Genomic DNA, 142,034 nt, shown 5'->3' with positions numbered 1-142,034 from the left:
TTGTGATGTTATTTGATGGGAGCAATGACATTGAAACAAAGGCAATTTGTTTCAGTGAGACTAACACTCAGTTTACACTTAAGTATAATTGTCTATGCCTGATATAATGCATGTCCTCTGAAGTTGTGAAGACCAGCTAAAATGTCCTTAGTAAAAGTACTTTTTCTTGTCTTCACAGTGTAGCAGGTAGAAAGAAATACACACACACACACACACACACACACACACACTCTTTCTCTCTCATACAAACAGGAGAGCAATACTTTTATTTACACTGATGTTACCACTAACCTGATCATTTAACTCCCCTTGATTCTTTCTGCATTAACAACTGATCTGGACACAGCAGCGTCTGTCACATCTTGTTTGTCATATGGTAGAATGTTTTTCTTCCCAATTGACTATATTTTTGTTACACCACGGTGTTGTTAACTTAATTGCATTGCATATTTTTTTTAGCAGCAACTTTCAAAGTTATTTTACTAAATCATGCGTATTAACAGCAGCTCCTTGCCAGTTCCAAATAAGAATAAGAATACAGCTACAATAACCCTACTATGACTTATCATTTCCCTTTGTGCATGGGTTTTACTTTAGGAAGGTAACACCATGCAGTGTTACCAAGCTCTCATCAGCTGCTCTGGTGCACCACACTGTGCATGTGAGGTGTTTAAGGACAGTACAAAGTGTCGGTTAAAGGGAGTGAGAGAGTGAATATGCATTCTAAATATTATTATTTATTGAAATGTTTATGTTTATTATGTTTTAATATATCAAAATGGTGACGTGACTATGGATGACTGCAAACATTAAGGCTTTGCACAAGGCCACTGTGATTTCACCCAGTTAATTTATGTTTTAGCACCACCTGAAGGTTAGAAGCTAAAATGCCAGACATTTTATACCGGATGTGGACACGTCAGACTAAAAGAGGATTAGTTTAATAAAGTTCGTGTTAAAGGGGAATAATGGCCCATACACTTCATTCTATAGTTATGGAGACATGTCAGCCTCGTGTTGGAGGTTGGAGGTCTAACAGAACTGACAAGTAATCATTTCAGTTTCTGTTTGTAGTAGAGATGGCCATAAATACATTCTCTCACAACGACTCACCGCCGGTAGTCTATTACCCAAAATAAATCTATCTACTATGTATTTTAACTGAAATAATTACATTACCACCAGGTTGTTTTTTTTATTTCTTCTACTGTCTTGATGCCACCTACAAACAACTTAGTGGACTTTCATTATTTGCAACATTTTCAAGTCCATCACTAGTTGGTATAGAGAGATTGTGATTGTGTCCTTTGAAAATTGCTTTGTGATGAAGGTTTTATTCAATACATACAGGGTTTACACAAGTTTTCAGTGAGATCCTTTTCAAACTTGGGGTAGTCGTTTCCCAGCAGCTTCATACTGCTGCACTAACCACCGTGTGTGATGCTACAGTACCTCTGTGTGTCAGGTGTGGCAGTGGATCCGGCATCGGGCTAAGCTGGAAGACGACGGTAGGGTGGTGAGCAAGCGGCTGGTGACTGACCTCACCAAGGAGGTCACCATGGAGCTCGGCACTCTCTGTCGCTCCGTTCGGTAAGCAGAGGTTCCTTCAGGCGACTTATTGGGACAAATATATTGAAAAAATCAGGACATGACAAAAACTTTGATTACCATTTTGTTCTCGCATGTATTTTGGACATTGATGAAGCTGCAAACGCATCATGTACCTTACACCTGTACAGTGTAATACAGTAAAATAGTGGGCTTGTGTGGTCCAGGTGCTCAGGTGTTGTCTCTCTCTCTGTGGGTCTTCAGGGCTGGACAGAACTTACACACAGCAGCAGACATGTTCCTGGAGTTGGTCCTAAAGAGAGATTTCCCAGAGTTTATCACCACTTACTTGAACCTAGATCACACCTTTCTCAGCTCCCAGAATACTGGACAAGTGGAGCCTGCGGACAAAGACATGCACCAGTCCAAACTGTGATGGTGCCGCGGGAGACAGGTTCATTTCCCTGCTCATCACTTTGTGCAGATGACCCACAGAAAACTTCACTGACTGAAAAGCAGAGACGGAACATGTATTTCTATGGCAAGCTGCTTTATAATTTAATAGGTCTGATTTGAAAATTGAGAATTACTTTTTAAATAAATAAACCTGCATTTGAATTTACAACAATTAGAAGTCAAAATCATGTTAAGTGGTATCTAGAACTTGACTTAACATAAATGCGTTTAAAATAACTATTTACATTTTCACTTGTCCTCAGGTGTCTTTTTAGCCTTTACTTGACTAACTACAGCTATTCTAAATTTAGGACAAGTAAAGAAGTGTTCTTTGATTATAATCTTAATTTTGGCTAGTCAGAATGTAATTGTAGATATCTGTAATTCACACTTCAGATAAGCTGCAGATATCCTAAATGTAAAAAGATTAAACAGCTTGCCATAGTAGCACTGCTCTATTTGATCAATAGTTTCTTGTACAGTCAGCACCATTACAATAAATCGAGCCTCAGAAAAGCCGTTTTATTCAGAACTCTGTGATAGTTGCTAAATGGTCTGCTGAGTTTGGTCAGACTTTAAAAACAAGTGGCTTTCAAAGGATGGGATTCCCACTAGCATCCAACTGAGGAGGAGCAGGCCATTGAAGGGATCAGGATGCAGTATTGGATCATCCTTGAGCACTTGCGCGTCCTGTCCTGCATTTCCCCTCATCTTCCTCATCCATCTGGGAACGGTCCGCACAATCATAACTACAGGAAGTGGAACTGAACAACTCCCAACATCATCGCCACCATCACAACGGTACATCTGGTTTTGCAAACATTGTTTTATTAATCCATTTGTCAGTTTGTAATATATAAATTACTTTTAAAAACGTGAGAAGCAGATGCACCTACAAGGAGGACATGGCATGGAAACACAGGAGTTAGAGAAAACCTAAACTGTGTTTAGAGAAGCCATCTTAGCAAGCCAAAGTCCACTTTCCCCAGATTCGCCAGCGTCAGACACCTGATACAGTATTTATCTGAATTTTCCGTTACAGAACAACTGCTGACAGGGCCTTTTTGGATTGTTTAAAAAAGTCAAACAGGCATCATCTTCCTCCACGTCCTAGCTCTCTTTGCTGTCTCTCTTGTGGCGCTCAGTCCATCAAGATCAGTGCAATGTGGGGGCGACACACAGCAGCCATAGCCCAGGGACTGGAAGGGAGGGGTGGGCCAGGTATGGGGAAATGGATGTGTTGACGGACTAAGGCATCTGGCGGTGTGTTCGCACCTCCTCCTCTTCCTCCTCTCTTTTCCTCCAAACTCACATTTCGTTTGCCATGTCATCGTGCTCTCCTGCTGACAGGTCCCCATTGGCACTGATTGTGGTGCTGTTGTCTTGGTAACCTGGGGGCATGAAGGCCAAGCTGTAGGGATAGATCTTATTGCAGGCGGCTCTGTAGGCCTCAGCAGCTTTCTGTTGACCTTCGCCCAGTTGCCCATCACGCAAAGCCTCCAACACATCAGTACACACCTGCAGCACACAAACACTCAGTTCCTTATCAGAGTTCCCATGTGTCAGAGCTCTATTCAAACACATTTCATCACAATATAAACACAGTGACAAATAACATTGCATATAAATACAGCAAATTGTTTTTCATTTCCAACAAGATTTCTGACAGTGTTGATGCTTTAGAATGAAGACTCTGGTGACAATTGGAAATACCCAAGCCATCAATTGTCTTATTTTTTAAAATATTTTAAAATAAAGTCCAAAATTGTAAAAAAATATATATTTTATGTGATTCTATTAATATACATTTGTTTGCTCAGTAATGCATGACTCATTAATGCATTTAAAAAGGTCAACGACTTCTGGCTTGTCTCTTCCGGGGTCACCACAGAGGTTTTTACACCAGACGCCCTTCCAGCCACAACCCTCCCATTTATCCAGGCTTGGGACCGGCACCAAGGTGGCCCATGGTGGCTGGGCAGGGCCACACCTGGTGAGGTGGGATTCAAACCCGGGGCCTTCTGCATCCCAACCCACTAACCCTAGCTCCCTAGAGAGACTCATTAATGCACTACTACTACTACTACTACTACTACTACTCTCCTTTCGATTAATGCACTAATGTCACAAAATATTTCTAGTTCAACTAGTGGCTCTGCTCTTTATTTACTGTTGCTCTGATGAATCTTCATTTCTGTGTTCTAGCGATGTAGCTTTTTATAGACATTCTGCACGTTGCTAAACTCAACAGTGGACGATGAGTCCTGCCAAAGAGGAGAGGAACCATGTGGACTTGTTATCGGTACATGGTTCAAAAGTCAGCATGTGTGATTGACTGGGATGTCCATTAAAGCAAACATCATTGGTCACTTGCTGCAAAGGCTTGATTAATCCTGAATAGGATCTACAGGTTTTAGAGTAACACATGCTGTCATCCAGAAGCCCGCACATGTTGTTTTGTTTGAAGAGTCTTACTCTGAGTCTTATTTTAAAAATCACATTCTGCAGGGATTACAGCAGCAAGGCTTAGTAGTAAAAGAGTCGTGGTGGTTTGCCTGTAGTTCAGATCTGTCACCCGTTGAAAACATTAGCTGCATTTTGAGGCAATGAATGTATAATAAATAAGACACACAAATAAATGCCATCAATAATATAAGACATAGAATATAGAATTAATGCTTTAAAACTACAGCGGATTTGTTAATATAATCTAATTTAAATAAGACCAGTGTTAGGCTCAGTGAAGCTAAACACCACCAAGAGAGCCAGATTAAGCACAACATGCTTCAACGTCTGCTATTGTAACTGTTGGTAAATCATCACCAACCTGGATACTTCTTCCAGTCAGTGACTCATCCAGGGCTGTAGCAATCTCACACGCCATCTTATCAGAGGAAGTCTCCAGATAGACCATCATCTTAGCAGCTGGGGATGGAAGAGAGATATTTCTTACAAGCTGCCTCAGAACACCACCAGTGTCTTCCCCAGAAAATATTTCAGGGACGGTGGCAAGAGGATAATAGCAGTTATGCACACGTATACAAAACAAATATTTAATAAATTGGGTATTTATTTCTCATGCAGCACCTTTGGTTGGTAAATTTCATGTCAGGGTTAAACAAAACAAAGTGATATTAATAAGATGCATTTATTGGATGTAAATAATTTCTCCTGTATGTCTCACTGGGGGCCTCAATTAAAGCCCTTTGGGATGTTCCTCTTCTAACAGGCTGTTTATGCTGATGACATATATGATAGAATATTCCTGCCAATCCTGACAATGTTTAACGGCGCTACTTTCACGAATATTTCTTTTGTTTGAAAAAATTATTTCTAATAAAAAATAAGTTTAACATTTTATTTAAAACTTTGTTTTAAGTTTAAGGGGCCAACTAATTGGAACTTACCATCCGATCAATATAATTTATTTTCTCTTACGCGTGGACTTAGTTTAACAGCACAAAATCATAATGTCGGATCTAATGTCACTGCCCTGCTTTGTAAACCTTACACTTAATTTGTGTTCATAGCAAGTCCTTCCTGCAGGGTTGTGTGGAAGTGTGAGCATGTTTGTATGTGTTTCAAAATGTAACCACTGTGTAACGATCAGAAAAGACAGATTTCTCAGATTTACATACTGTATTTTTTCCTCACTAACACTGCTCCCTCTCTTCTTTAACCAACTATGTCACACTACCGCTCCTCTCGCTCTCACCGAAGCCGATGAGAAGGGGGATAAAAATGGTGTGTTTAAGGACAGCAACAGACAAATAATGCAGCCTTTAGTAAGTCAACAACATTTTAGTCTTGGCAATGGCTGGTTTTCCTTATGAAAATAAAAAAGGCAGTGGAGTGGATGTAGGACAGGCAGTGAAATTTGGGAACAACATTAAAAAGAATGGCTCTGGGATCCCTTCATACCTACCAATAACATAACGTAACATCAGTAGACATAAAAATATTTTTTAAATTTACATTTAGTCATTTAGCAGACACTTTTATCCAAAGCAACTTACAAGTGAGGTACAAGGCAGCAAAAATGTAAGTCAAGGAGAAAACATCAAAGCAAAGTCCTATCAGAAAACTGTTCACAGTTCACGAGATGCAAGTGCGAGAAAGACGAGAAAGAATTTTATTTTTTTTAAAAAAAGAGATTTAAGTGCATAGGAAGATGCGGAAGAGTTCTGTTTACAGCAGTTTTTGCCTGTCGTGTAGGCATGGGGGGCCACCATGGTTGTACCAATGTAGGGGAGAGACTGTATACCTCTTTCAGCAAGCCCCTTGTGCAAACCTGACGGCAATTATACCGACTTTTGTCTGAACGAGTCTTCAAGTCACTTTACCATGGGGCAATAAAACAGCACAGGTCTGCACCAACGGTAATGTTACTGCACCAGCACAAATGTAAATACAATGCATGTATTAATGCTATTTTTTAAGCTGAGTGCATGCATGTTTCATTTAGGGGCACGTGTGTGTGTGTGTGTGTGTGTGTGTGTGTGTGTGTGTGTGTGTGTGTGTGTGTGTGTGTGTGTGTGTGTGTGTACCAGCCAGCCGGTGTGGGATGGAGTTGGAGTGTTGACTCAGGTAGTTCTTGTTGAAGCTTTGAGGGTTGCTTTCTCCAAAGAGCCTGGAGATCTCCTGCTTCAACACAGTCTTCACCACTTCTGCCAAGTCTGCACTCTCACTCACTGCACCCACAATGAAGGAAATAAGGGTGGATGTGTTGAAAGCAACTCAAGACTTATTAGTAAATCAAAGTTACTGGTGGTTTCAGTCTAAATAAAAACAATATTTCTACTTCAAGACAACATATAGACCTGCTCATCACACCCTCCATTAATATGTCTATGAAACATTGTCTCAGTGTGGGTTTTACTCACCTTTTTTGAAGAAGCGCATCAGACACTGGTGCAGCCATGGGTTGGAAGGCTCTATGACTACAGCCCTCTTTATGGACTGCAGCATCAACAGGTACTTCTCTGGAGGAATAACGACAAATAAATGTGACAGTTAAGAAAAAAAAAAGACTGGAATGTCTTGCATACTGACTGTGGAATTTATGTGTGACTGTATCCATCTGACCTTTCCTGTAGTAGATCTCAAAGGCCAGGAGGTGTGTTTCAATCTTGTTGCGCACCAGGTTCTTTAGAGGGATCAAGAACTTCACTGCCTCCTCCAGCGGATTTTCTGGCTGGTAAAATAAGTTTATCATGTTACATTATTAGTCTGAAATAAATTGATTCATGTGACTCCCAACTAGACCTGTGCCATATGGCACTGCCATATTGTATATTGAACAACAAAATTGTGAGGTTAAGTGCATGCACCAGAAAAACAAAGCACAAACTCCACTGTGTCAGGCTTGGATAAAGTTGGGAGGGAAAATGCATCCATGTTTTAATCCACACACACCTCAGGGTCCTAAATAAGACAACACTAAATCTTTCTTTAAATCCTATTTCTTAATGTTTGATACAAGGAACATTTTTTATAACCCATCGTTTGTGGCGGTGTGTTATTCTTCTGGACATAGCAGAAGATGGATACACTGTGGTCATAAAAGAACATGGTCATGGTCGGTAGGCTGTGACATTTAAACAACATTCAATAGGTACCTAGAACACTGCCACAGATTGGATATTTTCTCTTTTTCAGACCGTTCTCCGTAAACATTAAAGATGGTTGTACATAAAAATCCCAGTAGATCAAACAGGTTCTGAAATACTCAACAACCATGTCACATTCAAAGTCGGCTAAATTACCTTTCTTCCCCTGTCTAAAACTCTGTTTGAACTTGAGCAGATAGTGTTGACCGTGTCTACATGCATTGAGTTGGTGCATGCATATTAAAAAGGTGTCCTTTTTATGGCAACACAGTAATATCATGCATTAGCAGCTAGTTTTGTGTATAAAGGAAGGTGGTTTAGCTTAAGGCTCATGAATTTGTGAGTGGTCTATGTGGGAGCACCGGAGGGCACGGTGTTAATCTGTGATGACGAGCGTGATTCCTGGGGGTAATTCTGAGAAGCTTCAAAATTACATGTCCTGACCATTTGCTTTCAAATTCAGAAGTGGTAGATGTTGAGCTCACCTTGGCCAGTTTTTCTGGTATTAGCTCCTCTTTTGGTCCTCCTATCTCTTCATCGTCATCCTCTTTCTTCTTCTTCTGGTTTTTGAGCTGCTTCTCCTTCTCAGCGTTCTTCTTCTCCTCTTCTAGCTGTGCCTTCTTCTGGGCTCTTCGCTGTTTGTTGCGCAGCTTCTTAAGCTCCTTGTCGGTCAAGTTTTCTACAGAAAGCAAAATAGGAAATTATATTTTTTCTTCTTGTATAGCCTACTAACTCTGTTTCTACCAAACAAAGCACAAGAAATCAAATGCAAACTACCACACACACACATCCACCCACACCCACACAGCCTGACCGGTGTCTGCCTGGCTTTCTTTGTTGTCGTCAGTCAGAGGCTTATCATGCAGGGCAAGGTAGATCTGGATGGCGGTTCGAGCAGCTTTGTAGTAGAATGGATGCTGCCTCAGGACGTCCTCCAGCTTCAGAAGGTCCACATAGGAACGCAACGTCATCTTCCTCATACAGTAGGTGTGGAAGTCGAACTGATCATCTGTGATCTCCACAAAATGCTGAAGGAAATGAAGGAGGAAAGACAGTTTAGAAAGATTTTGAATATAAAATATACAAGAGTAAAACTGTATATAGGAAAATTACATTTAATAGATTAACAGTGGTGGAGGACCCCTGAAGGATTAAGCCAAAAGTTACTGATCTTTGACATTTAAACAGATAAATTGTCTAAACTTACTTAAAGATCTGTTTTATATCAAAAAGATTAAGTTCTTAATTTTGAAAGTGAAAAGAAGGCCACAGTGTTGCCACTTTCATAGTCTGCAGTGTAGCCTCTGCACTGATACAACACAGGACCAAAAATCAACTTTGGTCCTACAAGTTTGCACTTAAACCAAACCTATGTGTGTATCCTGGAGGTGTGACTGTGTCTCAAAAACAATAGTCATTACTCACAAAAGTAAATAAAATATTAACTGTCCCAAGAAAGAAACCTGCCTGTTAGCTTGCAGAGCAGAATTAATTACTGGGTCATAATTCAAAGTGACTATTTTAGTATGTGATGCAATACCTTGGTATTGGTAGAAATCGATCTTAGCACGTTTCAAAAGGTACATGAGAAATAAAGGAGATCTCTTTTTATCATTCATCTTCAAGTTGAAAAATTAAAATATGATTTATAAAATATAAGCGATACTTTTGATCCTGGAGAATAGTATGTCAGATCTCTTGTATGGATGATTTGGGGCGACTTTGGCGCAGGAAGGTAGAGTGGGCGTCCACCAATCTCGCAGTTGTTGGTTCAATCCCCGGCTCCTCCAGTCACATGTCAAAGGTTCCTTGAGCAAGACACTGTATCCCAACCCCAATTCTGGTGGTGATGTGAAAACTTACCCTCTCGATCTCATGGCATTTTTTTAGGGCCTCTCCAAACTTATTCAAAGCCTTGTAGGCCAAGGCACATTCCGTCTGGAACCACATGCACTGCATCTCATTCAGGTTCTCAACTGCAGACGTCCCCTCCTAAAACCACAAATACACACAAACACTTCCATTATCATGTTAATGCAGCCAAAGAAAAACGGCGTGGTCAGTTGTTGTTTCAAAAAGTAAGTAGAACACACGTAACATTACTCATGATCAACTGCCAGCAGTTGGGTGAGATTAGAGTGTATTATTCTAATATCAACTAATGTAACCGGTAGCCTGCAGTGGAGATGAGGAGCAGCTACAGACAACTAGTCAGCAACTAGTCTCATTCCTCACAGATATTTTTGATTTTTTCTTTCAAACTTGTAGTTTTTTTTTTTTTTTTTAGATGAGACAGACACTGATTCCTGTGACATCAGCTGAAAGCCAGAATACTGGCAGAGAGATTATTCTTATTCACAGTGTCCAAAATGTACTTATTTCAATTCCAATTATTTTTTAATGATTCAGTTACATCAGCTAAAAGCCAATGCCTCATGACGCACTCCCCAGAATTTAAAGGATGCTTTCATTGATATTGAGCTTGCTTCTTTTGGTTCTAATTTGGGTAGTAAATGTAAATGACTTCTCTTTAAATTCCCTATATTAGAATAGTTCTCTCCTTCTAGCTAAAAAAAAAAAAGAAAAAAAAAACTGCTTCAGATGACAGCACTTGAAAGGAACCTGCAGTTCAGATTGGGTCATCTCGTTTCACACACTATGGAGTTTGTAATCACGGTCCACCTGCTTTTCCATAGCACCTTCAAATGATATTATCTGAATAATGATGAAAAACTCCTCTGGGTGAAGTCCTCCCGAGAAGTTTTAAAGAGAAATGAGTCAGAAGGAAGTTTTTATTTTAATTTTTTTGTTTTTTGAGCTTATCTCATATGTTCAGGGTTGCCATTAATTAAGATTTACAACCGAAAATAAAGCTACATAAAGCAAATTAAAAAGTGGCGTGAGCACAATCATCTGCAGCTTAACATCAGCAAAACAAAGGAACTGGGGGTGGACTTCAGAAAGTCTGGGACTCTTGTCAATCCTCTCTCTATATGGGGAGATGGGGTAGGATAATTGATGCTTAAGGAGATGGGTAAATTGTTCAGTAGTTGGTACTTGTTTATTGTCTTAGTTTGGTAAAAGTTTTTTCCTTTCTTTCCTATTTTTCACATGGAGAGCAGCTATAACAAGACGACACAATTTCCCTACTGGATCAATAAAGTTGTTTGAATCGTTGCAATGAAAATATTTTCAATATTCAAAGTGTAAGATGACTAAATCAGGACATCAGCCTGACATCTGCAGACTACTGTGAACTAAGCATTAGCTCCAAGCGAGAGCAGATTGAATAAAGTATAGTCCACACATCGTTCACTCCACTTCCACTGCTTCACATCTTATAGTCAGAGATATCATCTCTTCAGCAAGATTACTGTGTATAGTCTTATTTTTCTGTCACAAACACTGTTTCTAGTTTTGTCAAATACCCATCCAGTCACTACAGTCACGTAAACAGCAGTTGGCCCATAGAGACTGCAATTATTGTACCTCAAGGTTATTCATAGAATCATCTATGTTCCTTTTTAAAGTAAAACAGTATGTTACCATTTACAAATATTACAGTTATACTTCCCATAAAGTCTGACTCACTGAACAGCTCTGACAGCAGTTGACAGATATCCACTTCTAAAAAGCATTTAGTTAGAAAAGTGAGCCTCACTCTAATCAGTGTGTTTCAACAATTTCAGCTTAATTAATACGTTTTGCAATTTCTTACTTATTGTAATTTAATCATGGGCACGGAGAAAAAAAGAAAGAAATTAACAAAGAATCTGTGGTTCTGGTTGTTTTGTCACCTACCTTAAAGATGAGTTAGTAGACACAGTCGGTGACTAACAAGAACGTGATATTACTCTAGACTGATGAACAATCTCAGAGCAGCTTGGGCACAAACACCATTTTTAACTACTGAACTGATACTTTCATGTGCAGTGGCACTGCACTAAAACTACTCATCTGTTTGATGCACCAATACTAAATTTAACAACAGAAACCTCAAACACACTCTTTGCAAACACCATCAGTCTCTTACCCGTGTGAACTTGGAGCACATCTCCTCTGCTTCTTTAATGAGGCCAGCCTTCAGCATGTACTTGGCACACTTGGAGTTAATGAAGCGGTCGGCCGTATCCAGGGCCTGAGCCTCGTCCATCCAGCGAGCTGCTTCCTTTATGTTGCCTGCATGCTGCACAGCCAAGGAAGCAGATTAGGGGCTGGAGAACTGGTCGACACGAACACAAACAGCAAGCGTATGTGTGCAGAGTTGGTACTAAACCTTGTAGATCTTAGCCTTGATGAGGAAGAGTTCGATGAGTGTGGGTGTGCTGTCAATGGCTGTGTTGATATACTCCAGGGCGACGCTGGTCTGGCCTATGAAGTCAAAGTGCTGTGCCAGAAAATACTGGACCCACAGCAGGGTGGTGGGGGGCTCTTCCTTCCCATCATCTGTACACATGGTTTACATAAGTCACACAGTGTGTGGATTTTTAGGTGAGCTATACAAACATCTGATGTTATATGTGATTTAGTTGATTTGAAGTCACAAATAAAACCAACAATTAAGGAAAAGAATTCATATCAAAACCAGGCAACACTCACCATTTTCACTAAACATTCGACAGCTTTTCAAACAGGTTTCATACCCAACTACTAATTCTTCAATGATTGTAACCTGCATGAGGAGAAAACAAGTTTAACAGTTGCTTTACTTTGGACCAGGAGTGAGAAATATTCCAGTGTGGAAGAAAATATCGAACCTTTTCTTTGTCTGTGTAGAGGGATTTGAGGGTCGTGAAGACGGGTGGGCAGCCTTTACTGAAGTTCATCCTCAGGTAGCTGTCCAAACATTCAAGAAACTTCTCCCCTGGCCAGTACAACACACAGTACGGGTACAGTCATGTGAGATTTGTACGGCAACACAGCACATGATCAGTAATATGTGAAATATATGAACTTAAATCACCCAATGTACCACTTGAGAACAATCTGTTGTTGGCTGGTTTTTGCCTGAGGGCAAATATGTGCCGAGCTGAGCTTCTGAGCCCTACTCTGTCAGTCTGACACTAACACAGTGGCATTTACAAGTGTTCACACCCCTAAAATGCATTCTTTGGGTTGCAGATTTTATTTGATAAACGTATCGTTTGTCCCGGTCATCTATGCCCAGTAACCATAACAACAACTTGGAAATATGTTATAAAAAGATAAGTACAATTAAAAAATATATTTAAAAATTATTCTGTACTTTAGAGAAGCCCCCTTGGCAGAAGTTACAGCTCTGAAGTTTCTCAAATCTAAATTTAAACTGTTTATTTTATTCTTCCTGACAGATCCTCTCAGATCATATAGCAAGTTTCTGAACTGTCATCATCTCTCCACAGATGATTTGGTTAGAAGACTCAAGGACAGTCAGACTTGTCATAAAAATACTCCAGTGTTGCCTTGGCTGTTTACTGCAGGCAATTGTTGAATGTAATGAAAGGTAAAGCATTATCCCAGTGTCAAGCACTCTGGAGCAGTTTTACGTGAAGAACTTCTCTGTATTTGGCTGCATTGATTCTTGTCTCAACTTAGACCAGTCTCACCGTCCCTGCTGTTGTTGCGATGCACTTGACCCAAATTCCAAAACAAAGGCTAAGATTAGCCCTGTAATTATGAAATGTCAGTTTTGATTTTAAATACATTTACTACTCCTAAAGACACATTTTGGATTACTGAGTGTGGACACAATGGCAACTTTATCGATTAAAATTGAATCTACAACAGCAAAATCTGCAAAAACTGAAGAGGTATGTAGCAGAAAAAGTCCACTTGCTCTCAGAGCATTCAGATGCAGGCCATTTATCAGCTGATGGAGTTTTCTGCTCAAAGAGTAAGCACTATCATTTTCCAGAGTCCTTAGCTTACCATACAGAGCATTTGTCTGCCATCTGACTGTACGATGGTACTAAATGACGTACTGTGTTTACCTGTGAGGAAATTAAGAGGCAGCCTCCGGGGAACGAGGCCTTTAGGAAACTTCACCCAGGATTCCTCAAAAATCTTTAGATGCTCCTCTGCAGTGCCTGAAATACCAAACACATGCAAACAGTGTAAAGGACCCATGCTTTAAATTTTGTCATGTCTGCAGTCTGGGGGGTCCGGAGAGCCTCTACAGATACAGGCTTTCTACATATTTATGAAAGGTCTTAAGATCCATTAAGACCACATTGAATGCAATTTAATATCCAATTTATATAGACCTGAAGAAAACAGAATGTGACAAAAAGAAGGCAGCTAGCTCAAAGTTAGATATGCTGCCATTGAATACAGGAGAAGCTATGACAAGATGGTTTAGCATTTTGCTTGTCACATAGGTGATGTTGATATACATCACTAAAGACTCTGACTCATGTACATACATTTATATTTGTGTCTATTAGTAACAATAGAGTTGGGCGACTGTGGTGCAGGAAGGAAGATGGGTCTTCCACCAATCCCGCAGTTGTTGGTTTCACTGGGTCGTAACATGTCGAGGTGAACCCCATGTTACTGCTACTGTTCAAAATGTTGTTGCTGTTAGTTTAATGTCACTGAATGTTAACATTTGTAATCTGATTTAAGGAAATGTAATGACCAGCAGAAAGCTGGACTGGTAGAGGCAATGAATTAAAAAAGTATCCGCCCATCTGTGGATAAGGTGTAATAAAGTTGTGTAAAAACAAAAGAATTTCCCCAGCAAACAGGAAGCACAAACAACTGACAAAAAGCTAAAGTGGTGCTGACCTGGCTTTAGGGCCTTTTCCAGGCCCTTGTAGTAGGCCCAGTTTTCTGGGTTCCTCTGCTGGAGTCTCCTGTAGACCTCTGAAGCCTCCTCGGGTCTCTCTAGCTTCAGGAGCAACTCTCCTAAACACACACACACACACACACACACACACACACACACGTTAGTACCAGAGGACATTTTCACACACAGGATCTCTGCCTAAAATAATTTAATATACAGTGTTGCTGTTTGAATAAAGCATTAGCCCACCTCTCGTCTCCTCAACAGCCAGTTTGTCACAGATCTGTTTTTCATAGTTGTTGAGGTGATCGAGGGCCTCCTTATATAGCCCGGCCTCCCTCAGAACCTGATTCTGATATAGCAGCAGTTCACTGTATTCATAGTCAGCCTTGTCAGGAGACGTCTGGATAAACACACAAACAACAGAGTAACGTATAATTAAGAAAAAAGTGTAAAAAGATGGAGCATACGGAAAATGAGCTGAATGAATGTGAAATTCTGTTACACTTGCTAATAATCAAAGCCAGTGTTAAAGCTTTCACACAGATTTTCGCACTGCATGGGAAAATGCAGCCCTTCTTTCTCATGTATTCGATTGTGGTATTGCATGTATACTGCAGGGACTGGCCCCACAGGAGCCTGACTCAAGTTTACACAACACCACAGTAGCAAAAGTTGGTTCTGCTTCACATTTAGTAGCAGCGTAACATGACATCATCCAACAAGACACTACACTGACTTATGATATACATGCAACTACATGTGGCTGTTCTATAAAGTAGACACTGTATTACAGCTGTGCACCTGGAGATCAACTCTTATGCACCATCCTCGCACCAAATGTGGAATCTTACCACATGCCTCTTTAAATATTTGTATGCTTACAACATAATTAACCTAGATGATGTAGGAAAAAGAACTTTGACCTCAACCATTGAACTCAGAATACCCACCCAATAGTGCTGAACAATACACAAGTTCATCTGGTAAACCTGTTAGAATTTGACATCTCCGCACAGCATGCTGGGTACAGCTCACTAGCTAGCCAGTTAACAGCTGGGAAAAGCTCTGTCATTACAGTTAAGAACAGATAACGATATTGAAGTGAGCTCAATGGAGCTCAATGTGTGAGCTCAATCGGCATTGTGGGATTTTCATAGGCCATGGACCACTTTTCTTCCATTGATTGTTTTTTTTCTGTTTTTGTCTGCAGTTTTAGCCTACCTGTTGTGTTTTGCGGAATTCCTCCACAATCTTGGCAGCCATCTCAAAGTCCTCTAACAGGTGATAGGCCACAGCATATCCAATCCATGAGGCCCGCTGGGCAGGACGCAGCTGCAGTAGCTGGTACCGTGTTTCCTAGAGAGAGACAACCAGCAGTCCATCAGCAATGCGCGCCTTTCCTCTCGCCATCTTTGCTGTCTACACTCCTTCCCTTTCATCCATTCTAATGCTGTCTCCAAAATACACATCTCATCTGTCTCTCTCTAATCTCACCCTGTATCCTTCCAGGTCTCTCATCTGGATCTGCAGCAGGGATAGGTCTCGCAGGATCTGCAGGTTGTCCTTGTCCCACTTTAGAGCGTTGCGGTAACATTTAATGGCCTCATCGTACTTTTTGTCAGATCGCTGCAGTAGACCATACACATGCCAGCCTGACAGGTTGTGTTAAGGAAGAAAGTCAACACACAAAAGCATATACAAATGCCTACACATGTAATAAGAAATTAGTTATGGTTCACCAAACGCAACCACGCAGAATTCAAGTTAACATTACTGTGTAACTTGTGATGTGTCAGACAACCATGGGACCATGGAAGCACTGAGGGAGTGGAGAAAGGATACAGACGTGGCTCCTGAGGTCATTACGTAGGCCTCGTCTCACTAGCTCGTAAGCTTCCTCCTTCTTGCCCAGACAGTTGAGAGTCAAACCCTTCATGGCCAGCGTCTCTGGAGCAGAGAGCAGGGATCGGAAATGTAAAAAAAAGAAAGAAAAAAAGTTAAGAATTACATTAACTGTGTTTAAAACCCACTTTATGCATTTTAACTGATGGGGTGACTTGCAGAACACCGAGGTTGCATTGGAACTCCTGGATTCTTCACGTAGCTCTAACAATTCCCATTGTCCACACATTACTATGCTGTGAAAATTAAGAAACCCATGCACAGGCATTGTTCTGTGCAGAAATGCCCTCTAACAAGCCCTGCAAATATAGATTCTCTTTTCAGAAGTATTGGAACAACGAGGCTAATTTAATGTTTTTGCCTCCAGTTTTCTGATGATTCTTCGATTGTCCTTGAACAACTTTTACAGACATACAGATAAATGTATACTGTGTGAATGTGGCAAATTATGTGTGTTGTTAATAAAGTGTAGAAAATATTAATGGAGTAGCTTTACATTTTGCTGATGATTAAGCACCGATCGATGCCATTTCTGTTTAAAACAGGCAATCACACCCTCAGACAAACAACATATGCGCTAACGTTTTTCACTGGGTCATAATTTATTTCACAAAAATAAATAAAATCATTCAATAAATAATAATTATAATAATAATAGTTATAAGAACAAGAAGAATAAAAATACTAAGTACCCCCTTACTGCTCACATAGGATTTAGAAGGGGAAGTTGCAGCCAGGTGCTGCTGATCATCAGCACTTGATCAATTGATCATCAACAGGTCTGCAGACGTCTATAAAAGCAAAAGCTTTAGCAGTTTGCTGGGCTGAAGCATTCAGATGTGTGTTAGCACAATTCAAGAGGGAAAAGACATAATCAATGGTCTTAGAGAAGCAATAGTTGTTGCACATCATTGTAGAAGGAGTTAGAAAATAATCCTTAGACAATTTAGTGTTGAACATTCTACAGTGAGAAAGGTTATTCACATTCAGGACAGCTGCCAGTATTAGCACGAGTGGACAGTCCTGCACATTCACCCCAATGTCAGACTGTGCAATGCTCAGAGAAATACACAAAAAAAACAAGGCGCTAGGTCTAGTTCTAATTGTACTGTCATGGACTTTAACATGCTCAGTGAGGCCTGTTGGCTCTGACAGCACAATTAGAACAGGTCTAAACAGGTACAGTTTGTTTGGAAGAGTTGCCAGGAGAAAGCCTCCTCTGCCTCAAATGAACAAGAAAGCATGAGTGAGGTTCAAAAAACTGAATCTGAACAGACCACAAGCCTTGTGGACAAATGAGACCAAGTGGACTTGTTTGGCTTTGATGCCCAGCCCCATGTTTGGCAAAAACAAAATAGCATTTCAGCAGAAGCCCCTCATGTCCAGTGGTGGAGGGGTGATGATTTGGGCTTGCTTTGTGGCCACAGCAATGGGGCCTTGCAGCCTTGCAACCAGAGTATTCTAGAGGCAAATGTGAGGCCAAGCTTGGTCGAAATTGGGTCAAGCAACAGGTAATGATCCTAAGCACAGCTGTAAATCTATGAATAACTATTCATACGCAGGCACTACCCGCAGGTATTTCTGCAACTTTTGGTCCATCTAGTAAGGGACTGTCTGCTATTTATTGACAAGCCTGACTGATAAAACCCCCAACATTTATTTTCTTGTTAATTGGCCTGCTCAAATGTAAACCATCAGACTCTCTTACCCAAACACTGTTTTAGTGTAATAAAAGCCTTTCCCTTGATACTTTTTCCTTTACAAGAACCATAATAAAAGAAGAAATAACCATCAACTATTGTTGGCATATCTGTGTTGTTCAGGGATCATCCACATTTATGTAGTTTATTGTAAATCATTGCCCTTATTGCTCTTTTGAAGGAAACTTGAAAAATTAACAAAGTAGTGGAGACCAAAATATTATAGCCATATGTAGCAGGTGAACATCTGACTCCAAAACTATGGGCATAACTTGGTGCTGTAGCAGCCCCCGATCTTCTAGGTATTACTTTTGTAATATTATTTCTGTACATTGGGTTGTGTGGTACTTGGCCAGGGCTGTGTTCATGTTCTGGTTGAGTGGGGCTACAGCCCTCAGTCAAACTGCTGTTTTGTGTTTAATTACGTGGCCTGCTGGTTAGAAACACCTGCTTGAGAAGAGAAAGTCAACAACCCATACTGGCAAAACCGCATCCAGTTGCGTTCACCAGATACAATTATACAGGTTTATCCTCCCTCATCAGTTCCCTTAATCCCAGCTGCTCTTTGGAGCTGCTCACGGAACACGCAGCTCAGACTGTGCTTATACTGGGCAGCTTCCAGGTTTGAATCTGACCAGGGCGTTTCTGCTAAAGGAAGGTAATATCTTCCTTCAATTCATGAAGGTTAAAATATAGTAACAATTACTAATGGACAAGGTGACCAGCACCGCAAGCTTTCAGCATGTGTCAACATCCACACAGACCAAGATAGTAAGATATCTAAATCTTAATCAGAAATATTATGTTGAGCTTCACAGTTCATTCTCTGACCTTGATTGTGTAAAGTAAAGATTAAATTAATGTAAAATCTCTTCTGATATTATGATTTCTTGGTATTTTCGCTCTTCTGTGAAAAAAATATATATGTTGAAATTGTGTGACTTAAAGCGCAGACACTGTCGGGCCTAATATAAAAATATCAAGCTAATTTTGTTCACATTGATCCCATCTCCAGTTATTATCCTCCAGTAGAAAACTTATGTCAAATAACCATCCACTTTTTATAATCTGATAAAGGTAAGCATCATACAGGCCACCAACACTCTGGTAAAGAGGGTTTGGTTTCCCGTGTTACTCTGCACACTACATAAGAAGCAACATGCCAGCACAGTCAAATAGAGTGTAGCTATTTTTCCAAGTGAGGACTGTGATGACCAGCACTTGTGAAGCAAGTCAGCATTACAATTAATCTCAAGCGTGTTAAAATTGACAGAAAATTGCTCCTTTGTGGACCCCCTGCAGACTAAGACATGTGGGAACATTACAGTTGACATAAAAGATGCAAGGACAGTTTAAATGAAATACCACGGGGCATCAGAGCATCAAGATCTCCCATCAGCAAACTAAAGGAGACTAGTCCAAAGCACAAAACCAACACTTAAGTATGTAAAAACCACTGCCAGGCACTTTTAGCTGCATGCCTAGGTGTAGCTAAAAGTATGCTAATTAAATAAAACCTTAAACATTTGCTAAGGCTAAATGCTAAACCAATCTGTAGATTAAAAAACTGTTGATTCTCTAAACACAAATACAGCTGAGACAGTTCATTTTAAAACTTATGGCATATAGAAAATCAAGTATACTGTACTATTGAACAGGGAAGTAATGTGCCTTACAACATGCATAAAGTTTGACGCGGGTAAACAAATCCAGTAACTTTTCTCTTACCTCCATGTTCGGCAAACTTTGGGTTGCCCAGGATCTGTTTGCAGAACTTCAACCCATTTCTGTACTGCTTGTGCTCGTAACATCTCTGCCACAAAAGAAAGAGCAGATTTTAGCATCAGAAATCTGAGGCCCAACAGCTGCAGTTCTTTGCTGCCCTAATCATGTGCAAGTCGGGCCAACTTCATACTGAAACTGCGGAATTTAACAGGAGTGACCCGCAGAAATAAGTGTCTTCCTGCTTCCAGCAAGCACAGCTTCACACAGACCAAATACTACCTCCCTGACAGTGCAGACAGCAGGAGCACTTAGAGAACTGAAGCAACCAGCACTTAACAGGACCGTCCAACGTTAGATGATAGAGAGCTGTTGGTGAGACATAATCAGACAAGGGGCCAGATGGCAAATAACCCCCAACTCCCTGCCACCGACAACATCACTGTCAACTCCCACTATAATTTGCACTGACAGAAGCACAGGCCTCCTGATGCCAGTAATGCATTTTTACTATCACAAATTATAGTGTGATGCTTTACGCAGCTGGTAACTTGAATAGCTCAATTATTTGGGGAAAAAAAAAAAAAGTTTTCGGCGCCTTTTTAAATCACCCGAAATCAAACGGGGCTGCTAACTTTTCTGACCACGTTAAGTAAGAAACAAAATCACAGGACTGCCGTTAAGTAACGGCTGAATTTGCAAATGAGGAAATTTAATTAGGTTGGACTGGACGCGGGGGAGCGCGCTACATGCACACACATTTAAATAGATGGAAGCATAAATGCACGCAATTTTCGGCAGGCATGAAACTCCGGGTCTGCTGTGCTGAGCTCAATTACTCGCACGTATTGTCAACTATTTCGGGAGACCACGTCGAACTGCAGCCACTATTAGCTAGAAAGCTCACGCAACTGCCCGCATAACTTTTGTGCGGCTGTCATGTGTCAAGCAGCATTGTCATTGATGTACTTTGGATGTGTTGCAAGGCCAGAGTACAGCCAACTTTAGACACCACATAAACGGTTGTTGGCCAACTGTTTTAATATTAGAATTGTTAACGTTACAGTTACTCGTTAATAACCGAGCCATAACGATTACAGTGCGCACTGAATCGTTTGGTTAACATTAAGTTAATTCGCTAGCAACTCCCTAGCTACCAGTTCAGACTGCTAGAACTGACGGCTAACTATTTGGCAAACTAGCATTAGCTAGCAAAAACCGTTCCTCTCCAAGCATTTCGCCTACCAATATTCTCTTGAAGAGAGCATTCTCCTTCGGCGGTAGAGTGATTGTGGGCATTGTGTAGACTTCCTATGCCTCTGTCGGTTTACACATGAATAATATCCTCCTGGACTTCGAGATCCTGGCTTGGTTCAGTCTCTTCAAGCTTGTATCTCTCACGTGTTGAAGCCGAGGCCCCCTTCCGAGCAAAATGGCCGAAGTGCTTCTCCTCCGGGTCAGACTGCTCTGAGTCTGCGTGTCAAACGCTGGCCAGCCGATGTGTCAGTGACCAAATGCTGTGTTGTCAGGGACGACTTGTTACCGTGTTTAATTATGTGATACATCGAATAAAAACATAAAATATCAAAACATTTCGTATGTTAACACACAGACAGCAATTGTGCCCCAATGTACACTTGTTTTGTCCTCGAACGTCACTCACCAAATTCCATTGAAATTTTCACACATCTAAAACGTGCTTCTCGACGCTTTATCACAAGTGGTTGGAATATAATAGTTTAAACAACAAATTTCTAATAGCTTGTTATTGCTGGTGTGCACCGAACAGTACTTTTATCGACAGTATAGCATGTTTTTACAGAATTACTTGAATTCATAGTACTATCCAAAGTGAACTTGGAGTAAAATGTCAGTGCCGTCCAGACAACAGTTGCTCGCGTGGCTTATTTTTTTCAAATATCAGATATTTTATGTGTCTAATATGAGCCAAATTAAAAGGTTTATCATTATTATATTTAGGAATTAAAATGTCCTTAACACATGTCCACAATACATGTTCGCTAATAAGTTACGCATAAAAAAGATTCTTTTTCTAATGACACTTGGTGTATTATAAGCTACCATTTACTGAAACCATTGACTCATAATTTGGTTTACAAAATATTTTTCCAGTTTTATGATGCTAAACTTGTTTACTAAGCATGTAAATCTAAAAATCCAGATACTTAAAATAGTTTTAATTAAAATAACATTAACAAAAATAAATCGATTAATCGAAGATCATCTACTTTTACCTGCCAGGTAAAATAATCAACCGCGGTGCACACATAATTCCCACACTATATCACATTTGGTTTTATATTTATATATATATATATATGTATATATTGTGCTAACTACACTGAGCAAATGAAAGAACTAGTCAAAGTACTGATGGGAAGAAACTCGGACAGTGATACAGTAGCATTATCCAAACGGCGGGAGGAGGGAAGCAACACGCCTCAGCTGCCTCTTGTCTGCCAAAATCCAAGAGCACGAAGAAGAAGCACTGCAACTCTGTCGAAGGAAAGTGTTAGCTTAGCTAAAAATGATTTTCAACCGGTTAATATCTCCAGCTGTGTTCGTCAGCAAAGGTAAGATAACTATATAATGAAAATAAATTCATGGTTTTGATTATATGAAGGGCGTGTATTTACTTGTTGTTTACTACGCGAATGCCGTGTTTGTTTTAACGTCTGACCTTTGCATAAGATTATTCCAGCACTGCTGTCACACATGCCTTTTCCCTAAAGCTGTCAATTTGTTTGTTCGTGTTACTTGACTTAGTATCGAGGATTTATTGAGGATATGAATTAAACAATATAATAATGGATTGGGTTATATAGTTATTAATTGTATTTTATTTTTACCTATTCATAATACCCATTTTCTGTGTATGGATTGCGCTTTTGCTTTTTCAGTTGGATATAGGTCTGTGTTCACAAGCTCCAAGCCTGATCTTGCCAACCCCAACTGGCTACGAGTGGGCATCGCCTTTGGAACGTCTGCTTTCCTTTGGGGCCTGGTAAATGGCCACACTATTTACCATTCATAAATCACTATGAATGCATATGTGAAACCGGTCACTTATTCTGTAGGTTTTTTTAGTCGTACACTCTTTCCCACACTATTCCATTTGAAAACGTGTTGTGGTGTAGGTCAGTATAAAGAAAGTTATTATGTAACCGACTGGTGCATTGAATTTGATGATTTGTGGAATTGTTCTCATCCGTTTGCAGCTCTTCAGGCAGAACAGTGCTGATGTGCATGAGTACAAAGTGAGGAATGGCCTGGAATAGCTCTCCACACTGGTAAGTGGCTGTTCATTTAAATGATACTTATATACTCACATCAGCCACAACATTAATACTGGTGGTCTTCATAGTGTCATGGAAGACAAGGATCAAAAGTAAAAGTACGCCATTAAGAAAAAACATTGGATTTTAAACAATGGAAGTTATGGAAAAAAATGTACATTAATTAATTAATAAATAACAAGGGTCAAATGTCACTGTTGGTAAAGGTGTAGCTGATTTTTCTGATGCCTAAATTGCTCTATTTTATTACTATTATTCTGTCACCCAGTCTGAAAATAAAGGATGTAAATGGATGAGCAAATAAAACAATTACATTTTTGCTTCTTCTGTGCAGGAGGTCCACAGGTTCTGTCTATAGGATGTGCCGGTTTCTCCATTTCTTTATGTTGTCGCTGTTTCTAATTCCTCATTCTGCAGTCTGTGTAAAATAAATATATATGATGTCAAATAGATGTGTTATGACTATTTTCCTTTACACTTTCCTTCATAAATCTCTTGCGTACATACTGTATGTTTTCTGTTCCTGTATTAAAACTATTACATTTAATGGCTTTTGAAATATTACATTATAATTACCTTTATGTCCATTTTCATACCGAAAATAATAGAACACAAGTCCCTATGTGTTATCTCTGACCACATGTCCAGTAAATGTGGTGAGGAAGGTGTCATTGCTTGGGGAAGGTAAATAATGCCACAGAAGTTGAGACGGAAAGAGATAATTTTAGCATATAATTGTTTATTGCAAAATTGGATTGAACATGTCTAAAACCATTTATACTTACGTACCCATGGGTATAAGGGGGATTTCTTTTCCAAGTACAATAAATAATACAATACAATAAATAATACAATTACTAAAAACGTTTACTTACCAATTTTAAACACCTGTGGGAAAACAAGTGTGTTTTGTGTAATAGAGAGTGACAAATGGTAGCTATAATTGAAAGTGCTTTGAAGAATACCTTTACATTTACATTTAGTCAGTGAGGTACAAGGCAGCAAAAATCTAAGTCAAGGAGAAAACATCAAAGCAAAGTCGTATCAGACTTTTTTTTCACAGTTCATGAGATGCAAGTGTGAGAAGGAGCAGAAAGGGGTTTTTTTTATTATTATTTTTTTAAGAGATTTAAGTGCATAGGAAGATGCGGAAGAGTTCTGTTTTCAGCAACCTCTACATGCTAATTTGAAAAAAGTTCATGTTTGCCACCTAAGGAGCCTATTTGAAATTGTAAAATTAAAATAAAGTTGTACCTTTGCAAATTTTTTTATTAAAAGGATGACTTCAGAAATTTTCAACTTGCTTTCTGTGGCTTTAGTGTATGGTGTAAATGTACATTAATGTTTTTAAACTTCTGTCTGACGTTCATATATTACAATATGTCTCTGCTTCTAGCTGAAAAACCCTTGTTGTTAGCAGCTGACCTTATGCGGCGTTGTCTTCATAGTTTTATGCAGTTAAAGTTACAGTGTGCATCATTATTTTCAATTTTTTTAATAGAAATAAGTGGAAGCTTATATAATTTATAGTATGTATGTACATATAGAAATATAGTGTTGGATGCCTACGACACATATTTAAAATAATAATATACTTGTCCCTTTTAGTAAATTGAGTTATGCTATGAACATATTTTTTAGTAGGAGGTAGTAATTGCACGGAGACACATGCAAACATGTGAATATGGCCAGTACTGGCACTGTTTTCCTGCCCTGACATCTATGAAGGAGTTTCCGTTGCTCTGTGGCATCAGTCACCCCTCATACAGCGGCACAGAGCAGCACAACATACACGATATTGCTCAACAGGGGGCGGGGCTGTCGCGCGCCTCCTCGCACATTTGCCTGATCAGCCAGTCATCCAGCGTTTGCTGAAGCTGCAGCATTCCGGCAGAGTCCTCGGACAGCAGAGATGTTTGCCTGTAGAGCGGCCTGGCAGAGGTGCGGGCCTTTGGCACGGAGAGCAGCCTGCAGGTTGCCCCGAGATGGTGAGTTACATCAGCCAATTGAACACATGACAGATCGACGTTTACTCAGTTTTCCATGACAATTTTAAGTGGAGCGTGACGCCCTCTCATCGCAATCTGTCGGCTCGTGAAGAGAACACTGTGTCCTCAGGTGCATTTTTCTGCGGGGCAGTGGCAGCGTGTTACCTAAAGGTCAAGTAGGATTTGTTTGCTTGTGTGTTGCAGGCTGGTCCCTGCTGTCCGGGATGTTGGAGCGTCCATTTAAATTTGTCCTCTAACTGAAACGGGTACTTTGAACTCTTGTTCAAGCGTTTCAACACGTGTCCTTCCCCCAGCATTAGGCCGATTGACTGACAGCTCGATCGAATCTATAACCCTCTGTTTAGAGTTTGTTTTCTCCCTAACAAAACACCAGTGAGACTGTTGACATAGACACTACTGAAGGTGACACGCGATTTCCGCCGGATGACGTCACGGTCACTTAAAACCCCGGTTGGCTAAAACGTGAAGGTATGACGTTTGAATGTGACCTCTACTGTGGGCAGTGTTGGAAACATGGTTGCCGCTGTAAGTCACGTGGTGTTTGTGCGTGCAGAGGCTGCGGCCACACTAACTTTCAGCGTGCGCCACGAGCTTTCCTCCTCTTGTCTGCAAACCTGGACGTTGCGTAACCATAAAGGATGAATCAAAATATTGGACCGTGCCAGCACGTGGAAAGTCATATTGTTCTGTTTTATCATGATTCAGGGTTGTGCTACTGTGGCTTGTGTGTATTTTGATTTCATATAAAGCATTTGTTTTAAGGTTCTGTTGTCTGCATTTTCTTCCAGTTGTCTCTTTGCTGTTTTCCACAGGGAAATGTATTCGATGCCATTGCATGGCTACTATATACATATGACATTAATGCAGAATAATAAAGTGATTTCTGCTCTGGAACTACATACATTTTAATGGTCTTTCCTCAAGTTATTCACCTGAACGTGCAGCACAACGGTTAAACATTCCTGCAGTATACATGCTTGAAAAACTATCTAGCGTAACAGTCAAAACCCCACTGTGCTCTTAGTTTCTAGGCAGGGTTGAGCCGGTAAATCACCTTGCAGTTGTCAAACCAGTATTGACAGGCATATTTTTGGCGCACTCTCAATGTATAGTTAAATCCAATCAGAGTAGGAGGCATCGTGAGCCGGCAGAGCGCCTGAGGGTGCTTTCTTACCAATCGCCTTTTGCACTGAAAGCGCTGAAGCTTAGGACCTTTGAAAAACATGGGGACACCTGGAGGAAACACAGCATAAATGCAAATCATTTGTCCCCTCAAGTCATCTCTAATCATCACTCAGAGTCATAATCTGTCCTCTGGTCTTTATGTAATGCTTCAAAAGTCAAAGTGAGAACACATTTGTAGGTTCTGTCAAGGGAAATCTTGTAGGACTCTTAACAATAATCCGTGATAGGATTGAGAAGGACCTAACGTGTAACCTTTCACCTTTTCCAGTTGTGCAGCGACGGTCGATGTCCTCAATTCCTGGTGGTTCTGGGGAGAACATAGTCTATGCCGTGTTATGTGGTGGAGCCTTTGTTGGTGCAATAACATTTGTAAGTTGTCGCACCAGTTCATCTCAGCTTCCCCACATTTGATTCTACACCAAAAAATCTCAAGAAAGGAAATGAAACTGCAAAATCTTTCCTTTTCAGACATGACAGGTGAACAGAAATATCTCATTCAGACCTTTTTTTTATTTCTCTCTCTCTGCAGGCATACAACACCGTGTCCTCAGACAGCATCAGGTACTCTGATCGCATTGCACAAATGAATGCCAGACCCAAGAAAGAGTGGGTACCTAAACCATGGCCACCTAAGAGTAAGTTTTCCTGACGTGGCACTTTATCTTAAGATTAGTGTTGATTAAAGAGCATAAAACATAAAGGCACAAACTAAATAATTGTTTAATAATGTTCTCAGTTGTTCTTGTCATACACATGTGACCAAGGCTTGGTTCTCACAACCAGGGGCTTTGTTGGCCCCAAATAAACTGTAAAAGTTCCTTCATGACTTTGAAAAAACTAGTATTCCATTAAAAGAAATCTTTGTTCAAGGTCCATTTGTTAGCTTGAACAACGCTGTGCTCACTTGTCATAGAAGCTTAAATTAGAAACCAGATCCTTGATAACTGACCACTAACTGGACCTTAAGTTAAGCTTTTTTATGCTGGAAGAGGGGAGTCATACTACTAATTAATATTTAACTTGTGATAACTTTCACATCACTGATGTCAAAATGGCAGAGAAACCCTCAGGATCAGAGCCGGGCAGTGGAGCAATTTTGGTGTAGCAGCAACAGTTGGTATTTAAACTTAAGCGTTGATGGTGTGATGGACATGATGCACAGGATTTGTAGTTTTATATATTTACCTGGGCTGAATTTAAATTGGCGCCCGTGCTCCCCAGCGGTGTTTGTTTCTAAAGCTACTTATTTTAAAACTGTAATTGCATTAATTTTCCTACCTTTTTACACCCTAAATGTTAACTGTTAATAAGTCTTTAAAGGCGGAAAGATTAATTTAGCAGTTTGAAGAAACAAACCCATAGTCTCGTCCATACTACACAACACTTATTTGATTGCTGTTTATTATGTATATACTGAATTGACTGAAACACATTCTATACTTTTGACTGATGTGGATATTTCTGGTTGCTTGCAGGCAAGGATGATGAAGATGGTAAGTGATGACATCCGTTTCATTTCATTTATTGATTTCCACTGCCTGAGAACTCTGCTCACTGAAATGTACAAGCCTTGATTATAATGATTTCATCTCACTGTTCTGATTATTAACGTATGTCTCAACAAAACTCATGATCACAAAGTAATCACTTTTTTTATTTTTTTATCACTCATTCTTCCAAGATTTGACAGCCAACAGTGGGAAGGAAATGTATATTGTCCATCAAAGCAAAAGAGGGCAAACTAAACTTGCAAGGGAGTGTAAATGTCAGGTCTAAACACCCAGCATATTAACCTGGCGTGATCAGAAACCTTTGTATGAATGCTTGGTCAGTGCTTAGAGTGACCAACTGACCAAACACAGCGTTTGTAGAGTTTATAAAAGTAAAAAAAATATGGTATTAGGAACATGTAGAATGTAAAACATTCTGTTCAATGAGCTTGGTTATACTTTGCCAATACAATTTCAACAACTCGGTCTCTAAATGTGACCTCAGTCTCTCTCTTATTTTACCCTACTGGCCAAAACCCTTCAGTCCTTCTTTCCCTCCTGTTCACTCTTCATTTTATTCATCATTCTTCTTATAAGGAGATGTTGACTAGTTCAAAGAAAAGCTAAGTAATGCATTTGTTTTCAAGTCTTCAAAGGACTCATCTGCTGACTCTGTCATAACTGCTTAAAATGAGCTTCCTCTCCATTAACATCCAAAACATATTGCAGCAGCTCTATATCCATTTTTCACTAACAAGCATAACTTCTGTGGTTTCATTCAGATTCACAGCAACATGATTGTGTAAATTTGTGTAAACTTGAATTCCTTCTTCCTTTCTCTAACTCTGTGCCTTTACTCTTTTCAGTGTAATGATAAAGCTAAGGTCCTCTGTGGCCGCATGGATATTGGTCCTAGAACTGAACCCTTTGGATGTGAACAGGAAAAGCGAATCCCTTTCCCCTCCTTTCCTCTTCTCTACTGCAAAATGAGTCCACTGCTCTGCCTTAAAGCTGTGGATAGCACTGTGAAGACCACTTATCCTGTGCACCCTTTCTTCTTTGTCTTGATTTGTGCTGCTGAATTTGAATTTGTCTCGATAAGCTTGAACCTAAACTCATTTTGACAAAGCTTACTTTTTGTCATGATTGATATATTTGCTTTTATTTATTTACTTTTATTTTTTTGGCAAGGACTTTTGTGAGTGATAGTGCTCCATTATTATAATGGTTTTGCAAGCTGATGTAGCCAGGTTCACATTTATCACTATGATGAATGTGTTTCTGGTGGTTGCTGAGATTTATCTGCTGTATATGAAGTGTTAAGAGGCCACTTCAAAAATAAATCATCTTTAGGGACAGTTTCAATATTAACTTTTGACATCAGTAGATTTTTGTGTGAATATTTCATAGCATAGCACTAACATTTACTTTCACATTCAAAAGTTTACATCGTCTTAGTTTGAGCAACAAACAAACAATTATTTTCTCATCGACATTTTCTTTTTTTTTAATTACAAATGTTTCATTATATTAGAAAGTACATTTATTTTAAGTAGTTTATAAAGGGGCTCCAAATTTGTTTTATTTTTTAAATACCATCTTTTGAGTTAATAAAAATGACCAAGGAATTAATAAGTTATAGTAAAATAAAGAAAATTAAATTGACACAAGTTTGCTAAATACATTTTGCTAAATGAACTTTAATTTCTGATGACAAAACGTTGTACATTAGTTTTACTAATTTCTGCTTTTTCACAAGTGGATGCAAGTGTGTGTGTGTGTGTTCATTTTATTGGACCTGTGGATATAAAGAGAGCTTTCAGCCAATTAATTATAAAATACCGATGTCCTAACGTCGAGGCTTTTGTCACTCACAATGGTTTTGTCCCAAACACCAGTCAGACTGTATGTTTGTAAAGGTTAAATCTAGGACAAATCAAGGAAGGATCTCTGGTAAACATTAAATACGCACCACCTACCTCACTGTCGGACTCACTTTCACAGTTCCAGATAACTCGTAGCTTGTTATTTGGATGGTAAGAACCAAGATTCAACCCCCCCACCCCCACCCCAACCCCTACCCTGCATCCTAAAGCTACAGTGTGTAACTTTTTGAATCAAGCTGTGTGAAAATCTATGGCGTCTCAGCAGGCACTCGTCTTTTTTTTTGGTTGTTTTTACTTTTTCAAAGCTGCTAGCCACTCTGGCCGCAATTTTAAGATACTTTACAACTGCATAGAGTTTATTGCAAAAATCCCTGATATGCCTGGAAAAACTCCCACACAGCCACTGTCAGGGCAGGATTGGTCGTGTCCGGTGGTCCAAAAATGATCCACTCCAGAGATTGCAGAGAACACTGAACATTTATTGGGTTGAACCTTCCACAGTTGAGCGGATAACGAAGTAATTTCACAGAAAACATTTCTCAAAATAATTCCACAAAACAGTGTAAGAAACTGTACCTACACACTAAATTACCATTACTACTTTGTTGCTCTCCACTGCCACCATGTAGTTCACGTCCATCTGTTATCTCCAATAGCTGTAAACAACTAGGCAACTAGTTGGGTAAAAAAACCTTAAATGCAAAAACTTCAAAGGTAGTTATATGATGTCATTGATGACATTAATGGTACACTTATACATATGCTTCTTAATCTACCCAACCCCCCCAAGACACAACAACCACAGAAAAACTCAAGGAACAAACGCAGAAACCCCCTGTTGGTTCACATGTACACGGGCCCTAATTGTTCTCTAATATCTAATACTAAATAAGTAATTGTTTTATAATCTTAGGAACAATTAATAAATGACTTATAAACAAACAACAAAAAACAAAACTTCTAAACATCACAACCAATCTCTTATGGTCTTCTCTCTTCTTTCTTGGTGTCAGAGGTTACCAGCACTTAACACACAGTAGAGCTAAGTCTTTACCACTGTCTCATTTTGATTCTTGTGGAAGACAGACCTTGGTTATAGGTCTGTGATACTCTGTCTTCGTCTTGATACAAACCTAATGGACTAGACCATGTTCATCTTTTATCGTGTGGATAAGTCTTCCCTTCACCCATGAGTTTCGGGGTGCTGTCTCATCAACAATCAACACAATGTCCCCAGGAAAAAAATTTCAGTTTGCTTGTGTCCATTTTGTCTGCCTTTGGAGCTCAGGCAGATATTCCTTAGTCCAACTGGAGGCATAGATGGTTGGGTTTTTAAGAGAAGGAGGGGATTTGGTGTCAATTGGGTCATTGGAAGGTGTAGTTATTGACTGTTTATGATGGCTTTTACTTAACAGAGTAATGTCTGCTGACCCTCTTCATCCAAACGTTTATCTTTCACTGTAGCACTGAGTATTTTCCTAATGGAACGAATCAAACCCTCCTATACCCCTCTAGAGTGAGAGCCAGATGGAGGATAAAACATCCACTTGATGCCATGCTGGTCTAGCGTGTTTTCTATTTTGGAAATGTTCCATTCTTCTAGTGACTTTTTGAGCTCTCGCTCATCGGCAACAAAGTTTGTTCCATTGTAGCAGCTGAGCTGTGCCTACCACCTACAGGGAGAATTATCTCTTTAATCACTGAATAAAGTTTATGTATGTGGCTGCTCCATTTCACTGGTTCTCCCTTTAGCAGAGCAGAGGTTTTCTCGTGAAAATTGTTCCGCTGCTAGGGATGAATTATTTCTGCCTCTGCTTCCTTCAAGTCATCCACAGCTCTTGCAGGTGCTCTGGATCCTTTGGCCATTTCTCAACGAATTGGGTGAAGAAGTCAGGTCCAAATATCCAGTCTGTCTCACAGAAAGGTGTTCATGTTCTGACCCCTTGATGCACAGTCTGCAGGGTTAAGCTGAGAATGTACGTAGTACCACTGTGAGACTGATGGCGTCTGCTGAATCGCTGACACCCTATTACAAATGTGCAAAACCTTGATGTCTCATTGCTAATGTATTTTAGCACTGCTGTACTATCAGTCCAATATATGGAGTCCTCTGGTGGTAGTTCCAACTCTTTCCCTAGCATTCTGTCCACACGTACTGCCAAGGCACGACTGTTTAGCATTTCTATGTCCATGTCTCAATCACACACACTCACAACGATGGGGGAGCTGCTGTGCAGCCGGCCAACACCAGGACACTTCGATATGGGACCAGAGGAGCCGTGGATCGCACCAAGTGCGGGATTGGTGGACAACTGCTCTACCTTCCTTTGCCACAGTTGCCCACATACCGTAGTGTTTGTTTACCATTCTATCAAATTGGGACACTCTATCCATTAGGAGAAGATCTGCCTTGGACATCTCTTGCTCTTACTTTTCACCACTCTCATGAAAGCCATATTTGAACTGCTGCCTCCACAGGTCCTCCAGCTCGGCAACAGGTATACGATTTGACGCAACCTGTGTTACTCCATCTTTCATTCTCTTGCTACCACCTTCTTTCAGTGGTTCATTGATTATCCATCCCAGCATAATCTTTACTGCATAAGGCCCATGGTTGATGCTAGGGATGACCACCTCCTAGTCCCATTACCTTTCCAACATTAGTTCCAATTTAAAGTCCTATTTCTGCCCCGATGAAAGGTATTTTTTACTCCTTTTTAAGATGTGGCCACTTATCTACATCTTCTTGTGGGATTTTGTCTTTACTCACTGGAATACCTCACTGAGTAAACTTATTCGGCTCTATGAAAATATTTGTTTTGAAGTGGCTAATTTCCATCTCTGTTACTATGTTACTAGTAATGACCTTGTTTTCCCCCATAGTTGTAAGGAGAAGGTTAACCTGTTGCCCCCGTAGATTCAGCTCATCGAGATGTTAACTGTGCAAAACGTGGCTGAACTGCCACCTGCCCTCCCTGGCTTGATACGTGAAGGACACTTTTGTGTTCTTTAGGCTTGTCCCTTTATGTCCCCATATTCTCTGAAGAGCCTATAGTCCAGATAATATTCACTAAAGTTGGGAATATTTTGGGGAGGTAGAGTATTGGTAACGGCAGTAACAGTACGTTATCCCTTGCACTTGTTCTCTGTATCTGACTTGATTTGAAATTGTTCCTGCTGCTCTTTTAGTCTCCCATCACCACAGAGCCTCTATATTTCTGCAAGAACTCAAGATGAGCATTAGTAACAGTAAGAGCAGCATTCACTTCCAATTGTTCCTTTTTCTGTCTTGCTCTTAAGGAACAAGAACTTAAGCTCTTACTTTTGCCTTAATGCCTCAGCTTTGGCTAATAAAGCTGTCTTTTTTTTTTTTTTAGTTCAACCTCAAGGCAAACTTTTGAAGCTGAGGATGCTACACAGTGCACAGAACTTGTTGTGGATTTCCTGGATCTCCTAGAGGACACCACAGTCAGGATTTATATCCTCACTTGCCTTATTTGCTTCCTCTATATGCTGATGTGCCTCTTCAATCCCAACGAATGACATGCTGATTATTACTCATTTCCTCTTCTGATTTAAACTTGTGAATTACTTTTTTAACTGAGACATTTATATCACAAAGCTCACCAGACATGCTGTAGTGTTCCTGAACGCACCTCAACTGCAAGATAGGTTGTTCCTTTAATATAAATCCCAGAGAGGAAATGTTCACTCCAACTACGATTCTGAGTTTAAGGAAAAATTCAGTCAGCGTTGTTGGTCACTAGCGCAGAAGGTCAAAGCAACAGGCTCCACGATGAACCAGTGAGCAAAAACTATGTGCAGGTAGTGCTCATTGGAGTTGGGGTGTTACAGTGCAATTATTTTAGATGGCTTTTAAGACTACAATTTTAAAAATCTGTATACATGTGTAGAGCGAAAGTGGCTAGTGGGAGTGACTTAGTTAGCCCTCCTTGCTGAAATCAATCCACATTTGGCAGGTTTGTGGGTGTTAATGCTGCCAGTGCTGTTTAATGACTGTCAAAGGAGACTTTAACAGCATGTCTCCACATTAAGATGAGTTATGGAGCAAATCTCCACTAAAAACATAATCAAAGTTATGTTCTGTAGCTTTACGATGCACTCCTCTCATTCCTTCCCCTCCCCTACCGTCCTTCTGCCGGTCTTTTTAGATTGCATGGAACTTGTTTAGTAAATGTGCTTTATTTATTTATTATTTTATTTTTTATTTTATCCCCGACTTATTCACTAAGGCAGTAAAGTTTGGAGTTGCATGTCTTGAAGTAGTATTTCTCAGTTCCTCCAAGATTTTGCTGACGGTTTTCAGCATAAAATGGCTGACTTTGCAACAGCTTTTCCTAAATAATTGTGTCATATTCTGCATTTGTAAATGGCGAGGTCATGCAGAATCCTGGAGATTTGTTAAATGAATTGTTGTGATTGTAACATGACAAATTCCTGGAGGAACTGACTTCTGGACCAGCCTGCAGAGCTGGCAACAAAATGTAGCTATGTTTCCATCCAGCTGTCTCCCAGGTGTTCAGTTTGACATAAACGGGAGTCTGATTTTCTGAGTAAAGTGTGAAATCCATGTTCAGTAAAGTAGCCTGATGCTAAGGTAATGATCGCTGAAATCTTATGTACATTTTACGTAGTGAATTAGTTTGCATAAAAAAAATTATCAAAGGAAAAATACAATTTAGCGTGACAAAATGTTCTTACATACACTTTGTATGGAAACAAAGCTACAATGCTTCTCTTAATATTTATCAAGATGTCTCACTCTTATAAAGCTATGTTTTGTTTCATTGATTGAATGTCTGTTAAAATGCTAATCGTTGGCTACACTGAAATACTGTTTAGATTTTTCTAACACACCCCTCTTTTTGGTTCTTTTGTTCCAGGTGAAGAGCAAGCAGAGGTGGCAGCTAAGGAGGCCAGTGGAGAGTTTGAGGTTGAAGAAGGAGCAGCCTCTGCTGACAGCGAGGCAGCGACTGTAGTGGAGACCGTCGCTGAAGTAGTTGCAGAAGCTGCTGAGGTCACTGCTGAATCAGCAGAGAGCATTGCTGAGGCTGCACAGGAGGTAGAGATGGTTGCAGAAGAAGTGGCTCTAGTGGCTGAAGCTGTTGAGGAGACCATCCAACTTGCTGCTGAACCTGTTGCTGATGAGGAGCCTGAAAGCCATGGTATGCCTTCCTCATCCGAGGAGGAGGCAGCTGCCTCTGAGGCATGAGGTTGCTCACATTCACTGCAGGGAATCACACACTACCAAACACATACAGTAATTGATTATCTCTGAGCCTCTTTACTGAAGATCTCTTGACAACAGGTGTTTTCCTCCCACAACACTGGGAACTGTAAAACTTTAACTTCCAGTCACTGTCTTTAGAACCACTAAAGGGTTAGCTCCTTCTCCTCAGGTTCCTGGGTTGACTTCATATTGAACATTCCCTTTTGTCTTCCAAAAGATGTGTATATTTTCTCATATTTATCGGAGTGGGTATTAAGAGCAGCACTGTGGGCGAGTCTTTCTTCAGCAAAGGATAACTTGAGATTTTTCTTATGTGCAGTGCAGGTCGCTTTGTGAGGTCTATATTTATTCCTATTACGTGGCCTAGAAATGCTAAAATCCATCAAAACGGTCCTCTCAGCAGTCCCACCACAGTAAGACATTAGTGGCAGTGAGCTTTTTAAGCAATGCTCATTTACAGTTATGGCTAAAATAAATGTAATCACTGTTAACAAAAGCATGATCATGCCTTTAAAAATGTGCCCACTCCCCTGTGAGATTACCGCAAGCTTTAAATGACATTAAATCGACCACATACCTAAATAGGAAGCAGGAACACCCCTCAAATGTGACATTGTTTGTTTTGGTTAGTCCGTAATGGCATTTTATGAAATCTGACAACATTGCATTTCTTTGATATGAAACTCTGTAATATTGTACTGTTTTGTCAGGGTCCCTAGAACAGCTGGACGCATGTTTGTTCTTAAACTGTCATACACTTGCGCAATTCCTATAGCGAAATGAGAGGGCTCTGAGTCTGTAATAACTTTTTAACTGCTACAGTGTGTTCTTTTCCTTAGGTGTAATGCAAAACAACAAAACTCCTCAGGTTGCCAAATGATTCAATCCATATGTGATAACATTTTTATTTTGCTAATAACTGGATAATGAGCACTGTGAACAGCTACTGATAATTCACTGAGCCATACAATAAAGCTATTTATGAAATATGAAAGGTTTACTGACGTCTTTAATTTGTCACTTAGAGTTTTTACTGTAATTTATATTTGAGCTTTCAAGTAAGGACTTTCTTTCCTTTACATACTGTTTTACTTTTTCACTTTCTATTAACAAATTATTTGCTTTACCATCATACCTTATGTTTAAGTTCCTATAGTGAAAACCAATGAGCCAAACTGAACTTTACCCCCTGGGGTCAGGTTCTGCTCATGTTTCAGCTGCTTTTTTTCACCAGAGGGGTGTCACAGACACCCAGCAAGTTGGCTAGGTGCCTGTAGGGCTGCCACTTATGGGTGGGAACATACTGTATGTATGTATGCTGGGTGTAAACGTAAAAATTACTTAATAGCTGTGCTGTTGTGTAATAAATCTTTTCTCTAAATAAAACTTCATTATGACAATGCTATTCTTTTGGTGGAATCAAACGCTTATTTGCCAGAAAGCCGTTATAAGTTGTCTTTACTAGCCACTATAAGTTGTGTCAACTAAATATGTGAAAAATATAACTTGGGCATTAGTGATGTTTGGATGGCTGGATTTTGTGTTGCAGTGCTGCTGGCAGCTGCCTCTACACTAGAGGTACAGAAGATTACTGAAGTGTTGCTACCTGCTGTTGATGTCAAAGAGGTTGCACCCACAGAAGAGTCCACAGAACCATCAGATTCAAAACCAACTTATGAAAGCGTTCCAGTTGAGGAGGCTTCTAAGGCAGCAGCTTTTGTACCAGCAGAACCTGCAGCAAAAGAAGAGTCTACTAAAGAGGCTTTAGCACCAACAGAGGATAACACTGCACAAGAAGCTCTTGTGGACGATACACCAGCAGAAGAGGATCTTCTCCCAGTGAAGGCCGCACCAGCAGAAGATTCCTCTCTTCCAGCGGAGGCCCCTGCACCAGCAGAAGATGCCCCTCTTCCAGTGGAGGCCCCTGTACTAGCAGAAGATGCCCCTCTTCCAGTGGAGGTCCCTGCACCAACAGAGGAGGCCCCTGCACCCGCAGAAGAGGCCCCTCTTCCAGAAGAGGCCGATGCTCCTCTGCCCGCGGAGGCCCCTGTGCCAGCAGAAGAGGCCCCTGCACCAGCAGAAGATGCCCCTCTTCCAGCGGAGGCCCCTGCACCAGCAGAAGAGGCCCCTCTTCCAGTGGAGACCCCTGCTCCAGCAGAAGAGGCCCCTCTTCCAGCGGAGGCCCCTGCACCAGCAGAAAAGGCCCCTGCGCCAGCAGAAGAGGCCCCTCTTCCAGCGGAGGCCCCTGCGCCAGCAGAAGAGGCCCCTGCGCCAGCAGAAGAGGCCCCTCTTCCAGCGGAGACCCCTGCACTAGGAGAAGACGCCCCTGCACCAGCAGAAGAGGCCATTGCGCCTCTGCCAGCAGACGTTGTGCTGGTTGTAAATGCTTCTGCACATGTAGTAGAGGGAACCCTAGCATCAGTAGAGGCTGCACCAGAGGAACCAGTGCCCATAGAACCTGAAGCTGCCACCACCACAGCTTTGAAAGTAGTTGCTGCAGCAGCCCCTGCTGTAGAAATAGCCAATCAAGAAGAACTTCAGGCCCCTATGGAGACACTGGCAGAAGATTCCAAAAGAGAGTACATTGTTGTTGTTCTGGAAGGAACCCCTAAAGAACAGAAGAGGCCCAAGGTGCTGGGAGTGGGGCCCATAACTGGTAGAATCATCCCAGCTCCAGAGGAAGAGGATCCTCCAGTGTCTGAGGTACCAGATATGTATGAAATTGATTACTTGGATTGATTTGAATTTGTGTGCAGGCATTGATTAGTGCACCATTTGTGATAAGATTCAATCACATTTCTTTACCTTACTTTCAGAATGATTGAGTATAAAAAGATATGTAACTGCTGTCCTCTGGGTAAAAAACAAACAACAAAAACCTCTAATGTGGATTTCTAAACTTTCCTACTCAGGGTAGGCAACGTCTTCTTAGGATGCAAATGCAGTAGTTCTAACAAAGGTACTGAGACTTTGATTGGTTCTACATAGGTAAAGTAGTCTGTAGACGGTGCACTTGTGATTAAAAACAATACTACTACTCTGGTTTGCATTTTTACATGCTGTGTCCTTGAGAGATGTAGAAAACAAAATTTTATGTGTTCAAAGAGACATGCAACATGCAGGACAGTTGACTTATGTGTTTCTATCTTCTATCACAGTAAACGGCTCCTAAATGATGAGATTCTGACCAGCAGAAGATGAGGATGTGCCTTCATCCTACACTCTCCCTTCCCCCCTTTACCCAGAAAACTAGTCCCATATCTATTGTAGCTTTAAATGCCTAATATACTGTGTTTAGATCAATACTAACCACATAGAAATGTAATGCCAATGTATTAGCAGTGGTCCATTTGGCCTGTGAATGAGACACGCCACACTCACAAGTCTTGGAACTACAGTTCTCAATGAACCCAGTCAGGAGTTCAACAGATTTCTGCTTTACCGTTTAGCTGCCTCAATACTAATTCTCATAACTTCTGCTAATTGCAGTCTGTTTACAACTATAGACAAAGCTGAGCCATTCGGTTTTTCTTAATATTGAAGTTTACGACCTCAAAAATCACTCCAGGACCCCCTGATACTGTGTCCTGCTAACCTGCTCACTGCCCTGTTACTTGTGAAGTGAATCCATTGTGTTATCTCTTCAAGTAAAGTATGCTTGGAGTTACCAGCATTCTTTACAGTACTTAACCTCAGGTCTTCCTTCTGCTGCTCTTGGTGTGAAGCTTTGTTGAGAAATACTTTGGCCACCCCAGCTAAAGAGCCTGTGTATTGGACCTACCTTCCTACCTCAGTTCTCCTCATGTTGTTACTCTTTAAAAATGACACTAGACCACTTTTTGATGCTATTAGTGTTAAGCTTCTGAGCAAACTCTACAATAAAGACATTATTTAATATTATAATTTGATCCCTAAATGACTGATTCTGTGAAACGGAAGGCAGACATTTGATGGTTTCTATTTTCCTTTTGTTCCTCTTGTTGTTCTTGTTTGTAGTGACATTGTAGAAGGTATTTGCCCTTCACTGTTACTGGAATACATCAGTTGCAAATCCGATATTGTGGGTGTGGCTAGACAAGGAAACAAACCTTAGCCTTGAGCCAGAGAGTAGCACATTTAGCTGTTTTTTTTAAATACACAATCTAATAAAGATACAGTGAATGTACAGTTTTAACAAAGCATTCGTACAGTTTGTTTAAACAAAAAAGTACATTTAGCTCTGTACCATACTTCAGTGAGATGTTGGCTTAGTGGATAAGCAGCATCACTCCTTGAGACTTCCTTGCTCTGTTCTAGCAGTAAAGACTGTGCGGATGTGTAATTTGAAGGCTTGCAGCAAGTTTTGAACAGTTATGTTACGATGTGATGATGTGCTGGTGCGACATGAATTATGTGTGTTTGCAGTTATGTACAAAGAAAGGTCTCAGGTGTGAAATGCATTTTCAGCTATTAATACTTTCTTTCTGCTTTTAGATTTTCTCACCTCTGCTATTGAATTCTGGCACTACAGCTTTGTATACAGTATTTCACACAGATCTAACATTACTAAAAGAAAAAAATGTGTTAGTAGGATATTTTAGTAATAACATTTATATTGTTACAGTCAGTGTGTCTTTAGTGCTCCAGGCAGGTTTCTGTATTAAGATGTGAGTAGATGCCTTTAATGTAGCAATAGATGGTACTGTTTGTCTTGTTTTGCAAAATAAAGAGGTTTAAAGATGTGATTGTGTTGAATTCTGTTTTTTTTTTTTTTTTTTAAATCCAGTTTTAAGAAACACTTTAATGGTGTTTCTGACACTGCTGTGGTAAAGTTACACAAAGATGTAAGAAATAAACCTTTATTTTACTTTTATACAAAATCCATTACATTGGTGTAGTGTCAAGATGGAAAGTTGCACAACTGTCTGAAACAATGAAGCTCTTTTCTGTGCAGGAAGTCACAGATACTTGCATCCTGTCAGGTCCAAACCATATTATATCTAACAAAAACATTATATCTTGTAATCTAACTGCATGTGGCACTGGCCATTTTTAAGAAATACTGTAGTCAAATCAGGATGCTTATGTATATAAATGAATGCATTTTTCTTACTGGTCTGTCCGATGTCTACAATATCAGGGCTGCACATCTGTGCAGCTGTTATGTTAAGAAAATGTTAATTTCTATGTCCCTTAATACTTATCAGCACCAATCAGCTCTAAGATCAGGTGAGGGTAAGTCATGTCATCCTGTCATTTCCTGAGGTTCTGCAGTCCTGGCTCCTAAACATCCAGGCATCACCGTGTGCCAAGGTTACTTTCACCTACCTACGTGTGACGTAAAAGCATGTTGTGTTTAAGTTCAAGACAGAAAACTAACAATCTACTGAATGGTGTTTGTGTATCAAGTCGGATTGATGCTACAGTGCCACATACAATCATATTAACTTTCTTGGTCAGCGTGGATATGTTCCATGCTCAGGGCTCAAAAATTCCAACGGACCCCTGGAACAGGGCCAAGGAAGTAATGGAAGGTATATATCAAAAATAATAACTAGAACCTGCCCTGTGAATGTTCTTTCCAAATAACAAAGTTTGATTTGATCCATATTTAGACTTACAGCACGTGTCTCTTGCAGGAATACCACCAGAGTTGTCCTGTGTGTCTGCAGGGAAATGAGGAAAGATGAGGGTCATGGTCCCTTAATGCACAGAGATAAAGTACATTGAATCACAGATGCCACTGGGTTTGTTTTCATTCGTTCATTTTACAGCCATACCTTTCTGCAAAAGCATCAGTACAAACAAACAAGTGCAAAGGAACTTTCTTTTGTCTGGATTTTTTTACACACACAGTGGCGTCCTTTCTGTTAAGTATCTGTCACTGGAAAGATGCTACTACAAATCTTTAAGGCTAAGGTTTTGTAAAGAAATTCAGAATGTGTGTATATACTGTCTTTTTCTAAAAAGCTGTATATGGTAACTGGTCTGAAGATTTCTAATTAAGTAAAATGGTAAAATGTGCAGTGGTTAGCGCTGCCACATCACAGCTAGAAAGCTAATCAGTACTGATATGTATATTTAACAATAATCACTTTCATTTTGTGATTTCTACACATAACAACAAACAGAATGAAAGTCACCTGCCCTAATTTTTGTTTCATTGGATGTGAATTATTGTTCTGTAAGTGACCACCTTGATAGCCCATGTAAAAATAGCCTCATATAGTGTCATTAAGATGAAGCATACATGAATCTCTGAATGACTACCAACTTCCCTATAGTCCAGATAACATGTCCTACTGTTTGTCCTTCTGACAGCGAGTGAAGACAGTGAAAATGACCATATAAATAGGGGTAATAAGGTCATTCAATTCTTGAATTTGTCTATACAAATGTAAAGTTTGGTTAGTTAAAATGCATTTAAAAAGACCTATGAGTGAATTATTTCTGCTTCATCGTGCAGGTTATACAACTTAGACTTTATTAGGGACTGTAGGGATTTTTGTTGTCCTTTAGGCTTATCCTGTGAGTTCAGGGTCTCCACAGCAGATGAATTTGTCCGAATGTTGATTTGGCCCAGTTTTTATGCCAGACTGAAACTGCATAGTCAAGACATATTAAGCCATTTCACACAACTTTAGTTCAAACTTTAGAATTTTTCACTTGCTTAAATTGACTGTGGCCTTCAAGTTTAAATCAGTAAGATTGAAACAAATTAACAAATTTATACATGATTGCCACTCTTTTCGTTATAAAAGCATCGTATGGAGCAGACCAGGACCCTGCAGATGCTGTCTGTGTTGGAAACTTGTGTCTTGGTCAGTATCAATGAGTATAGTTTAAGATATGTTTCTATCTGCAAAAAACCTCCAAACAGACAGAGACAGGCTCAAGACAAATGGTCATCTACTTGCAATGGCTGGGTGGAGACTGGTTAAAAAAAAAAAAACAACAAGCGTAGATGGAGGTTTGGGCAACAACAAGTATGTGTTAGGATCTGAAACTGTTGGCAAATTGTTGCTTTTTTTCATACAGTAGATTTATTAGGACTTCTAAACTGTTTTCTGTTGATGGTTCATGTCAGAGCTTGTTGTCAGTGCCTGAGTGAACACTGACACGTGTAATATGTGCAAACAACACATTTTCCATGACTGGAGTTGGTTGTTAGTCTCAATGAGTCTCTGCAGACCACTGGGTTCCTGTTCATCTTCATGATTAAGGTCCTTCTTGTCTGGTTAGTTTGACTGAATAGGCAACTCTAAGAGCAGCCTTCGCGGATCCAGAATTCTTAAATTTCCCAATTATTGAAGCCACTTTGCTGCTGAGGTCGTTCAAAGCTTTAGAAATGGTTTTGTCACATGTCTCACCACAGTGCTATTGTGGACATGTACAGAGACTTTAATATACTTTATTTATCAGGCAGTTGTGGTTCAGATGTTCTGGGTTGGTGGTTTGATGCTTGCTCCCCTGTAGCCACATGTCAAAGTGTTCTTGGACAAGACACCAATAATGTAGTAGCAACATCATCAATATGGAGCTGTCCAACAACAATTTCCCTTTGGGAACAATTAAAAGCATAAATCATTTCTTAGTTTTTATTATGACATGTAGTGTGAGTTATGAGAAGTTACATGAACCAATGTGAATGTGTACCTTAATTTTGCCACGTTGACTCAAGTCATGTTCTAGAGGAAAATGGAGTGAAGAAGGATCCAATAACTACATCAAAACTTTGTTTATTATTACATTAATTTGAATAATGGTGATCATTTATTTATCATTCTTTATTATTATTTATTTATTATTCGGCTACATTAATTTGAATAATGGTGATCATTTGTTTAATTAGTTAATATAGTTTTATCTTTATTTATTATATAAACTTTTAGTGTTAAGTTATAACAAAATATCTTCTTTTAGTTTTCACGAGGTTACGTTGGCGCTTGTTGTTGATAGGGGTGGCCCACGTGACGTCACGGCGGGCTGTGCTTTGCTAGATCGGCTGTGTCTAAGAGGCGGCGCGCCGGAAGGCTACAGTATAGCAGCAATCAAAACACAACTTCGGGGCCTGTGTGCGCTTTCTTTTGGTGTTCTTCAACACAGGAAGTGTCTAAGTGTTTGCAAAGTGATTTTTAAGGGACCCGGGACTTGCAAACTTCTGTTTATGCGAGCGAACTAAGCGTTTTGTCCTTGTCAACTTGGCTAACGTTAGCTAACAAACAGGCCCAGCTAGCGCGAGCCGTGGGGCTTTACTTTTCGCTAGCAAAAGCAAAACAAGGTAAGGAAAGCAAACTCGTTGCATTAATGTAGCAGCACGGTTCAAAAGACAGCAATTCCTCGTACATGTATCAGCATTTTCTCTCTTGGATAGTCGGTGGTAGTTTACTCTTTCAACAAATACGATGTACATATTCGCTGGCGCTCTGCTAAGTGTTTCGAGCTCCGTAAATACTCTTTAAGGGGAGGCTTTGCTCACGTTAACTTATTGGGTTGGAAAAGCTCTTTTATTATAAAGAAGAATGCAATGTTAATTTACACCCATGCTGTTGAACATCGCATTTACCTAAAGTTAATTGTGTGTGTAGTTAAGTTAAATAAGTATTGTCAACTAAGTAAATTAGCAGAAGCATTTGCTGCTAGCTAACTAAGCTAGTTAGCTGGAGAGTTTGGAGCTTCAGCTACAGAGTCAGTGGGCACAGACGTGACATCCCGCTGAAAGTAAACATTAGCCCTCTGTGCTGCGAATGGTCCGTGTCTGGCGTCCGCTCACACAACCCAGTGTCCACTGACTTGGACACCACCAGTATTTTAAGTCCTTCTTCCTGTTTTTAAGTTGGTCGTACTGGCATTTTGCCAAAAGAACGGTTTCCTTCGCCGCATCCCCTAAGCTTTATGTTTTCAGGGTAGTTGTCCTGTTTCTGCTGTAAGGCGAACTGTCAGAAAATCCCCCCAAATATCTGTGTCCTTTTCTTTTTTTTTTAGTCCAACACAGAATACAAAGGTCCTGAGCCGCTGCTCAACTTTACATGCATACTTTGAGCTTGCTGTATGTCATACTTTGTATTCCTTGGAATAACAGTATATGCTATAAACACTCATTGGGTATCACATGTAGATTATGAAACGGCAAATTATTTTTGGTGGTCTCATTGTCTGAGGTATTTGTGTGCCTTCCGTTGCAGCCTGAGGCTTTTATATAAATATGTTTCTTAATGTGAGCTGAGATACTTGGGAAAGGCCAACAAGAAAATTAAGACTAAAAAGCATCTCTTGAGCTGTATGTTTTCAGATTGTTTTAAGTTAACATAAGACTGAAGTTACATGAAGATTCCTTTCATTGGAGTGTGTTTTTTTCTCAGACTGAACACAACAACATAACCCCAGCTCCTGTACACATAGAAACACAAACCTGTATACCTAATATTACAAAAAGAAATGTGTCCTCCTTCAGCATTGGTATATTAGTGCTTGCTCCTGTATCTTGACCTCCTGTGCTCTCAATTTCTAGGAATGAGTGATGACCTCTGTGGTAGTGTCAGACAGTGGTGGGAACATAGTGGAGTATGTCACTGTGGTGGAGGAAACTCAGCAGGTAAGACTGTCTCTCTGTCCCTATAGCTGCCGTGGGCAAAGTCAGTAAAATGTTGTTGGGAAATGATTTGAAAGTTTGTCCAAACGGTTTTTAATAAAGTAATTCTTTGCGGGAAGCAAACTATAGTGGATTAAATTGTTTTTCTGTGACATACTTTTAGTTAAGTTGTTTATCGCATGCAAACACAGATTGTTTTATGACTGATCATTTCAGTGCATTTTAGATGTTTGAAGAGATTTGCATTATTATGCATGATTTCAGCGGAGCCTGGACAGTATGTCATGTAAATTTGATTAATTCAATGTTTTATTTTGGTGCAAATAAATGGCTATATCGAATTACATAAATTAGTGATTCCTCTGCTGCACCCAGTGGCTGCACCATTTGGCGTTAAGACAGCAGTGTCATCTGTCTCTGTTTCCTTGGTGACACCTGCATCTGTGTTGGCTTTGCTAGTCAACAAGCCAGAGTAATGGCTTCCGTAGCAGATAAAGGCAACAAAGTAATAGCAATGAAATCCCTTGAGATGAGACTTTTTTGTGAATTGGCACTATATAAATAAAGTTGAATTTAATTGAACGTTCCTCATGTTACTCTATGTTAGTAATATGGACAGAACATTATTAAACATTAAAATAGAGGTGGCCTAAGAGGCTAAACTGAGGATGGGGTCCACTCGCCCAGGCTGGGTGGTGAAGCCTGAAGGGGTGTTGTTTTACATTTATTTTATTATTAATTCACCTCTGTTAATTTAGTGATGTTCCGTGCTTGTAAGAAAGCTATCTTCTACATTTGTTTGGTCAGTGTGGGACAGTGTCTGAGCTGCAATGTTTAATGCAAAAGTTAATTATTTATTATCCTAAAAACTTCTTCTTATAATAGGCTTTTATGCAGTACTTTAGCTCTGTATAAAACAGTTTGTTTAATCTCCTCTATATTTAAGGCCCCCTGACCACTTGTTCAGATTATGTTGCTTGTGACAGGGCATTATGTGGCAAATGTTCAGAAATGGAATAGAAAGTAATGCAACGGGTGACAGGGGAGGAGGTAGAGTGGTCGTCCACAGTTGTTGGTTCGATCTCTGGCTTCTCCGGTCATATGTTGATGTGTCCTTGAGGAAGAAACTGACTCCAACTTAGTTGCTCCCAATGAGTGTTGGCCCCCAACACTCCCCCATCGATGTGTCTTTGTGATTGTGAGCGGAATGGGTGAATGGGAAGCAGTGAAAAGCACTTTGAGTACCAACATGTAGAAAATTGCTATAGAAGTGCAGAGCATTTACCATTTGCAAAGTGGGTGCTATAAGGAAATGCTGAAGGACCTAATGTTGTATTTGTGTGTAGGTTTCGCACAGGATTGATCCAATATTCTTACCTTTTGTGGTGTGATAGTTTTAGTTATAAAAGCTTTGTATTAACAACGAAATCATAAAAATCTTTCACTTTTTAAAAAAATATCTTTCTGGACCCTTCAGTGTGAGCAGCTTCCCACTGAGGAAGAGGAGGAGGAAGAGGTGGTCCAGCAAGAAGTCGAGGCAGTGATCATGGAAGGCGGTGAGGAGTTGGAGGAAGATGTGGCAGAGGAGGAGGGTGTGGTTCTGCAGGAGGAGGGCTGCCCAGCTGTAATCGTAGAGGAGGTCCCCAGTGCCCAGGTGGAAGAGTGCTACTCTGCCCAGGTGCTGGTCTATGACGACGAGACGTATTTAATGCAGGACGTGGCGGAGGAGCAGGAGGTGGTCACCGAAGTGGCTGAGAATGGTGAGAGCAATTTGTGGATGGATTTATGCTCAGTGCATCTTATGAAATGTAAACATTTTCCTATGCTTTAATGTCCATTGTACCTTACTTGTAAATTGCTTTGGATGAAAGTGTCTGCAATATGACTAAAAGTAAATGTGAATTTTGAGAATGTTTAGAAGGCCTCTCCTTAACATCTCCACATAAAGATAGGAGTGAAACAACAAGAAAGAATTCAAATACAGTTGCACTTGATAATCACACCGTGATTTGACATGAGCATGTGTGATGCATCAATATTATTGTTATTAATGTCAATATTATTATTGTGGTGGGATCATGAGAAGGTAAACTGATGCATCCAGAAAGTATCCCAGCGCTTAACTTTTTCTACATTGTTATGTTACAGCCTTATTCCACAAATGGATCAAATTCATTATTTTCTTCAAAATTCTACAAACACTAGGCCATAATTACAGTGTGAAAGAAGTTTGTTTGAAATCTTTGCAAATTTAATAAAACAAAAAAATACATTACATAAGTATTCATGGCGATCATCCTTGAGATGTTTCTACAACTTGATAGGAGTCCACCTGTGGGAAATTCAGTTGATTGGACATGATTTGGAAAAGCATGCACCTGTCTATACACCTGCATGTCAAAACACAAACCAAGCCATGAGACAGGATTGTATCAAGGCACAGATCTGGGGAAAGGTACAGAAAACTTTCTCTTGCATTGAAGATCCCAATGAGCACAGTGGCCTCCATCATCTGTAACTGGATAAGGTTTGGAAGCACCAGAACTCTTCCTAGAGCAGGCCGGCAAACTGAAGAGAGAAGGGCCTTAGTCAGGGAGGTGACGGAGAACCCGATGGTCACTCCGATACAGCTCCAGCATTTCTCTGTGGAGAAAAGAGAACCTTCCAGAAGAGCAACCATCTCTGCAGCACACCACCAATCAGGCCTTTATGGTAGATTGGCCACACGGAAACCACTCCTCAGTAAAAGACATGGCAGCCCACCTTAAGGGCTCTCAGACTATGAGAAACAACGATGGTTCACATTTCAACAGGACAATGACAATAAGCACACAGACAAGATAATAAAGGAGTGGCTATGGGACAACTTTGTGAATGTTCTTACGTGGCCCAGACTTGAACCCGATTGAGCATCTCTGGAGAGATCTGAAAATGGCTGTACACCAACCCGATGGAGCTTGAGAGGTACTGCAGAGAAGAATGAGAGAAACTGCCCACAAATAGCTGTGCCAAACTTGTAGCATCATACTCAAGAAGACTTGAGGCTGTAATTATTGCTAAAGGTGCTTCAACAGAGTATTAAGCAAAGGCGGTGAATACTTATGTACATTTTTCCCTTATTTCAATAAATTTGCAAAGAGTTAAAACAAACTACTTTCACGTTGTCATTATGGGGTATTTTTTTGTAGAATTCTAAGGAAAATCATGAATTGAATTCATTTAGAAATAAGGCTTTAACAGGCTTTAAGCAAAGGGAATGCTTTCTGGTTGCTCTGTATGTAGGCTTGATTTGAGACTTGACTAGAAATTAGCCCAGACTTAAAAACTGAAATAGTCAGCCTCATTTTTAGGTTTCTCTTTCTTTTTCTTTACGTTCGGGCAAATGGAACGAGGCATGCAATTACCCGATTGTGCAAGTGAAAAATAAATGTGACGGTCTGCAGTGCTTCCCCAACTAAGGTTGCAGATTTTATATTAGATGTTGATTAAATGTGTATCTGATGTTATTTTTTTCTGCTAATCATATTCTCTAGTTTTATGATGATCTGCGATCAGTATTTATACTTCAATATAACATTGTAGTATTTGTGATTTCTCAATCAACAAACAATACAGATAAAACATTGAATCCTTCTGTTATTGTTAGCTTTTAATAAAAAATATCACATCTGAAGACAAATTCACTAGTTATTTCAAAAGTCTAAAAAGCTTAAGGTCAAGCCCTGCGCAGAGGTGTTAGTTGAGATACAAATCTTGGCAATACACACTGATTTGCTGAGCAACACCTGCCAGCACCAACACAGCCATCACCCTTTCTCTCTTTCAAATTGGCAAAGAAAAGTGGAAAAACATTCAGCTTGCAGCTTGTAATTGACTTATTGACGTGATGTGATTGAACTTTTAATTTTTTCTAATCTAGGGATGTATTGGCTGCTACTGTTGTATAAAAGCACTAAACTGCCCTCTGCTGGCAGGAAATGTGTCTAGACCCAATTACAGGAAGCAGGAAGGGAGTACCAGACAAAGCTAAAACAAGGAAGTCAGCATTTCAAAATAGTTGAAGTTGCATTTCTGTGTGGCTGTGGATGTAGATGTTTCTCACTAGAATCGGGATTTTTGTTTTGATATTTAACGGCTCTCATTAATGAGCATATATTGGTTGCAAAGGTTTGGGTGCTGACTTTGAGTTTTTTCTGCTCCTGTTCTCAGTGGAGATGTCGGGTCACAACATGGTGTGTTTTGACAAAACATTTGAAGCAGCTGAAGCTCTTCTCCACATGGAATCTCCTGGAGGACTGCACAGTGACCGCAACACAGGTAAGCAAAGTGCCAGTGCGTCCTTGCCTATTGATTATAGGGACAGAGATGTCTAGGTCAATCTGATCATTACTGACTGGATCTTAGATGGTGGTTACACTATCTCCCAATGCATTATTTCGGCTGAAAGCTTTTATTATGGTTGTAATATGTTAAGAATACTAAGAGAGTAAGGACTGGATGGGTGCATAATATAGTGTAGTGTTTAATATGTTTAACAAAATGTAAAGATAGTTTAGTTTCAAATTTAAATATACACGTATAATTTGTGTGTATGTGTTGCTCTGAATTGGTGCTATATTAACACATTTTGATTGAATGGTGTGAATATTGTGTTTTGTTTGTCCCCAGCAGACGATGTGATGATGGAGACAGTGGTGGAGGTGTCTACAGAGTGTGGACCCATAGAGGAGGAGTCATTCCCTATCCCTCCTGATTGTGAGCCTGCTGTCAAGAAGAAGAGGGGAGGTCAGTAACACTACAACACTGATGCTATGGACTGCACTTAGAAACATGTTTATTAAACAAATTTATTAAAAAATTATTTTAAAATTGTGGTTTTAGACTTTTTGACACTGTGCTCCTGGGAATGTTTAAGGAATGGTTTTATACACTTTTCTTTTACATCTTTTTAAAATATTTGACTATGTTTTACAATTCTAAACATGTACAACTAATTCCTCTCCAAAAAAGAATTTAAATGCATTTGGACTATTAATCATGGTAAATCATGTGATGGTTCATAGGTATTTGCAACTTAATCATGCAAGTTCTATTCAGAATGTCCCCTCACATGTTAGTGTTACAGTGTTCCACTGTCTTCCTACCTACCTGAAGTGCTCAGCAAACCAAAAAAAAAAGGAAAATGCCCCCCCTCTGTCTTCCCACCAGTTAATGGATGGACAGAAGTTCCCTCTGCTAGTTAAATGTTGTGTATTTACTTGTAAAGGTGGTCACTCATTTAAGTCCAAGAGTCTCCAGTAAGTGTAACCAACCATGCTAGTCTGTCCTATGTGCTCTCTGCTCATCATGTATGTTGTATATTTTCAATATGACGATAGGACGGGTTGGCAATTCATAAAAGCCCACCGTTTCCCCACAAACAGTATGCTGGGGCAGGCTGCTTGAGTGTACTTGGCCACTTGTTGTTTTTAATCCTTACACGAGAACAACAACATCTGCGATCAGTTAACTAGAGAATTATTTCCCCCTGCTCTACTGCACCTGTAGATTACTTATATGCAGCTTAAAATGTCTAACAGCAGCTTGGATCTTTGGTAAGGACATATAAAACAAATTGTCCCGTGTTTGTGGTCAGCACGTTGGTGAGAAACTGGCTTCAACACAGCTCTGCTGCCTCTGTCAAAGATTGTCTATTTGTCTAACTGAAAATTAGAACATGTTTATATAAAAATTTTTTGGTAGCATCACCCCCAGTAACGTAACCAGATGCATTTCCATGGCAGTTAAATAGTAGGTGACATTAACAGACTTAAAATTATAGTTGATGTTTATACTATAGTCTCTCCTCTCTCTCCGTTATTATATGAGCATCATCCCAAATGCAAATATAAATAAATGTTCAGCACACATGATGAACAAGTACTACGCAAATAGTCCCCAGCTTGCGATTTCTAAACCGCAGCATTACTCACAGCAAGCTTGTTTTATTTTTTAAAGTTTACCCAAGGAATAAAGGCAGAGCTGTTATTTTATGTAGAGGATATTTCATTTAAGTCAGCTATTAAGTCTTTTGTTCTATGTACTCAGAAAATAATTAAATTCCACTCAGTTGAAAGTTTCTTATGGACACCTACAGTTAAAAGGAAGTCACTTTAAGCAGCAGTCATAATACTTGAATGTGATGTGAAAATTGTTGATTCAACTGCTGTATGATGAATGTGGAAGATGCTGCTGATTAACTGTTATACAAAGATGTGTTTCTTTACTTAGTATATAGCTTCACTGATGCAGAAACTCAACAGCTTCAAAGAGTATCAGTAATCAGCACATATGAAACAGGAAAAATTAATATTATATAAATCCTCACTTCATGGTAATTAGAGTGGATGGGTTTCAGCTATGTATATATGTAGGGAGCAAGTGATGGAAATAAAGTCTATAAATTATTACACATGCTCTCTCCTCATTCAATCCTAAAGGTCATTTATGTTTTATCTGCCTTTCTAAATAATAAATAACCTGTTACGGGGGTTTTTTATGTTGGGCACAGGTGGACGCAAGCCCAAGACACACCAGCCTGCTTCCAATGGTTCCTTTGACCTGGGGATCAAGAAGAGACCGAGGGAGGGCAAAGGTTTGTAGTCCACCCCCCTCCCCTCCTCTCTCTCACCCATTTTTTAAATGTCAACTCAATAATGTTTTGCTCTGTACTAGTAAAGAGAACTCAGTAGTTTTGAGACATCAAGCTGTTGTGTTGTGGGTCCTGTAGGCAACACTACCTATCTGTGGGAGTTCCTGCTAGAGCTGCTACAAGATAAGAACACCTGTCCCCGGTACATCAAGTGGATGCAGAGAGAGAAGGGCATTTTCAAACTGGTCGATTCCAAGGCAGTGTCCAAACTGTGGGGGAAACACAAGAACAAGCCTGACATGAACTACGAGACCATGGGCCGAGCCCTAAGGTCAGCTTCTCAGCTCCCCAAACACCTGACTATCCTGAACAAAGCCTGGCTACAAAATACACAATGTGTGTGTGTGTGTGTCTGTGTGTTTTGTAGGTATTACTACCAACGTGGAATCCTTGCGAAGGTGGAGGGTCAGCGTCTGGCCTACCAGTTCAAAGACATGCCCAAGAACATCCGGGTGATCGACGATGATGAGGGTGAGGAGATGGAGAACAGTGATGTGGTGTCAGGCCAGCATCCGGCTCACCAACAGGGCCCTGTGAGCCTGGGCACCAACTCCCCTGCTGCCACTCAGCCACAGCAGACTTACGTCACTGTTATCCCCAGCAATGCTGCAAACAGGTCTGAGACGTTTATTCTAATGTGCTTGTAATGTGGGACAACTTATTTGAGATTACAGACTGAGCTTACACATTTGTATATCTTCCCTGTGTTGTTCTTTCTTCTGCAGGCCCATTCGAGCCATGCCAGTGGTCATGACCAACTCACTAGGTCAGGTGACGTTAAACTCATCCCCCATCCTCACCACTACTACAGGAGTCCCAGTGACGGTAGCTAATGCCACTGCCAGCGCTCCCCCCAAACTTGTGATCCAGGCTCTGCCCACCATGCTGCCTGCTGGATCCAAAGGAGGAGAGAAGATCACCATCATCACCATCCCAGCCAACCAGCTGGCCACACTCATGCAGGCCAACACATTAGGACAGGTCACGCAGCTCTTCCAGGCCAAACCTGTGGCCACACAGCTAACGCAGGCCACCACTAAACCGGCAGCTTCCGCTGCTCCTACGGTCCAGCTAACAGCAGGGCGATCCACGCCGCAGCTCATCCTGGCCAAGCCGGCGGCAGTGGCCCAACCGCTGCCTCAGCTCTCTCTCCAGGTTAGCCAGCCTCACCCCGTCCCTCCCAAAACCCCCTCCCAAGCCCTGAAACCTTCCAGTCTGCCTGAAGAAGCGCAGTCAGAGGTAACAGCAGAGACTCTGCCCCCCTCCAGCTCGCCAGCAGCATCCGCCGAAACCCCATCATCCTGAAAGCTCTGCCCCGAGTGGAGGCCTCTAGGGGGATGGGGGGGTTCAGGAAGTGACTGTGGACACTGATGTGCAGGACACATCCTACACCTCCCTCACCCTCACAGCAGAGCCCTCTGATTGGCTCTCAGCTGTTTCTCCAGTCTCCAGACAGATTTTTGCTCTCACTGTGGAGCTGCTGAAGCCCCATAGAGGACTAAAGGGACTGTTGTACACGTACACAGATCCTGCAGAGCTCAGAAGACTTGAGCAGCCTTAGATTGTAAATGGAAAAACTTCTTTTGTAATCAAACCTAATATAAAAATCCTGATGAGACTTTGTTGTAAATGTAAAAAAATTTCTTTTGATACTCAGCGGGTATGTATCAGTTCAGATGTAGTTTGAATTTCTGTTTCCTCCTTTTACAGTCTTTAATGGTTTGCAGAGTCCTCATACTCCATAGCACTGTCCCATTCTGCCAACACTTAGCTTTTTTTTTTTTTAACTTCACAAAAAGGGAGATAAAGTTTGTCTGCAGCAAGGTAAAAGAATTAAATGGTGTTCTCCACATTTGAAGTATAATATACTATTTTTTTCTTGTATTCTGTGTATTAAGTAGATTTTACTGAAACATGTATTATAAAAAGACAGATGTGAATTAAAAGAGTCTTAACTAGTTTTTATTAAGCCATTTTTGGAAAATAAGAGAGGCTCTGTGTCGGTGCAAAGGATCAGGCCTCATAACACAAAGATAGGTGAACTCTAACGATTTATACTGCTAATTTTAAATATATTGCATCTTAAAAAGACCAAACTGTCAATTGACCGATGACTATTGAATAATAGTATATATGTTGGTAGAACCTGTAGATAAACCATGAGTCTTTGCAGCTGCATTAGAAAGTGTTAAGACCCCTACACCTTTTCACATGGGTCGTACAGTTTACTTTAGATTATCAAAGCTGCCACTTTAGATTCGTCTAGAATCAGTAAGCATCACAGTAAGTGAAAACATTTCAACCTGTGGCAAAAACTGATTGAACGTAATTTATGAAGGTGTGTGTGTGTGTGTACACAAGGTCCTGTTCACATTGCATGTCAGAACAAAAACCACAAATTTAATGAACTTTGAACTCTGTATCCATGTAGACTTCCATAATAGCATTTAATAGTAAGACTCTGATCAATACCTGTCATTTCTGGTTAATTTCTAAACTTTGGTTGTCAGGCCAAACAGAGAACCCACAAAAAAAGGACCTTGGTCAGGAAGTGACCGGGAACCCGACAGTCACTATAACATAACTTCAGAAGTTTGCTGCAGATGGGGAAGGAACTCGCTGGAAAGAAGCTCTTAGTAAAACTCCATAATTCAGAAGCCAAGGCTCATCAGGACTGAGCATGTGTGCAATAATTCAGTGGTCTAATGAGAAAATTTTTTTTTAACTTTAGGCAAAATCCCAAGCACAATTTCTGAAAACCAGGCACCACTTGTTTTTTGCCAATTACGTCGTTTAATTAAGGGTTAAACGTAATATACAAAGTAGACTACTTAACACTTGAGGATACAATTTACTAATAGGGGGATGATGATGCAAATTTAATTCAAAGAAACGATCAAGTTCATTTTTATAAAATTAAGCATATAAATTTACCCTTTGACCAATGCTATATAAATTTAAAAAAATAACACTAAAAGTTCCATCTCATCATTTCACCCACAGCTGCCCCCAGAAAACATTCAGAATCAGTGTGGAAATAATTTGTAGATTAGCTGCATTTTCTGACATTCAAATTTAACACTAATGTGGTAATATCTGGGTTATGTCAGAGGTCCAATTCATCCTGATGGGCTGAAGCTATGATTCTGTACAAGCCAGTAAGGCTTTTACTTTATGGAGCTGCTGTGATGTTGAAAGAGGAATTAGACAAACTGCTGACATAAAGGAAGAAATTTAATAAATATCTAAAACACTGTATGGTTTAGCATTCAGATTTCCCTTCCCTAACTTTAGAAGTACATTAAAGTGAACAGGACATCCAATGACTTTTGTCCATGCGTGTGTTTAGTCGAATATGACTGGATGCTTAACAGTAGCAGCTATAAAACCAGAGTGAGGCTTCATGTTCCTGTGTGTGCTGAGAAAAGGCAGTGAATTTTAAGCCAAGAATAAACATTTTAATAATTTCTTTATTTTATATTAACATTTGTCATGTTCAACAACATTCATTATTACCAATGTCACACTGAAGAACCATCAAGGATTACGTCAATGCAAAATACATTGTTTGGAGACACAAAACAAATGATTAAGTTATAACCAACTAATGAAAAGTACAAATAATAATAAATTAATAAAATTAAGTCAGGATAAGTGCTTATTGGACACAATAAATAGCTGCAGCTGTTTTTCACTCATCAAACTTCAGCAGAATAAGCCTTTAGCTGCCATTTCATCTGAAGTTAAAGAAGCTAAAGAGCTAAAAGCACTGTAAACAAGTTCCAGTGTGACTCCAAACCCCACCCACCCAAATGCCACTCAGTGAAATTATATCCTAACTTTGAAATCACTCTGAACAAAAATTATGTCAAAGTGTCTGCTGGCTGCAAATTGAGCCGATTCATGTTTATAATGGTTTCTAGATCAGCAGTGCTCCTATTGGTCCAGTGCTCCTGTGGCAGCCTACATTAATCTATGGGGTTCCTCCCTGAAGCTGATGTCACAGAGCAGCGATAAATGGTCAGAGGGGTAGTGGTAAGAGGGGAGGCGGTCTGGGCCAATCTGGTCCTCGGTGGGGATGTCCAACAGGGAGTCCACACTCAAAGCATCATGGCTATACCAAATATAATCCAGGGTGCTGCAGCTCTCTCCAGAAGGGCGGATCTTCCACGTGGTATAGGCCGGTTCTGTCTGACCGTCGGAGCTCAGGAGCTTGTATGCAGAGCTAAGGCCAAGGGCTGAGGAGCTGAAGCGTCTGTAAACATCCTCTGAGGGCTCAGCATTAAAGTCCCCACACACAACTAAAGGAACTGTGGCTGATGCCGCATTGCTCCGACTGCCACCCAGGGACGTTATATTGCGCAAACTCTGCAGCAGGTCCGCACCCTGTGCACTCCGCAGCCTCTCCCAGCCACTGCGGGCTTTTAGATGGGTGACTGCCACGCACAGCTGCCGACCGGTTACCCGACATTTCAGAGTCTGGACTATGGCTACCTGGTTGGTGGGCAGCATCATAGCAGATAGCCGCAGGTGAGCTAAGCCATGTAGGGAAAAGCGTGAGCGACGGAAAAACATAGCACAGCCGTCAGGGCCATTATTTTGCTCTACATCCAGACAGGGAGACCAGGGTTTGGCCAGGAAGCTTCCATGGTAACCGAGGCTGGCCATGATTGGGTGAAAAGTATCATAGTAGTGGTCCACTTCCTGTAGACATATGATGTCAGGGTGATAGGTGAGGATCTCCTCCAGGATCAAATACTTCCTTTCTTGCCAATTGAGAGCATCCAGTGGACAGCGGATAAATCCATCCTTCCCCTCACCAAGGGCTGGAAACAAAGAGACAGACTGAGTTTTAGAGGACAAATTACTGTATGTGCTAGGAAAAAAGTTAAACAATCCCCAAAGTCATTACAATTCATCTTGTCAATGTAACACGAATGTCTGTAAAATTGAAAGGAAACCACCTCAGTGTAGTGCTGGGGGAAAGTTAGGTGTGGAAGTCATGATTCACATGTGTTTTACATCAGATGACCTTCTTTACACAACCCTCTGAATTTGTCCAGACCTGGGACTGGCACAAGAAGAGTCTGACCGGCTTGTGTCCCCTTGTGGTTGCACTGATAGAGGAAAAGTGAGTGTGATTTCTACCTTGTGCGAGTATATTCCACTGCATTATCCGTATAGAGGAGTTGGGCTTGTGATGGCAGGGCACAGTGCCACTGGGATAAACCAGCTCCCTGCGTGGCCGGGCAGGACGCCTGCACAGGGCCTCCTCACACTCTCTGAGAAGCTGGTCCGGGTCTAACATGGGCATGTCCAGGTCTTGGTCCTGGGTCTCCTCTGGGTACAGGTCTTGTTGTGCCAAAGGAGCACTGTTCAGGGTCTGGGCCAACGTACCAAACAACCTGCTGCTGCTAGCGCCCATTGGACAGACTGATGAATAGGAAGCGAGAGAGAGAGAAACAAGCTTGTAAATTTAAGTTGCTCTGTGAATGTGGCAAACATCAGCCACCACAAGCTGCTGGTCACACCAGACCAAAAGATGAGCAGTCTAGCTTTCCAGTTTTAGTTTCGAAATTACATTGTGAAGAGAAATCATGCATATTTAGGATCATTTAACTGCTGGTTTTACATTCCATGTTACCTTTAGTTAAGTCATGTGAGGATTATAAGCATAAGGAACAAACTTTTACAGGTAAAGGCAGCGCAGCTTTCCACTGTGCAACTAAGCAGCATGCAAACCACCATCTCTTTGCTGGCAACATAAATACAGACATGGCAACGGTACTGTAGACAGGACAAAGGTCTTGTTGCCATTTAAAAGTTTTAGAACATTCTGATCAAACATTTGTGAAGACCATGAACTTCAACAGTCCAAAAGTCCAGTGTGTGCAAAGGAAAATATCATTAGTGAATGTGTATGTATAACCTCACATTAACCCTAAATCAATGCTGGCTTAATCTTTATCCTGACAATAGTACAGAGGCTCCTGCATCTGATTTCTCAGTCACAAGACACAGCTCAGACAGACTGTATGTGGAACATACATCCACTTCCCTTTGAATTATTTTGCTGAACTTCAGAAAAAAAAAAAGAAAAGAATTGTTGCCTATGCAGTAAAACTGAAATTGCATCCGTTATTAACAGCAGCACCATTGTTAAAACAGATTGCTCCACAGCAGGTTACGTTAAGCTTACTTTAGTTATGGACTTGTAAGAGTTAATGGCACAACAGAGGGGAATGCAAAGGGAAGGTGGAAGCATTTTCTTAAAGTTCTAATCCACCAAAAATATTTAACTATAAAACTTAGGGAAAAGTAGATTCAGTGCCAGATTGACAGTAAAGATTAGTGAAAGTCCTGTCTGTTACTACAATAAAGGTTGTTCTGACCCATGTCCCCATCTGTTGACATGTTATTGAGGTTTTTGTTGGCTATACATTTGTTACTATGTTGTCTATGCTTGAAAAATATAATTGTAAATTTACTGAGAGAGATTTATCATTGTATTAGACCGCTGGGGGAAGCACCCAGGGAGCTAGGGTTCACTGGGACACAGCTGGTTCATAGGCTGGGATTTGAAGTGGGAGACTGCATTGGAATCTGATGTCCTACCCATAAAGCGACAGTTTTGTGTGTGTGTGTGTGTGTGTGTGTGTGTGTGTGTGTGTGTGCGCGCGCACATGCAACATAAATGAGTAGCTAACATACTGTATGTGCAATGCTGGGTATTCTTATCATTTACAGCTTATTTAAACTTGATGTCCAACCCATTGAGCCACCAGGCTATTTGATCATGGGCTGATGATCTTAGTAATAACTATTTTACATTTTGATTATTAATGCTCCTTTCACTTCTGAATTCTAGGTACAATCTTGCTCTGTACAGAAAGACACAGACAATGGAAAGGCAAAGTAAATGTAAATGTTCTGCACTTATATAGCGCTTTTCTACCTATTGTCACTCAAAGCGCTTTACACTGCTTCTTATTCACCCATTCACACACACACACTCACACACCGATGGGGGAGCTGCTATGCAGCAGCATAGGGGTTCAGTGTCTTGCTCAAGGACACATCAACATGTGACCGGAGGAGCCGGGGATTGAACCAACAACTGTGAGATTGGTGGACAACCGCTCTACCTTCCTGCCACAGTCGCAAGTCATTTGAAGAGTTCATATGAACATGATCTTGGAAAATCCCACAGGATCCGCTACAAAGTTTTGGAAATCCAAATTTAGAACTGGTTTACATGACCAGTAATTCTGTTTAAATTGTGTCTAATGACAATTCCTAAATAGTCTGTGTCTGACTGTAATCCATGCAGACTGTGGAGATCTACAGAGAAAATACAACAAATGCCATGAACTGTAAGGTTGAGCATCATCTCTAAACTAGGATATTCAATTTCAGTATATTTTGAAATTTATTACAATTTGTTACAATTCTTTGGATATTCCATTGAGTTCAATGGTGTTGGTGTTTAAAATAGTCACAGACATGTCCGCTTAATGGCTACTGAGACAAACAGATGACTAACCTCTTGCCCCCCGTAATATAGGTTCATTCATCACTATAAGGATGAATAAATGCTGATTCTAATAAGGAGGATGAAATGAAGACAAAGGACAGTCAGAGCTGCGGGGATGGGTTGGTGTGTTTCGTCTGTGTGTGTGTGAGACAATTACTGCAGTGACTGAGTGGGATTTTAATAAGAATAGGTATGCTGTCTAGGTGGAACACACACACACACACACACACACACACACTTCTGTCTTTAACTGCAGATAGAGGAGGGAAGAGAAACAGAATGTTGGTTATACTCGTTTTCAGTGGCCCATTCACATGGACAGAGACATTTCTTACTCTGGTTAATTCACTAATCTGATTTTGGTTCAGTGTTCACTACAAAATTCTGCTGTGGAATTATTGTTGGTCTTAGTTTGCTACTTAGTTTTTTTGTTACCCTTAATGCAACTAATGGACAATTAACAGCATGTGCTGTTTAGACTTTACTTAGTTGCCAGTTTATTAGGTACACCTTACGAGATAGAGCAGTCATCCACTAATCCCAGGGTTAGTCCCAAGACACTGAAGCCCCACTTAGCAGCTGCAAGTAAGTGCTGCATAGCAGCTTCCCCATGTAAGGTCATTTAGCATTTACCTTCACAACCTCTAGCTAATGAAATAGAACCTAATCCAATGGAACCTAACACAGCAGTCCACTTTACTCCTAAATCAATTGTGAAATCAGAAATACCCATCTTCAAATTTCAGTAGGATTTTAAATACTGTGGTCTGACCAGAATAAAATGTTTAAACCTAATCACTGAGGAGGATCAGGAGCAGTGGTAGAAAGCCCCCAAAAAAGAAGAATCCCAGAAATCTTGTTGAAATTTAGCTACAGTATATGATTAATTTAAGACCAGACTTGATTGATATTTGTACAATAGATTTAGGACATTGGTTATGTCTTTTTACTCTCTTGAAAAAAGCCATGCTAGCTTTATGCTGCTTCAAGATGCTTGCAATAGCAATTACCAATAACAGTTAGCAAGCCAATATTCTCTAATAAGCATGATTAGATGTTAGCAATTTGACTTGTTTAAGCTCTTGATCCACAGACACCCCCAGTAACAAAAACTAACAACAAAGAATAACTCAAGATTAAGGGAAGCATCAGTTTGGCAGTTACCCTGCACCATGTTGGTGCTAAACTAAAAGTTCAGTGAGGTTTTAGCATTAGATCCCATGAACTGTGAAAGTCTGTACAAAACTAAAGCCCATCCTATATATTTGTTGCAATATTTAGGCCAAAAACTAAAATGATCAACCTCCAGCCAACTAACCGGCCCACCACATCTGTTTAAAACCCTCTCAACATAACACAGTGCAAAACAATTACCAACCAATAACCTAAAGAGGACTCGGTCACTCGACTCACACACTGACTTCAGAAGCTCCACAGAGACATGGGGGCAACAGAAGCAGGAACAGTAGTTTAGTTAGTAGGCTGCCTGGACTTAATTCAAGAGATACTTACTGTATAAAGTGCTCACACAAAATGGCTCACGGTGGGACTCACACACAAACAGTTGTCAGCCTGTCCTAAGCTGTCGTCCTCTCAGATGCATCTTACTCTCTCTCTCCTGAGCTGAATTAAGTGGGAGAAGAGAGTCTACAGAGGGACAGAGGGACTCTCACAAGACACTCCCAGTGAATGCTACTGTGGCAGCCAGATGAAGTAGGTCACTGAGTGTCCTATTCAAGAATGCTCCCCTTCTCCCCTAACACACACTCACACACACACACTCCAAGATCCCAATCATACAGCACCATATAAAAAAAAAGGACAAACTCTTCTGTCAATATGTTCAAATTTTATTTTCAAATGATTTTTCTTTTTTCTGTTCTCTAATTTTGTGCATATGAACACATTTATAATATTTACATGTGACCTATTTAGGTCTTTCCATCATAGCTATAGTGTTAAGCGTTAGTAAACTTCTTGGTTCTACTTTTGTGAAACAACAGACAAAAAGCTGAGCTTTAAAAGTCATCTCATCTCGCAGGTGGATTTCAGCAGTGGTGGGTAACACAGCTACTCCCACTAACCATTTTGGCCGATATAGTTTATATCTTTTTTTTTAATTTTTATTTGTAGTCTTCTTGACAGGCATCTGCAATTCTAAACTAACTGCAATGACACTACAACTCCCATGAGCACTGCCTACATACAGTGTTGCCTGTGCTAGAGATAGTCAACACATGACACTGTGCAAGTCATTTGCTGACTTACACCACATTTGTTTCTTAATTCAATCCGCTTGCATTATTAGCCGTCTCATCCCCCCTCCATTCCTCTCTCCCTCTCCAGTCTCACTCCACAGACATAAATACAGCAAAAAAGAAAAAGAACGAAAGTAAGACACCAGCATTTTCTGATGACATATGATCCAGCCAAGAAAACTATGCAACCTGCTGCGCTGATTGTAGGACATAGAGCTGTGGAAAGGTGAAGGGGGTCTCCAAGGGTAGCTTTTAAGGGGTAATGAGACTAGCAGAAGAGGAATGATTATTTTGAAGAAAGCCGAGAGACCATAAACCTACCACTCTTTCAATTTCACATTCACATTTCACACATACACAGTCAAGTGTAAAGGCAAGCTGGTTTTTTGGAATTTTATGAATGTAAATTGCTTAGACAAAAATTTGTTCCTCTTTGTCCTTTATTTCTAATACGCATTTCTGTCTGTCTCTCAGAAATCTTTGCCTGGAGGAGAGAGAGACATCTTCAGCTCAACCTCTCCAAGACCGAAGTCTTCTTCTTCCAGCCAGACCTTGGACGCAACACAACTTCAGCATCAACATTGGCACAGTAATTGCCACCACTAAGTTGGTCAGAAATCTGGGGCCCAACTTATTAACAACCAACTGAGCTTTAAGGACCACAGCTCCATGCAGATTGTCCCGCTACATCAGGAAGATCAGACCCTACCTCACGGAATATACAACCCAACTTGTACAGGCGCTGGTCGTATCTCGTCTTGATTACTGCTTTGTTAATGGGGTTACTGGTATCAACTTAGTGCAGATGATCCAAAATGCAGCAGCTCACCTCATTTTTAATCAGCCAAAAAGGACTCATGTCACACCACTCTTCAGATCTCTGCACGGGCTTCCTGTAGCTGCATCAGGTTCAAAGGTCTGTCTCTTGCCTAAAGGGTGATCACCTGAAAAGCTCCTGCTTACCTCAACTCCCTCATTCAGGTCTACAATCCTTCCCGTCAGCTACGGCCCTGCCTGCGAACGACTTCTGGTGGTCCCAGCACCGCACAAAAGACACCAAGCAAAACTCTTCAGAGCAATGATCCCACAATGATGGAATGAGCTACCAAACTCTTCACACTCAACAAACTCGCTCCCAATATTCAAAAACCTGCTGAAAACAGAACTCTTCCGCATCTTCCTATGCACTTAAATCTATTAAAACAAAACAAAACAAAACCTTCCTTTCTGTTCTTTCTTGCAATTGCATCTCATGAAAGGTAAACATTTTTCTGATAGGACTTTGCTTTGATGTTTTCTCCTTGACTTAGATTCTTGCTGCTTTGTACCTCACTTGTAAGTCGCTTTGGATAAAAGCATCTACTAAAATGACAACATGTAAATGTAATACATACATTTTTTCTATACTTTATTACAGTATTTACTGTTACTTGTAATAAATATGTCTCTTTTGCTAGATTATTTTAAAGTTTAGTTTATATATTTTCAATTACCTTCTACATCCCTCCACCACTTGTGTGCAACAAGCTACTCACTTAATGTCAATCCACCATTCGTTATCTATAACAACTTACCTTGTGTAGTGTGTGTGTGTGTGTGTGTGTGTGTGTGTCTCAACCATTTACATTGACACCTACAGGCATTTTTGTCACTGATTACCCTAACATGCATGTCTTTGGACTGTGGGAGGAAGCCCACACAAGCACAGGGGGGACATGCAAGCTCCACGCAGGAATACCACAGCTAGCCAGTGGATTCAAACTCTGGACCATCTAGCTGTGAGGCAGCAGTGCTAACCACTCCGCCACTGTGCTCACTGATAATTACAATTTCAACCATTCTTGTAGTAAATGCTAAACATTTTCATACAATAGTAAAATTTAAATGTTTGGCAACGATTTCAGGAGCATAAACCAAAACAATTTAAGCTACATGATGTCTTTTTCTGTTAAAGGTGTTTAACAAGAAATAATACGGTTTGTACTTTGTGGAAACCCCATAATCTCAGCGTGTCATTCAGACGGTCATCGTGGAGCCTAACTGCGTCTTGGCTGCCATGACTCACACAGCACGTTTATTGATGACTTCACATATATTCTTTACTCGTTTTTAACCTCAGCGGAGTTTGGTAGAGAGTTGGTTCATGGCGCAGTTGCCTACCTGGTGTTGCTCCAGTTGTGGATATTCCGCTCTTCTTTTTTGGTTGGGTACCGGTCCCTTTGCCCCCCACACCGGGGCCGAGCCGTGGTCCCGGCGAGAACGCTCTGCCGTTTGTCGGTCCCGCCCGCGGTGACACGCACAGCTGGTTCAGTAAAGCCGTACAGCGACGAGCTGGATTCATCTTTACAGCGCTGAAGCCACAAGAGAAACAGCTGTCAATTACCGGAAGTTTACTGGGGTCCTTTCACCGATACCAACAAAACCGAGCCATGTATTCAACGAGAAGTTTAGAATGTTCCCTGGACGCAGTGATACGATACACTTCCTGTCTCTTTGTACTTTTGATAGTAACAGAAAACCGGCAAAAAGTTACATCATTTTTCTGGTGAGTCATGGAACACCGGCTTCTTTAGGGGTTAGGCGAAGATGGTCTGGTCCGGATCATTTTCACGAGGCCACTACATACGTGACAAATCACTATAAAATATTAGAAGTAAATACAGTTGTTAAAAACATACTAGGATGTTGTATCTTCCTTTGCAAATTAATAAAGTGCTAAAGTTAAAATGACTGACATACACTATTCCCCCATCATGCTACTAATGGTTTGACCAGCAATGACACTTATAGGAAGCAGCCAGAGGGTGGATTTACTACACATGAGCCAATCAGCGTTAAGTGCGCTCAGATTTAATGACGACTTTATGATGACGACTCTGACGTCAATTGTTAATTTAACGTCCATGTGTTCCATTGTCAGCACGTTGTTCTATTTCACCTTCCTAAGAAAAACAGCTCCGAACAACCAAAGCACCGCCCACACCTGCTACATAGCCTGCTGATGTGTCATTGTGGTATACAGAGATATATCAACTTTGAATGTGACTCATTTTTTTTATTGTGCTCTTCATTTTCAATCATCATCATGGTGCAGTAATTTGGTAAGCGTGATTTATTACGCTTACCCAATACACACACTGTGATACACTTACCAAATAAAACCCAAAGAGGAATCTGCATCTTCACTGTGCACCAATAATCACTAAACACTTGTCATTGGAATTGTTGACTAGTTAACAAATAATTACCCTTTGTTGCAAACAAGTGTTTCCCTCCCTCCGTCTTCATTTTACACTGTATTAGGAGAATCACTTGCAGTCAGTGTTCTAAAGCTCTTACATAACTAGAGAAAGGGTCAGTGGTATAAGGATCGTTAACTCTCTCTGACATCACTGATTTGTTAGAGTTGATGATTAGCTGATGTTGTACTTCATTGGTTGTGTTGTGGGATCACTGTTGTTTCCTCCCGTTGCTGTGTTACCCTCTGCTGGTCATCTGAAGAAAATGCATAATTTGGATGCTCAACTACAAATGGCAACTCTTGACAGTCAAATAGCAGAAGCACATTTAGTGAATTTTTGGGGCCCATAGGCTTATTTTCCAGTCAGATCATTCCATAAAGGTTAAGAGAGACTCACCAATGTGTCATCTGTTAACTTGATAATGACGTCTAAAGTAGATCTGGATGTGCAGACATGTGCTGACTGTGGACTTCCTGTGAGAAAATCCAACTTCCAATTCCAATTCCTTTCGGCATTAAGGTCCAGCATGTCTAGTTTCCTCGCTAGGTGCTGAAGGGTCTGGTGAAAGTGAAAGTAGAAGTCAGCAAAAACAATATTAATAAAATGTACTCGTATGCAGTCTCCTTAATGTAGTGTTCATTTAAACTCTTTATACAAAAGATGTTAATGTCAATAAAGATGTGAGTCACTCCTAGTTGAGGTGGAGTATAATTACACATTTGCATTATACATTAAAACAATCACACTGTAATTACTGTAAACGCATTTTTAAATGTGTTTGATTTCTTTGTACCACTGGTATTAAGGTAATTAATGGTTGCCATTCTAGATGCAGATATATTTGATTTAGGCACTACTTCAAGGAAGCTGTCTGGGAGCACCTTTTTACTACTGTGGTGCCTTTTGTATTTGTCCAAATGAGTTACTCCGGAACAAATACTGCAAGTCATCAAGTTAGAAATCATCAAGTTTTGAGGATGCAGAGTTTAAGGGTTATTACCTTAAATACAAGGTACAATTAAAGTATTGGCACAGAATTAAAAATTACAAAAAGTAAAAAACAATAGCAACAACAGCAAAAAACAAAAAACACATCACAGGTCATTTTGTTCTTAACTGTTGAATAAAATCAAAGTCCCTCCTGTCTTTGTGTATTTTAATTATATATAAATATTATAATTATAGCAAAAATCTCTTTTTTGTTTATTAAAATGTTTTATCTCAGATAAGCATAATTAGGGAGGCATCTTATATCCTGCCCCATGTCCATTCAGCATACTGTCATATACAGGAAAGTGTGTGAATGCATTAATTACATTACTAAGTAAAGTAGACAGTGTGTCTAGATTTACAATATTACTTAAAATGAGCTACTGGGAGAATTGTCACAATTTATAGATGTTGATTATGATACAAATTAATCTTATAGTGGGTGTTCTATTGTCATACATATGTGTTGTATGTTATATGTGCTGTTTATTGTATGTATATATTTTATATTAGTTTTATTGATGTCTGGTTGCAATTGTTGAGCTACATAAATATTGTCTGTTTGTCATTTTACAATGCACATGTACTGTGTTACGTTACGCCTGTAATAATCATGGTGGTAACAACAACAACAGCAACAATAATAATGACACAAAAATGACTTTGAATAGCAGGACTCGAACTCATTATTACTTTGCAGTATTGCTGCTTTAAGGATCTGAACTTTTTTACCTACAACAGCAGGTTATCGCACATTTAGGAGCCTGGTTGAACACTTTGCGGAGTGGTGCAGATCTTGTGTGCGCGCACACAAATCTGTAACTTTAAATACTAGTTGTGTGTATGTAAAATAATGTGCACATGTATTCACTCAAAAAACTAACTGTAAATGTCTAATAATCTGAGAAAACACCTAGGTTTGAACTAAACTACCAGGTCCCCCCTTACAGGCAGAGTACGGTCCATCTCACAGTGTCCCTTACAGTCCGCGCTCAGGCTTAGTAAAGAGTCCTCTACAGTCCTTCAGGTGAGTCTCACCTTTACCTGTCTTTCAGCTACAGCAGATAACATTAGGCGATGCAGGCAGGTCATCAGCGACAGCTACTGTAGCTAACAGCGAACAAACAGCGGGAGCTAACTTCACACTAAAAGTGCTGTTCAGTGGCTACTGCACTTGTGCTTGAACAAGCCTTCTAGAGGAGAGAGGACACGTCTTGGAGACCTACAAACAGAAGTCCAGTTTCCACTGAACAGCACTTTGGGATAACAATGATCTGGATTACTGAGAATCCCCACAGACCGGGAACTTTACTGGTTTTTAGAACATAATCGTCAGCTGTTGTGCGGCTCATGGGGTTTTAACCCTTACAGTGTCACGTCCAGTGACCAGATCTGTGTTTAATCAACCTGCTTATAACAGATTTTATGGTTTAACTCACTGAGTCTTTGCAAACATGTCAATGAGCACAAGTAACCTTACATCCAAAATGTTGTAATCACAAAACGTCATATTTCAACATCAAGTTGTTTATCACAAAACTGACATTTGTCTTCCAATAAAACTGTCACTCTGACGTCACAGACTGATAAATATTAACAACATGTGACTTTATGACTCTGATATTTCCTTTTATTTGGCATAAAGTTAACATTATAATGAAAGGAGGGACACATGGTTACTGTGTGAATTGTACCACATCAGTTTCTCCACAGAACTGATCAGAAATGCTGTAATATGATTCAATTGGATTTCTAGCCATTGCTGCATAGAGAAACATTAATGCAATATAAAACTATACATATCCATTATATTTTCATAGTATTTGTATCTGATAGGCACAGATACAAATACACCAATGTTAACCTTTCTCGATTTCAAAACTGGTTTACTGACTGTAGCTCCTCTATTCCACATGGGAAACAGCCTTTTTAAATATATGCACAGACATGTAAGATGCATTGTGTCCAAGAGGGACATCTGATCACGACGCTTCACGATGAAAACACTTCTATGTAGTTGTAGGGTGACAGGACTTGTATTTTTTGGGTGCAGATTGTTCCCCAAAATAAATGTTTAACGTAACAAGTGATTTGTGTCCTGTTTGTAGGTGGTTGCTTCATGAGAAAGCTGATGCAGAAACTCGCTCACCCTGACATCCTCATCATGGACGATGGATTACTGAGACTGCACCTTATAAACTGGTGATAACTAACCAGGATAAAACTGGCAACAGGTTAGAAGACAGAACAGCCTATAACTTGTCCAGTCACACATTTTTATTGTTTTGCCTATGTGGTTTATCGTATTTAACATGAAGGGAGATTAAAGGCTCTTTTCTTTAATTTCACATCACTTCACTTCCAGGGTCACCTGACCTCAGTCCAGCTGTACAGGTGTATGCAGGCCGATGGCTAAAGTTGCCAAGTAACTTATGAGCTACAAGGCTCAGACTGTCCATGAATGAAGCCCCAACGTTGAAATATCAAGCCCAAATGGTATCATAGCTGGTACTACTACATACTAAAGCTAGAAGTATCATTACTAATAAAATCTATAGCTGTTCATATGTGAATCCAAACCTTCAATCTAGACAGGTAAGATTAAGCTCAGAGCTATTAGTCTGGCCTTATTAAAGCTGTACTCCTGAAAAGTTATTATTTCTGGTTTAGTAGAGCCTTCATTACAATGTGACTGTTGGAGCAGATGATGTTGTCCTTCAGGGTTCTTCAGGGAATGTTGCCTTTGTGTTTCATAGGTCTATTTGCTTGCACTTTGAGTCCAGACCTTGTTCACCTGTTCACGCTGGCAACATGTACGAGCATCTGAGGTAAATTTACTAAAGTCTTTGTGAAAAAAGTCCACACTGAACTCTCAATCACCATCTATTTAAAATAATTCATCTCTCTGCAGAGTTTCAGAAGAGCGGGGCAGAGATGCTGGGGAGGCATCCAGGGTGTAGTGTCATTTACCTCTTTTTTTGTGAGTTTTTTCTCTATTAAGCCTCAAGTAGATGGTGGCAAATAAAAATGCCCTGACTGATGACCTGCCTGCTTCGGCTAACATTATCTGCTGTAGCTAGCACTACAGAAATACTAAGCACTTTTTGGCTGAGCTGGAGAAAGTCGAGAGCAAAACACCATGGCCACCTCAAAGGCAGGTAAAGGTGAGACTCACCTGAAGGACTGTAGTGGCGGCTCTGCCCTCCACCGTTCAGCACTGGCTTTACTGACCAGCCTCGGAGCGTCAGTGATCTTCAATACGGACTGTAAGGCACAGGCTAAGCCTGGGAGCCCGAGCTGAGGGCAATACAGACAAATCGCTTTACCCGTACACAAGCTTTCCAGACGGTCTAGACGGTGCCAGAAATGGCACAAATACAGAAAGTACATAAGAGCAGCAACTAGCAGCTTCTATGTTTTATAAGATTGATTTTTATATACTTTCTTCATCTCTATAAGGAAATTATTATTGCAGAGCTGAACACACATGATGGGGCTTTTAGCATCCTACTCAAAGACAGTAAGATTGAGATCATATTGAGAAATACTATATAATAGTTTTATAACACATGAACACATTATTACAAATAACAGCCACCACATCTTTTGAAATAGCACCAATGTGACAACGGCTGAACCTGGCCTTCATGGTTACAATAATAAACATGAGTAAAGTGACTTTAAGGTTGAGGTACAAAGACAACACTGTTAGGTTTACCTGAAGATGTAAAGATTAAACTTTATCATCATTGTTACAATAACAACTGGCAGTTCATGTTATGAAATGGTCATGGATAAAAGAGACTGTTAGGTCTTTTTTCAAAGTAAAACCAAACATCCATCCTGAGCACTGCTGGCCCAAAATAATGGAGCCACTATACATAGTGCTATTTAGGATCAAATCAAGTTTCCACTGCTATGAACTGACATTGAAAAAAAGCTTCACCTTATTCCACCTATTCAGCTGTTACACCACTGTAAACCACAAGCCTTATAAATGAGAACCTTCCAACCATAACTGGGGTAAAATAGTCACTGTCTAGTGTGTGAAAATGTTCTGCAGTTTTTATCAGTACAGGTTATTTCCCCTGTAATTAAATAAAAGTTGGTTGTAAGAAACACCTCCTAATATAATATGCCCTCCAGTACAACCCACTACGACCAATCATCAACACATAGAAGAATAACACCTTTCACTTTTTTGACAGTTTCAACTTAGATTATACAGGTGCACCTAATTTTGTGGCTGATTAGTGTGCATATATAATTTATTTTTACTGTCAACATAATACGAATGTAGCATTAACATAATTATTACAAATAAGTTAAATAAAAACGCTTTACTGATTTCAAAAGGTATAAGATTTATTTAGCTAACACCTTAATCATAGAGATAGATAACGACTCATATGATTTCACCTCGGTTTCACATGGTTAAGTTTAGGTACAAAAAGGAAAGTGGAAAAAAGTGGAAAAGTAGAAAACTCTGAGTTGAAAGTCCACTGTTTCCATGTCCACCTTTCCTCACTGACCTCCTCATTAAGCAGACTTTCTTTAAAACACAGTCGCTCCTCCTTCTGTAAGACTTTCACTGCTACCAGATGTCTTTATCAGACCTTTGGAAGGTAGAAGGTCACACACTGCGCCATAACTGTGGTGTGATAACAATGCTGTTGTTACAGGCTCGATTAGTAACTTCTGCAGCATTATCATTTATGTAATGTGGTAATGATGACTACACTGACCTGCCACATACTAGCTTGTCTAGTTTCCTTGTGACTGTCCATTTAGACTCTGGACGACTGTGGCGCAGGAAGGTAGAGCGGTTGTCCACCAATCTCACAGTTGTTGGTTCAATCCCCGGCTGCTCCGGTCACATGTCGAAGTGTCCTTGAGCAAGACACTGAACCCCAACTTAGTTGCTCCCGGTGAGTGTTGGCCAGCTGCATAGCAGCTCCCCCATAGGTGTGTGAGTGTAAAGTGCTTTGAGTGCCAATAGGTAGAAAAGTGCTATATAAGTGCAGAACATTTACCATTTACTCTACAGGGAGGTCTGGATGCTGTTTGACCATCTGACCATCTATGACACATTCAGACTCTATTGGTACTTGTAGAAGATATGCATTGTTCTTGGTTCCTTGGATTACGTCCATGTCATGTCTCACAGTAAATACAACAGAAGCACAAGCAACATGACGTCCTTCACTTCTTTAGTAAGTCTTCACAATTAACTGAAATTTGTCTGCTGAGAAAAGGGAGCAGGGCAGCATCGGGGGGTAATTAATCTTCATATGGAGTCGATAATGAGGAAACGCCGAGTTTTTACAGAGAGCCACACAAAGGCGCCTCACTGATGCAGAACAAAAATAGAAGTTGCTGCTCAGTGCTGATATCACAATATATGGAGATTCGAGCAGGAAAGGTTATGACTTGTGCTTCCATCGACATATAATGTATGAGCCATGATAAGGCGTGAAACACAGCACACCATTTCCTCAGCACTTTCGTACCTCATTTGACAAAGTCTTGCTGAGAAAGCAAAAGCAAGTGTGTTAAATGCTGCTACTGTGTGTGTGGGTGTGTATGTGTGTTCCTGTCTGTACGTGTGTGTGCACATGCAGTGAGAGACTGATTTGTCCAGTTTTAGTAATACTTCTGGGTTATTACACAGAGCAGGGCTTTTATCCTCCTTAATGTGGCTTAAGTGGGGATTCAGGCTGTGTCCTGTCATGTGTACACTTTCATAACTTTGACATGTGTGCTAATAATAACTGAGACATTGGACTGGAGAACTGGACTCCTCGTTTGAATGAGAGAAAAAACTAAATCCCAAATTAATAAAAAAGTTTTCTTTCAAAAAGCAATTGTTATGAAAATGATATTGATGAGGCAGTGATGTTTCACAGCGGTGGTTATTATGTACAGATTAAAAATGTGGGGGCATATATTTGATGTGTCCTCCTCCTGTTTGATCATTAGGTGGCACTAAAGCTCCACGATGAAACTGAAAGGTCTACTGCGCTGCCCGTGTATTCACAAAGACAAAGAGATATTTTTACAAATGTAACGCTACATGTTTTGAAAATGTTGCTGATTACATTTGACAATGCATAAATATTGAGGTTCAGATTTAAAGCTGCATGAGTTTGGAGGAGCTTGCAATACAGACCCAACATTAATAAGGACCAGGAGGGAAAGTCTTGGAAACCCTTTCCAGATGACAATAATATTAAATGATAACGTATTTGCCCACGGAAATGAATACTTTCAGACATCTAGATGGTTAAAAAATCTCTTGGGGACAGTGGTAATCCTGGGTCATGTCACACAGCTTAATGCAGAAGAGCTTCTATTCTGATAGCAGAGAAGCTTCTTTAGCCACCCGCAGTTATGTATCTGTGGTATAATCCAGATGCTGAGTGCTGAAACACCAGATGTTGCTCTGAACAGGATCCGATACAAGCTGTTAATGGCTCACTGCTCATATTGTGAGGCAGCATTTAGTGCTTGGCAAAAAGTATGAGCTTGAGTCGAACATCCTCGGTGTCCTTTAAGTCTCATAGATTATTGAGTTGTGATTGTATTTATCGGTCATTTTCCCTCTTTACGATTTCTGCCTGTTTTCTGCCTGTTTTCTTACTGAAGGATACTATACACCGATCAGGCATAACATTATGGCCACCAGTATGACTGAGAGCAATCCATACAGCAGCTCTGCCATGAATGAACTTCCTTTGTAATGTTATAATTTTTCAGTTTTTAGGTTGAAATTGTGATAAATGGTGATAATTCCACTCTGTTCTGCTTTCTACTGGAGTCATACTGCGGTGCATTATAAGAAGAGGTGGTCCTTGGGAAATGGTGGGAAACAGGACAAGCTGAAGATCCTACCTTGCCTAACATACCTGATGTGGTCCAAATTACACAGTTAGAGAGGAAACCGAGACGATTTGCCTCACACTTTTTGAAAATGTTCTGCTCCGTCTGCCCATCAGGAAGCAGCACCTTCCATCACCAACACCATCATAACAGTGTAAGTCATGCTTCCAAGCAGAGGTGAAGAAATCCCCAGTTTACTTCAGTTCATGTAATTGTATTCGCTGACTGCTTGTGTAGCCTGATTTCACAGAGGAGTTGCATGAGGGCAGTCAATTCCCCACGTAAACCACACCTGCAGTTTAATGTGCTACATCTTTAATATTTGTCTTTGTTATGAAAGTGATTATGGTATTTACCTATGTGAACCAAGACGACCTCTCTCAGTTTCCTGTGGACCGCAGAGGCATTACTGATTTCCCCAGCTACGTTAAATTACAGCCAAATGAACCTGCTGCTTCACACATTTTCACAATCCCAGTTGATTTTTACTTCGGAAACACCTCCTCAGTAATTACAGGAACAATCCAATGTGTGTTAGCAGTATGTGTGTGTGTGTTGGCGGGGGTGGTGGGGGCAATAGTAATTTCTAGTGTTTTTTTATTTAAATAACTTTCAACAGTGTGAATTACTGGTTATTTGTGGATAAATTTTGCATTGAGGACCGAGTGTTACACATTTCCTCGCTGCATCTCAGGAGGTTCAAACACAGATAAATGTCTGTGTGACATGAAAACAGCCCAAAACTTCCTACTTTCCAGCTTACTGAACAGATAGAGAAAGGGCAGTTGGCAGGACCAAGCAATCGATGCCTCCTCCACTGCTCAGACTTGAGTGCTATCGATTTGTTTGCTCCACGAAGAGGAGGTGTTGATGGACCCAAGGTGCAGCCTGAGGGGATGGAAGGAAGTGAAAAGGAAGAAAAATGGGAAAGCGGAAAGAAGAAAGTAGTGGTGCTTGCTCTCCCGACTCCACCTGCAGTTACAAGGTGGTCCTGACCTGCAGGACGATTCAAACACACTCATCTGTTCCTCTGTCTGGGGTCTGTTCCTAACCCTTCAATGCTCAGATACAGCTGCAGTGCTACTTTAAAGTAGTGACCGTTTTAGAATTTTCTCTATTTCTGCAGAAATATGAACTGAAACTTGATCAAGTCTTAAAGCTAAATAAAAGGAACCCAATTCAACAAATGAGACCAAACCATGACACTTATTCATTTATTTATTGTGGGAAATTATTCCCTCATAAATATGTGCCTTCAGTAACTGCTGTGACCCCATTTTGAAACAATAATTTCACATAACATTTCCAGTATTTGTTTATCAGCTCTGTACATCAGTTTAAAAGGAAAGTTACTGAGGGTATCAGTTCACATACTTTTGCAACAGGAATATATGTATGATTGGATAATTGTTCTTTGAAAATAAATTAATAATACACAAAAAAAATCTTTAAGGGTTTTAATCATCCAATCAATGAAATATTGACTACTAGAAAAAAGATTTTATCACCTGAAAAAGGAAGAATGTCGTCCATGTGATACAATGCATGTAAAAAAATACACACAGCAAATAACTCACAAAAAAGGAATTTTCCTTTATTGTTGTTTTTGTCTCTCTGGATTGAGGCTGTTGGGGCAAGAGTATGAAGCTTTTGTGTGTTTTTTTAAGTCCTCCAGTGATTCCACATGACCAGTGATGGCTCCACTCCCTCAGCCCCTGATAGCGTTTAAAAATCAGTGGGTGTTTTCTGCTTGACACCTTCAGCTGAAGGTTGAGCTCTCTGAAAGCGCTGGCTGGAAGCCATAAGGGGGATGAACTTGCGTGTCGTCCGTGCTTGCCCTCGTTTTTCCCTTTCTGCCCCAGATAAGGTTCACATGTTGTCCTCCAGGTGCAATTTGTTTACTCCAGTGTGATGCCAGTGTTGGTAGGTCTCCACCATCACTTCACCAGGCTTCACAACTCTTGATTTATCTTTTTATTGTGGCCTCTGCTGCGGAAGGCGGCCAGGGCTAGTGGGAAAAAAAAAAACCCTGCTCAAATCAATGTGCGGAGGTGATTAGCTTTGAAGATAGATTTTAAGTTGGTGTGGGGGCGACGGGCTGTCAGGGGATGTCAAGGAAGGGTGGTAATCGTGGTGCTATGCTGGGGAAGGTGAATGCAATCACTGAGGGTTGTGTTGCTGTTTAACACTTTTATTCCCCGTGAGAATAACATCACAGGCTTTTTGGCCTTCACAAGTAGCTGCTGATTCTTTTCCAAGTGCAGGGCAAAACATGCATAGAGGCACACACTCACACACATTCAGGCGGAAATACCAACAATGGCTCCAGAGTTCACCGATCAAGGTAAAGGTAAAGGAATTAAAGGTGTTTTCTGAAGAAATCCATCAGCCTTCACTTTCTCTCTACCTATTTCTGCTAATACACAGAAATTGCAGTATTTTTTGCTATGGTGTTATAAGTTTTCTTTACCTGATACTTCAGTTGCGGCAGCGTCTCAGCTTCACATAAATGACAAGACAATGTTACTGCAAGGTTGTTTTATTTTACTACATCTACAAACTGTCATGATCCTCATCTTGGACTGTGTTCTTTTTCTTTCATGCCTTCAAAACATGGTATCATAAACACACACGCACGCACTCACACACACACATTGTTCTCACTCCTGTTTCAGAAGCTGAAGCAGAATTGGAATTTGAGTCGAATAAATGTTAATGGCACCCAGTCTCCATAGGAAACTAAATCCATGAGCATAATCATCTATTGTCAGCTTGACACTACAACAGAGTTTGAGTCGGAATCAGATGTAGATCTGTAAAAAACAACAAGCTGCATTGCATTGTGATCACCGCACACTGATACCTTGGATGGATTCATGTGTATGTCATCCTATATCGAGATTTAATGCAAATCAAACTCAAGAGACTCTGACTTGAGTGATAGACTCTTCTATCCCACTACTTTGATGCTACCCAGGGACAATCATTAACTGCTAACTCATCTGTAGCTTTATGAACTTTTAATAAGTTCCTATGCTGTAGGTGATTTTGTGTCGTTTGATCTAAGTCTGGTTAAAATCGGATGGAAAATTTCAAAGATAAGATAATTCATACTGTGTGAAAAATAGTCAATGAATGATGGAACCACAGCACCATCAAATGGTAATGATGGTATTCGTGTGGGATTAAGTCAATGCACCATGACTTTCACTATTATGATCTCTGAACTAGTTTGTAATACTTTCCAATGTATTCGTAATCATATAATATCATATAATATCATCACATAGTAATATCACATGATCTAATGCATATTTTATATGCACTTTGTGATACTTGTGATAGATAGGTAACATATATATGATATTTGGCTGTTAATCTCATACAAATGATTCTGATTACTGAGAGTTTAATAGTTATTAGTAAAAATCCTATTATTGTTTTTGTTGCTTACTCTGCAGAATAATTAAACTCACAATGTTCATGTCTAAACACATATACCTTTTTTAAAATTTTTGTTCCTGTTACGTTCTTATGATCACTAATCTGACGCTCCTGAGCATGTGGTGATTAAAAATTAGCCTTATGCAAATGCAAATTATGTTCTCTAGAAAAAGAAAACTAGACGTTTAATTCCAAAGGCGCCAAAGTATTTACGCCTTCTTCCCTTAAAGTAACGGGAGCATCATCTGAACAGGTCAGGACTGGACCCCAGCTCACCACATTTGTTTTCGTCTTTGTAACTTTGAAATTCTTGAATTTGGTAGTTCACTAACTCATGATTTTTCATTTATTTATCACTTATAACAAGGCAAGTTATATCCAGAGCTAAAGCCCTAGAACAGTTTAGTTTTAAAGCACCTAGTGTCTTTTAGAACAAACCTTAAAGTTATGTTCCTATAATGTTTCCTTGCCCAGCAAATACTCCTACCATTTAGACTGAGAACTGCTTCAGTAGCATTTCAAACCAAGTCCTTAGCCCCAAAGCATGACACAAACAGGTGCACTTTGATTCATTTTATAAAAAAAAACTCTGGATTATTTTCCAGAGGAGAGAAAACATCATTTAAAACCACACTAACATTTGTATCTGTGCAAAGCAAAGTATAAATTCAGCCTTGGGACAGGTCCTTCTTAACAGCATGTCACATGACTTGCATCAGATGTTTAGATAAAGCTTGTAGTTCCTGGAAGACCCTGTAATATGGTTGTTTATTCGGTATTTGTTAATAGAGGTCTTTGAGGAAAACCACTTGTTGTAAGCTCTACGCATTCGCTGTTGAAAGTCACAGTTCACAAGCAAGTTTAGACTTGTCTGTAGCAAGAGTTGAAGAATAATGAGACATGTTGAGTCCTCTGTGTAAACCATGTAAAAAGTTCAAACAGTTCACCTGTACCCAAACAGAAGCAAACATGCGGTGATGTCAGCAGGTGGCAAGCAGCAACAGGCAGAAACACCAGGCTGTCAAGACCAAAAGAGACAGGCAGCAGCAAATGCTCTGGACTTATATAGCATTTTTCTACCTATTGGCACTCAAAGTGCTTTACACTGCTTCTTATTCACCCATTCACATACTCACGCTATGCAGCTGGCCAACACTCACCAGGAGCAACTAAGTTGCATGTGACCGGAGCCGGGGATTGAACCAACAACTGTGAGATTGGTGGACAACCGCTCTACCTTCCTGTGCCACAATCGCCCTGATCTGCCACAGTCGCAGTGATTTGTGTTTCCGATCACAGGACCCAAAATAAAGAACAAATTAGATCCCAGTCTGTCAGCTCGCTCCACCTTGACGTTCACTCCCTGCTACCTGCATTCACATGACCACTGCAGCTGTAACCTACAGTGCAGCTCCTGCTTTATTGTTGCAAGTAAAACAAATAAGACACTGCTCTGCCGGTTTTTAAAGTGCTGTGTTCAATTCACACAGAGGCCACAATGTGAGCATTTCTACCTGTGTGCAGGTGGACACTTCCACTGCCCCTACGATGAATTCATTTTCAACTATGGTGAGGTTTTTAGGTGGACTATATTACACCAACAACTAACTGAAATAACACCAGATCATGTTAGAGTTGGACCTGTCCCCCCATTTGTCTGATATGTGGGATGTCAGTAGGTCTATTTAGTAAGAAAACATGCACAGTTTACATTATGCAGATACTAAAGCCTCAAATTAGAAAAAAACTTCTCTTTTAATGTCCCTCCAGCTGGTGGCTACCTTGGCGACCACCTATATAGCCTGTGCCTAAAAAAACCTTGTGTAGGACTGTGAGCTGATACAGTCAGGAGTCAGGAGCCAGGAGTAGTATATCACATCTTTATTTATTGGAATATAAAAGTACCTTAATTATTAGAGAACCTCACAGGTTCTAATCTCTGTAAAAATGGGTAGAGTGCAGTGCCATCTATTCATGATGGGGTTAATGAGGCTGTGAGTGAAATAAAGTTGGAAAACAAAACACAGTTTAGATCACTAATTGAAGCAATTTGATGCATATTTAGCAAATACATGAACAGATAATGTTGTTTCTGTTTTCATTCTTGTTGATGTTACTGTTGCTACCATTACTGTTGTCATTTTTAAAATTTCAGTAATCAGGCTTTTTCATTTTTATTGCCTATTGGTCCTTTGCTTTTAGTAGACTTCCTTTATTTTGTTGGGTTTGCTTTTGAGATGTTGGTGATGATGTGTAGGTCTTGAGTATAGATTTAAGCTTGTATGAGAAGGTGAATGGGAGAAAGGGATAGCTTTGATGTTATATATGGATCCTGGACCTTCAGAAAGTACTTCCACACAAAGGTCCTGGTCTGGGGCCCAGGGGTGGATACATTCCTTTATCAGCTCTTTAAGTCCTGCAGCACTGATGGAAGCCACATTGCCACACCGCCCAGCATTGTTCTGAGGTTTTCTCTGACCTTCTGTACCTTTCCTGCTTTCTTACTCAGTCTAATAAAACCCTAACTTATCTCGTACTGATTGGCTATATCAGATTCAGGGATATGAAGCCAAATGTAAAGAACTATAAACACAAGAGCACCTTATGAATTAAATATGTAAAAAGAACCACATTTTCTGCTGTTATTGTGTTTGCTTGTCATTTTCTTTATGCGAATTGTGCTGTGGGGCAAAGCGTTGCCGTGGTTCTGGCCCATTAAATTTGATTGTTGCGGCGCTTACATGACGTTTATTAAAATTTTGCCGGTTGGCTCGGCAGCTGTGCATGTTAACTCGGTTATTTTTAGGCGCTGGTAATAGCTTACATATTATAGCAGGTTTCAGGGCTGACAACAGAGCCTCATAATAAGGACTTAATGAAATATGAGTCTTCAGATTCTTTCTTGTTTAAAAGATGAGAACTCTCTGTCTTTGTCTTCATGCATGTGTGTGTGTGGTTTTGCTTCTGCCTCCTCAGTCCTTCCCTCCCTCCCCTCAGCCTTTTGCATAAGAGACTGTTTATCAAACCAACCAGCTGGAAAAAAAAACAGGAAGAAGTTTTTACAAAAGCTGAAGAAAGAAAGATGAATTACACTGTACAAACACAAAAAGTTTCACTCCCATGAGTTCATCATTCTTAGAATCTGTCTAATGGAACAGGCTGTAATAATAATGCAAACGGATGGTTTGTATGCTATAAACACATACTCTGAAATCCGCTGGACGATTCTATGCTGGACTATTCTCAGAATCACAAGAGTTACATAGGGAAAGACATAGGCTAGAATTCTGTAGACATCTGTCAGTGGGACTGCTGTCATGAATTCTACTTGCACACAGGTTACAAATTAATAGAAAAATCTGGATAAAGAAATCCTATGGCCCACTTGTGTCGTATTGTGTTCACCACTGAAATGTGTTTCCCCTGCCTTAACACTGACTATCTAGAACTATTCCTAGGTAGTTAGTGTTAGGACAAGTGATTAGGTTAAAGAAACCCACCTCCATTGGGCTTGAGGGGTCACTGAATTATTCAGTTTTTAAAATGATGTGACCCAGACGTTATTGCCTTCACATGCACTGCATCCTAAGCCAAACTGAACAATTATAGATGGGACACACCAATCAGTTCTGTTATTCATAAGTTAAAAGTAATTCTAAACCATCTGTGTGAAAATTTTAAGTTCTGAGTGTTGTGTTTACAGTTCATATATCCATATATATCTCTCATGTACTCTGGCTTGTTGTTTCACAGCTCTTAGACAACACTCACCACTACCATCACCAAAAAACTAAATTGGAGAATATCTTTCGGAAGAATAATATTCCTCCCCCCAGTAGAGTTTCAGAGACTTAAATGAAAAGGTGTATTGAAGCTGTTTTGGCAGCATGTTTTGGCCTAACACCATATGACAGGTTTTTCTTTTTATTTGTAACACATGTATAAAAATGGCTATATTTTCAGCACCTCTCCACATTAATATACATTTTGAAGAATAGTTCTAGTAAAAAAGTTACATACTATAACTTTAAATGCAAAATATTAGAAATATCTCTAAATTCCACGCAGTCCAGTACAACACCACCAACCTTACTAATGAAGTAAAATTACTGAAAAAAATGAAAAGATTTATAAAACTAGAATTATTGGCAAACCTGTTAGAAATATACATCAATCAGGCATAACACTATGATCACCTTGCAATCTAATGCAATCCTCTGGCTCTGCCATGGATTATAAGAAGAGGTGATTATAATGTTTTGGCCACCATATTTAAAATGAATGAGGTGGCCAAAACATTGGACCTACCTCTTCACGGAATGCGCTCCAGTATGGCCTCAATAATAAACAGAGAATAGAGTCGAATTATCACCTTTCTGACAGTTTCGACTTCAAAACTGAGAAATTATAACCTTGTAAAAGTAGAATTCATCGCCGAGCTGCTGTGTTGGATTGCATTAAATTGCACAACCAAGTTACACATGATATTGCCTGATATTAGTATAGGATTGTATTAGATTGTGCACGTGTACCTAATAAATTGGCCAGTGAGTGTAGATTTAGATTGTGAATATGGAATTAAATATCATTATTCTTTTAATGTTTTTTCAAAATATAACCAAACATAAAACAAAAAATAAAAAACACACTTGTTTTTCGTAATATTCGTTTAAAAAAAGACTCTGATTCTTCTCTTCATCTGTATTCACCAACATACCAGTACAAACATGTATTTTGCTACAATGTTCAACATATGGGCACAATAAAGTGTTCAACACTCATTGGTTTGATTTTTTTATGTGGAAAATAAAAAAATAATTTTAACTTAGTTCAGTTTTATGTATTATTACTGACTATAAACACAGTGCCATTTTATTACCACAACATTAGACTTAAACAGGACATTTTGACGACAATCAAACAGATTGATAATGTCATAAAAACTGCTCGTACCATCAATATTTTATTGTACTCTCAACATTTGCACTGGTTCATATCAAATTTTATGTATAAGTAAATGGCTGCCCAATAACACATGTGAGGTGTAGCTGTTGATTTTGCTCCAAAGTGTCCTGCAGTTCATTTCCAGGATGGTGTCAGACAGTCCATTAGAGAATTAAAGAGCTGGCTTAGAAGACAAGTAGAATGATGCAAACCCAGACGAGGGTTTTCCAGAAACTGAAACCAAAGAAATTTAACCCAATTCCAATTCCTTTATAACAGAGTGGAAGTGTTTGACAGATACCCAGGAACATTCTGACCACATGATGATGCCACATGAAAAGTGAGCAGATGATCAGAGGTATTATCATTTATCCTGAAGGGATTATATACGACCTTATGTTTATCCCCCGGCATTTATTATACTGTACACAAATGGACTTTTTATAGGATTTTATGGTATTGGATTCTCTTATTGGACCTACTGGCAGCAATGTTGCGGGTTTACTGCAAAATACCTGTTACTGTAACTGTATTGTGGTGATAGTTTCCAGTAAGAAAGACTTCAGTCTAATTGTGGTTTACAGTACAATACTGAATGTATCCATCTATTATCTGTAACCATTTATACTGTTTAGAGGTGGGGTACACTCTGTCCAGGCAATGTAGAGTCACCAATTACATGGTAAATGTCCTGCACTTATATAGCACTTTTCCACCTAATGGTACTACTGGAGTTGCTTAAGGACACTATTACACGAGACAGGAGGAGCCATGGATCCATCCAGTGACCCTGGGATTGCTATACCTCATTGTATTTATTGTAAATATGTCACTGTATATTCTTATATACATGGGGGCGGCTGTAGCTCAGTTGGTAAGGCAGTCGTACACCGACCAAAGGGGCAGTCTCTGTTGATACACATACGTCAAAGTGTCTCTGGGCGAGACGCTGGACCCCAACAACCCATTTCCCAATCCCCGCAGTGCCAGTTCCAAGCCCGGTAGAAATTGGGGAAGGTTGCGTCAGGAAGGGCATTCAGCGTAAAAACTGTGCCAAATCAACATGCGGACAATGATCCACTGTGGTGACCCTGAACTCACGGGATAAGCTGAAAAGACAAAAAGAGTCCATAAGAATTATAATATTATAACAAGAAGAGATACTGGTCTGAGTACATTACAGGAAACATGTTTATCAAAACAAAACAATATACAAACAGAATACATCAAGTTACCTGATAACAGAAATCCAAAATTGTAAATTAATAGACAATAGACATTTTGTTAAACACTCACATACATCATTTAAATTTAATTTCTATGGGTTTAAATAGGCAGAGAAACAGGTGTAAACAATTAGGACTGCTGGTGAGTGGTGAAGCTGGTGGAATGGACTGAGAATAGGAAGTGGGGAAAGGGGCTCCAAAATCCGGAGTACGGAACAAGTCTGGAACAAGAAGTGAAGCTGGAGGACAGGCGAGGTGAAATCCAGGGCCAGATCATAACAGTAACTACAATATAAGCTGTGTAAATCAAATGTAAATCAAGCTTAACTCAGAGCCCAAGATACAGCTGATTCAGCTGAGCCTCTGTCATTGAACACAGATGGTGCTTCAGTTGATAGAGGGTCGGGATGTATCCACTGACAGACGTGGGCAGTCTTTGGTTGTCCTGGTACTGGTACAGCCTCATTGTGATTTTAGTCCTTTCAAATGAGTTTTGCACCTTTCCACAAAAAAGCGTGTCAAGAGATTCACAATATACCAATCAACCACAACTTTAATACCACCTGGAGATATTAAAGAGCCACCTTTAAGCAAATGGCAGATTTAGACCTAATCACACAGATAAAGTCTCAGCATCAAATGCTAATTCTATTGTGGGGTAACGTTGAACTGTATGAACTGCACACTATGTGAAGCCTCATCTCCCAGTTCTCTCCCTACTTCTCTTTCTTTCTTCATGTGCCCTGTTCCTAATTAAACACTAAGCTCATGGAGGCAATTTGATCTCCCTCGTTAACAAGGCCTCATTAGGGCTCCACGCTTCATTTTCTTAATGAGCTGATCATGTTAAATGGAAAGGAAAGTCAGGACTGGGGGTCTGAACACAGCTGCACACGCCCCTGAAATGGAGTGTTACAGTGTGCAGACTGTCAGTGTGCCCACTGTGCACAGTCATATTTTTAACTTCATCTGGAGACAGGGAAACGTTTAAGGTTAATCGATGCTCTTTTTGAGGCTGAATCAGGATGTTACATTTAGCTCGTTTATGCTGTTAATTAGGTTGGATTAATAGTGTATTTATTCCTTAATATACTCAACAGTGACAACTCAAGCAGAAATTAATCATTTTTTAAAAACTAGTTTCATATATGATATAAAGTGGTGATTAGACTTTTTTTACCCACTGAAATCAAAAGTGTGTCTTATATATATAGGACACGTATGACAACTTATGGGAACTCTGGTATGTTGTAGTGTGCAAGAGTTTTCAGCTCGGTTGAGCAATAACAGACGACTCTTTACCTCCCAAAATGCTCTTTATTTATTACAACTTCTGGCTTTTATATTTCAGTCAAATTTAGCAATGATTTAATCTCTGACTGATACATGTGCATCACTTAAATCATTTAGTATATTTATACTAAAGCTTATCATTTCCAGAATATAATTATTGTACAAGATTTCTGATATAAAAACAATAATATCAAACCATTCAACTCAATTACATGTGTGTGGAATATTGTATTGGTATTGAATGCTATAAATAAGTGTTTTATCGTAAACACTAAACAGAGTGCATTGGGTCCATGTGCATAATTATGAACCACATTTTAATGCTACTGTGATGTCCACATAAAATAAAGGAAAATAATAAGCTGTACATAACACAAACCAGATCGTTCCCTCTTCCCTTTTTAACCAGATGGTCTGATCCATCTTTGTCGTTACAGCTGACTGGTTAAACAACACGCACGTCAACACAACACTCAGTCAGTGCACAGAGTGTCTTAGGACAGCGCACTGTGGATGAGAAGCAAACCAATTAAGCAGTTTTGTATTAATTAACCAAAAAAACAGAGCACAGAGCTGACTCATTCGGTTGTGGCCACATATAACGAATGAATGAAATCCAGGGCCAGATCATCACAAAATTTGATAAAGATTAAAAACACTCACCCACAAGTTTTTACATTTCAAGTACATTTCTAGAACAGTGTTGTACATGAGCTGGTCTTAATAAGTGCTTGTTGCAGAGTAGTGCTGATTTCACATGAAATGATCTGCAGAGGACATCTTAGCCAGCGACTGAAACACCAGGGACAAACAGACATGCAGGGACATGTAATGGAGAACAAATTGCATACATTACCAAGGTGCACTTCCACACGGCGTCCCATGAAGTTTTGTCGCAGAAAGTGCAACTCTAACATCCATCCGTTTTTGGCTCACGGTACATATGGGCAATTCTCTGGGATTTGAAATCGTTTAAATGAGGCGCTGTGGCTTAGCTGGTTAAAGCGCCTGTCTTGTAAACAGGAGATCCTGGGTTCAAATCCCAGCAGTGCCTCATTGTTTAAACACTACTTATGACTAGCTTGCTTCTAAATGCCCAGTGCAATTTTATTAGTCATTTCAAAGTAAAAGATGTGTAAAGCTACAGTCATGTTGGCAAAGGCCAAAAAGGGAGTTGTTTTATGCTTGAAATGGTTCTTCTATCACTCCCGGTTTCGCAAGATCAAATATTGAGATCAAATGCTACAAGGTCCACTATACCACTCTGCTCTATTGCTCTGTCAGGTTGGCACGTTTCAACATTTTCAGTGCACGTAATACTGCTTTTTTTGGGATTATGGGATAAAGAAGCAACTGTGTAATTTCACACAAATAGTCAGAAGATGTTGTTGCTTTAGCCATAGATGATTTTTTGATGCTGCACGCTGTTCAACCTGCGGTGGAGACTATAGATAAGTCAACTCCTTGTGGGAGTAAGAACCCAAAGGACCAGTACTATTTCATTATAAGAAGTGCTTTCCATAGGCACCTGGTGTCAAATGGCAGTGGTGGGATTCGAACCCACGCCTCCTGAGAGACTGGAGCCTTAATCCAGCGCCTTAGACCACTCGGCCACACTACCTCAAGAAGCAGCTTTTTGCCCCGGGGAAAAATAACGCCGTAGGCATATGAGCACGTAGGATAAATTGACAACGAGATCCACGCTTGCTACTAAATGCCCAACGCAATAGTTTAGTCAATTAAAGGCAAAAGATGCATAAAGACAGTGTCAGCTCAGGCACTGCTGGGATTCGAACCCAGGATCTCCTGTTTACTAGACAAGCACTTTAACCAACTAAGCCACAGCGCCACTCAAGCTGCTGGCTTGATTTTCTGCCACACAGTCTAAAGGTAAACTCTCAGAGAAGATCACAAAACAATGTCTGCAAAAAGCAAGATGCCACTCCATTCTGTGGCTGGATCATCCGTGAAATCCTGAGATCAAGTTACAAGACTTCCTTGATCGCTGGACTTCTTTGTGTGCGGCGTAGGTACTGGGGCCTAGCGGGTAAAAGCATGTCTTGGAGATCTCGTGTATTCCTTCCAGGAGTGCCTTAATCACTTGATGTTTTTGCACGCACCATCTACTTTGACACTACAATGTTCATAAAGGGAGTTGTTTTGTGCTTGAAATGGTTTCTTCTATCACTGATAGGTTCTACATGGAACCGATAAGCATTACATGGAACGGCCAGGGCCGTCACAGATGGTGAATTAATTGGATTAATCCCACCAGACTATTGTGAAAAAACAAAAACCAGAAAATAACAATAAATAACTTCACAGCTGTTTCTCTTGTCATGGTTGTGCATATGAAAATAGCACCTCAGAGGACTTTGCCCTTTTAGCATTTTATGTAAAAAGGTGTCTTTTTGGCTAAGTAGTCACTGTTTTGTGTCTGATGGTGGGACATCATGCACATTAAAGTGGTGGCTCACTCTTATACAATATTTAGCTTAAAATCTCTTACTACTACTCCCTGCTGCCATGTGACAATAAGCAAAAGCTAGCTGTTTTTAGCAGCAATAACATTAGCATAACGTAACAAAATATACATCATTTAATACATTTGTAACACAATATACATAAATTCTATTTTAAATATTTAGAAAATACATGTTGATTGAATTTAGTTGTGAACATTAAAGAATCCATATAAACCATGATTCTATATAAACCATACTCTCCTTACATAGTTTTAATATGCTTTCCATTCTGTGATATATTAATATTAATGCTTTAACAATATACATTTTGGGTTAATATGCAGCAGACACAACAACTACTACAAGTACTCTAGAAAACTCTTTACCTGACTAGATTTTTAGGGTGTATCAAAATGAGAAAATTACAGTACAATCATCTGCTGGGTGTGTGTCTTTTTGCCCCAGGTGATTTATGGACGAGTTCTGCGACTGTTATCTACTTTGTCAACAAAGTAACAGCTGTGTGTGACTGGTTTGTACAGACTCCTGTCTTCTGTAACCTTTAAAGTGTCAAACGACATACTGGTGCCAGAGCCATTATTCCAGGTAATGGGGCCTAAGCCTCATAATTAGTAAACAGCTTATATATAAACTACATCTCTCTCATTTTGTCAACACTGAGGATCCACCTATCAAGTTAAAAACAACTTTTTTTTAAACTGTCACTGTACCAGACCGGTTTAACCAGGTGCCAGCGTTCAGTACGAGCTCCTCAATGACTGAACTTACCTGAAATGTGAAACCCTCTGACGTCCCCAGATGTTGTGTTTCCTCCCTGTAAAGCTCTGCCTGGCCTGTATTGCAGCCGTCTTCACTTCTGACTTGCTTTTGGAGAACTTTTTCATCAGTGCGTGTGTATGTGTGGTTGTGAGTGTGGATGGGTGAATGAGAAGCAGTGTAAAGTGCTTTCAGTGCCAATAGGTAGAAAAGTGCGATATAAGTGTAGATTATGTCATTATATCATTTACCATATAGAACCTGATTCTTCTCTACTTCTGACTTTTACTTATTTTGGAAACCTGGCACAGTGATAAAAATGCTTTTTTCTTTTATTATTATTATTATTATTATTATTATTATTATTATTATTTTGCAAGTTTTGCCCAATTCATCATTAGATTCAATTGGTTTTTCCCAAAATGTAAATAAACCCACTCACTGTTTTAGTCACACGTTAGACCTTGTCGTTACATATGGAATTGAAGCGGATAAGTTAACAATATTTCCTCATAACTCTCTTCTGTCTGACCATTTTCCAATAACATTTGAATTTACAATAACGGACTATATAGCAGTTTGGGAAAAATTCCACTATAGCAGATGCTTAAGTGAAGAAGCTGTCAACAAATTTAAAGAAATTATTTCTTCATCATTTGCTTCACCATAAGTAGTCTCCTTAATGTTACTCCTGCACAAGTAGATTATCTTGTTGACAATTCTGCAGCCCCCTATTCCAACTAAGCTGCTCATATAAGGTAGCTGTAATTAAACCACTACTTGAAAAACCCTGTCTTGTTTTAGCCAATTACAGGCTGGAAATTGTCTGGACTGAAACTATACTTGTTCTGTTAGATCTTAGTGCTGCATTTGCATTTGATACCATTGATCACAACATTATATTACAGAGACTGGAACATGAAATTGGGATTAAAGAACCTGCACTAGGTTGGTTTAAATCTTATCTATCTGAAAGATTCAAATTTGTTCATGTTAATGATGAATCCTCCATGCACACAAAGGTTAGCTATGGAGTTCCACAAGGCTCTGTGTTAGGACCAATACTTTTTAACTTTAGGCAACATTTTTAACCATATCGTTACTCTACATGGCATAAGTCTGGCCTCCAGTACTACTGGAATGAACCTTGGAGTTATTTTTACCAGGATTTGTCCTTTACCTCACATATAAAACAAATCTCTAGAACAGCCTTCTTCCACCTACGGAACATTGCCAAAATTAGGAGCATCCTGTCTCAAAGTGATGCCGAAAAACTGGTCCATGCATTTGTTACCTCTAGGTTGGACTACTGTAATTCCCTACTTTCAGGATGCCCCAGTAAATCCCTAAAGAGCCTGCAATTAATCCAAAATGCTGCAGAAAGAGTGCTGACTGGAACTAGCAAGAGAGCTAGAGCTACTGGACCTACCAACCTGCCCAGTGTTTTGTTTTTGTCACTGCTGTGAGTCTGATTCGTGTGGCCCTGGTGATCAGTCCTTTCTCCTCCCCACTCTGTTTCCCTCCGTCCTCTCTCTCTCTCTCCTGATCTCCAATCAGCCTCCTTCCGTTCACCTGTTGCCTCCCCTTATATGCTCTGTTCACCTGTCCCTCTCTGCCAGATCGTCTTTCCCACCTTCCTGGTGACAAGCCTACTCTTCTGTTCTGAGATTCCTGTATTAGCTTTTGAGAGTCTATGTTTTTGTTTGCTACTTTGTTACCTGCTTGCCTGATGACAGCATCCCAGTGAACGTCCGTTTAATTCTGTTTATTTATTTTTAAAAATTATTTATATTAATTTATTATTTATGATGAAGATTTTTTTGTATTAACCTTTTAATCAGGGTCCGAGGTATTGTCTGCTCCCCTGCGACTTTTCTGTTGCTACTCCCCTTAGTTGTCACTTTGTCTTTTAGTTGTACTTTTTTCGGATCTTCCCATTTTTGTCCTCCTGGATTCTGCCCGCCGCCTTAAGTTGTCCTCCCCCCTTTCTGGTCTCATGCTGTTTTCCTCTCCTGCTCTACTTGATCTCCGCCATAGCTCCGCACCACAGTAAGATCTGTTATCCTGCCCTATTTTTTTCCTCGTGCTATTGTCATTCACCTCTGTCTCCTTTCTCCTCAGAGTTCCCTAGCGCTTCCCGCCCACCTCTGCCTTCCTCTCCGGTCCCGAGTCTCCTCCCCCGGTTACCTTCATTCCCCATAAATAAACTGCTTTTCCCTTCTAAGTCCTCTGTGCTCTGCTCTTTTCTGGGTCCAGTCCCAAATCCTCATTAAAGCGTGATAGTTGTTGCTTTTGATGCTCTTTTTCTTTTCTCTCTTCACTTGCCACTCACCCTAATCTGTCAAGGCAGATGGCCGCCCACCCTGAGCCTGGTTCTGCTGGAGGTTTCTTCCGTTAAAGGGAGTTTTTCCTCTCGACTTTTGCCTATGGCTTGTTCAAGGGGGATTGTTGGGTTCTCTCTATACATCTTTATAATCTTGACTTTATTCTGTAAAGTGCCTTGAGATGACTATATAAATATAAATAAAGTTGAATTGAATATACATGGCGGAGAAGTATACCTGGGAAAACCAGATTTCCCTAATCACCCACACTGATTTTGAAAACCAACTTTCCTGTTTACACAAAATCAGCTTCCCTGACAGAGACGACTATAACCTGTCAGTCTATATAAGAAAACTGAATGACACGAAGCAGTAGGATGTTAACCACTCAGATGCAGTGTTTTGTTTAGAGGGAACGGCCTGCTAAGTACAGTAAGCTGAATTCTGTTGATAAGTTGCAGCTTAGAGGGTGGAGAGTGAGAGAAAGAAGTGAGTAAGGTGAAGGAGCAGGGGAAAAAACAGGCAGGGTGGAGACAACCAGTCCAAAGTTAACAGAGCAAAGTTCTGGATCATGACTTTATCATTTCAACACCTTGAGAAGTGACTGTATATTGTTTATTCCCTAAAGATGTGTCTCAGCATCCTACAGTGGATGTTTACTGCTTCTCTTACATTTCGACTCATCAGAAATGGTAAATGGTCTGCACTTATATAGTGTTTTTCATTCTTGTTGAGGAGTCTGTCCTTGTAGCAAAGGGGAAGGAGTAAAGGAGATAGAGAGCAGAGGAAGTGAAGGCAATGAATGTGAAGTGAGGAGAGCAAATGAAGGTTACTGTACTGTACTACTTCTCCTAAACCCATTCACACTCACAATCACACACCAACTTGCTCTAACAACTGCTCTACCTCCTGAGCCAAAGACATCCCTAAACAAAGATGGTTCCCTTCTTTTATCCTGTGACTTCAGAGCTGACAGCTGTGTATCAAAGTATGTTGTGTGCGTGTTTGCTGTGGATGAAATGCAGTGACACGGAAAAAGCTCCGCACAGGATCATACAGCAGCTGCTGAATGATGATTCAACACTTCAGTCAGTCCACCAGGATAATACAATTCAACAATCAAAACTAGAAGTTCCCCTCAAGAGAATATTTGGACTTTCTTCCTTCAGTTCACAAATGAATATTGATTATTGAGCAGAAACAGGCATGATGACTGGCAGAGCTATGTGTGGAGATGAAATCCATTCAGGGGCCTCTGCTGTCTGTAGCCCACACATCCCTCCTCTGTTAACTTTATCCTTAGGCTCCTCCAGCACAGAAATGATGAATGAATGAATGAATTCCACATACACAGTTTCTTTGCCCGTGTTATCCTCGCATGTTTCTGAGGACGCTCCAGACACCTGCAATCCTTACTCAGCTTTTCAGAGGACTCATTATTCTGGCCAGTACACAAGCGACTCCGTCTAACACTCAGGAAAATCAAAGCATCTCTCTTCTTTAAACTAGAAACCTTAAGGATCGCCAACAATGCTTCATCTCTTATATTCTTCCTCCTCCTACTCATCATCATTTTCATCTCACTGGGTCCTGCCGTGTTTTCGAGGTTTTCGAACCATGTGTTCGGCCTGTTCAATCAAGTATGCATCAAGGGAAGACTCTGTGATGCATCTGCCCACTCATTTTAGCTTCATTCTCTCTCTCTGTGGACGGTGATTTAGGGTGGGTCAATGATCAGACAAGATGCTGGGAAGGAAGGAATTTATTCACATTTTTAGCTTCTTCATTATTGAATTCCTTTTGATATTTGACGTTTTTTTTTTTTTAAATCACTGTTTGTGCCAACAGTCTGCTGATGGGACTTTTTGTCAAAAATATTATACACTTAGAAACATGAACTAAAAACTAACTTTTGTATGAGGACGTCTGGAGCGGCAGAGAAGTATGTTAGAGTGGTGCAGGACATGTATTAGAGCTGTAAGACCGTGGTGAGGTACTGTAGGTCTGACAGAGTTCAAGGTGGAGGTGGGTCTGCATCAAGGATCGGCTCTGAGCCCCTTCTTGTTTGCTCTGGTGATGGACAGACTTACAGATGAGGTTAGACAGGAATCTCCATGGACTATAATGTTTGCAGATGACATTGTGATTTGTAGTGAGAGCAGGGAGCAGGTGGAGGAAAATCTAGAGAGGTGGAGGTCTGCTCTGGAAAACAGAGGAATGAAGCTTAGCCGCAGTAAGACAGAATACATGTGTGTGAATGAGAGGGACCCAGGTGGAACAGTGAGGTTACAGGGAGCAGAGGTGAAGAAGGTGCAGGACTTTAAGTACTTAGGGTCAACGGTTCAGAGCAACGGAGAGTGTGGAAAAGAGGTGAAGCAGGTTGGAACAGGTGGAGAAAAGTGTCAGGTGTGTTGTGTGATAAAAGAGTATCAGCGAGAATGAAAGGAAACGTGTTCAAGACGGTGGTGAGACCAGAGATGTTGTTCGGCTTAGAGACAGTGGCACTGAAGAAAAGACAGGAGGCAGAGCTGGAGGTAGCAGAGCTTAAGATGTTGAGGTTCTCTTTGGGAGTGACGAGGATGGACAGGATCAGGAATGAGGGCATCAGAGGGACAGCTCATGTTAGATGTTAAGGAGATAAAGTCAGAGAGGCCAGATTGAGGTGGTTTGGACATGTTCAGAGGAGAAACTTGAAATATATCGGTAGAAGGATCTATAGCGGAATTATCAAGGTTTGGGGTTAGAGTGAGGCTTGTGGACCTATTTTATTACAGCCTGAAAAGCCAAAGTTTGTTCAAATTCAGGTGTTCATATCTTCCTTAACGCTAGTCTTTTGTTTTTGGCTCTGCTTGCGTTTGCAATTTTCCTGGCAAAGGCAAACTACCAGTTTGTAAGAGGAGGTGTGTATCTGCTGATTAGGTGGTGCAGTGCAGGTTGGGTGTTTACTTTAGACCAAAATTGCTTTTAAGATAAAACCTAGTTATACCTCATCTTATGGCAAACTACAGGTACAGTGCAATTTTTTTTGCCACCACTTGGCACCAACACACACACAGACTGCTGCAAACTCAAAAAACGTTTCAGTTATATCATGTGTGACATTTTTCCTTTTTCTGTACTTTTCATAAAAAAATGTTTAAATAAATTGTGCAATCAATATTACGGTTTCTATGTCAGTAATGTCGCATTGTGCTGTTCACAATGATTTGTGATCTGGATCTGTACCTTGTAATTAGTTAAACACATGTGGCTCTTTGTGACTTTAGTAATTATCTCTTCACAGTCACAGCATTGGTCTTGATCATGCTACAGTAGCTGTTGTAAGCAGTTTCTAAACTTCATCCAGGAAAGCTTTTACTCACAGATTCTACATTTTAGAATAATGCAGCTGTCCTCATGGTGAGTGTTGAGCTCCGTCAGATCGTTCTCTCCATAGAAAATATTTCAAATTATTACTTTATTGATGTACTAAATACGCTATAGTAATATCAATCAGTGCCTCCAGGATTTCGCTGATCTTTTTGTGGTTGTTGTTACCTAAAAAAATGATGATGCATGTTGCAACATTGGGACTGATTATTGGAGGATTTTTTCTTGTGACCACGCTTGACAAATACATAATAATAATAATATCCTTGAATTGGCTTGTGGCAGGTCATCATGCTGATGATGAAGAGATGATGATGATCCTAATTATGATGATGTGCTATTAATTCACAAACAAACCATAACTAAAATGCACACGTCACATTCACAAAAAAATTTAAGCCAAAAAAATACAACTTTTTAACAATGTTTTTGATGACTAACACATCTATTTGAATATTGTTTCCACAAAACAAGACTACTTCAGTCTAGCTTTGAACTCCTTTTCTGCCCTTACTCCACTGTACAGTAACCTTCATTTGCTCTCCTCTCTTCACATTCATTGGCTTCACTTCCTCTGCTCTCTATCTCCATTACTCCTTCCCCTTTGTTCTCTGCTACAAGGACATATTCCTCATCAAGAATGAAGCACACATCGTTTAAAATCATCAGTTGATGTTTTATATCACAATCTCTAACTGTAACCCCCTTTATTGTAATTTACAGTGAATCTGACTACATGTTGTTAAGACCGAAAAGTGAATATTATGACATCACGTTTTGAAACAAATACAGTAGTGATTTTGAATATATTTTTTTATAATTTCAAAGAGAAATCAAGTGCATTTACCCAAAGAAAACTATTTATTCAATCAACCTCCCAGACCACTTAAAGATCCTTTCAAGAAAGAAACTGGAGTAAATTATTAGTCACAAATGTTACATTTTCTAGAACAAGGATTATGTGACTATGACTAAACTTTGCTCAAATGATTAAGTAACAGGGACAATGCAAAGTCTTTATATTACATGTTCTCGTCTCAGCCAAACTACATTTTCCATTTTCTTACTTGTCGATGTGTCAATTTTTCAGTGTCACTTTTATTACATAACCTAATAGAAGGAGTACGTCCTTGAGATTTAGAATAAACCAGTAGAAACATGATTGGTGTGAAATAATTTCCACTTCAAATAGTTTGAATACCTATTTCAACACAGGAGCTCCTCTCTCCTTTGCCATCATCACCCTCTCTACCATTTTTTTTCCTGTTTCCTTAACATTGTCACTGTCCCTCTCTGCCTTCTATTTGTTACTTGCTTTTCTTTTCCTTTACATCTCTCTGCATGCTGCCTTGCTTTTAACTCTCAACACCTTCATCTGCCTCTGTCTGTGCTGCTGCTTTTTTCCTGATGCTGGCCTGATGTCCGTCCTTGAGCACAGGGAGCTGTTTGGCAGTGCATAAAGGATTTAACAGGAGAAGCAACTTGGACACACACAGAGAGACTTGCCAGAATAAAGGCACAGCCAACCACCACTGTTCTCGGGAAGGTTACTTTCAAAATCAGTGTTTGCTTGTCAGAAAAAGTCCTCTGGTAAAAAAAAAGAAGATATATTTAAAGGAATAGTTCAACAGTAATGGAAATGGGTTTCTTGCTTTCTTTTCTCAAACCCTATGTGCTGCTCCTTTAGAATAGTTTGTACATTTGAAAGTTAAATACATCAATCAATCAAGACTTCACTTTGAAAGAACTCTGTGCTTGTAAACAAGTTTTTGGCCTATAATACTTTATATGCTTCAATTTATTTTCAGGAGCAGTCGTGTCCCTACAGAAAAGTTTTTTTATCCAACATGAATCCATCACTAAATTAGTTTATTTATCCAAGTCTATTTAATGTTTGTACCAAAGCTGCTCAGTATAAATAGAAAAAAATTAACTGATGTGAGATCAGATGCTCTGGCTGGAACTACAGAAACACTTATCTCATAACAGACAGTGAGCAAACTGACCCAAAAACAATTTCACTTTGGCCTGTCATGACTTTAACTCCTGCTCTTATATTGACATTAGTTAATCAGACCTGAGTGAGCTGATCATAGACCTGCTGTTTGACAATTTAACTTAAATCAACAGGTTGGTACTTGCTAAAATGGGAAGTTGCTAATTGGCATTGAACAAGTGTCAGAACTTCCTTGAAGGCGGAAGTTTGGCAGTGGGGTTCCACATCACCGATGCTCTTTGGACACATGGGAAGTTTGGAAACAAGCTGACTGATTGATTGCAAGAGATGCTTTGCTGACATAATCCCGATGCAACATTAAAGATATTCTTAAAAATATTTTTGGTTACTTTAGTGGTAGTCTTAGATAATTAATGGGAATCACTGGATCATTTCTAACATCAGGGGCAAGGGCATAGGTTTGGTCCTAACATTGGAACGAATATAACAGTTCCTTCTCCCACATCTCTCCCACGCCTCTCACCTGCTGTGCACCTGTTTCCTCATCAGCCTGCTCTTTTTCTCGAAGGCTGTGTTTCCTGCATACAAAGTGACATTTTCAAGGGGCTTAACATTACATAGCACAGGCAGACTGAAAGCAGGCAGGAACAGGTTGCCATCGTGATTGCCTGATTTTCTGAGGGAACTAACTGGATCAGGTTGTTTTTTTGAGTTTTGGTCAAAAAAGAGATAGTGGTTACATAGTGAAACTATACAGCCTGTCACAGTGACAATGTAGCGTTGCTGAGAATTACCCTTTTTAAATCTCCTCTATAAATACTACACCAATAAAATCATACTCATGAGTGCACAATCCCAATAAAAACCCCAATCTAGTAGCTTTAGAAGAAGCATGATTATATGAACATTACAAACATTCAGCAGGAACAATACTAGTGCAAACCAACAGTAACACACTGTTTTCAGACCACATTTGTCTGTGAGATGAAATGGCCACAGCAATAACCATTTCAAAACAACTAGAGACATTACTGACATGAGTAAAATACTTTCTTCACACACAGGATCATCATCAACAGCCGACAAAAATCTTGGAAAACCTTTTTGATTTTATTTCTTATTCTTTGTGCATCTAGGTAAAGGTCATGATCAATAACTGGTCTTATTGTATGTCTGTGCCTATTTTTGTGAACAGGTAATTGTATTTAAAAGTACTTTAACTCCTAACTAGTTGGAAAACAAGAAAAGAAATTTCCACATTGATGCACTAACCTAATAGTAGCATTTATTCATGAAGAACAATAAGGATTGCGGCTAATCTTTCAGAGCTAACGAGGCACTGCAAGCAATGAGATACTGTACTGGCATCACAGTAGCAGCAGTTGGCACCGTCAAAGGCGCTTAAATGGTTTAGTAATGTTGATGCCCACTTTGGATGCTGTTGGATACTTCCAGCAGAGGAAAAAGGAGCTCAGTACATCAATATCCCCCTGCAGGCAGTGCTGCATCAACATCTTGCCATCTGGCATGGACGTAGGACCAGAGAACCTCCACAGACAACTGCATCAGCTGCTGGATGCACTGGGTTGGTGCAATCATCGTAAAGATAATATGCCCATGCCTGAGGTCTGAGTGGGTGCACCATGAATGAGCTCTCACAGCAGTATTTAGTGCTGTTCCAAAAAGCTGTTTGGATGCTAAGTGCATGGCGGACACAAACCAATGCAGATGACAGGCCAAAACCAGCAGATCGACTGACACATGAGCAGCCCCGGCACAAAGATCACTCCATACTAAATGACACCCTGCTGCGTACAGACCTCTGGAAATGGATAAGGGATATGCACCTGGCAAAGTTTTCAACAGGGCCACTACAAATAAATAGAGGTCCTGTTACAGTCTGAAGCACTTGGAAACTCTGCTAGTAGATGTCTCAGTTTGTGTCTTCTCTTTTGCTGCAGGTCTTACTGCAAGCTGCTGGAGAGGCATTTATCCACACAGTTAGAACCACCTCTTCTTATAATGTATTCCAGTACAACTCCACCACCCACTTTGACCTCAATAATAAACAGAGAGTAGAATTATCACCTTTTTGACAGTTTCAAAATGAGAAATTTTAGCATTGTAAAAGTAGGATTCATGGCAGCAGTGCTGTATTGGATTCTATTAGATTGTAAAAGTGTACCTAATAAAATGGCCAGTGAGTGTATGGTGGAAAAATAGTGCTCCAGGGTCTAAACTCAGGCCTACTCAAGTAAAAAAGCTGGGACAGGATGTCAGAGAGAAAATGTGGGAGACCTGTGTGGAAAAATTTCAAATCCATGGGTGAAACCAATTAAGAAATGAGAAAACATGTAGTCTGTCTGTGTGGGACTCCAACCATTTCAGGTAAGTGTCTTTGTGGCCTAGAAATCTTCTAAATCTTTTGACTTTTAAATCACCATCAAAGGTAAAACATGTTATTGATGGAACGGAAGATGTAGAGAAAAAGAGCAGTAAGGGAAAGTCAGCATCCAGCAGCAGAGGACGAGATGAGTGCAGTAGATGAGCAACTCAGATCAACAGGGTAAAACACACTCATCAATCTGGTACCTGACACTCAATAGAATATGTCTCAAAAATATAGGTTTTGTGACAAAAATTCTTATAAGAATATAATACTACAGTTCACTTGAAATGTAAAGTTCTGGTATTTTAATTAATTACAGTGAAAATGCAAAGAGCAGCTCAGAGTGACTAAATGGTTTAAATATTCCCTCACCGCCTTTTACTGTGAGAATAGCTCGTCTAAAACCAATGTTTTAGCCTTTATGCTAATGAAATGTGTTGAAATGTTGAGTCTTTACTGATAATTCTTTACACCACATAGATCCTTAACTTCACCCTTGAATAAAATTACTATAACTAAACCTATAACTAAAAATAAACTAAAATGAAATAGAAATTTGTCCATAAAAAATTAAACTGAAACGAATAAAACCACTTGCGACACTATTTAATAAATGGAAATTAAGACTAAATCCCAAATAATAGCAAAATAAAAAAGATATTTGAAAATGTAAAAATATAATCCTGCCTGAAGGAACATCTCAACCTAAGCAACTTGTCTTCAGATGTTATAAGCCCAGGAGAAGCCTTGCTCATATCTCCTGAGAGACGCCACACATAGAAAGGAAGCTCCTTCGTGGCAAGAATAAGATTTAGCCAGAGATGCTAAAGGTTTTTCGACGTTCTTGTGTTGACTTGGAGATCAGGGACTGTGCTGTTTAGGTGAGTCTGTAATCTCAGCAGGAAGACAGACAGGTCTCAGTTTCTTTTGGCTACTGTACCTTGCTGCAAATCTACAATGACTCCTGGCTTTAAAGATAATGTTGGAAATCAGAATGAAGAAGCACCGTCTCTGGTTGGTGTTTTTTTTAGTTATTTTAGGGCAACAGAGGTCTATGGCACAGATGAACAAGCTGAATCCAGGTTAGACACTAAGATCAATGGCTTTCGGCTCGTCCCTTTAGGGGTCGCCGCAGTGGACCGTGATCTGCACGTTGATTTTGGCAGGAGATTTTACATATAAGCAAGCTCTTCCTACCACAACACTTCCATTTTAGTCCAGCTTGGGCCTGGTTGGGTGGGAATCTATCCGGCAGCCTTCAGCCACCTGCAGCCTTCAGCCACCAGGGCCCCCCCTCGGACTAACAACTAAAAATTAATGGTTATTTTAGCACTTGTTTCTGTACGTTAAAGAAACAAGTGAAGACATCCAAGACTCAAAATGCCAAATGTTTCTCATAAATCAAGGGGTTTGTCTCAAAGTGTTCTTTATACTCTGGAATCTCAGTACAGTGCTTTTTCTAAGAAACTCAGGGCAAGTTGTTCTTCAAGTTACAAAGGACAATTATTTAAATTTCCCAGTCAGACACAGAAAAACTAATCATAATTCATAACACACAGACAGTGACTGGAGTGTATTCAACAAACATCATTCACTAGATACTTTGCTTTGTTAACTTCAACTGAACTTTCATGACTCTAACAAAAAGCATTTATTTGTTACAAGCTTTTACAAGAGTCTGTTATTTTTTTACATTTCAATGTCAGACGACACAAACCACTGCAACAAAACAAACGTTGTGTGTGAAGATCCAGAAAAGCGTCAAGCAGCTCAGGTCATCTGGATGTGCTGCTTTGTATGTGTGCATGCGCCTGTGTGTGCGTATGTGTGTGTGTGTGTGTGTGTGAGAGAGAGAGGACGTATTTGTTATCTCGTTAGCACCAAAAAAAGTTTTTTCCCAAGCAAGTTAGAGCCTTGTGATGTTAAGGTTAGGAGGTTTGGAGTGCAATATGTCAATGAAAGAGCTAACAAGTATAGAAATATGAATCTGTGTGTGTGTGTGTGTGCTTAATTGAAGACAGCACTATCATTAGCAAGTCTTTTTCCTCACTGGAAGCCATCACTCCAGCAGTGCTTGTAAACTTCAATATGTTAGCACCAATTAGATCCTCTGTTTTTAGTGTTAGAGGAAGTCTGAGGTGTGTTTGTTACATTCTTCTCCTTCTTCATGCCATTGTGTGGTTTATATTTTTTTTTATAATTTAGTTTTTTTTTCATTTCTTTGTGAAAATACATTCTCTGTTGCTTAGTTGGGACATTTCTTCTAACAGAACCTTCATAACTAACACTGATGTCTGCCACTGGAGCTGGACTGAACAGGGGAAAACCTGCATCTAATACAATGTCGCAACAGACACACGTCAAAAACGTATACTTAAACCTTGGATGTCATTAATGCGCAGCATTGCAGTGTTTCTCATGAGAAAACTAATGACGGCGCTTTATTTTTATTACTGACCGGGCTATGCTGCTTTCTGCTGACATGCAATACACCTCTTCATTTTTACTTTTCTATGCACTCATGTATCCAAGTCACCTAATTAATCAAGTTAATTTAAGGAAGTTTTTAAATGCCTTGTAGTACCTGCTCCCCTGGGTGCTCATATGTATGCAGCTCTCTGAAGGACAATAGAAATTTAATACCTGCGTTAAATTATCATGTGGACTAAGGCATCTGCTGTGGTGACCCCAAACTTATGTGATAGACATTTGTGCATTTAAAATTATTAATAGATACAGGAAATTAATTGAAAGACAGATGGGTGTAACATGCAACAATTACTGTTTGTCATTTTTTTTTTATATGTTGTTCATTTAGTTAAGACCCAGTAATAAAAACATTAAAAATCGAAATGAAATATTGCTAAATAATCTGTTTTTCACTTGTTTTTTATTCAGCATTTATTATTTATTTATTTATCAATTTACTCCAGTCTCCCTAAATAATGAACTCTTTCAGTGTCCCAGCTGCCTCAAAGAGCTGTTTTGCTCACATAGTATATTCCAACATTATATTGTGTAAAAATTCCGCTTCCACCTAAACCATTTTCCAGTGAATCCACAGCCTTTTGAAAAGTAATGCGCAGAGCTGTCATCACTGAAAGACACAGGCATCTTCCACAATGAGTCAGAAAGGCACTGTAGAGGTTTCTCTGTAGTGCAGAGCTGGGAACTTTTGATTATAAAGCTGCTCTGTGACATAACCGTGTCAGTCCCAGTTTACACTTGGAAGCTGTGAGGCTGTTTGCTTGGCCTGAACTTGCTGTTGCCAAAGCTTGACTTGCTCAAGTTCCTTAAAGCAGATGAAAAGTGTGTGAACTTGCCTCAGGCAAATGAGACACAAGTGTTGGGTAATAAGAGGTAGGTGTGTAGTGGAGAGAAAATCTAGTTTCTGTAAACACTCTTTCTACACGTTTTCATCTGCTGTTAAGTTTAGCATCTTTGTAAATAAGAGTTCTAATGGAATCAATTTAGATAAATACACAGTGCACATCATTAGTGCTTGTAAGTATTTTACATCCATCCATTATCTGCATTATCTATCCATTAACAGCTCATTCTGTTTACGGTCACTGGGGGGGTGGAACCTATCCCAGCGGTCATAGGGTGAAGGGCAGGGTCCACCCTGTACAGCTCTCTAGTCTCAGGGCCAACACAGGGAGACATACACAGAAAACTATTCAAAGTCACATCCACACCTATGGGCGATTTAGAGTCATCAGTGAACCTAACATGCATGTCTTTGGACTGTGGGAGGAACCACAGTACGTGGAGGAAACCCACACAATCTTTGGGAGAACATCCCCATGCAGAAAGGCTGCACACGGCAGGTAGATTTTAAATTTGGGACCTTCTAGGTGTCAGCAGCACTAACCAATTCCCCACCGTGCACCCATGTACAGTGTTACTGTACTGAATTGCATTAGGTTCCTGTTTGGTGTATGTAAGTAACAGAAGGCCAAAAACATGTCAGTAATAATGTGGAAACTAAACACCGAGAGCTGCAGTAATTACCTGGAAACATATATGGTAGTTTGGGGATAAAGAGAGCTTTAAAATGGATTTTTACTCTCCCTAATTTTAATAGTCATATCTGAAGTGCCAGAGACGGACAAAATAAAGATGAAATGATGTATTGTAAATACACAACTGCATTACTAAGCAAATTATAAACACACACTAGACAAACAGTTTACTAAACGAATGAATTAAAAATGACCCTACTATTATCCTGCTATTACTGAGTACTGTGAAGTATGAGGAGTGTATGTCAGTGAATTATTGTAGTTTTACACGGCAGCAGCTGCTTAAGTGAATTTGAGTGAAGGGACCCCAAAGGCTGCTGCTGCACTTCTGGTGACAGCTACCATGATGAGGATGTCAGTCGTACGGATGAATAATCATTTCCACACACAGATGAAGAATGACACTCATAGGTTTCATCCTGTCCTCAGAGAGGGAGGAGATGGATGGAAGATGGAACCATTGTGGAACATCTTGTGTCAATGGGGAGAGAGAAGGAGGGATGAACGTTAAAGAAGACAGGACTGATTTGTGATGCTGAGTGTGCAACACAATGAGACAATGAGTGAAAAGATTCATGATACTCAGTAAACTTCAGAGGGACTGAGACAGCAAGCAAATTCATCCTCACATTTCATTTCTTCCTGGAGTTTGGAGCTGAAGTTAGGAAAGCTAGTTCAGGGATCAGGGATCTGTCGGTATTTGATTAATGATCAAAATAATTGAATTATATGATAAAAAATAAAGCAAACTTAGTTTGTTGGAGGTTCGGGTGAACAGTATTCTCAGTGATGAGCAGGATTTTAACTTGTTACACATGTCGACTGCTGCAAAATATATGCTTGACATAACTGACATAACTGGTTCCATTAAACACTTTAAGAAAACCTTTGCATTTTCCTGATGAAAAAATGTCATGGTCAGAATATTGACATTATATTATATTTTATTGTATATAAGATGTTTATATAAACAGTATACATTTAGAAAAAAACAGAGAATAGAAAAAGCACCAACCACACTGAATATAAAACACACTGCTTGTTCTGTATTTGGTTGTGTTTTCTCTTTGTAGCATTTCTTCTAAATACACCTGTACATTTGAGAAACTATTGAATATGTTTGTGTAGTATTTAAGTAAAAATTATAACAAAGGGATCATTTGATCATGCACTCTCAAAAATTAATTGACATTTTACTACCTTTATCCATACAAGGCCTAGAAGGCCACATTTGTACCGTTACAGTATATTGGGTAATCGTATCCTTGGGCCAAGAGATTTACTCTATTATTTAGAGTGTTTTATATTATATACTCAATTAGTCTCAAGTCTAAATTAGCCACAACAGGGGTGAAGGAAGGTAGAGCACCTTCCATTGGTCATCCACCAATCTCGCAGTTGTTGGTTCAATCCCCGGCTCCTCCGGTCACATGTCAAAGTGTCCTTGAACAAGACACTGAACTTAGTTGCTCCAAAAAAACAAAACGTCTCTCTCACAAAAAGAACAACTCCCTAGAACATGAACATGATTGCATAATATTAGTGCTAGATTTCTTACTCTTTTAATCGAGCAGCTCAGAATCAATGTTGTTGCTATATCCTTGCAACGCTGACAATGGTTTTCCATGAATAGTACTAGCTTATGGCCATTTCTGAGGAGTCTAACTTATTCTCATGTGACTAAGTGAGAAACAGAGATTTTATAACTGCATTTTGTTGTTGTTCTTCTTTTCCTTTCGGCTGTTCCCTTTCAGCGGTCGCCACAGCGAATCATGTGCCTACATCTAACTCTATCCTCTGCGTCCTCGTCTCTGACACCAACAACCTTAATTTCCTCGCTCACTACATCCTACGCACATTCTTTCCTCCTCTCCTTCTTCAAACAACACAACTATCTACATTTATTCAGACTTGGGACTGGCACAAGAGGACACTGTCTTCTGCATCCTTGTGGTTGCTTTAAAGATCAATGGCTTCCAGCTTGAGGGGTCTTTCCTGCCACAACCCTCCTATTTTTATCTGAGTTCGGGGCCAGCACCAAGGTGGCCCATGGTGGCTGGGCAGAACCACAGCTGGTGGGGTAGGATTCAAACCGGCGGCCTGCCGTACCCCAACCCAATGCTATACCACTGAGCCACCAGGCCCCCCATAACTGCATATGGTCATCTCTGTACAAAAAAAAAAAAAAAGCAGATGAAAATTATTCATTTGTTGATTTGGTTTCCTGTTTTCAACCTTAACAACACATTTTATCCACAGTTGTACATCTATGTTACATATAATACAAAAACTGTATTTTGCTGCCACAGACAAAACAATGGCTTTACACTCAAAAGCAAATAGCTGAACATGTCTCAACAGAGACAGTTCTGTTTCTGCGTTTGTGTGAGTGTAGAGTTCAGATGATGTCTCTGCAAACAAAGAAAAGAATCTCTCATTACACAAACAAGCTAAAACTGCCAGACACCTTTAGATGTTCTTACTGTACTGTGGCTGTATGGAGACTCCTGTCCTTAGTCAGGCTGTTTCTAATGTTGACCCCCTCCAGCTCTGCCTTTACATACACCCTTCCTTTGCCCTTCCACCGTCAGAGCTCAGTTGCCTTTCAACCTCAAAAACCTCATTGTTTTTCAACACAGACATACTTTCATGTGTGTGAGCATCTATTTGCTCAGTCGTCGTTGAAACGGCAGATCTGTCAGCGCAGTTGAAATGTCATCCTTTGCTCTCTACACTCCATCCATGCCCTTTCACTGTCAACCACGGCCTCTGGGTTTCTGCAACCAACACAGAACCAAACAGGGGAACTATGGCATTTGTGTGGGCGTTCTGAGTTGTGGTCACTGTTACGAGCCCTTGGGGATGAAGAGAGAGCAGCTTCTGTTTATTTTTTTAAACTTTGGAAACCTACATTATGTCAAACACCGATTGATGATTGACTCACGTGTATATATTATTTAATTAAACTTAAGTGCAAGACCATCAGATGGTCATATTTTCATCAAACATGACACAATAACAAAACACATAACTGGGGACTTGAAAAAGTTAAAAATGGTGACATGATTCATAGCTTTAATTTAGACGAGGTCCACTTTGGGGCATTTAAAACCCTAATAATTTGACTTAAGGTGACCGGCAAATGCTGCATCTCAGACAGAGGAAATATGATATTTTTGATAAATATTTAGATTTTTTCTTAACAAAATAAGAAAACTAAAATATAGCTAAACTGCTCTGTAAGAAAGTTTCCTCCACAAGCCAAAATTTTCGCCACTGTTCACCTACTCTTAATTAGAAGCATCTTGCATTCTATACCGTTCTGTCTCTGTGAGTAATACTATTTGTCATTAGCAGAAGAAACTGATTTATGGGTTTAATTCATCCACAAACCACTGTGAATAGGACAAGAAGCAGCACAAAATCTTTCATGTTACTGTCAGGCACGATTAATGTGGGCAGCCCACCATCTAAATCTTCTGTGGGTTCAGTAGAGACATGTCACCACGGAACCCGACCTTTAAGTTTCACCTCTCAAGCTAAACTCACACAGTGAACAGTTTGTTGATGAACAAGTGAGTAAATCAGTTTTTATGTGAAAAGCCATTTTGCAGTGGAAAACCTCACATACACACACAGACTGTGTGGTGGAGCAGGTCTTGACTGTACGTTGAGCTTAAGACGACTTGATGTCAGATATTTGTAGGATGTTGTGACAACATTAAGTTTAGTTGCACACTGCACATCCTAAAGAGCCACACTCTTATTTACAATTCTTTAAAAGGGGTTTTATGCAGCGCTTCTTCTTTGGTGGTTCTATTTAGCTCCTCTCTTTTCTACGCTGTGTTTATATAAATAATGTCAGCTGTGTTTTTAATATGCACATCATTCAACCGACACAATCTTATTTTAATCTGTGTAGCTGACTACTCGGCCTGCATCTCGGCTCCAATCCCACTTGGGCTACATGAAGAGAAATGTGCCCTGTTTTTTGTGCATCGGTTCTATTTTTTTGGGCCTACTGATGTAAAGTGCTCCACATAGAGCTCGGGTCATTGGCTTGGCAGTCCTTTGTAATATACACCCGCCACCCTCCCCAGTCACCTCCATGGCATTTCCCTTTCCAATAATGAAAATACTGTTTCATTCATTGAAAAAATATGTGGCACTGGAACATAATAATTACTTTCGCTACAAAAATTTTATCTGGTTCGGAGTTTAGTTGCATAGGGACATCATTTTTAGGAGACAGGGTTGGGTTTAGTGGACATTTTCCACTTTAGGTCCAGTATGATTTGGAATGTGTAGAGAAGCAACAGGAATATTACGTTTATCCCCAAATCGTGTGTGGTGAACCAATAGGGACAACTGAAGGAAGTTACTCAAGAGTGGCATGTGAAATTAGGATTTGTTTTTGTGCTCCTCTGTGCAACATTAGAATTCTGATTAGTCTAGTTTTAAATATCTGTTACTTAAAACCAGTAATAACATGGTTGTGACCTACTTTGTTTTCAATACACCGGCTGGGAGCCCACACATTTAATAAAGTTAACCTATGGTTTGGAACAGATTTCAGAGTTTGTGAGAATTTTGAAAATCGTTGCTCTGGTGAATTGATCAGTGCCAGCAGTGTGTGAGGGATGACAGGATATGAGGGAGAAGTCAGACAGAATTGTGGGCTCCTCCACGCTCTATCAACGAAGCCTTTGATTGGCTAAATAAGCCTACAGCTGTTGCATTTTAACCTGTAATAAATCATGTTGGCTCTGATAGAACTTATCTTACTCAATATCATACTTCACCTCATTTGAGCTGCACTGTAGTGACAGTAATTGATGCAAATATATGACTATGACTTTAGAGGCAGTAAGAGAAGAAAGTTTTGAACTTGACATTAGCCTTTTAAATGAAGGCTGGGACCAAAGTCTTGCACCATGCCTCAGTTATGTTTGTACTAATAAAGGCTGACCTTTACCCTGATGGACCCCCAGAGACTATAATTACTGATTTCTACTATAAATAATAGTAGAAAATGTCTTTTTAACATTCTTTTTAGTCTTTAAAGCCAAATTATTGATATGACAAGATAGTACAGATTGAGTGGTAGATTTGTGTATATTCATGTGATCTTTTATTCCTGTGGCACAAACATTTATTTAGAGACATTGTAAATCTGATCCATTCTGTGTTTCGGATTCAGTCCATTCATGCTGTTTACCATACTATCAGGAGTTTTGAACTTCTCATACGTGAAGGCTTTAAAGTTTTTTAGGTCCTACACTTTTGAGGAACTGGTATCTTGTTCTGATACTCAGATAAGTCGAGTGTGTTAAGAAGAAATGGATACTGCTTTTAATTTAGTCTTATGAAAGCTGCTCACTAGATTTATTATGCAGAAGCACAAATACCCACAGAAAGACACCAAATCCTGACACCTCTGACAGATGACACTCTATGACATTGGTTGACAATCTTTCAACCAATATCAAACATGCCAACCATCCTTCCAATCTCACTGCCTTTACAGTTTACAACACAATATGCAATTTAATATGCAATTTGAGCTAGAACTGCTTTGAAATCTCAGCTGGTCTGCAGACTTGGTGATATCAAGGTTATCATACACCAGTTAAATGAAACTAAATTTAAATCCAAACACTTACATGTATAACATGAAATAAAATTCTAAATAAATAAAAAAATCTTCATTTTACTCCTTTTTTTCCCATTTCAAAATAACAGGTTGCAAACTTTTTACCCATCCGTATACCACCTTCCCCTTTAAGTGGTCTCCATTGCTGATCCCAAAACTTCAAAAACAGACCCCCGTGGCAATATTACATTTTTGGCAATGTAAAAATAAGGACAAATAAATAAAATCTAACAAAAAGTTAAAACAGTACCACTCATAGCATAAGGCGTCATGTTATTTATTATTATCTACCATACAGATTGTTTAAGGTTAGTTCAACCTCAGTATTGGTGTATAGTGATGTGGTAGAGGTAAACGAATATCAACACTCAATAGATAAAAGTGCTAAAAATACTTTGAAAAATTCTTTAGATTCTGCACTATGTTGACATTGCCATGTCCAGATTTGTTCCACAAACTTTCTAAATATTTTTTTGTGTGTGTAGAACAAACACACCAACTAGCAAAGGTGGAATGGTGTTAACAACTTTATGTATGGACAGGTAGTAAACTCATAATAATCCATCATCACTTATCAGCTTTTACATACTAAGAATTTCCTTTTGAAAACTAAACTGTTAAATCAATGTAGTAGAGTAAAAGTAAAAGGAACATAAAATAGAAAAACCCTGGTAAATACATGTACTTCAAAACTGTATTCAAGTCATTCAGAGGTGGTAAATGACTACATACATTTACTCACTTATCAGGTAACAGGGAAACTGCAGGAATTCTACAGCCACTTCAAGCATGTCAGTTCATTGTAGATGATGTTGGGAGATGATGGACGCAATGGTAAGCAGAAAAACCTCAAGCTCCTGCATTTTGACATCCACAGGAGGACTGCATGATTTATGGACTGATGATGTCTTCACTGCTCCCTCATTTTCAGCCAAGCTCCTCTGCTGTGAGCCAGAAACTCTAATCTACACAGCTGCCACACCTCTATCTCATGCCTCGGCATCAAAGGACAAAGGCTCTTTTCAAATTTATACTGTGACACTTTATCTTTGATGAAGCTCTCTGGCTTCAAAACGTGATAAGGCAACAACAGCAGAAACAGAAAGAAGCAAAACACAATACATTACACAATATGATACACACACACTGACACACTACATAAAAAATATTTCTATATATGTCTGTTTTACTTTTAACTGTAGGGGGCACTGTTGTCCTACCTAATAACTGAGCTCTCATAAGCCACACAGAGGTTCAAACCCACAAACACACATACACATAGACACACACACAATCCAAAACAGGAAGCCAATAGTGTAAAGTGCTGTAGGCAGTACAAAGTCTTTTTATTATGTCAAAATATTCAAAATGAGAACTGTAGATCAAAGTCGGAGGATTCAAACTTTCATAACAATTGTGTTTATGTCTCTGTCAAAATGTAACAGATGAAAAATAAGTAACCGCTTTAAACAATTTCCAAGCAGCCTAAATGCCACAATCTAGAGGGGAAATGATTTACATGTGGCAATAAAAAAGGATATTTATGCATATCTTAATGGGCCACAATAGGCATCATATTTTCAGAAGAATATGGAGCTGTTTGGGGGTGGGGGAAAAAGAGAGTGATGACAATGTAGGACAGCTACAATAAAAAACCAACAATATCAGTGTGATGCTACAGGAGGCAGCTGACAATTCAGTCCAGCACAAAAACAGAACTTAAATTTAAAAAAAAATCATCCTCACACACACACACACACACACACACACACATACACAAAGAGAAGAAGTAAGCTGCTGGGAAGGCTGGGTGACACAGACCCTGGGGGGCATTGGATCACTACTGTGCCCTTTAACCACTCCAGCAGCAGCACCCTTTGGTGTTGGACTCAAACTCATAATTAAGTTTGCTGCAGTTTTCTGTATGTGACACTTTGACTGGATTCCTAAGGAGTATGCATATTTCTTTATTTAAGAATACTGGTCGATGTGCTGTCTGTTTTTAATAATGTACAATTCTTTGTAAAACTGTACTTCAACATATCAGTTTTAATAGAACAGAAAGTTTTCTGTAAAGAAACTAACTGGCAAAGTGAAACAGGGCGTAGTAAACGTGTTGTCATCATAGCTCAATAGTGGCAAAACTCATTATTTTAAAATGTAGTAACTTGCAGGAAACCAGTCAAATAGTGTTTTTTGCCTTGGAATTCAACATTTCATAATGTTTTATCCCAGGTCACACAAGCCAAGACCCTAGGATCAGCACTGGGCAGTGAGGCAATTTAGGCACAGATACCAGTATTGATAGTGTGACATACATGTAGCCCTTTTTTTTTTTTAACATCGAAAACCACCTAGTTATATATAGATACAGTAGTAAAGGAGAGCTAATGGAAATCCATCTGAATATGTTAGTTCTGACATGTAAATTGAGTTTTCAAATGTGTAAAATAGCAAACTAAAAGCATATGCTTTCTTTGTTTAGTTTGCTTATGCTTTTTAGTTTCTGCTTTAAGTTGGATTATTGAGCAATTTTTAAACATAAGATTGAAGGATCTTGAGAAGTAATAAACACCATCACAAAGCAAGGACTTTGAACAATGTCACCCCTTTAATGATAAGGAATCAAACTAATTGGTATGATTAGATGCAGGTTATCTCCGTAAAAAGAATTTTGGGGGGTTGTTGTGTACCCTTTGCACTTTAAACATGGTTGTGGTAGTTTTTGCATGGATTTGAGTTGTCTTAATGGTAGTGGTCATTAGGGTAGTGCAGATCATAGTTGTGCTATGTCCATACAGTTGTGGTAGCGGAAGGGGGATTCCTTTACTGGGAGAATTACCAGGTCAGCTAGTTGTGCTAGTTGTGGTCCCTCTTTTGCCCCTTCCCTATGGACCCCTGTAGTATTCAGATCTGGTTCTGTCATTGGGAGCTGCAGTTGTGGGCCATTGTGTAATCCCCATTACACTTCCCTTTACAGAACTCTTCAATGAGCCCATCAGATGTGGCTATGGTAGAAGTTTTGAGTGTGAAAGATGTGGTTGTGAGCCAGTCACGTTGGTCGAGGCTTTGTATGAAGATCAAACCTGACTGGCAGTATCTGACGTAGGTCAGCTCATTGGAGCAGGTGATATACGTTTTGGGGTAATTTGGGTTGGCGTAGTCCCAATTTCTCTCTCCATTACAGAACTGATCAATGGGCCCAGCCGGATCTAAAAGGTAAGTTTACAGTCTCTTTAATTTGCTTTTGAATTTATTTAGATTCTCTATTCCAATCATTGCTGACTTTAAGACATTATTTATAGTTAGATGGGTAATTATGATTACATAAGAATCTTAGGAACTTACCCAAGACAGTGATATTTAAACAGAGGCCTTCGAAGTCAGATAGACTTGGTCAACATTACATTGAAAACAAATCACAAAACTAAGTAAAATAAATATATAAAATTAACAACATCAGTAAGCATTACTCAAAATATGACACTGTTATAAAGGAATCATTATGTTCACTCACATCTTTGAGTTGAACAAAACTAAATGGCTGTTTCTTTTTACTTCTCTTGGTATAAGTACAGTTTGCTTCAAGACAAAATAACTAATGTTCTCTTCACAGTTTTTCATGTCAAAAGTCTGGTTTTCACCACATGTATTGTTTCCTCAGTAACTGATATGTTTTCTATTTCTTCTGAACTAATTGCAGACATACATTAACATATCATTATCTTTGGGTGAATATGGAGTAGTTTGCTGACTTTAGTGAATTAGGTGACCCCATCAAAAGCAGAGAACATCCTGGAAAGCAATGTTGTCACACATATACTGTACTTACGGCCATGCGCCTCTTTTCTAGCCCAATGAACTGTGCCTGGAGTACCATCCAAACACCATCAAGACATTTGAACTCTGTTTAACAGGTTTATTGTCCCAAAATGTCCTTTTTAGAAAGCATGTACTTGATCAGTGTGCCTTACCTGCAGTCACAATTAGCCTGCACATGTTTTTACTATGTGGGGAAAACGGAAATCAAAACATAAGAGCACACAACAGGCAGATTTCATTCAGTTTGATCAATTCATGGATGGTGTCATACAACAAAACTGTCAAGATTCTGAAAATGTTTTTTTCATATTGCTGAATATTACTGAATTAAACTGAAACTAGTTGCATTGTTTGTGTGCTTTGTGAAATGGTTGTATAAAACTACAATTTATGCAGAAAGCACATCCTTATATTCCTGGTGACTCCTGTGGCCATGGATGTTAGATTGCCACCGTTTTTATGTTGGGATGAAGGAACAAACCATTATACCCCTGTTGGTGAAACATTATTGGTCAATCACAAAACATTATTTTGTCATGAAGACTTACCTCATTCTTCTGAAGACTGGAGAGAGGTTTGGAACCTGGAAAACCTGGTGAATACACGAAATTTAGAGGTAACAGGAAATAGATGTTAGCATTGGCACTCGTGTGGAAATTTCCTCATGTCATCAGCACCGACAAACTCAAAACAGCACAAGTATGACAGGAATCGGAGAAATTGACATTGATGTGGACTCACTGTTGTCTGTGCTCCGCTGTGGTTTATTTTTGGCCAGAGCCTCCATCACGTCCTGAATTCTCCAAAGCTTCTTCTGGATCTGAATGTGCCGCTGGCTTGGAGGCTCTGTCTGAGGATACACACACACACACACACACAGCTGATCATACTAAAACGTTTGTGTGAGTATATATGTGTGTACTCATGTTGTGGAGAAACAAATCTGTCACATTTTGGGAACACAACTTTGTTTTATGGACAAATACAAGTCCCCATAAAGTAAATCATTGTTGGTAGGTGAAAACTTTATGATTAGGGTGTGTGTGTGTTTGTGTGTCATACTCTCTCCAACAACAGCGTTCCAACTCCTAAAACCAGAACACCAACCGACAACAGGGTCTTGTGTGTGTCTTTGACTTGTGTTTATAGCGATGCCAAAAGGACATATAGCATTTCTTTTTTTACTCACTGTCTCTTTTATGTCTTAGAAAATGTAGTTTTACACTACACTTGAAACCATGGGGGCATTTTTTGTGTTCCCTGCACACATCCAGAGATTAATGGGACATTTGGAGCCTTCCTTGAAACAAAAGCTGCCTCTGCTGGAGAGCTAAGTTGTATTTTTACGATCTGCCCTTACTTCTAGGGCCACATAACAAAATCTGCCTTCAACATCTTAGGAACAGAACCAGAGCTTCATGTCTCAGGGTCTTTTCTCTCCAATGTAGTTAGGTATAGCTGAGATGGTTTCCACAGATTTTGACAGTGTTCACAGCAACGATATGTTCAAAAGTAAGCTTATCCAGAGTAACAATAGCTGATACTGACGTTCATGTCTGTTTGTGAAAATGGGCAAATCTTTGTACTGTGGCAACTACAATATCTAAACTTAAAACTTTGTCCAATCATCCACACATTATAACCTGCCTATCCAAAGTTGGGTCAACAATGTGTTCCAGCTCCTCCAGGAGGTTCCCTAGATGTTGCCGATCCAAATGAGAAATATAGTCCCTACAGCATGTTCTGGGTCTTCATCAGGGTCTCCAATGGAAGGTGTACAGGAAGTACTTTGGAAGGAGCAGGAGCTCTACTCTAAGGTCCCTCACACACTGCTAAACAACCTTGTGTGTGCACTGTGATCAAAGTTCAACAAAATTCAACTTTGACCTTTGTGCGCTCTGACAAATAGCTATGGAGCCAGTTGAAGTAGGGCATCGAGCCAGGCAAGGAAGGAGCAGCATGTGTGTGAACTTCCTGAGTTCTAAGACACAACTTTATAGACATCAGCTAGAAATCTGTATCATTGAAACAGATTTCTATTTAAACAGTCATGTATGTGTAGTTTTAGTAGATAGGTCAAACTCTGTATGTGTACAGAGCAAGTGTTAGTTCCCATTCTATAGCTCTACAGGCCTATTTAAGATTCTTAATTCAGCTCATACACAATATTTAAATAATACCGAAGACCTACAGCACTAGAAATTTTGTGAAGTCAGCATATTTATCCGTGAACCTAATGACCAGTGCAGGACAGATTGCTTTGTGTCTAAAGACCCATTAAGACTGAGCACAGCCACCCAACAGTAGAAATTCATTGTGTAATCATATTTCTTCATCATATTTGAAGAAATATGTGTTCCAGAAATTTCAAAGAATCTCATTTAGCCTGGAAAAATAGTTTAAAAATGTACCAAAAGCTCTCTGTGATGACAGAACAACATATTATTCATCATTAATAGAAGTGAACAAGAACAACCCCCGGTTTCTGTTCAGCACTGTAGCCAGGCTGACTAAGAGCCAAAGTTCTGTTGAGCATAGTTTTCCCTTAACTCTGAGCAGCAATGACTTCATGACCTTCTTTATGAATGAAATTGTAGCTATTAGAGAAAGAATTCACCAGATCCTCCCCCCAAATATTACAGATAGATCTTCATGTACAGCAGTGCTAGAATCATGGATAAGGCCCCACTCCCTGTTAGACTGCTTTTTACCCAGAGATCTCTCTGAGCTAACTTCAATTATTACCTCATCTAAACCAACAACCTGTCTGCTAGACCCTATTCCAACTAAGCTGCTCAAGGAAGCTTTACCCTTAATAGATACATTCATATTAGATATCATAAATCTATCTTTAGAAACAGACTATGTACCACAGGCCTATAAGGTAGCTGTAATTAAACCATTACTTAAAAAACCCTGTCTTGACCCAGGTGTTTTAGCCAATTACAGACCAATATCTAATCTCCCCTTTATTTCTAAAATAATTGAAAAAGTAGTCTCAAAACAATTATGTGATCACGTTTACAGGAATAATTTGTATGAAGACTTTCAGTCAGGATTTAGAATTCATCATAGTACAGAAACAGCACTGGTAAAAGTCACCAACGATCTTCTCATGGCCTCAGATAATGGACTGGATACTTGTTCTATTAGACCTTAGAGCTGCATTTGATACCATTGATCATAACATTTTATTACAGAGACTGGAACAGGAAATTGGGATTAAAGGAACTGAACTTGGTTGGTTTAAATCTTATCTATCTGATAGATTCAATTTGTTCATGTTAATGATGAATCCTCCATGCACTCAAAGGTTAGCTATGGAGTTCCACAAGGCTCTGTGTTAGGACCAATACTTTTTACTTTATATATGTCTCCTTTAGGCAGCATAATTAGAAAACACTCCATACATTTCCATGACTATGCTGATGATACCCAGGTATATTTATCTATGGAACCAGATGAAAATAATCAGTTAATAAAGCTTCAAGCCTACAAGACATAAAGGCCTGGATGTCCCATAAATTTTTACTTCTAAACTCAGACAAAACTGAAGTCATAGTATTTGGGCCCAAAAATCTCAGAAATATGATGTCCAACCATATTGTTACTCTAGATGGCATAAGTCTGGCCTCCAGTACTACTGCAAGGAACCTTGGAGTTATTTTTGATCAGGATTTGTCCTTTAACTCACATATAAAACAAATCTCTAGAACAGCCTTCTTCCACCCACGGAACAAAGTCTTACAAGGACCACAACATGCTTCTATGGCACACAACACACACAACTTTTAACAGCATATAGAACACAATACTCACTTCATTACATTGTATGAAACACAAAACAAGCAACCAAATAAAAAAATAAAAAAACCTGCAAGGTACCTGTTAAAAAGGGTCTGTTAGACAGTTAGAGTAGGTACAGCAGAATACAGCAAAATAAGTATAATGTTTGTAAAGATAAGAAAGACAAATTAGATACTTATAAACAAACAGGTGAAAGAAGCAGATACTGTCTCTTTACTGCTGCTGAATATCTAGCTGTTATATAGGTCCAACTGATTTGTTCTGTTGAAAAGTGCCACTCTAAAGCCCATTCGTTGTAAGCAAATCTGAGCACAGAATAATGATCGAATCAAAACTGCATGTTAAACATTAATTTCTTTAACAAACAAAAAAGCCCTTTGAAACAATAACTGCCTTACAACTTTGCAGATATTAAGTGTGATCTTCTCTCAGGGCTTCTGCAGAACTTCCCAAAGGCCGGCTGTGCTGGTTGGGCAGGCTTCCCGAATTGTTTTCCAGCTTCTCCTCCACCAGCTTGATAAGGTTAGGGTCTGGTAATTGAGCTGGACAAGCCAAGGTAGAGACTATTCTAGCAGCTACTTTCTTCTCCAGATAATTCTCACAGAACTGGGAAGAATGCTTAAAGTCATTGTCTTGCTAAAAAATGTAGTTATTTCCAATCAGTCATTTGCCACACTCCTATAGCCAGTGCATTACCAGATCATCATGTTTTTATCTTCATGCTTCTCTGATGGTGTTAAGCAAACATATCATAAGCTCTGTGTCTGATGAACATACTTTGATTCTTCAGTCTACAAATCTTTGTTCCAATTATCTAAACTCGATTGTATGTGCATCTTAGCCCACTGCAAACTTTTCTTCAGATTTGCCAACCTTAGTAGATTTGTCTTGGGAGTTCTGCCCATGAGGCCATCTGACCTGAGCTTTCTGCTCAAAGTGTCTTGGCACACTGGTTTCTCTTTTGTATTATCCAACAATGCATCCAGTCTAGAAGCAGAGAGGTTAGTGTACTTGTGCCATCCACTGCATCTCCTGTCCTGCTTGGATCCAGTGGCAGCATGTCTCTGGAAGGGCACGCAGGACACGTTTAGGAGCATCTGCACTTGAACATTAAAAAAACGATATTTGTACAGCCTACAAGTTTAACATTTAATTGTTTTGTAAAAGGTAATCTTTGAAGTTTTATTGTTGCAGATGAATGTTTTTTTTTTTTTTTACATTGCATTATTTGGCATTTTAAAATAATAAATGCATTTTCCTCATAGCATCAAAGCGGTGGAATGGTTAGCTCTGCCCCCTCACAGCTAAAAGGTCCCTGGTTTAAAACCACTGGCCTGCCTCTCACCCAATGACAGCTGGCTCCAGCCCCCTGTGACCCCGAAGATGATGGACATGTGAATGTCCCAAGTATCTGTTTGTGTCCCTGCTTACTGGCCCACTGATTTACACTGTTAAGAAATTGGTATATTCTTATTTATGTTGGCCAAATCCTAGGTCTCTTCCTAAACACAGGTAGCTGAAATGCTTTGTTTATTTATTTTGCTCAATTTTTCAATGGTTTCTTAATGCATATTTCTCCGACTTCAGTGAGTAAAGCAGAGATCGAAAAAGTTCTAAAGACTTAGTCATTTGTCCTCTTTTCCATTCTGCTGTGCTGTAAATGAATAATTTTTTTTATTCATTGTCTTTGACCTAAAAGTGTGATGGATATTCAGCATGTGTGTTAATGAACAAGACAAAGCAGATCAAACATAAAGCAAAGTACAATATGACACACAGGTGATAAAGTGTAATGAGATGTAATTAAGGTCATTGTCGTCACTGGGTGTGATATCGAGCATACCTTTGCTGACGTATAAAGTGAGGGTTTTTTTTCTTTTAATTAATTAATATGCTATTTATGCAACTTCTTCACCTTGTCATTACACCGTCATTTACACCCTTTACGAAAAGTGTGACTGTCAAAAGAAGGCCCAAAGTACAAAGTACAATTTGCTGGTTACTCTGCAGGTGGCTGAGTCACTGGATGTAACTTTGTTTCTCAATGAGATAAACACAGTAGCAAGTAAGAAAAGTATGGAGATCCAGGGAAGGAAAAAGTAAGTAAGTAAAGAATGAATACAAGCAGCGCACAGGACGTAAGCGGAATAATAAAACATTGCATCTCTCATGTTGTGTTATAGGTATTGTCTTATTATGGGTAAAGTCAAGTGGCCAGATATTACGATAGATGAGCTGAAAGGTCTGATTAGGAAAGAAAACATCTTTTACAAGCAGCCCGGTGACTGATAGGAGCAGGGTTCAGGCCAACAAATTTAAGGTTTATTTCGACATATTCAGTGCGAGCGCCAGTCCGACTCCCTGATAGCTTTATTACAAAATCCCTAATCATTACACGGCCCAGTCCTCACTTCAGACTCCTGCTGAGATTGACGATGCCAGCCATGGCCTGATCTTGGTGTCCCTGATAAAGTCGTGATAACATTTTCACTGGATCCTCTGCATTTTGCCTACTAGCCTAAAATTGGTTGCATGATGCTATTATTCATCTGCTCCATCTAGACAAGGTGGAGGAGACAAACCTGAACCTGGATTCATGTAACAATGTTCACAATGCTGATCACTGACAGAAAAACAAGCTATAGCACACTGCTCCATTACTGCTCCATCTTGCAGATCAACACAGCATTTTAACAGGCTTCTCAAAAGGTTGTTTATGGTCTCATAAATGAGGTGGGTCAGATTTCAGTGCGACATAGGGGGGAGTTGACATTCAGTTGAGACTCTGCATAGAATCCATCCCCCATCTGCACAGAGTCATGTTATTCTGTTATCTTATTTATGTTATCTTGTAGTATTTTTCATTGTGAATATTTTTATGAAACTGGGTAAAAATCAGCACCACCAGAAAAAAGAAATACAACTCCTACTACTCACGTAAGTACAGTACATAGTCAGAACTGGACAGTTGCAAGAAATAGCTTAGAAGAAAGCCTTGGTTAGTGTTATGGATGAAACCAAGTTAAGAGGTGCTTGTGCTTCCACTCTTGTTTAGAGCATCTTCTCTGCTAAACTAGTAACTGCTGTTCACTTTGTTACATTCACAAAGAAAATTGTAAACTCAGGCCTGGATTTACATTATGTTGCGCCTTTTGATGTCAGTTTGGCAGCTTGGTTCCTGATGAAAATAGCAAACACTGAACAAAAATGGACATAACAGAAAATTTGTGATATAATATTTTATTATTGTTTCATCATTTGCCATTTTACTTTTGTTTTTATGTTTCAAATACAAAGGCTGCATCATCATGTAAGAGAAATCCAGTGATTGGAGAACACCAATGCACTAAGTCTACCCCCAATGATTGCAATATTTGTGCAAAAAAAGAAGTAATGAAGTAAATTGTGCTAAAGTAAATAATGACTGAAAACACACAAGCCCAAATGATTCAGATACAGCTACAATTACCAAAGTCCAAAAAGACATCAATTGTGTAAACACAGTATAACTTACTGGTGTTGTGTATTGATACAGTAGTAAAGGAGAGCTTATGGAAATCCATCTGAATATGTTAGTTCTGATGTGTAAAAGGAGTTTACAAAACTATGTGTAAAATAGCAAACTAAAAGGACTTGCTTTGCCTATTAAGATAAGGTCGTTTTTGGATGTAGGTTATCTCAATGAAATGAGATTAAAAATGATTTTTGAGGATTGTTGTAAACTCCATTGCTCTTTACGCAACATAGAATTCCAGATATTTTGGTTGTTGAAGTTAGTAATTTGGTGGTGATGGGAGGCATGTTTGTGGTAGTAAGAATATTTTTTTGGTTGTTGAAGTGGACATTATGGAGTTGTCTTAATGGTAGTGGTCATCGTGGTAGTATGGATCATACTATGTGTCATAGTGGAAGTAAGATTCCTTACAGGGACCCTCACCAGGTCAGCTATATTTAGTTGTGCTAGTGGGCCCTCTTTCCCCCATCACTCGTTCCCTTAGCTCTTGTGGGCCATTCACAGCGGTCGAGGCTTTGATTGAAGATCAAACCTGCTGGGCAGTCTCTGAGGTAGGTCAGCCCATTGGAACAGGTGTAAAAAGTATAGGGGTTCTTTGGGTTGGTGTAGTCCCCATCTCTCTTTTCTTTACAGAACTCATCAATGGGTCCAGGATTTTTGGCTTTGGTAGTTGTTTTAAGTGTGGAAGTGAAACATGTGCTTGTTGGCCAGTCACAGCGGTCGAGGCATTCTCTGAAGATCAAACCTGCTGGGCAGTCTCTGAGGTAGGTCAGCCCATTGGAACAGGTGTAAAAAGTATGGGGGTTCTTTGGGTTGGTGTAGTCCCCATCTCTCTTTTCTTTACAGAACTCATCAATGGGTCCAGGAGTTTTGGCTTTGGTAGTTGTTTTAAGTGTGGAAGTGAAACATGGGGTTGTGGGCCCGTCACAGCGGTCGAGGCATTCTCTGAAGATCAAACCTGCTGGGCAGTCTCTGAGGTAGGTCAGTCCATTGGAACAGGTGTAAAAAGTATAGGGGTTCTTTGGGTTGGTGTAGTCCCCATCTCTCTTTCCTTTACAGAACTCATCAATGGGTCCAGGAGTTTTGGCTTTGGTAGTTGTTTTAAGTGTGGAATTGAAACATGGGGTTGTGGGCCCGTCACAGCGGTCGAGGCATTGTCTGAAGATCAAACCTGCTGGGCAGTCTCTGAGGTAGGTCAGCCCATTGGAACAGGTGTAAAAAGTATAGGGGTTCTTTGGGTTGGTGTAGTCCCCATCTCTCTTTCCTTTACAGAACTCATCAATGGGCACAGCCGAAGCTAAAAGATAAAAAAAGTTTACAGTCACTGTAATTTGCTTTTGAATTTACTCAGATTCTCTATTCCAATCATTGCTGACTGTAAGACATTATTCATAGTTCAATGTTAATTATGATTATGACATGTGTGTTAGAAACTTACCCAAGACAGCGATGATCAAACAGAGACCTTCAAAGTCAGACAGACTTGGTCAGTATTACATTGAAAACAAACTACAACAGTAGTTAAATGTAAGCAATTTTGGAGTTAAACATAATTAACATCAGATAAATTCAGACACAGTAATGAGTCTGTGCAGAAACAATGTCTAATTTGCACTGTTAGACTGGAATTTGTTCCTCTGTTTAACAGGTTTATTGTCCAAAAACTCCTCGTTCAGCTTATCCAGGTTAATACAGAATAAAAATCTATTTATCTTTACTGTGTTAGGATGGGGACAGGAATCTCAGATATGAAAGACTAATTATGTACAACTGAGACCACTAGAGATACCTGTGATGAGAACAGTTTTGTGGGTTTACATGAACCAAACACTTTTAGAAAACATGTACTCGAGCAGTGTGTCTTACCTGCAGTCAGAATTAGCCTGCACATGTTTTTACTATGTGGGGAAAATGGAAAGAAAAACATATGAACAATCAAAAGGGAAATTGATGTTTATCAATTCATTGATGGTGCCAAGCAACAAATCTGCTTTAAGTCTGAAAAAGTTCACAACATGGTTCTATAACATATTACACCACATTAAACATCACACTAATCATTCTCATTAAATCAGATATGACACAATAAATAAATAACTAAAAGGCTAATTGAAATAAAGACAAAAACCTGTACAGTACCTGTTGGTTCAACCAGACCTAAAAGATGTTAAAAAGGGTTTGACAGTTAGAGTTAGTACAGCTAAACACAGCAAAACAAAAATAATGTATGTGAAGATGAGATGAAGAAATCAGATACTTACACAGACAAAGGTGAAAAAAGCGGATACTGTCTTTACTACGACTGATGGATGAATGAAAGAATGTCAGGTGTTTATATTGGTGCAGCTGAAAGGGTTTAGCAGTGGGTGGGTTATTCTGGAATGTCCAAAAAAAATACACGTGGATGGAAACAGTGAAGTATTTTCATGCCAAGTGTTATTGACCTCACTCTTGTTAATAAATAATTTTTTACTTGTTAACCTCTCTTTCATCTATGTTATCTTTAATTATGCAATTTTGTAGTAAGTTCCTTCTCTGCAATGTTTTATTGCACTGACTGGAAACAAAGCACCACCAGAAAAAAAATCAAATTTATACTTCTCACATACCTACACATTTACAACTGGACAGTTGAATGAAAAGGCTTAGAAGAAAGCTTTGGTTAGTGTTATGGATGAAACCAAGTTAAGAGGTGATTGTGCTTCCACACTTATTTGGAGCATCTTCTCTGCTAAACTACTAACTGCTGTTTCACTTTGTTACATTCACAAAGAAAACTATAAACTCAGGCCTGGATTTACTTTATGTTGTTCTGCAGAACAAATCTCTAAAGTTTCAATAAAAATTGGTTTACTGGTCTATTCTAGTGCATGAATGCTTTGTAAGAACACTATTGTAGATTGGAGAAAATAAAATAGTCCTTGACAATTCTGCCCACAAGACCAGCTGACGTGAGGTTTCTACTGACAGTGTCTGTGCACACAGGTTACTCTGCTGTTTAACAATGCAGCCAGTTTAGGAGCAGTGAGGTTCGTGTTCTTGTGCCGTCCACTGCATCTTTTGTCCTGATTGGATCCATTTGCAGCATGTCTCTGGAGACTATAGCTTCCACCTTCCACTTTTTTTCCAATTGTCTTTCATACACAAACGGGCATTAATAATAAGTTTAAGAGCATCTGCACTTTAATATCTGGAAATAATGATATTTCTGGAATCTTTAAGTTTACCACAGATTTTTTTGTAAAAAGTACTATGAAGTTTTTGATGGGTTATCAGTCATTTATATTGTTGCAGATAAATAATAAATATGCATACTGTGCTTTGGATCATATTATTTTTACATTTAAATGGAAACATACAATAATGTCTTGGTTTTGGTAAAGTTTCTTAAGGTTAGCAAAGTGGTGGAATTGTTAGCTCTTCCGTCTCACAGCTAAAAGATTTACCCCCCATTGACCCTGAACATTTTTGGTGGTTAAAGTTGTTGGATGAGTAAATAGTTTCTTTGCCTCTTACATATGCACTTCTATTTGTTTGCTCACTCACAGGTACATTCCTGTAACACTTTCTTAATATCTGACTGTTTGTGTGCATACTTACTACTCTTTTTTTATCTGGCCCACTAATTAATAGTTTAAAAAATGGTCAGTTTTTATTTGTGATGCCAAAGTTTCATGTCTCTTGCCAAAAACAGTTAGCTAGAATCCCAACCCAGTTAATTTTGTTCAATATTTCAATGCCATCTTAATGTATATTTCTCCCAGTTTAATGAGCAATGCAGAGATTGGAGAAGTTCTAAAGACTTTTTACTACATTTAGTACCATGTCCAAATCTGTTATTTTGTAAATCTGTCATTTGTTTCTCACTCATTGTCCTCGACCTGAAAGTGTGTTGTAATATTCAGCATACGTGTACTGAAACAGATCAAAGGTGCAGCAAATTACATTATGATCCAAAAATCTACTGAGGTGTAATTAAGCTCATTGTTGTCACTGGGTGTGATTTAGGGTTGACCTTTGTTGATGGAGGCAATTATCTTTTAATTTAGATGCTATTCACATAAATTCCCCACCTTGTCATTATACTGTCATTTACACTCCTTATGGAAAATGCAAATCTCAAAAGAGGGTACAAATTACAGTTTTAAACAAACATATCAATGACTTTAAATGTTTACCAGAAGGAGTTATTATGTTACCTTGGACACAAACCAAGCAGCAATTTGTTATATTCGCCGTGTGTCTTCTTGTGTCTTTTTCTTGATTGTTATTCCTTCTTTTTAGTTAAGTTAATTGACATTGACATTCAGCAAAGAATGTGCACGGGATACACCCCTCATCTGCAGAGAATCAGGTGTGAATCACGTAGCAGTTTTAGGCTGATACATTTGTGGCCAATGGCACAGGCAGCAGTTTTGTGTTGAAGCCTGTTTTTCCAACAACGTGCAGAGAGAAAACACACCAACATCACATTTCAGTTATCCTGTCATCTATTTAAGTCATAGAAATATATTTGCCAACAGGTGATCTGAGCTGCTAAGCTGCAAAGAACTAGTGTACAGTTGTGGTAATGTGAGGGGAACTAGTCTTCTAGTTAATTGTTTTGGATATTGTGAATACTAAGTATACTTGTATCCAGCTATATTGTAGGGGAAACAATGAGGTTGTTTCTCATCTCTTGCCCTATGTCAGCAGGGACCAGCTCCAGGAGCTCCTCAACCCTTTAACAGGCAAAATGCTGTTTATACTGGATAGATTATTTAGTCTTGTTAGTACTCACAAGCCTGTTAACTAATACCTAATGTACCTTGCACAGCCATTTATTATCTGTAACCAATTATCTTGTTTTAGGGTCTTTAGTGGGGTCCACCTAGAACAGGTCTCCAGTCTATCTCAGTGCCAACACAGAGAGACACACAGACAGACAACCATTCACACACATTCACACCTACAGGCATTTTAGAGTCAGCTATGAACCTAACATGTCTTTGGACTGTGGGAGGAAACCGGAGTACCTGGAGTAAACCCACGAAAGCAGAGAGTAAACACGCAAACGCCACACAAAAGGCTGCAGTCGGCTGATTAAACGCGATCCCAAGACCGTTTTACTTACTGAGTTGGAAACGCTACCACTCCACCATCATGCACGTAAATAGAAGCAACTAAGGACATAAGCTCTGGCCCCAGCACAATGGTAGTTTTATTCACTTTTACATGTAAAAAGATGTGTGACTTTGACCCTGGTGTTTATTTCTATTACAAAATGGGTCATCATTTATATAGTAGGCACATCTTTGTCAAAAATTGTTTAGTGTCCTGAATTTGAATGTGTTAATTCACCTCTGTCTGGCTTTTCTTTTGATGTCAGTTTGGCAGCTTGGTTCCTGATGAAAATAGCAAACACTGAACAAAAATGAAAATAAACAGGGAATTTTTTATATATTATTTTATTATTGCTTCATCATTTGTCATTTTATTTATTTTTGTTTTTATGTTTTAAATTGTATCAGTGTTGATTAAAGTAAACCATGGAAATACAAAGGCTGCATCATCATGAAAGAGATATCCAGTGATTAGAGAACATCAATGCAGTAGGTCTACAGTCAAGGACAAAAAAACAAAAAAAGAAAAGTAATTAAGTAAAGTATTCCAAAGTAAATAATGTCTGAAAACACATAAGCCCAAGTGATTCAGATACAGCTACAATTACCAGATTCCAAAAAGACATCAATTGTGTAAACACAGTACAACTTACTGGTGTATATTGATACAGTGGTAAAGGAGAGCTTATGGAAATCCACCTGAATTTGTACGTTTTGATGTGTAAATGGAGTTTTCAAATGTATGTGTGAAATAGCAAAGTAAAAGGATTTACTTTCTCCTTTTAATGTATTTATGCTTTCTGGTATTTGCATTCAGTTGGATTACTAAGCAATTTTTAAACATAAGATTAAAACATGCCCATTAAGATCAAATAAATTGTTATTGGATGTAGGTTGTCTCAATGTAGTGAGATTAAAAAGGATTTTTGAAGATTGTTGTAAACTCTATTGCTCTTCAAACAACGTAGAATTCCAGATTTTTGACAGTTGCTTTGCTTTTGTTAACATGAAATATGATTTTGGTTGTTTAAGTTAGTATTTTGGTGGTGATGGGAGGCATGGTTGTGGTAGTAAGAATACTTTTTTGGTTGTTGAAGTGGACATTATGGAGTTGTCTTTATGGTAGTGGTCATCATGGTAGTATGGATCAGAGTTCTACTATATTTCATAGTGGAAGTAAGGTTCCTTTACAGGGACCCTCACCAGGTCAGCTATATCTAGTTGTGCTAGTGGGCCCTCTTTCCCCCATCACTCGTTCCCTTAGCTGTTGTAGTTGTGGGCTATTCACAGCGGTCGAGGACTTGATTGAAGATCAAACCTGCTGGGCAGTTTTTGAGGTAGGTCAGCCCATTGGAACAGGTGTAAAACGTATACTGGTTCTTTGGGTTGGTGTAGTCCCCATCACTCTTTCCTTTGCAGAACTGGTCAACAGCACCAGGAGTTGTGGGTTTGGTAGTTGTTGTGTTTGTTGTGAAACATGGGGTTGTGGGCCAGTCACAGCGGTCGAGGCATTGTCTGAAGATCAAACCTGCTGGGCAGTTTCTGACGTAGGTCAGCCCATTGGAGCAGGTGATATAAGAATTGGGGTTCTTTGGGTTGGTGTAGTCCCCATCACTCTTTCCTTTGCAGAACTTGTTAACGGGACCAGGAGTTGGGGGTTTGGTAGTTGTTGTGGTTGTTGTGAAACATGGGGTTGTGGGCCAGTCACAGCGGTCGAGGCATTCTCTGAAGATCAAACCTGCCTGGCAGTATCTGACGTAGGTCAGCCCATTGGAGCAGGTGATATAAGAATTGGGGTTGTTTGGGTTGGCGTAGTCCCCATTTTTCTTTCCATTACAGAACTGATCAATGGGCACAGCCGAAGCTGAAAGATAAAAAATGAGCTTTCAGTCACTGTAATTTGCTTTTGAATTTACTCAGATTCTCTATTCCAATCATTGCTGACTGTAAGACATTATTCATAGTTCAATGTTAATTATGATTATGACATGTGTGTTAGAAACTTACCCAAGACAGCGATGATCAAACAGAGACCTTCAAAGTCAGACAGACTTGGTCAGTATTACATTGAAAACAAACTACAACAATAGATAAATGTAAGCAATTTTGGAGTTAAACACAATTAACATCAGATAAATTCAGACACAGTAATGAGTCTGTGCAGAAACAATGTCTAATTTGCACTGTTAGACTGGAAATGGTTCCTCAGTTTAACAGGTTTATTGTCCAAAAACCCCCTTAAAAAATCAAGTCAGTTCCACTCAAACATCTTAGTTTCTCCATTATCCTTCACTTTAAATTTTTAGGGCAATCAGTTGCTTCCTTTTTTAAATCAAGTCAGCTTGTCCAGGTTAATAGAAAACAAAGATCTATTTATCTTTACTGTGTTAGGATGGGGACAGGAATCTCAGATATGAAAGACTAATTATGTACAACTGAGACCACTAGAGATACCTGTGATAAGATCACTTTTGTTGGTTTACATGAAAAAACCCCTTTTAGAAAACATGTACTCGATCAGTGTGTCTTACCTGCAGTCAAAATTAGCCGGCACATGTTTTTACTATGTGGGGAAAATGGAAAGAAAACATATGATCAATCAAAAGAAGATTGATGTTTATCAATTCATTGATGGTGCCAAGCAACAAATCTGCTTTAAGTCTGACAAAGTTCACAACATGGTTCTATATCATATTACACCACATTAAACATCGCACTAATCATTCTCATTAAATCAGATATGACACAATAAATAAATAACTAAAAGGCTAATTGAAATAAAGACAAAAACCTGTACAGTACCTGTTGGTTCAACCAGACCTAAAAGATGGTAAAAAGGGTTTGACAGTTAGAGTAGGTACAGCAGTGTACAGCAAAACAAGTATAATGTCTGTGAGGATGAGATGAAAAAATCAGATACTTACACAGACAAAGGTGAAAGAAGCAAATATTGTCTCTCAGCTGCAACTGATGGATGACTGACAGAATGTCTGGTGTTTATATTGGTGCAGCTGAAAGGGTGCAGTTCTGGGTGGGGACAATATGACAATTTTGGAATGTCCGAAGAAAATAGAGGTGGAAAGAAACAGGGAAGTAATTTCACGCCAACAAGTTTTGTTGGCCTTAAAATGAAATTGCTGAAATATTTGTGGCTTTTTCATTCTTGTTAATAAATAATTTGCCCTTCACTAGTTAACCACTGTTTTATTTATGTTATCTTTAAATATAATTCAATTCAACTTTATTTATATAGCGCCAATTCACAACAAAGTCATCTCAGGGCACTTTACAGAATAAAGTCAAGATTATAAAGATATATAAAGAGAACCCAACAATTCCCCCTGGAGCAAGCCATAGGCAGCAGTGGAGAGGAAAAACTCCCTTTAACGGAAGAAACCTCCAGCAGAACCAGGCTCAGGGTGGACGGCCATCTGCCTCGACCGGTTGGGGTGAGTGGAAAGGGGAGAGAGAAAAGAACAGAGCAACAAAAGCAACAACAAAACATCGGGCAGATTGGTAGGATCAGTAGCTTCACGCTGGAAGACACACAGCTTCAAAGCCGGGGGACACCTGCAGAAAGGGACAGAGAGAAGGGGACAGAGGAGGACAAAGACAACTACGGGAGAGAACACACAGAGTTAATGACATACAGTGGTGACAATTGCTGGATGAGAGGAGAGGAGAGATGGTCAAGAGGAGGAAAGGAGCTCAGTGCATTGGGGGGTGGGTCCCCCAGCAGTCTAAGCCTATGGCAGCATAACTATAACTAACTATATGCTTTATTAAAAAGGAAGGTTTTAAGCCTAGACTTAAAAGTAGAGGGGGTGTCTGCTTCCCGAATCTGAACTGGGAGCTGGTTCCACAGGAGAGGAGCTTGATAGCTAAAGGCTCTACCTCCCATTCTACTTTTGGAAATTCTGGGAACCACAAGTAGGCCTGCATTCTGAGAGCGAAGTGGTCTACTGGGATGATATGGTGCTATGAGGTCTTGTAAATATGATGGAGCCTGACCATTCAGAGCTTTATAGGTAAGAAGCAGGGTTTTAAATTCTATTCTACATTTAATGGGAAGCCAATGGAGAGAAGCTAGTGAAGGTGAAATATGATCTCTCTTGCTAGTTCCAGTCAGCACTCTTGCTGCAGCATTTTGGATTAATTGCAGGCTCTTTAGGGAGTTACTGGGGCATCCTGAAAGTAGGGAAATACAGTAGTCCAACCTAGAGGTAACAAATGCATGGACCAGTTTTTCGGCATCACTTTGAGACAGGATGCTCCTAATTTTGGCAATGTTCCGTAGGTGGAAGAAGGCTGTTCTAGAGATTTGTTTTATATGTGAGTTAAAGGATAGATCCTGATCAAAAATAACTCCAAGGTTCCTTGCAGTAGTACTGGAGGCCAGACTTATGCCATCTAGTGTGACAATATGGTTGGACATCATATCTCTGAGATTTTTGAGCCCAAATACTATGACTTCAGTTTTATCTGAGTTTAAAAGTAAAACATTGTGGGACATCCAGGCCTTGATGTCTTGTAGTCCTGCTTGAAGCTTTATTAACTGATTATTTTCATCTGGTTCCATAGATAAATATAGCTGGGTATCATCAGCATAACATTGGAAATGTATGGAGTGTTTTCTAATAATGTTGCCTAAAGGAGACATATATAAAGTAAAAAGTATTGGTCCTAACACAGAGCCTTGTGGAACTCCATAGCTAACCTTTGTGTGCATGGAGGATTCATCATTAACATGAACAAATTGAAATCTATCAGATAGATAAGATTTAAACCAACCTAGTGCAGTTCCTGTAATTCCATTTTCATGTTCCAGTCTCTGTAATAAAATGTTATGATCAATGGTATCAAATGCAGCACTAAGATCTAACAGAACAAGTATAGAGATGAGTCCAGTATCTGAGGCCATGAGAAGATCGTTGGTGACTTTTACCAGTGCTGTTTCTGTACTATGATGAACTCTAAATCCTGACTGAAAGTCTTCATACAAATTATTCCTATGAAGGTGATCACATAATTGTTTTGCGACAACTTTTTCAATTATTTTAGAAATAAAGGGGAGATTAGATATTGGTCTGTAATTGGCTAAAACACCTGGGTCAAGACAGGGTTTTTTAAGTAATGGTTTAATTACAGCTACCTTATAGGCCTGTGGTACATAGCCTGTTTCTAAAGATAGATTGATGATATCTAATATGAATGTATCTATTAAGGGTAAAGCTTCCTTGAGCAGCTTAGTTGGAATAGGGTCTAGCAGACAGGTTGTTGGTTTAGATGAGGTAATAATTGAAGTTAGCTCAGAGAGATCTATGGGTAAAAAGCAGTCTAACAGGGATTGGGGCCTTATCGATGACTCTAGCACTGCTGTACATGAAGATCTATCTGTAATATTTGGGGGGAGGATCTGGTGAATTCGTTCTCTAATAGCTACAATTTTATTCATAAAGAAGCTCATGAAGTCATTGCTGCTCAAAGTTAAGGGAATAGTAGGCTCAACAGAACTATGGCTCTTAGTCAGCCTGGCTACAGTGCTGAACAGAAACCGGGGGTTGTTCTTGTTTTCTTCTATTAATGATGAATAATATGCTGTTCTGGCATCACTGAGAGCTTTTTTGTACATTTTTAAACTATTTTTCCAGGCTAAATGAGATTCTTCTAACTTTCTGGAACGCCACTTCCTTTCCAACTTTCGTGTTTCCTGTTTTAAGTTGCGTGTTTGTGAACTATACCATGGAGATCAACTCTTCTGGTTTACTGCCTTCTTTTTCAGAGGGGCAACACTATCGAGTATTGTACGTAGTGAGGCGGCTATATACTATCTTATAGCATGTTCTTCCTCTGCAATGTTTTATTGCACTGACTGGAAACAAAGCACCACCAGAAAAAAAATCTAACTTATACTACTCACATACCTACACATTTACAACTGGACAGTTGAAAGAAAAAGCTTAGAAGAAAGCTTTGGTTAGTGTTATGGATGAAACCAAGTTAAGAGGTGCTTGTGCTTCCACACTTATTTGGAGCATCTTCTCTGCTAAACTACTAACTGCTGTTTCACTTTGTTATATTCACAAAGAAAACTATAAACTCAGGCCTGGATTTACTTTATGTTGTTCTGCAGAACAAATCTCTAAAGTTTCAATAAAAAGTGGTCTATTCTAGTGCATGAATGCTTTGTAAGAACACTATTGTAGATTGGAGAAAATAAAATAGTTCTTGACAATTCTGCCCACAAGACCAGCTGACGTGAGCTTTCTACTCACAGTATCTGTGCACACTGGTTACTCTGCTGTTTAACAATGCAGCCAGTTTAGGAGCAGTGAGGTTCGTGTTCTTGTGCCGTCCACTGCATCTTTTGTCCTGATTGGATCCATTTGCAGCATGTCTCTGGAGACTATAGTGTCCACCTTTAAATTGTCTTTCATACACAAACGGGCATTAATGATAAGTTTAAGAGCATCCGCACTTTAATATCTGGAAATAATGATATTTCTGGAATCTTTAAGTTTACCACAGATTTTTTTGTAAAAGGTACTATGAAGTTTTTGATGGGTTATCAGTCATTTATATTGTTGCAGATAAATAATAAACATGCATTCTGGGCTTTGGAATATATTATTTTTACATTTCGATAGAAACATACAATAATGTCTTGGTTTTGGTAAAGTTTCTTAAGGTTAGCAAAGTGGTGGAATTGTTAGCTCTTCCGTCTCACAGCTAAAAGATTTACCCCCCATTGACCCTGAACATTTTCGGTGGTTAAAGTTGTTGGATGAGTAAATAGTTTCTTTGCCTCTTACATATGCACTTCTATTTGTTTGCTCACTCACAGGTACATTCCTGTAACACTTTCTTAATATCTGACTGTTTGTGTGCATACTTACTACTCTTTTTTTATCTGGCCCACTAATTAATAGTTTAAAAAATGGTCAGTTTTTATTTGTGATGCCAAAGTTTCATGTCTCTTGCCAAAAACAGTTAGCTAGAATCCCAACCCAGTTAATTTTGTTCAATATTTCAATGCCATCTTAATGTATATTTCTCCCAGTTTAATGAGCAATGCAGAGATTGGAGAAGTTCTAAAGACTTTTTACTACATTTAGTACCATGTCCAAATCTGTTATTTTGTAAATCTGTCATTTGTTTCTCACTCATTGTCCTCGACCTGAAAGTGTGTTGTAATATTCAGCATACGTGTACTGAAACAGATCAAAGGTGCAGCAAATTACATTATGATCCAAAAATCTACTGAGGTGTAATTAAGCTCATTGTTGTCACTGGGTGTGATTTAGGGTTGACCTTTGTTGATGGAGGCAATTATCTTTTAATTTAGATGCTATTCACATAAATTCCCCACCTTGTCATTATACTGTCATTTACACTCCTTATGGAAAATGCAAATCTCAAAAGAGGGTACAAATTACAGTTTTAAACAAACATATCAATGACTTTAAATGTTTACCAGAAGGAGTTATTATGTTACCTTGGACACAAACCAAGCAGCAATTTGTTATATTCGCCGTGTGTCTTCTTGTGTCTTTTTCTTGATTGTTATTCCTTCTTTTTAGTTAAGTTAATTGACATTGACATTCAGCAAAGAATGTGCACGGGATACACCCCTCATCTGCAGAGAATCAGGTGTGAATCACGTAGCAGTTTTAGGCTGATACATTTGTGGCCAATGGCACAGGCAGCAGTTTTGTGTTGAAGCCTGTTTTTCCAACAACGTGCAGAGAGAAAACACACCAACATCACATTTCAGTTATCCTGTCATCTATTTAAGTCATAGAAATATATTTGCCAACAGGTGATCTGAGCTGCTAAGCTGCAAAGAACTAGTGTACAGTTGTGGTAATGTGAGGGGAACTAGTCTTCTAGTTAATTGTTTTGGATATTGTGAATACTAAGTATACTTGTATCCAGCTATATTGTAGGGGAAACAATGAGGTTGTTTCTCATCTCTTGCCCTATGTCAGCAGGGACCAGCTCCAGGAGCTCCTCAACCCTTTAACAGGCAAAATGCTGTTTATACTGGATAGATTATTTAGTCTTGTTAGTACTCACAAGCCTGTTAACTAATACCTAATGTACCTTGCACAGCCATTTATTATCTGTAACCAATTATCTTGTTTTAGGGTCTTTAGTGGGGTCCACCTAGAACAGGTCTCCAGTCTATCTCAGTGCCAACACAGAGAGACACACAGACAGACAACCATTCACACACATTCACACCTACAGGCATTTTAGAGTCAGCTATGAACCTAACATGTCTTTGGACTGTGGGAGGAAACCGGAGTACCTGGAGTAAACCCACGAAAGCAGAGAGTAAACACGCAAACGCCACACAAAAGGCTGCAGTCGGCTGATTAAACGCGATCCCAAGACCGTTTTACTTACTGAGTTGGAAACGCTACCACTCCACCATCATGCACGTAAATAGAAGCAACTAAGGACATAAGCTCTGGCCCCAGCACAATGGTAGTTTTATTCACTTTTACATGTAAAAAGATGTGTGACTTTGACCCTGGTGTTTATTTCTATTACAAAATGGGTCATCATTTATATAGTAGGCACATCTTTGTCAAAAATTGTTTAGTGTCCTGAATTTGAATGTGTTAATTCACCTCTGTCTGGCTTTTCTTTTGATGTCAGTTTGGCAGCTTGGTTCCTGATGAAAATAGCAAACACTGAACAAAAATGAAAATAAACAGGGAATTTTTTATATATTATTTTATTATTGCTTCATCATTTGTCATTTTATTTATTTTTGTTTTTATGTTTTAAATTGTATCAGTGTTGATTAAAGTAAACCATGGAAATACAAAGGCTGCATCATCATGAAAGAGATATCCAGTGATTAGAGAACATCAATGCAGTAGGTCTACAGTCAAGGACAAAAAAACAAAAAAAGAAAAGTAATTAAGTAAAGTATTCCAAAGTAAATAATGTCTGAAAACACATAAGCCCAAGTGATTCAGATACAGCTACAATTACCAGATTCCAAAAAGACATCAATTGTGTAAACACAGTACAACTTACTGGTGTATATTGATACAGTGGTAAAGGAGAGCTTATGGAAATCCACCTGAATTTGTACGTTTTGATGTGTAAATGGAGTTTTCAAATGTATGTGTGAAATAGCAAAGTAAAAGGATTTACTTTCTCCTTTTAATGTATTTATGCTTTCTGGTATTTGCATTCAGTTGGATTACTAAGCAATTTTTAAACATAAGATTAAAACATGCCCATTAAGATCAAATAAATTGTTATTGGATGTAGGTTGTCTCAATGTAGTGAGATTAAAAAGGATTTTTGAAGATTGTTGTAAACTCTATTGCTCTTCAAACAACGTAGAATTCCAGATTTTTGACAGTTGCTTTGCTTTTGTTAACATGAAATATGATTTTGGTTGTTTAAGTTAGTATTTTGGTGGTGATGGGAGGCATGGTTGTGGTAGTAAGAATACTTTTTTGGTTGTTGAAGTGGACATTATGGAGTTGTCTTTATGGTAGTGGTCATCATGGTAGTATGGATCAGAGTTCTACTATATTTCATAGTGGAAGTAAGGTTCCTTTACAGGGACCCTCACCAGGTCAGCTATATCTAGTTGTGCTAGTGGGCCCTCTTTCCCCCATCACTCGTTCCCTTAGCTGTTGTAGTTGTGGGCTATTCACAGCGGTCGAGGACTTGATTGAAGATCAAACCTGCTGGGCAGTTTTTGAGGTAGGTCAGCCCATTGGAACAGGTGTAAAACGTATACTGGTTCTTTGGGTTGGTGTAGTCCCCATCACTCTTTCCTTTGCAGAACTGGTCAACAGCACCAGGAGTTGTGGGTTTGGTAGTTGTTGTGTTTGTTGTGAAACATGGGGTTGTGGGCCAGTCACAGCGGTCGAGGCATTGTCTGAAGATCAAACCTGCTGGGCAGTTTCTGACGTAGGTCAGCCCATTGGAGCAGGTGATATAAGAATTGGGGTTCTTTGGGTTGGTGTAGTCCCCATCACTCTTTCCTTTGCAGAACTTGTTAACGGGACCAGGAGTTGGGGGTTTGGTAGTTGTTGTGGTTGTTGTGAAACATGGGGTTGTGGGCCAGTCACAGCGGTCGAGGCATTCTCTGAAGATCAAACCTGCCTGGCAGTATCTGACGTAGGTCAGCCCATTGGAGCAGGTGATATAAGAATTGGGGTTGTTTGGGTTGGCGTAGTCCCCATTTTTCTTTCCATTACAGAACTGATCAATGGGCACAGCCGAAGCTGAAAGATAAAAAATGAGCTTTCAGTCACTGTAATTTGCTTTTGAATTTACTCAGATTCTCTATTCCAATCATTGCTGACTGTAAGACATTATTCATAGTTCAATGTTAATTATGATTATGACATGTGTGTTAGAAACTTACCCAAGACAGCGATGATCAAACAGAGACCTTCAAAGTCAGACAGACTTGGTCAGTATTACATTGAAAACAAACTACAACAATAGATAAATGTAAGCAATTTTGGAGTTAAACACAATTAACATCAGATAAATTCAGACACAGTAATGAGTCTGTGCAGAAACAATGTCTAATTTGCACTGTTAGACTGGAAATGGTTCCTCAGTTTAACAGGTTTATTGTCCAAAAACCCCCTTAAAAAATCAAGTCAGTTCCACTCAAACATCTTAGTTTCTCCATTATCCTTCACTTTAAATTTTTAGGGCAATCAGTTGCTTCCTTTTTTAAATCAAGTCAGCTTGTCCAGGTTAATAGAAAACAAAGATCTATTTATCTTTACTGTGTTAGGATGGGGACAGGAATCTCAGATATGAAAGACTAATTATGTACAACTGAGACCACTAGAGATACCTGTGATAAGATCACTTTTGTTGGTTTACATGAAAAAACCCCTTTTAGAAAACATGTACTCGATCAGTGTGTCTTACCTGCAGTCAAAATTAGCCGGCACATGTTTTTACTATGTGGGGAAAATGGAAAGAAAACATATGATCAATCAAAAGAAGATTGATGTTTATCAATTCATTGATGGTGCCAAGCAACAAATCTGCTTTAAGTCTGACAAAGTTCACAACATGGTTCTATATCATATTACACCACATTAAACATCGCACTAATCATTCTCATTAAATCAGATATGACACAATAAATAAATAACTAAAAGGCTAATTGAAATAAAGACAAAAACCTGTACAGTACCTGTTGGTTCAACCAGACCTAAAAGATGGTAAAAAGGGTTTGACAGTTAGAGTAGGTACAGCAGTGTACAGCAAAACAAGTATAATGTCTGTGAGGATGAGATGAAAAAATCAGATACTTACACAGACAAAGGTGAAAGAAGCAAATATTGTCTCTCAGCTGCAACTGATGGATGACTGACAGAATGTCTGGTGTTTATATTGGTGCAGCTGAAAGGGTGCAGTTCTGGGTGGGGACAATATGACAATTTTGGAATGTCCGAAGAAAATAGAGGTGGAAAGAAACAGGGAAGTAATTTCACGCCAACAAGTTTTGTTGGCCTTAAAATGAAATTGCTGAAATATTTGTGGCTTTTTCATTCTTGTTAATAAATAATTTGCCCTTCACTAGTTAACCACTGTTTTATTTATGTTATCTTTAAATATAATTCAATTCAACTTTATTTATATAGCGCCAATTCACAACAAAGTCATCTCAGGGCACTTTACAGAATAAAGTCAAGATTATAAAGATATATAAAGAGAACCCAACAATTCCCCCTGGAGCAAGCCATAGGCAGCAGTGGAGAGGAAAAACTCCCTTTAACGGAAGAAACCTCCAGCAGAACCAGGCTCAGGGTGGACGGCCATCTGCCTCGACCGGTTGGGGTGAGTGGAAAGGGGAGAGAGAAAAGAACAGAGCAACAAAAGCAACAACAAAACATCGGGCAGATTGGTAGGATCAGTAGCTTCACGCTGGAAGACACACAGCTTCAAAGCCGGGGGACACCTGCAGAAAGGGACAGAGAGAAGGGGACAGAGGAGGACAAAGACAACTACGGGAGAGAACACACAGAGTTAATGACATACAGTGGTGACAATTGCTGGATGAGAGGAGAGGAGAGATGGTCAAGAGGAGGAAAGGAGCTCAGTGCATTGGGGGGTGGGTCCCCCAGCAGTCTAAGCCTATGGCAGCATAACTATAACTAACTATATGCTTTATTAAAAAGGAAGGTTTTAAGCCTAGACTTAAAAGTAGAGGGGGTGTCTGCTTCCCGAATCTGAACTGGGAGCTGGTTCCACAGGAGAGGAGCTTGATAGCTAAAGGCTCTACCTCCCATTCTACTTTTGGAAATTCTGGGAACCACAAGTAGGCCTGCATTCTGAGAGCGAAGTGGTCTACTGGGATGATATGGTGCTATGAGGTCTTGTAAATATGATGGAGCCTGACCATTCAGAGCTTTATAGGTAAGAAGCAGGGTTTTAAATTCTATTCTACATTTAATGGGAAGCCAATGGAGAGAAGCTAGTGAAGGTGAAATATGATCTCTCTTGCTAGTTCCAGTCAGCACTCTTGCTGCAGCATTTTGGATTAATTGCAGGCTCTTTAAGGAGTTACTGGGGCATCCTGAAAGTAGGGAAATACAGTAGTCCAACCTAGAGGTAACAAATGCATGGACCAGTTTTTCGGCATCACTTTGAGACAGGATGCTCCTAATTTTGGCAATGTTCCGTAGGTGGAAGAAGGCTGTTCTAGAGATTTGTTTTATATGTGAGTTAAAGGATAGATCCTGATCAAAAATAACTCCAAGGTTCCTTGCAGTAGTACTGGAGGCCAGACTTATGCCATCTAGTGTGACAATATGGTTGGACATCATATCTCTGAGATTTTTGAGCCCAAATACTATGACTTCAGTTTTATCTGAGTTTAAAAGTAAAACATTGTGGGACATCCAGGCCTTGATGTCTTGTAGTCCTGCTTGAAGCTTTATTAACTGATTATTTTCATCTGGTTCCATAGATAAATATAGCTGGGTATCATCAGCATAACATTGGAAATGTATGGAGTGTTTTCTAATAATGTTGCCTAAAGGAGACATATATAAAGTAAAAAGTATTGGTCCTAACACAGAGCCTTGTGGAACTCCATAGCTAACCTTTGTGTGCATGGAGGATTCATCATTAACATGAACAAATTGAAATCTATCAGATAGATAAGATTTAAACCAACCTAGTGCAGTTCCTGTAATTCCATTTTCATGTTCCAGTCTCTGTAATAAAATGTTATGATCAATGGTATCAAATGCAGCACTAAGATCTAACAGAACAAGTATAGAGATGAGTCCAGTATCTGAGGCCATGAGAAGATTGTTGGTGACTTTTACCAGTGCTGTTTCTGTACTATGATGAACTCTAAATCCTGACTGAAAGTCTTCATACAAATTATTCCTATGAAGGTGATCACATAATTGTTTTGCGACTACTTTTTCAATTATTTTAGAAATAAAGGGGAGATTAGATATTGGTCTGTAATTGGCTAAAACACCTGGGTCAAGACAGGGTTTTTTAAGTAATGGTTTAATTACAGCTACCTTATAGGCCTGTGGTACATAGCCTGTTTCTAAAGATAGATTGATGATATCTAATATGAATGTATCTATTAAGGGTAAAGCTTCCTTGAGCAGCTTAGTTGGAATAGGGTCTAGCAGACAGGTTGTTGGTTTAGATGAGGTAATAATTGAAGTTAGCTCAGAGAGATCTATGGGTAAAAAGCAGTCTAACAGGGATTGGGGCCTTATCGATGACTCTAGCACTGCTGTACATGAAGATCTATCTGTAATATTTGGGGGGAGGATCTGGTGAATTCGTTCTCTAATAGCTACAATTTTATTCATAAAGAAGCTCATGAAGTCATTGCTGCTCAAAGTTAAGGGAATAGTAGGCTCAACAGAACTATGGCTCTTAGTCAGCCTGGCTACAGTGCTGAACAGAAACCGGGGGTTGTTCTTGTTTTCTTCTATTAATGATGAATAATATGCTGTTCTGGCATCACTGAGAGCTTTTTTGTACATTTTTAAACTATTTTTCCAGGCTAAATGAGATTCTTCTAACTTTCTGGAACGCCACTTCCTTTCCAACTTTCGTGTTTCCTGTTTTAAGTTGCGTGTTTGTGAACTATACCATGGAGATCAACTCTTCTGGTTTACTGCCTTCTTTTTCAGAGGGGCAACACTATCGAGTATTGTACATAGTGAGGCGGCTATATACTATCTTATAGCATGTTCTTCCTCTGCAATGTTTTATTGCACTGACTGGAAACAAAGCACCACCAGAAAAAAAATCTAACTTATACTACTCACATACCTACACATTTACAACTGGACAGTTGAAAGAAAAAGCTTAGAAGAAAGCTTTGGTTAGTGTTATGGATGAAACCAAGTTAAGAGGTGCTTGTGCTTCCACACTTATTTGGAGCATCTTCTCTGCTAAACTACTAACTGCTGTTTCACTTTGTTATATTCACAAAGAAAACTATAAACTCAGGCCTGGATTTACTTTATGTTGTTCTGCAGAACAAATCTCTAAAGTTTCAATAAAAAGTGGTCTATTCTAGTGCATGAATGCTTTGTAAAAACACTATTGTAGATTGGAGAAAATAAAATAGTTCTTGACAATTCTGCCCACAAGACCAGCTGACGTGAGCTTTCTACTCACAGTATCTGTGCACACTGGTTACTCTGCTGTTTAACAATGCAGCCAGTTTAGGAGCAGTGAGGTTCGTGTTCTTGTGCCGTCCACTGCATCTTTTGTCCTGATTGGATCCATTTGCAGCATGTCTCTGGAGACTATAGTGTCCACCTTTAAATTGTCTTTCATACACAAACGGGCATTAATGATAAGTTTAAGAGCATCCGCACTTTAATATCTGGAAATAATGATATTTCTGGAATCTTTAAGTTTACCACAGATTTTTTTGTAAAAGGTACTATGAAGTTTTTGATGGGTTATCAGTCATTTATATTGTTGCAGATAAATAATAAACATGCATTCTGGGCTTTGGAATATATTATTTTTACATTTCGATAGAAACATACAATAATGTCTTGGTTTTGGTAAAGTTTCTTAAGGTTAGCAAAGTGGTGGAATTGTTAGCTCTTCCGTCTCACAGCTAAAAGATTTACCCCCCATTGACCCTGAACATTTTCGGTGGTTAAAGTTGTTGGATGAGTAAATAGTTTCTTTGCCTCTTACATATGCACTTCTATTTGTTTGCTCACTCACAGGTACATTCCTGTAACACTTTCTTAATATCTGACTGTTTGTGTGCATACTTACTACTCTTTTTTTATCTGGCCCACTAATTAATAGTTTAAAAAATGGTCAGTTTTTATTTGTGATGCCAAAGTTTCATGTCTCTTGCCAAAAACAGTTAGCTAGAATCCCAACCCAGTTAATTTTGTTCAATATTTCAATGCCATCTTAATGTATATTTCTCCCAGTTTAATGAGCAATGCAGAGATTGGAGAAGTTCTAAAGACTTTTTACTACATTTAGTACCATGTCCAAATCTGTTATTTTGTAAATCTGTCATTTGTTTCTCACTCATTGTCCTCGACCTGAAAGTGTGTTGTAATATTCAGCATACGTGTACTGAAACAGATCAAAGGTGCAGCAAATTACATTATGATCCAAAAATCTACTGAGGTGTAATTAAGCTCATTGTTGTCACTGGGTGTGATTTAGGGTTGACCTTTGTTGATGGAGGCAATTATCTTTTAATTTAGATGCTATTCACATAAATTCCCCACCTTGTCATTATACTGTCATTTACACTCCTTATGGAAAATGCAAATCTCAAAAGAGGGTACAAATTACAGTTTTAAACAAACATATCAATGACTTTAAATGTTTACCAGAAGGAGTTATTATGTTACCTTGGACACAAACCAAGCAGCAATTTGTTATATTCGCCGTGTGTCTTCTTGTGTCTTTTTCTTGATTGTTATTCCTTCTTTTTAGTTAAGTTAATTGACATTGACATTCAGCAAAGAATGTGCACGGGATACACCCCTCATCTGCAGAGAATCAGGTGTGAATCACGTAGCAGTTTTAGGCTGATACATTTGTGGCCAATGGCACAGGCAGCAGTTTTGTGTTGAAGCCTGTTTTTCCAACAACGTGCAGAGAGAAAACACACCAACATCACATTTCAGTTATCCTGTCATCTATTTAAGTCATAGAAATATATTTGCCAACAGGTGATCTGAGCTGCTAAGCTGCAAAGAACTAGTGTACAGTTGTGGTAATGTGAGGGGAACTAGTCTTCTAGTTAATTGTTTTGGATATTGTGAATACTAAGTATACTTGTATCCAGCTATATTGTAGGGGAAACAATGAGGTTGTTTCTCATCTCTTGCCCTATGTCAGCAGGGACCAGCTCCAGGAGCTCCTCAACCCTTTAACAGGCAAAATGCTGTTTATACTGGATAGATTATTTAGTCTTGTTAGTACTCACAAGCCTGTTAACTAATACCTAATGTACCTTGCACAGCCATTTATTATCTGTAACCAATTATCTTGTTTTAGGGTCTTTAGTGGGGTCCACCTAGAACAGGTCTCCAGTCTATCTCAGTGCCAACACAGAGAGGCACACAGACAGACAACCATTCACACACATTCACACCTACAGGCATTTTAGAGTCAGCTATGAACCTAACATGTCTTTGGACTGTGGGAGGAAACCGGAGTACCTGGAGTAAACCCACGAAAGCAGAGAGTAAACACGCAAACGCCACACAAAAGGCTGCAGTCGGCTGATTAAACGCGATCCCAAGACCGTTTTACTTACTGAGTTGGAAACGCTACCACTCCACCATCATGCACGTAAATAGAAGCAACTAAGGACATAAGCTCTGGCCCCAGCACAATGGTAGTTTTATTCACTTTTACATGTAAAAAGATGTGTGACTTTGACCCTGGTGTTTATTTCTATTACAAAATGGGTCATCATTTATATAGTAGGCACATCTTTGTCAAAAATTGTTTAGTGTCCTGAATTTGAATGTGTTAATTCACCTCTGTCTGGCTTTTCTTTTGATGTCAGTTTGGCAGCTTGGTTCCTGATGAAAATAGCAAACACTGAACAAAAATGAAAATAAACAGGGAATTTTTTATATATTATTTTATTATTGCTTCATCATTTGTCATTTTATTTATTTTTGTTTTTATGTTTTAAATTGTATCAGTGTTGATTAAAGTAAACCATGGAAATACAAAGGCTGCATCATCATGAAAGAGATATCCAGTGATTAGAGAACATCAATGCAGTAGGTCTACAGTCAAGGACAAAAAAACAAAAAAAGAAAAGTAATTAAGTAAAGTATTCCAAAGTAAATAATGTCTGAAAACACATAAGCCCAAGTGATTCAGATACAGCTACAATTACCAGATTCCAAAAAGACATCAATTGTGTAAACACAGTACAACTTACTGGTGTATATTGATACAGTGGTAAAGGAGAGCTTATGGAAATCCATCTGAAAATGTTCTGATGTGTAATTTTTATTTGTTTGTTGGCTTTTTTTTGTCCTTTTGGCTTATCCTGTGAGTTCAGGGTCACCACAGGAGATCATTGTCCACATGTTGATTTGGCACAGTTCTTCTGCTGGATGCCCTTTCTGACACAGCCCTCCCCAATTTCTACATGGGATGGGATGGGAATGGGCTGTTATCTTGCCCAGAGACACTTTCAACATATAGCCAGGGATCAAACCAGTGACCCCGTGGTCCGTGGATAACTGCCTTTACCAACTGAGCTACAGCCTACATGGAGCTTTCAAATGTATGTGTAAAATAGCAAACTAAGATATTCCAATATTCTTTCTCCTTTTAATTGATTTATGCTTTCTAGCGTATGGATTTAGTTGGATTACTAAGCAATTTTTAAACATAAGATTAAAACATGTCTATTATGATCAAAAAAATGGGTGATTTTTTGAGGATTGTTGTAGACTCCACTGCTCTTTACACAGAACTCCAGATTTCATTGTGACAGTTGCTTTTATTAACATGAGTTGTGATTTTGGTTGTTGAAGTTAGTATATTGGTGGTGATGGGAGGCATTGTTGTGGTGGTAAGAATAGTTTTTTGGTCGCCAAGGTGGACATTACGGATTTGAGTTGTCTTAATGGTAGTGGTCATCATAGTAATGTGGATCATAGTTGTAGTAGGTGTCATAGTGGAAGTAAGGTTCCTTTACAGGGACCATCACCAGGTCTGCTATATTTAGTTGATGTTATTGACCTGAAATGCTTGTGGCTTGTTAACTCTTGTTAATAAATAATCTGCCATTCACTTCTTATCTCTCTTTCATAAAATGTTGAAAGCACAATATCACAGAGCACATTAAAGTCTTTGTGTCACAACCACATATCCGTATATCAGAAGGAAAATCTTATTAAAAGACAACAGAATCACTGGAGTCTTCTTTTAAGGTTTTACTCCACCTTAGAGCAGTTAACACTATTCCTTTATACATTTGAGAATACAAGCTACTCTTTACGTTTTTTGAAACAGATAGCAACAGATCGTACAAAGGACAAGGCAGCTTCAGACTTGTGGTTTATTAATAATGAAAACAGTTGAGACGGTTGCCAGTCTCTTTGGGGGACGCTTGCAGCTTTCATATGAAAGTGCATGAACTTAAAGCAATACAGTTTTGTGTAACAGTTTAAAATTGTATGTTTCTAACATTCCCCCCTGTTTTAAACTTTTGCTATATTCAAAAAATGGACAAGGCTTTAAGCAATAAAATCATTACCAACATGTATTTTTTTTGTCCTTTCACCTTATCCCATGAGTTCAGGGTCGCTACAGTGGGTCATTGTCTGCATGTTGATTTGGCACAGTTTTCACACCAGAAGCCCTTTCTGAATCCACCCTCCCCAGTTTCTACCAGGCTGGGCCAACACTGCATAGCTGGGGATGGGAAAGGGCTGTCAGGGGTTCAGTGTCTTGCCCAAAGACACTTTAACAAAAGAAGATCGAACCACCGTCCCTGTGGTCTGTGGACAACTGCCTTACCAGTTGAGCTACACCGGCCCCAAAATCATTACCAAAATATGCAAAGAAAAATCTTTAAAGTCATTAAATTAGAACGTTTGAGCATAAAAGCAAAATCACAATAAAATCTTCTTTATGACACTGCGTTATCGTTATTATATCAACATACCACATTTCAATAGCTTTTCATAACATGGATCATTATTCGTTCACTCTAGTGTCATTGAGGCACAAAATCTTTTTGAACTTCAGTTACATCATCATAGTCATCAATCTGTATTAGTTGATACATTGTTTTGGTCATTGCAGTCTCAATCCAGCACTTTACATAATAAAGTCCAGACTAAACAAGTATGTAGAAGCAGCCCAACAAATCCCCCTTGAGCAAGGCTAGAGCATGGATTTGGGTTCCTTTAATCCCAAATCCATGTTCTAGCCGCTGTAATAAAATGTTGTGGTCAGTGGTGTCAAATGCGGCACTAAGGTCTAGTAAGACGAGTATGGACACAAGTCCATTATCTGAAGCCATGAGAAGATCGTTGGTGACTTTTACCAGTGCTGTTTCTGTACTATGATGAACTCTAAATCCTGACTGAATGTCTTCATACAAATTATTCCTGTAAAAGTGATCACATAATTGTTTTGCAACTACTTTTTCAAGGATTTTAGAAATAAAGGGGAGATTTGATATTGGTCTATAGTTGGCTAAATCACCTGGATCAAGACAAGGTTTTTTAAGTAATGGTTTGATTAAAGTGACTTTATAGGCCTTTGGTACATGGCCAGTTTCTAAAGATAGGTTAATCAAATCTAATATGAACATGTCTATTAAAGGTAGAACATCTTTGAGCAATTTGGTTGGAACAGGGTCTAAAAGACATGTTGTTAGTTTTG

The 142,034-nt window shown here is 39.4% G+C and overlaps 8 protein-coding genes, 1 long non-coding RNA gene and 3 other non-coding genes across 26 annotated transcripts in view; 5 read left to right on the top strand and 7 right to left on the bottom strand.

Annotated features, from left to right (window-relative positions):
* The window catches only part of ugl (ureidoglycolate lyase), a 10,239-nt gene extending 7,717 nt beyond the window's left edge, over positions 1-2,522 (top strand). For both annotated transcript variants that reach the window (XM_067518919.1, XM_067518920.1), the window contains exons 14-15: positions 1,466-1,590; positions 1,813-2,522. In XM_067518919.1, the coding sequence (XP_067375020.1) occupies positions 1,466-1,590; positions 1,813-1,984 (297 nt within the window). In that variant the 3' untranslated portion in view covers positions 1,985-2,522. The remainder of the gene's footprint in view (positions 1-1,465; positions 1,591-1,812) is intronic.
* Positions 2,523-2,810: 288 nt separating this feature from the next.
* Positions 2,811-21,191, bottom strand: LOC137134269 (N-alpha-acetyltransferase 15, NatA auxiliary subunit-like). Of its 4 annotated transcripts, XM_067518911.1 has the most exons (21): positions 19,713-19,797; positions 19,350-19,397; positions 16,992-17,075; positions 16,225-16,329; positions 15,877-16,034; positions 15,604-15,738; positions 14,629-14,782; positions 14,379-14,498; positions 13,583-13,678; positions 12,371-12,477; positions 12,213-12,285; positions 11,890-12,059; positions 11,647-11,799; positions 9,477-9,605; positions 8,428-8,641; positions 8,099-8,292; positions 7,090-7,198; positions 6,888-6,986; positions 6,552-6,695; positions 4,832-4,929; positions 2,811-3,522 (listed from the first exon to the last, which is right to left on the bottom strand). In XM_067518911.1, exons 4-21 carry the CDS (start codon positions 16,316-16,318, stop codon positions 3,313-3,315), a joined length of 2,457 nt encoding a protein of 818 aa, XP_067375012.1. In that variant the 5' UTR covers positions 16,319-16,329; positions 16,992-17,075; positions 19,350-19,397; positions 19,713-19,797; the 3' UTR covers positions 2,811-3,312. The 4 variants fall into 4 exon arrangements, 3 of the variants coding, with proteins under 3 accessions (XP_067375012.1, XP_067375011.1, XP_067375013.1); XM_067518910.1 differs by lacking the exons at positions 16,992-17,075; positions 19,350-19,397 and adding an exon at positions 20,952-21,165; XM_067518912.1 differs by lacking the exon at positions 19,350-19,397 and having other exon boundaries at positions 19,713-19,793.
* An 883-nt stretch (positions 21,192-22,074) lies between these two features.
* Positions 22,075-23,471, top strand: ndufc1 (NADH:ubiquinone oxidoreductase subunit C1). The gene is made up of 4 exons (XM_067518923.1): positions 22,075-22,300; positions 22,628-22,731; positions 22,946-23,017; positions 23,358-23,471. Exons 1-3 carry the CDS (start codon positions 22,255-22,257, stop codon positions 23,003-23,005), a joined length of 210 nt encoding a protein of 69 aa, XP_067375024.1. The 5' UTR covers positions 22,075-22,254; the 3' UTR covers positions 23,006-23,017; positions 23,358-23,471.
* Positions 23,472-24,832: 1,361 nt separating this feature from the next.
* On the top strand, positions 24,833-39,565 carry mgarpa (mitochondria localized glutamic acid rich protein a). 5 transcript variants are annotated; one of them, XM_067518913.1, is made up of 8 exons: positions 24,844-25,011; positions 26,486-26,586; positions 26,747-26,852; positions 27,693-27,710; positions 34,498-34,779; positions 36,394-37,547; positions 37,757-37,803; positions 38,003-39,565. In XM_067518913.1, the coding sequence occupies exons 1-7, from the start codon at positions 24,936-24,938 to the stop codon at positions 37,790-37,792; spliced, it is 1,773 nt and encodes a 590-aa protein (XP_067375014.1). In that variant the 5' UTR covers positions 24,844-24,935; the 3' UTR covers positions 37,793-37,803; positions 38,003-39,565. The 5 variants fall into 5 exon arrangements, with proteins under 5 accessions (XP_067375016.1, XP_067375014.1, XP_067375017.1 ...); XM_067518915.1 differs by lacking the exon at positions 27,693-27,710 and having other exon boundaries at positions 24,833-25,011; XM_067518916.1 differs by lacking the exon at positions 37,757-37,803 and having other exon boundaries at positions 24,847-25,011.
* A 3,239-nt stretch (positions 39,566-42,804) lies between these two features.
* On the top strand, positions 42,805-53,052 carry elf2a (E74-like factor 2a (ets domain transcription factor)). 2 transcript variants are annotated; one of them, XM_067518335.1, is made up of 9 exons: positions 42,805-43,104; positions 44,335-44,418; positions 45,893-46,175; positions 48,625-48,732; positions 49,087-49,200; positions 50,966-51,049; positions 51,185-51,377; positions 51,474-51,722; positions 51,832-53,052. In XM_067518335.1, exons 2-9 carry the CDS (start codon positions 44,344-44,346, stop codon positions 52,409-52,411), a joined length of 1,686 nt encoding a protein of 561 aa, XP_067374436.1. In that variant the 5' UTR covers positions 42,805-43,104; positions 44,335-44,343; the 3' UTR covers positions 52,412-53,052. The 2 variants fall into 2 exon arrangements, with proteins under 2 accessions (XP_067374436.1, XP_067374435.1); XM_067518334.1 differs by having other exon boundaries at positions 49,084-49,200.
* A 1,504-nt stretch (positions 53,053-54,556) lies between these two features.
* On the bottom strand, positions 54,557-64,165 carry nocta (nocturnin a). Of its 4 annotated transcripts, none has more exons than XM_067518338.1 (5): positions 63,638-63,654; positions 63,432-63,535; positions 63,059-63,249; positions 56,255-56,539; positions 54,557-55,932 (listed from the first exon to the last, which is right to left on the bottom strand). In XM_067518338.1, exons 2-5 carry the CDS (start codon positions 63,434-63,436, stop codon positions 55,070-55,072), a joined length of 1,344 nt encoding a protein of 447 aa, XP_067374439.1. In that variant the 5' UTR covers positions 63,437-63,535; positions 63,638-63,654; the 3' UTR covers positions 54,557-55,069. The 4 variants fall into 4 exon arrangements, with proteins under 4 accessions (XP_067374439.1, XP_067374438.1, XP_067374440.1 ...); XM_067518337.1 differs by having other exon boundaries at positions 63,634-63,650; XM_067518339.1 differs by lacking the exons at positions 63,432-63,535; positions 63,638-63,654 and adding an exon at positions 64,147-64,165.
* A 19,731-nt stretch (positions 64,166-83,896) lies between these two features.
* On the top strand, positions 83,897-83,970 carry trnat-ugu (transfer RNA threonine (anticodon UGU)). The gene has a single exon. It is a non-coding gene; the product is annotated as a tRNA-Thr (tRNA).
* A 485-nt stretch (positions 83,971-84,455) lies between these two features.
* trnal-aag (transfer RNA leucine (anticodon AAG)) lies at positions 84,456-84,537 on the bottom strand. The gene has a single exon. It is a non-coding gene; the product is annotated as a tRNA-Leu (tRNA).
* A 154-nt stretch (positions 84,538-84,691) lies between these two features.
* Positions 84,692-84,765, bottom strand: trnat-agu (transfer RNA threonine (anticodon AGU)). Its single transcript has one exon. It is a non-coding gene; the product is annotated as a tRNA-Thr (tRNA).
* Positions 84,766-101,253: 16,488 nt separating this feature from the next.
* On the bottom strand, positions 101,254-110,626 carry LOC137134659 (uncharacterized). The gene is made up of 3 exons (XR_010915453.1): positions 110,439-110,626; positions 106,618-110,289; positions 101,254-102,390 (listed from the first exon to the last, which is right to left on the bottom strand). It is a non-coding gene; the product is annotated as an uncharacterized lncRNA (long non-coding RNA).
* Positions 110,627-116,728: 6,102 nt separating this feature from the next.
* Positions 116,729-125,097, bottom strand: LOC137134560 (chondroitin proteoglycan 2-like). 3 transcript variants are annotated; one of them, XM_067519482.1, is made up of 5 exons: positions 125,045-125,097; positions 124,923-124,940; positions 118,885-118,916; positions 118,457-118,483; positions 116,729-118,315 (listed from the first exon to the last, which is right to left on the bottom strand). In XM_067519482.1, the coding sequence occupies exons 3-5, from the start codon at positions 118,907-118,909 to the stop codon at positions 117,465-117,467; spliced, it is 903 nt and encodes a 300-aa protein (XP_067375583.1). In that variant the 5' UTR covers positions 118,910-118,916; positions 124,923-124,940; positions 125,045-125,097; the 3' UTR covers positions 116,729-117,464. The 3 variants fall into 3 exon arrangements, with proteins under 3 accessions (XP_067375583.1, XP_067375582.1, XP_067375584.1); XM_067519481.1 differs by lacking the exons at positions 124,923-124,940; positions 125,045-125,097 and adding exons at positions 119,158-119,175; positions 119,280-119,361; XM_067519483.1 differs by lacking the exons at positions 116,729-118,315; positions 118,457-118,483; positions 118,885-118,916 and adding exons at positions 122,448-123,984; positions 124,128-124,154; positions 124,652-124,683 and having other exon boundaries at positions 125,045-125,089.
* A 5,748-nt stretch (positions 125,098-130,845) lies between these two features.
* On the bottom strand, positions 130,846-133,487 carry LOC137134635 (chondroitin proteoglycan 2-like). The gene is made up of 5 exons (XM_067519588.1): positions 133,443-133,487; positions 133,321-133,338; positions 133,050-133,081; positions 132,526-132,552; positions 130,846-132,382 (listed from the first exon to the last, which is right to left on the bottom strand). Exons 3-5 carry the CDS (start codon positions 133,072-133,074, stop codon positions 131,799-131,801), a joined length of 636 nt encoding a protein of 211 aa, XP_067375689.1. The 5' UTR covers positions 133,075-133,081; positions 133,321-133,338; positions 133,443-133,487; the 3' UTR covers positions 130,846-131,798.
* Positions 133,488-142,034: the final 8,547 nt, after the last annotated feature.

This window comes from Channa argus, chromosome 10 (assembly GCF_033026475.1).
Source record: "Channa argus isolate prfri chromosome 10, Channa argus male v1.0, whole genome shotgun sequence".
Lineage (NCBI taxonomy): Eukaryota > Metazoa > Chordata > Actinopteri > Anabantiformes > Channidae > Channa > Channa argus.
This window is presented reverse-complemented; position numbering and strand designations above follow the sequence as displayed.

What these genes read in the sequence shown, in the direction of transcription:
- LOC137134269 (XM_067518910.1), bottom strand. Translation starts at nt 21,005, where the DNA reads ATGCCCACAATCACTCTACCGCCGAAGGAGAATGCTCTCTTCAAGAGA. An exon ending in AAAGTTTGCCGAACATGGAG is followed by an intron (nt 16,330 to 19,712) that starts GTAAGAGAAAAG and finishes TCTCTGCTCCAG; the next exon opens with AGACGCTGGCCATGAAGGGT. An exon ending in TGACTGGAAGAAGTATCCAG is followed by an intron (nt 3,523 to 4,831) that starts GTTGGTGATGAT and finishes TGTGTGCTGCAG; the next exon opens with GTGTGTACTGATGTGTTGGA.
- LOC137134560 (XM_067519482.1), bottom strand. Translation starts at nt 118,909, where the DNA reads ATGTGCAGGCTAATTCTGACTGCAG. An exon ending in CAGGCTAATTCTGACTGCAG is followed by an intron (nt 118,484 to 118,884) that starts GTAAGACACACT and finishes CTGACTTTGAAG; the next exon opens with GTCTCTGTTTGATCATCGCT. An exon ending in TTTGATCATCGCTGTCTTGG is followed by an intron (nt 118,316 to 118,456) that starts GTAAGTTTCTAA and finishes TTTATCTTTTAG; the next exon opens with CTTCGGCTGTGCCCATTGAT.
- mgarpa (XM_067518913.1), top strand. Translation starts at nt 24,936, where the DNA reads ATGTTTGCCTGTAGAGCGGCCTGGCAGAGGTGCGGGCCTTTGGCACGG. An exon ending in TGAGGAGCCTGAAAGCCATG is followed by an intron (nt 34,780 to 36,393) that starts GTATGCCTTCCT and finishes TTTGTGTTGCAG; the next exon opens with TGCTGCTGGCAGCTGCCTCT. An exon ending in AGGATCCTCCAGTGTCTGAG is followed by an intron (nt 37,548 to 37,756) that starts GTACCAGATATG and finishes TTTCCTACTCAG; the next exon opens with GGTAGGCAACGTCTTCTTAG.
- ndufc1 (XM_067518923.1), top strand. Translation starts at nt 22,255, where the DNA reads ATGATTTTCAACCGGTTAATATCTCCAGCTGTGTTCGTCAGCAAAG. An exon ending in AGCTGTGTTCGTCAGCAAAG is followed by an intron (nt 22,301 to 22,627) that starts GTAAGATAACTA and finishes TTGCTTTTTCAG; the next exon opens with TTGGATATAGGTCTGTGTTC. An exon ending in CTGCTTTCCTTTGGGGCCTG is followed by an intron (nt 22,732 to 22,945) that starts GTAAATGGCCAC and finishes ATCCGTTTGCAG; the next exon opens with CTCTTCAGGCAGAACAGTGC.
- nocta (XM_067518336.1), bottom strand. An exon ending in CACAACTGGAGCAACACCAG is followed by an intron (nt 56,540 to 63,058) that starts GTAGGCAACTGC and finishes CCTATTCATCAG; the next exon opens with TCTGTCCAATGGGCGCTAGC. An exon ending in GTGGAATATACTCGCACAAG is followed by an intron (nt 55,933 to 56,254) that starts GTAGAAATCACA and finishes CTTTGTTTCCAG; the next exon opens with CCCTTGGTGAGGGGAAGGAT.
- elf2a (XM_067518334.1), top strand. Translation starts at nt 44,344, where the DNA reads ATGACCTCTGTGGTAGTGTCAGACAGTGGTGGGAACATAGTGGAGTAT. An exon ending in GCACAGTGACCGCAACACAG is followed by an intron (nt 48,733 to 49,083) that starts GTAAGCAAAGTG and finishes GTTTGTCCCCAG; the next exon opens with CAGACGATGTGATGATGGAG. An exon ending in CCCAGCAATGCTGCAAACAG is followed by an intron (nt 51,723 to 51,831) that starts GTCTGAGACGTT and finishes TTTCTTCTGCAG; the next exon opens with GCCCATTCGAGCCATGCCAG.
- LOC137134635 (XM_067519588.1), bottom strand. Translation starts at nt 133,074, where the DNA reads ATGTGCCGGCTAATTTTGACTGCAG. An exon ending in CCGGCTAATTTTGACTGCAG is followed by an intron (nt 132,553 to 133,049) that starts GTAAGACACACT and finishes CTGACTTTGAAG; the next exon opens with GTCTCTGTTTGATCATCGCT. An exon ending in TTTGATCATCGCTGTCTTGG is followed by an intron (nt 132,383 to 132,525) that starts GTAAGTTTCTAA and finishes TTTATCTTTCAG; the next exon opens with CTTCGGCTGTGCCCATTGAT.